General features: G+C 40.6%; 1 protein-coding gene and 3 long non-coding RNA genes across 5 annotated transcripts; all 4 read left to right on the top strand.

Annotated features, from left to right (window-relative positions):
- Positions 1–25641: 25641 nt before the first annotated feature.
- ZNF704 (zinc finger protein 704) lies at positions 25642–110798 on the top strand. The gene is made up of 9 exons (XM_069854291.1): positions 25642–25752; positions 42394–42641; positions 89188–89291; positions 92909–93141; positions 96317–96417; positions 97531–97792; positions 102032–102136; positions 107492–107586; positions 109875–110798. Exons 2-9 carry the CDS (start codon positions 42415–42417, stop codon positions 109984–109986), a joined length of 1239 nt encoding a protein of 412 aa, XP_069710392.1. The 5' UTR covers positions 25642–25752; positions 42394–42414; the 3' UTR covers positions 109987–110798.
- Positions 65518–67616, top strand: LOC138718624 (uncharacterized). 2 transcript variants are annotated; one of them, XR_011337127.1, is made up of 3 exons: positions 65518–65777; positions 66220–66423; positions 67509–67616. It is a non-coding gene; the product is annotated as an uncharacterized lncRNA (long non-coding RNA). The 2 variants fall into 2 exon arrangements; XR_011337126.1 differs by having other exon boundaries at positions 66220–66433.
- Positions 110799–110834: 36 nt separating the features above from the next.
- Positions 110835–121689, top strand: LOC138719226 (uncharacterized). The gene is made up of 3 exons (XR_011337192.1): positions 110835–111197; positions 113088–113175; positions 114055–121689. It is a non-coding gene; the product is annotated as an uncharacterized lncRNA (long non-coding RNA).
- Positions 121690–121718: 29 nt separating this feature from the next.
- Positions 121719–126413, top strand: LOC138719224 (uncharacterized). Its single transcript, XR_011337190.1, has 2 exons — positions 121719–122142; positions 122267–126413. It is a non-coding gene; the product is annotated as an uncharacterized lncRNA (long non-coding RNA).
- The last annotated feature ends 17766 nt before the right edge of the window (positions 126414–144179 follow it).

Below are 144179 nucleotides of genomic sequence, written 5' to 3'. Positions count from 1 at the left end.
TAGCTTGCTACCTTTTTTGAAATCAATATAGTTTTATTAACACCACTGAAGACACTCAAATACTGTAGTTTCGCAGGATGTACATTTCATAAATTGTGGCTTGACTGTAATTGCAGGGCTTATCCCACTGTTAGAGCAGTTCAGATCCAACACTAAGTTGCATTTTGTAAATTGATAAATGCCATGAAATCCCTCTCAACATTTTGTAGTAGAATACACAAGATAATGCAATTTAAGCATACCATTATTCCAAGAATCTTCATCTGATGTTTCTAGCCAAGTCAGCTTTTGGCTGCGGAAAGCACAGTAGGTAATTATGGTTCTTTACTGTAAATGTAGACAAGTTTTATGTAAATAGTCCGGGGGGGGTGGGGGGGAGGGGGAGGAATGCTACTTAAACATATGAGGCAGTTATCTAAAAATAAGAACATAGGTCAATAACGTAAAATACAAGTGTTATTTATGTACAGTAGTATCCTAATATTTACTTGTTTATATACAGAAAGAAATCTTAAGATTCTGTACTGCATTCTCTGAAAGCTTTTAAAAGAGACTTTGCCATTTTCTTTGGTTAATATATTTGCAAATAAGTTTTGAATTTATTGGAAATCCATGTAAATCATGGCAAATGGGAAACATGTTATATTGCAATGAAATGAATTTAATCAAAAAATCCTGGCAAAATTCAGTGGATTGAAATATAAATCTATAAATCCAATAGCCAGCCAGAATAAAACACAAGAAATAAGCTTTGTCTTTTATTTTATTTTATTTTATTTTATTTCCTTTACTTATTTTAATCTGTGATTTTTTTTTGGGGGGGAGGGTTCTTAACAAAGACTTTTATTCAGTCTTTGTAGTCACTTCCTCCTGCAGGTCCTAAAATCTGCACTGTTTGATAGAATTCTGTTTGCTCCTGGCATTCTGTGCTGATTTCATTATCTGACAAGAACTATTAAGTCTTCTTTGTGTTATATAGCACCTTACCCCTCCCAAAGCCACAGTCCTGTCAAGATTCAAGCACACAACAGCACTAATTTTGTCTCCAGATTAAAGCACAAACTCTCATGAATATAGTAGTGATATGGACTTTAATGCAGGTAAGAATATTGGATTTGAGCCTTTAAAAATTGTGCAGCTTTCAGCATTTTTAAAGGGCTGCAATTACCAGCCTTATGGATTACCTTCTAAAATTGCCATGGCATTCGATTCCTTTTTATTTGCAAAAGATGCTCTCCAGATAACGTTCCCTAGCCATTTGCTGCACTGCTCTGTCAATGGCAAGACAGAAATTGTGTAGAAATACTTTGAGAACGCCTTGAAACGTCTCAGAGGCAGCAGAGTTAGGACTACAGCTGACTGTGAAACACAGATTCTGCATGTAAGTCTAACACAAGGAAATGTCCCCTTTAAACGTGCTACTGGAGCAAGGCTCCTTTGTACACTGCAGCATGACACTGAAATGGTATCTTGTCTGCTTGGACTTGCATTCTCCATGAGTTGCACCTTCCTCTTCATTATCTTTAATTACAGATGAGAGAAAGACAGCTTAACCCATTTAATACCAAGTAGTTACTGATGAAAATGCTCCTTGAAAATTCACTGTGCAGACACGGATTAGTCATTCTGAGCTGGCAGGCTGAAAAATTAGATTGGTGCAGACATATCGTATATGTTCACTATCTAGGTGATGGCTTTTTAATGTTTAATCTAGGTATATATATTTTAGTTCTCAAAGACATAAGGTTGGACATCAAAGAGGGGACTTGTAAAAATAAAACTGCATGTGAAAAATCGTTCAGGATCTGATAGTTTAAAAGAAGATTGCTTTTTACTGGATATTTGTTCGTGGACCAGGAAGCTGCAAAATATGTAATCTGAAATAAATTTTTATGAAGTAATTTGCTGAATATTACATAATCTGGGCTGTTCTGAAAAAAAAATAATCGTGTTATTATCAAGAGAACTGTATCACAGATACTATTTTTTTTTATTATTATTCATTCCAAACGTTTGCTGTCAGCCATCAAATAGTTCTATTACAGTGGCTAGCCCCAGGTTTGAGGCCAGCCATGCAGAACTATAAATGTAGCTAGGTTAACTAATGAGCAATTTGCCCAGATTCTGGTTAATCATGTAGCCGTATTCACACGCTTGGGAATAGAGAGTACAAGCATCTTTGTTCCCCACTGATCTTCAACATAGCTCAAAAGTAAAGCTTTAACCTGTTCGGAGCTTGGCATGCAATCTGGAGTATACTGCAGTGACACCTGGCGTTTAAAATAGATTTATTCCCTGTGAAGTATGACAGTCAAATTATTTTTAATTGGGTACATATTTACTCAAAGACTCACAGTTCAGCCTGTGTTCATGGAGCACAGCATTATATTGACCTAGAAAACGCTGGAGCTAAAGAATGGCTTGACATTACTTGGTAGAAAATGTATCTGACAGATTTGTTTCAAAAGCCCAAAATTGCAGTGACATGATCTTTCATGAACGGCTGTTCCTCCTAGCACTCTAGCTGACAAGACACTTTACCACTACTTCTTCTCACTTGGTTGTTACACAAATGAGTTTGACCCTTCCTATAACTCACAAACTGAAATTTCCATGCAATCTTTGTGGAAGGACTTGATAGGCAAGAACAGAGAACTGCCAGCTCAGACAGAAGCCAGGGATCCTGTGCCAGTCAAAGTGCTACAAAGCGTATTAGAGCTACAACAAATACTTCTGAAATAGTCCCTACTAAAGAGCTTATTGACGAAAGTAGTCGAGATCTGTATGTTTACAGATGTGACTGAAACGGAATGTAAGTCCAGTCATCAGTTAATGCAATTAAGAATTGTTAGAATAACATAATAATAATGTGGATCATTATTATTAAGGACTACAGTTTGCCACAAGAGGAAGAAAAAAATAAGGAAGATCTGGCAGCAATCTGTGTATTCAGACTGTTGAACAATTTTGTATTACGTAAAACGTTTTGTGATCTGATTTGAGAAGCACATACATGCTCAACATCTATATAGTACATCTTTGAAATCTGGTAAGTACAAAACTTTAAGACAAGCATTGTATTCTCCTGTAAAAATCTGTGAAAGTTTGGTTAAGCTAAAAAGCCAGATTATCCTCAAAGTCCTTGTTTTATTTCTTTAATTTTTCTGGGAATTATGGGAGCCTGCAAAAAGAAACCCAAACCTGAACTTCTATGGCTGCATTTGCACCTCAAGTCAAACAGCAGAGAACCAAGCCTTCTCCAGCGGATATTCAAAGGCTAGCACTCAAACGTGCATTCAGAGGCCTTTTTCCACTCTTTCCTGCAGCTTATTTTCAGCAGCAAAGTACAAAGAAAAAGCAAAATGAAGTCTGGATTGGCTGTGAAGCAGCCAAACTGCTGCTGTTCCAAGTAGTGTAATCAGTCTTGTAGCCCAGCAGTGGAACCACCATTGTGCTGTTTTGGGGTTAGAGGGATGAGGCTATCACAGGCTGGAAAAGAGAGTTATCAGTAGCTTGTCTTTAAAATACCTAGGAACTGATATGAAAAAGGCCTGTATTAAATTTAAGTCACAAATTCCAGCACTCAAAACATGAGAAAATTCTAGATTTCCAGTTGTTCATATAAGCTCAATTCTGTGCACAGTGCATTCACAGAACGGTTGAGGCTGGAAGGGACCTCTAGGGGGTCATCTTGTCCAACTCCTGCTCAAGAAGGGACACCCAGAGCATATGTCCAGGTGGCTTTTGAACATCTCCAAGGATGGAGACTCCACAGCCTCCCTGGACAACCTGTGCCAGTGCTGATCAACCTCATAGTGAAAAAAGTATTTCCTGATGTTCCGAGGGAACCACCTGTGTTTCAGTGTGTGTGCATTGCCTCTGGTCCTGTCACTGGGCACTACTGAAAAGAACCTAGCTGTGTCTTCTATTCACCTTCTGTTTGAGTACTTACAGATATAAATATGATCCCTCCTTAGCCTTCTCTTGGCTGAAGAGTCCCAGCTTTCTCAACCTTCCCTCAGAGGACAAATGCTACATTGCTTTCATCCTCATGGCCCTTTGTCGGACTCTCTCAGTATTTCCATGTCTCTCCTGTACTGGCAAGCCCAGAACTGGACCCAGTATTCCAGGTGTGGCCTCACCAGCACTCAGTGGAGGAGAAGCATCACATCCTTCCACCTGCTGGCATTACTTTGTCCAATGCAGCCCATGCTATCACTCTCTGCCTTTGGAAGAACAAATTTATGGTTCATGTTCAACTGGGTGTACTAGGACCCCTATGCCTTTTCTGCAAAGCTGCTTTCCAGCTGGGCAGGCCCCAGCATGTACTGGTGGCTGTGGTTGTTCCTCCCTTAGGAGCCAGACTTCACGTTTTCCCTTGGTGAACTTCAAGAGGTTCCTGCTTGCCATTTTCTCCAGCCTGTCAAGGTCTCTCTGGGTGGCAGCAGAAGAAACATCTGGTGTATCAGCCACTCCTCTAGTTTTGTGCCATTGTGCCATATGCAAGCCATTCCCAGTCACTTTCCTGTCCTTCATGTGCCTGGAACATGTTTCCAGTATTAATTGTTCCATCACATCCCAGGGATCGATTTGAAGCTGATCAACCTGTAGCTCCCTGGGTACTCCTTCAGGTTATTTTTTAAGACAGGAGTGATGATTTGCTTTCCCAGCCTTCATGCATCTCTCCAAGTCAGCAGTAGCCTCACAATGACATCAGTTAGCTCCCTCAGCACTTTTGGCTGCATCCCATTGGAGTCCATGGATTAACATCTGTCCAGCCTGCTGAAGTATTCTGTAACCAAATCGTCTTCCACCAAGGTCAAGGTATGTCATCCTTGCTCCAAACTTTGCTTCTGTCCCCAGATCCTTGGATTGCTGAACTCTGGTCTTACTGGGAGACTGAGGTGAAGAAGTCATTCAGTACCTCAGCCTTTTCCACGCCCTGCGTCACCAGGGCCCCAGCCACCTTCAACGACATTCCCACATTTGCCCTAGTCTTCTTTTTGCCACAGATGTACTTACAAAAGCTCTTCTTGTTACATTTGACATCTCTCACTAGATTTAATTCCACTTGGGATTTGGCTTTTCTAACTGTGTCTCTGCATACTCAGACAGTGTCTCGATATTCCTCACAGGTCAGCGTTCCTGCTTCCACTTTCTGTGTGCCTCCTCTTGGCGTCTGAGTTTTGCCAAGAGCTACTTGCTCTTGCATGGAGGCCTCCTGGCAGGTTTGCCTGACTTCCTGCTCCTTAGGATAGACCACTCTTGACCTTGGAGGAGGTGAGGCTTGAATATCAACCAGCTTTCTTGGACACCTCTTCCTTCCAGGGCCTCATCCCACTGGCCTCTTTTGAGCAGATCCCATCCCACCACTTCATTCACCAAATGAGGGGATTCATGCGGAAAAGCAGTATTGTGATCTTATTTTCAATGACTTCTTAGACTTAAGTTGCTCAATTGGGTGTGGATTTTTTTCTCCATAGAAACTGCCTGAGTGAGTTTTAAGCACAAAACTAGCAAGAAACTGTACAAAGCTTGGGAAGGTATTTGTAAATCTGAGGTTTCTTTCCCTCCAGATTTTGCAGCCTAGGTAACACTTGAAGTGTTGAAAGATGTTGACTGCCACATGCATGTCATCTGTCTGTAGGTGACACTATAAAGACTGCTAAGTGGAAAGAAGATGACAAGAATCCTCTCCTCAGTAATGTGCAACTAAAATTACTCGTTGGGCAGTTGAGTACAGAGAGATGAATGGGAGTAAAGTGCATTCTCCGTTGTTTATTGTAATAGGATCCTTATGACGCTCCAGACACTGAGTTTTTCCATGGCTTCCAAGTGCCCATTCAGTTCCCCTGGATTCATCTACAGTGCTCTCCAATACATGTGGTGTCTAGGGATCCTCCTAGCCCAGACAGAGCCTGCTCCTGCAGCCCATGTTACCAGGACATACAGTTGACTCTGGCATGTAGCTTAACACCCTCTCAGCTGTTTCAGCACAGCTCCAGCCTTGGTCCTGCAAGTGTAGCACCGAGCCCCAGCTAACGAGCCTCCTTCAAACCAAACGAGCCTATGCAGAGAGAACTGGCGTGTCTCTACACCACCACTGTGGTGTGGCCACAAACCAGTTAATTACCACACATAAGGGAGATAATTAGGTGGGTTTGTTTTATTTGTTTAATCATGAATGTGCATGTGTGTCTAGAGAGAGGAGAAGGCAGAATGACAGGTTTGATATGTAACTTCCCTTCTTCAAAGCTTTTCTTATGCATTTTTCTGCTTCGAACTGTCCATGCAATGGCCTGTAGTGAAAATTGTCAGAAAACTCCAAATAGCATGAAAATGGGGAGGAGAGCCTCCCATCCTAACAAAGATCTCCAGTTGTGGTCAGTTCAGTGTGGTTCACAGAAGAGAGTTTGAAAGCAGAGAACTCTTCCAGTGGAAATGTGTGAGCAGGAAGCAATGCCACCATAAGGTGCTACAGCAAAAGAAACATCATTCATGAATGGAACATGTCCTGGGGGTTATCCTGCACCTTTGAGCCACATATATGACAAATTTAAAATGAACATGACTATCCTGGTGCCTGACGGGGCTGTACAGGCATGTTCTTAATAAATTAAGTAATTTTATACTAATCTAAAAATCCTCAAAATCAAATTATCAGGTTTTGGACATGAGCTAAGCGACTTCCCATTTGTTTACATGAAAAAATACTTTAACATGTATACAGGATACTTGTGAGGATATTATAGCCTGAATTACCTAACACAAAAGAAGAGGCAAGTGTCTCAGTCTTCTGCCTTCAAAGGAGTCTCAAACAGGCAATGTACTGAGAACAAACTACTTGAGGTAGCCAGCGGGCAACACAGAGGGCAATATTAAGAATCTGCCAGCCCCTTTCAGGGACCATCCTAAGACAGGTAGGTACTTGCTGGTTGTCATCTTTCAGAGCTATAAACCATTCCAGTTTGTTCTGACAGCTTGTGTCTTGAAGCCTGTGTGCCGGGTGAGATGATGACAACTACTATTTGCAGCATGAAAAAATTAGCCTGGAGAAATATTTAGCACATATTCTCTTCTGGAAAAGTGCAAGTATGAATGCATTCAGAGATTAAGCAACTATGACTGCATCCGTATGGGAAGCACATGTCCTTTCAGATTAAAATGTCTTTATTAGTGCATCCTTGCCTTCTTGGCAAATCTGCCCAAATCCAATGTATTAAAGTACAGATCATTTTCCATTGTAGCATCCTGAGCAATGTAAAGAGCTATATAACTCTTTAGACCGCATTCTGAATTGATTTAAGGGAGCGCTTGAAATAATTTGAGATAAAGATCTGGTCAGCGCAGGACATCCCTCATTGTTTTCAGTGAAGTCTAGATTTCCTTTCAGTGTTTCAGAATTAACAACAGAAACTGCATTTTGAGGGACTGCCTCCAGTGACACTAATGCAATTTGCACACTGCAGGAAGAAGAAAGTTGCATCCCTAAATGCCAGGCAAGTCAAATGGTGTCACGTGAATTGTAGTTAATTCACCTGTTCCTCTGTAAAGTACATTTTCAACAAAGTAAAAAGGATGAGAATGCAACCACACCACAAGTGGTTCTTACTACTGCTACACTTACTCTTCACATCCAGAGAAGACAGCTTGAAGCAGGTGAATGAACTACAGGAATCTTCTTCAGACAGACTTTGCCTACATCTGCTTTTTTTTTTTGTGTTTTAAGTACACGTTTACTGAAGGGGACTGCTAGCCCAGCAGCTCCTGTTCTTGGCTTGAGAGACCCAGTTCGGTAGATCTCAGTCATGTTAGGCTTGGAGCTAGGGTCAAGGAATAACTTAGCTATCAAAAAAATCACCCAAAGTGCAAAAGTGCAAATCCAGACTTACTGCTGTTTAAATGGTGCTTGGTTAGCTCTACAAACATGTAAATTTACCACATGTTCCCCATATGACCTGCAAGGACTCTGAGCACTTGCCTGCACACCAGCTGGACCATCCCAGCCGTAATCTAATCCAAGTAATCAGGTGTCTGACATAATTGTGTAGGTGCCATTGGGATCCAGAACTTAGATGTACCCAATTCTACAGGCACTGATCCAACAGGCACGCCCTGAGCACATCTAGTGCAACTCAATGGCATGGAGTTCAGCATAAATCAAACAGCCACAGGCACATTCAGGGAAAGCAGGACATTTTCTGGTTAAATGCTAGGCAACGTAAGGTGGTGTGCCCTATTCCCAGGCAAAGGAGCTTTAAATCCACCTCCCTACCTCCAGGAGAGATCTCCAGCTACTGTATTACCTGACATAAGGGAATGCCTCACCTCTCCTGCTGAAACAGGACCATGTTCCAACATCCACAGTCTGTGGATTTGACACCACGTGCCTAAGCTGTTGTATGTTTGCCTTTCCCCACCATCCTGAAAAAAAATGTTCTGCCTTACTTAGACAGGTGAAAGCCATTGGGATGATAGGCTCCGAGTTCACTAACTGTCTCCAGAGTCAAAAACGTCAAATTCCCTTCTCAATGCATTCCTAGGGGTGCTATGGTCTTTGTTATGTAGGTTTTGGGCCCCCGCATAGCTTTCCTTCTGCACTAGAAAGGTATCTTGGCTGTTTAGTTAATGAATTGCATTCCATGTTGGGGCAGAAATAAAAAACTTGCCATTATGCTGCCAATACATCCCCAACCCATTTTGGTAAGTGACGAACAGATTCTGCAGCAAAAGGGTGAGAAGAGAGGCAGTCCCCAGAATCCATGGTCTTGGACAGATGTACCAACTTACTGTTCATGCAACATACATCCATTTGTAATAACAGCCACTAGAGAACAACTTCTAGTCCTGCCCATTTTATTGTCAGAAATATTTGTACTGCAAGGGATGTACCCCTCACTCCACTAAGCACAAAAGAAATCATGCGTCCCAGAGACAATTTTGGACCAGCATGGCCACGCAGGGAGACTGCCAAGTCTTCTGTTGCTAACGGGAGGAAGGTAGACACGGCGGGGTACAAGAAACTCTATTGTTTGTGCCTGATGGAGTGGAAGAGCCAGAAAGGAAGGAAAAGGATGGGAGACAGAATATGGTCAGGATTAATTTTAATTTTTAAGAATACAAAGATGAATCTACGACTAAAATTTCAGTCTCTGGTTCTGGCGGACATACAGGGCAGCAAGCATCCTCCATACAGATGTCTCAGAGTTCTGGGAGGTTTAAAGTTCAAAACATTAACTTCAATATTCAATAGCCCTGGCGAGTGTTAAGAGGAAAGCTTTGGCATGTGTTAAGGATCTCAGAAAGTGGGGGCGGGGAACTACTGCCAAAAGCTTTCCCTTTTGAACTCAGTTTCCCTCAGAAACTCAGTTTCTACTGCTGCTTATTAAAGCTGCTATTCTTACACCTGCAAAAACAGAGAGACAAAGAACAGGGGGAGGATGAGGTTCTTTGTTTTGAATGACCATTCACTTCTGGCATTCCCACTCCTAGGTTTTTGGCAGTACAATCTTAAGTGAAATAATTATTGACTATGTTTTCCAGTTTGGTTTAGGCAGTAACAAAGGCTTTTCTGGCAATTTGGCTTAATCTAGAAACTGAAAACAGCGCTCAGTGTTTCTTAAAAACAAACAATGTTCTTATTGTTTTTTAAAGGCTGGGGTTTTTTTGTCCTCTGGTGCTATTTTGAGTTCTAGTATGTCTATTGTACACAGGCTGGAGCACTCAGTCCCGTTGTTTACACCAATTTCCCTCGTGTTGCCAGGCTTTTCTTCTATGAAGCATAATTTTTGTAGGCAATGTACAAAACAAGCCACAGTGTAAATACATCGAGTATGTGTGAAAAATACTGGGTCAACACCCCTCAAAATTGTCTCTAGCCCTAGAACCATCACAAGAGCATGAAACACTCATGACAAGTCAAAAGCACAGTAGGCACCTACTTGGATTCAATCCGGAATGGGAAAGATTAATTTCAGTGCCTTTAGGATAGGCTCTGGTGGTTACCCAGATTTCATGCTGGTTCTGCTGAGCTCACTGCAGTCACAGTTGTTGCCACTGATGTGACTGAGACCACTGATTTCAGGGCTGGAGGAGATATTTTGCATTGCAGTAGCTGGAAACTGTTTTTGTGGGGCAGCTATGCCCAGCTGGACACAATCTGGGAGCTAATAGGGATTAGAAGCACTTTGCACTATTGCACTCTCATGTACTTCACATGAGGCCTATCAACTTGCTTGATGAACACCTGGGAGTATATTATGGTCATTCCAATAGTTTGCTGACTTTTTTATTAAATTAATCCCAAGGCTGCCTGTGGAACCTTAATCTAGCTTCCTTGCACACCTATGTCATATAAAAGCCTTTAATTACAGTCACGTGCTATCTTTAACTACTAGCTCTTTGTTTCACCCAGTGCACAGAATGGGCAAAACCCACTTAATGAGCAACTAGACAGTATTTTTTTTTTTTGCTCGCTGCTCAGCATGTGGCCCCATCCTTTGTTTACCACATGCTTCTCAAATCCTGCTATGAAAAACTAATGATTAAATCCCTTGTTGGGTGCTTCTTTCCTGCCCATCATTTGATTGTTTCATGAACACAAATGGCATTTATTTCCCTAACTCTGTGGCATAATTCTTATTTGGTGGGAGTGTGTATGGTACAACAAAGCTGAATAAATACTGAAAAAGAGAGAAACAAGCATGCAAGGAAAAACTGTCCATGGGAGGGCCACACATGAACTGCTAAATATTTTCAGGTTAGAAGAGTGTGGTCTAGAAGACATCCTCAACAAGTCTACCTGAGAAGGGCTGCTACTTTATGCATGTGACATCCTGACCAGTGACGGCTCTAATTCTTCTTATCTAATGGGTAGCTCAACAGAAAATTTGGTGCGTGCAGGAAAACATATATGAATAACACAAGGGAGATTTAAGAGAAAAATATTGCACAAAATAATTTTAAAAAAATCTTAGAGCACGGAAGCCTACAATTTTACTGTAATTTTACTAGCTTCATGACCATAATCAAGGGCCAGCAGATGGGAGCTTGTATCATTCTCCTGTATGCCCCCTTTCACAGTTACGAGTTGTCACATGCTCATCCCTGCAAGCTTACGTACAGCCACTGAAATCTTCACTGATGGCTACTGCACAGGAAAATTTTCTTTGTTGTCATGACCACGCTGGTGTAAAAGTTACCCAAGAAACACAGCTCTTGTGAATGGGTGCCTCATCTCGTCCACATGCTAACATGTGCGCTCCTCAGTATTAGAGAGCTGTGTTTTTCATGTCATTACTAATACAGAATGACAAAGGAAAGTATTAACAAGGGTTACAAATTTCTCATTGGGATGGATGCCACCGTATCCAAGGCAAGAGCTGCTCCAGCTTGAACACACACTCAGACTTCCCTGAGAGCAGTTTCTGAACGTCCAGAAGAAGTCATTGCTGCAATTACCTCTCCTTGATTCTGAAACGATTAGGCCAGCCCCAAAATGGTTAACTCGCTCAGAAATGGTGTTTTGGTAAAGTTATCACAGAATGAAAGATCCCTTTCTATTTGCCAGTGGCTTAAGAGATGGTTAATTACACTGTCCAATTTTCTGATGAGCAGCGTCCAGAACCTCTGAGAACTTGCAGTTGTAGAGCATTTTAGATTGCCTCAAAAAAGAGGTCAGCTGCACTGTGACACCAAAGATTAGAAAGAATTCAGGCTGCAGCCACTGGGATTTCCCAAATAGAATACACACATATGTGGAACACAGGGAAGATAAATTCTAAACTTCATGGACATCTCAAATTTTCTGGAAGGTTGCAACAGACTCTCTATTTCCTAGAGGTGTCAGAGGCACTATGTGTACTGCATTGCTGATCTGTCCATGCGCTGATTGTAGCTGACTTTGACCACAAAGTCAGTGCTTGTTTGCTCATGTTAGTCCAGTTTCCTAACCATAATTCTACTCGTCTCCCCAAATGCATGTTATAATTTGCTTTCAGTATAGATTTCTCTACTTCTGTGGAAAGCTAAGAGGATGTTTTACTTCTAGAGAGGTGGAAGCTCTTCATGAAGGAATTGCAGTGAATTGCTTGAGGAAGCCACTGGCTTGTCAACCTGAGGATTCCAAAAGGGAAAGAGAAGTGGATTTTTCCCCCTCCTCCTTTTCTTTACTAAGACTGAAAAAAGAAACTTCTAACCACAGTGAGACATTGATTTTAAGTAATTCTCCAGTTTTTCAGTTGTAGGAGCTACCTAACTAGCAGGGACTTAGTAAAATAACTCTGTTTCTCCAGGTACCACTTGGTGTGATAAAAGAATAGAGTAAAACTGAGATTAATTTGCTGTGAATGCTGGTGCACTAGACCATGAGGTTGTGTGTCAGTAGAAAGCTGCATGTGACACGCAGATTACAGGCTATTTTTTATTGTCAAACTCAATCCTTCATTCAAATGAATACACTGTCAGAACCCTAATTATTTCTGTTAGAAATGCTCCAGCTTGTTAAAAAAGGGGCATAAAGTCTTTCTCTGTAAATTCTTGATCATTGCATTACAATTTCAAGCCATTTGTGAAATATTCCATCATTTAATTTACAGCCTGTTCTTCTCTGTGTGGGCTCTGATTACAGAATCATCAATCATTATACCGTATTAGCCCTGTGATGAACCATGCACTGGGTTTTTTTTTTTTTAGCTCTGGCCCCAAAATAATGCCATTAGTTTCTTCCTAATTATCTTCAGTTTCTTTTAACTGCTGAAAGGCAAAACGGAAAATCTTCTCTTTTATTCAGTCATCTTGCTTTTTTTTGAGTAGTGGGAATTGTGGGCACATTCAGTAACAATCATTCTGGCTTCACCTAGTGCTACCAAGATTCATGGACAGGTTTTATACTTCTTCATTGGCGAGCAAGTGTTCTCTGCATGCATCAGAAGCTGCTTATCTGATAGTAACTCTGAATAGAATACAAGGTTGATGAATGGAAAAATTGCAACAGCCCTAGCCCCTGTTGGTACACATCCACATGAAAAAAAATTAGCACAACTATGCTTTGAGGGAAAAAAATACACCAAAATAATAATATCTCTTGCCATTGACGGTACCTTCAGGCCAGATCAGCTTGCCAGAATAAAGGTGGCTGGAACATAATTAGAACTCAAGGATTACAGCTCTGTATTTTTCACCTGGGATGGAAATGCTGACAGCTGAAAGATGTTTTAGCTACAATGTGACCTATGCTGGAAGCTATGTAAATCTACCAGGTGGCGTGATCCTATTGGAGCACAGCCAAAAACAAGCATGTGGAAACACTGGGTCTGGCAAGAAGAGTTGGAGATGGCTCTTCAGGGTAATGCTGCAAGAAAATGCCTATTTGAGTACTGAACTATAAGTCAGATTTTTAACACTTTATAATGATACCATTATAAATCCCACTGAGCAAGATTTGCCCCATTCCTGGAAACATTCAAGGCCAGGCTGGACTCAATTCTGAGCAACCTGATCTAGTTGCAGATGTTCCTGCTCGCTGCAAGAGTGTCCTAGATTTAACAGCCCAAGGCTACGGGATCTTTCCTCCCCAACATCAAGAGCACCAGGTAGAAGTGATCAGTGGCTCACAGCTCAGGTTGATCTGGCATTTGGAGCAAGAAAAGAAGTGACAGCAATTCTCCCAGGCAGGCTGCTACCAGTGAAGATGTTCTTCATGCCTTATTGCTGTGAGCGTAGCACGACACCAACAGCTTCCTTGCAATGTTTTTATGACACCACCTCTCGTTTTGTGCTGCTGATGTCAGAGTCTTTGTTACGTACAGAAGCAAGTGCCCTGACTGATCTACTGGATTCATGAGAGAAATTGTACCTTAGAGACATTATAGCCTTTGGAATGCAGGTAAACATACTGAGTAGGACAGATCTTCAATGATCTGCCTAGAAGAAGCCTCTGAAATACTATGAATGAACTATATCCTTTGCTGTGCATGGACTGGAAGTACAACAGCCAAATCTCAACCTGGGAGCAACTTCCCTCAAGAGAAACTACCACCAAGGTCTAACTTGGGCTTTTTTTTTCAGCATTATTTAATATTTTGTACTTCTCCTACCTATTTTATGTCTTTGTTGGTTGATCTGGATTTTCTGTGAATGAATTGCTCAGAACACTTTTGCATTTATCCTTTTAGGAAAGTCAGTTTAGAAAATATCTTTAGTTTAATACGGAATTCACTGTGCTCGTCCATTTTCTGAAATAACACCCAGATTTGGAGATCATTTGCTGTTCTCCTGCAGCAATTAAAAGGGAAGTCTACAACTTGACCTGGCAGGAACACAAGGTTTTGGGGGTCTGTTTGCATTCAGAAATTTAACTCAGTATTTTTGGGGTGTTTATGATTTTCTGTCTCATACATCAAGACAAAATAATACTCCTTCTCTTAAGATATCTTCTGGAAGGAGATAGACTGATCTCCCTTCTTTGGGGAAGTTTAAAGATTTGACATTCTAGGATCCTGCTTTATTATACAAGGTGCTGTTCAATGAATTGACAAAAGTGATGTTATACGCATCAATATAAGACATTGTTTAGCCACACAGTATTTCTTATTAAAATGAAAATAAGCCCCAAATTGCAAATACTCCTTCAAAAAAGCTTATCTCCTGGTTTTACTTCCCTGTTACTGCCTAGTTCTAGTCATTCAAATAAGCAAGCTATGTAAGGACCTGCTTCCACAAGAGATTTCCCTAAATTAACGTATTTTCTTTACTTAACTGATGATAATGGTGATGCTCTAATCTAGGTCAAGTAAGAGAAATACACAGATGAAAGATCTTTTCATACCTAGACCACCATACCATACCATCATTACCCATTAGAAAGTCTTACCTGTGAGGCTGTTCTGTGGTAAATAGTATAAAACTGGGATATGTTTGCTAATAATTGTTTTAAATTTTTAATGTAAGCTATTCAGAACCACTGAGGTCTGACTACAAAAGAGCACTTTACCTGTTAAGTATCTTTATTTCAGAAAAGAAATACATCTTAAAACTGGGGTCAAGAAAAAATTTAAAATCCAAATATCCTAGTGGTCAGGAGTCCCTAGAGAAGACTAAGGACTACAAGTATAAAAGAAAGCCTCTGGAAGTGGCAAGATACTGTGCATCTTATGCCCATGACCTTAATTGGAAAATTAGAAAACAAGATGATGTATGCCTGTAATGTTTCTAGATTTCACTGCATTTATTTTGTGATTACATCATTAAAAATAAATACCCATCTATTTCTGATATTTCTCTTTCAGAGTAACTCAAAGTTGAGGCATGTGTCTGGGGCAGGAAGAAGATTATTTTGTTGTGTTACAGTGGATCAGAGAAACCTTTTCAAGAAAACAATACTGAACAGTTGATTTGAAAAGAAAGATATCCCCGTTTAAATGGAAAACTTGGTGCAAATACTTCAGTCAGATTTAACAGGTAAGTGAGGTCTGTATACGTTACCTGTTAGCAAGTTAAGAAATTAACGGAGACATTGGCATGAAAAAATAAAATGGGCTGCTGATCTGATGTTACCTGAGGTTTCACTGCTGCCCATTCTCTAATGTAACTAGGACCCTGCTATTTCAAACCCACCACTCTCTTCCCTCTCAACAGAAGAACAATTTCTGTTAATCTTGCCTTGGGAGGGAAGTTTTATTTGTTTCTACCATGAAGAGGGAGATAATACATAGACATTTGCAATGTATTAACCCAAACTAAAGCTAAGGGGGGGGGAGTTGCATTCAAAGATTACAACCACAAGCAGACATGCTCATGTATCTCAAAGAAGCAACACAAGAAGAAAGAGAAGTTTTGAATTTAAACCCTTTTGATTGAGATGGAGAATCAAACAGCAACGGAAAGCAGAACTATTAAGGTATTATCCATTCAAAGGCAGGAATACACATGAAAATGACTATTAAATCCATTGTCACAAATGCCTTTGAGATCAGTGAAGCAGAGATATTTAGTGAGTTGGCATTGCTCAAAACCCACTAATCTCCATGAGCAGACTGAGATTCAAAGCAAACCGGAGTGCAACCCTTTTGTTAATCATAATAAAGAATTTGCTGTATTCAAATGAAGTCACAGCAAAGTGGATGCGTGCCAGTGCAGCACCAGTGTTCCAAAAGAAAGGCAAGCTAGGAAATTATAGACCCTTCATCTCAATGTCTGCAATTTGCAAAATAAAGAGTACAACCAAGGAGTAAAGTTTGCAAAACGCATGTGCAAACGGAATATCATTCTCTGTAATCTAGCTGCAGATAGCTAGCACGGATAGACTATGTTGGTTAACTAATCTCCTTTTTGAAAGAATTATGCTACGCTTTGGCTATTAAACTTAAAATACTCAAAATAATAATTCATGTGACAGACGGATCATCTAACACTCTGTGGCAGAAAAGGTTAATGCTCCTCTAAAATCCTTGTCTGTTATTCTGTAAGAAGAACTTGATGCTACCTTAGTCCCAAAGGAAAATGGTAATCTAGGTCCCAAACCTCCTAAGTCTGGGTATTGCGGACAGCTGAACTTGTAAGCAGAATGAGGTGCAATGTGACCACAGAAAGACAGACCGAGAAAGAAAATTACCCAAATTTTTAACAAAAGCTGTATCAGGCATCTTCAGGACACTTACCTGTGTCATGTGTAATTATCCCAAGCCTCTTTCACAAGGGTGTAATTTCAGTTTGATTACCCATTTGTCTTCTGCTCTGCCCCAGTAAACTGCCTGTTCCAAATGACTAACTCAGATCAGATGGTCGATGCTTCATTAAACTGTAGTTCAAGTGAAACTCATTCTCTTGTCATCTACACCAAACTTGTGCACTGTGTTAGCACCTTTTGACCAAATACCTTTCACACCAAGAGGAGGGAAAACTGCCAGGAGGACTCTGGTTGGCTTCTCCCTGTGCTATCCTCTTCCCTGCTGTTTCATTCCTCCCATGATAAAGCCTGGCATAGCAGTTCATTCATATTAAAAAAAAAAAATAACAAAACCAAACTGTTTATACACAAATAAGTTTATTCTATAAACAGTGGAAAAGAACCCTTTGTATTTAGTAACACTTTCAGTACCCACAAGGTTTTCTTTTAGCTTACACAAACCACAGATTAAAATACAATGCACCTCTACCAAAGGAAGCCAGAACAGCTCTAGCTTTTCTAAACAAAACCCAACGATTTAGAAACCAAAAATTAATTAAAAGAACTTAGGCATTATAGCCAAAACATCAAACTTGAAAAACTAATCACAAGAAGACACTTAGACCACTACCATTACAAAATCCATCGTTTTTTCAGTTTTACTAGACCTCCCCTCTCAAAACAAAACCAAAGCCCTAACCACCACCCAGAGAAAACAAATGAGATTCAGCACGAGAAATATAAAAGCTTTTGCTGTTTCCTGGGGGGTTGCTGCCATGGGAGAACTGAGCTCACCACAGCGATTAGCTGCAGCCTGGACTGCTTTTTATGTATTCCACCCAAAACCCACAACCTCTTCAACACAACATGCTTACATTCGTCTTACAGCTATAAAACAGGTAACTGCTGGGGGACAAACTGTCCCAAGGTAATTCAAGCAATGGGTTCATCAGTTTTAGCTCACCTATCACATGACTGAGCCAGGTCAAGAAAGCTGGGGAGGGACTGTTTACAAAGGCTTGTAGTGATAGGATGAGGGGCAATGGATATAACTGGAGGGGGTAGACTGGACATAAGGAGGAATTTCTTCACTCTGAGGCTCGTGAGGTACTAGAACAGGTTGCCCAGGGAAGCTGTGGCAGCCCCATCCCTGGAGGTGTTCAAGGCCTGGTTGGATGGGCTTGGGCAGCCTGATCTAGTGGGAGGTGTCCTGCCCAGAACTGGATGATCTTTAAGGTCCCTTCTGACCCTAACTAGTCTATGATTCTATGATTCTACGAAGTTTGGGTCATCTTATGTATTTTCTGATTTCTGAGCCCTTTACTTCAATTAAATGTCCAAAGTTTCCCCCTACATACAAAGGCTTTATTTGGGTATTTTTTTAAGGAAGGCGGCAGCCTTATACAATCCTCCGGTTTCAGTAATGGAGACTTTAAGATATTTATTTATAACTGACTATTGCAGGGACTGGGGTGAAAGGAGTCCGATTGGCAGAGGGTGTTGGCCAGAGCGGGATTCCCAACTCTGCCGTCGCTGAGAGTCCCTAATGAGGGGACGGGGAGCTCAGCACCCTCTTGCCCTGGGGGGGCTGCCCGTGCTTAGGGGCCGCACTCTGCCAACAGCAGGAGAGAAAGCCGAGTCAGCCTTGAATACTGTGTTCTGTTCTGGGTCTCTCGCCACAAGAAGGATGTTGAGGCTCTGGAGCGAGTCCAGAGAAAAGCGACAAAGCTGGTGAAGGGGCTGGAGAGCAAGACTTATGAAGAGCGTCTGAGAGAGCTGGGGTTGTTTAGCCTGGAGAAGACGAGGCTGAGGAGAGACCTTATTGCTCTCTACAACTACCTGAAAGGAGGTTGTGGAGAGGAGGGAGCTGGCCTCTTCTCCCAAGTGACAGGGGACAGGATGAGAGGGAATGGCCTCAAGCTCCACCAGGGGAGGTTCAGGCTGGATATTAGGAAAAAATTTTTCACAGAAAGGGTCATTTGGGCACTGAAACAGGCTGCCCAGGGAGGTGATCGAGTCATCATCCCTGGAGGTGTTTAAAAGTGGGTAGATAAGGTGCCTGGGGACATGATTTAGTAGTAGACAGGTACAGTTGATGATCTGTAAGGTCTATTCCAACCTAGGGATTCTATGATTCTATGATCTGTGCCTTCCCAGCACTGTTTAGAGGGGTTTTATTTGTTTGTTTATTTGTTTTTTTATGCAGAAGGACAGGGTTGGGGAAGCAGGAAGAGATCAGATGGATTTCTCCATGGAGAATGGGGCAGGTAGTTCCTAAGGGGATGAAGGAGAAAAGCAGAAGGCACAGTCCAGATTTGTCTCCTTCAGGCATTTTTATTATGGAAAAACGGGCCATCAAAACTGACAGTTTTTCTGAAAGACTCCTAAGGAGTTGACTGGAAGGAATGCCTCCAGAGAAACTTCCCTGAGGGAGCTTCCCTGAAGAAAAACTCCAAACAATAATCAGTTTAAATGAGCACTCTTTACTCACTAGAAAACAGGATCATGCACAACACAGGAGATGGCTCCTACAGCTCAAGCTAGTCACCTGGCTTCCTGCTGAGGGCTGAAAAAAGTCTTTGAAGTGTAGGTGATCATCAAGTTCTCTGGTGTTCCCTGAAGTTTTGGTTCCAGAGGTGTTTCCTTAAAGAGCCTTTGAGGGTTAATGTCAGTGTGGGATGCAAGCCAAAAAAAGTGTGGAGTGAGGTTTTCAAAGCAGAGTATTCATCCTTAAGATAAGAATTTATGCAAATAAAATGATACCATCTTGTGATAGATAGCAAGTTGATCAAAATAAAATTGTACCATTTTTATTTGAGTAAATATTTTTATTGCTGGCACTGACTGGCAGCTATATAGATTTTTTTCCTTGGTTCCACAAGATTTACAGTGGAGTTTCCATGTAAAAGGAGACTCTGTAAGCACTGTTCCATGTGGTCCTGTCATACTTATGGTTTCCTAAGTGTGTGATCTAATTTGTTCATTTTGAAAGGAACAGCTAGTTATTTTATTTGTAATTGCTGCCACTGCAAATTCAGCCTCGACTCTTAAGACTTGAGCTGAATTCTTGGACATTTCACTGAGAAAAAGGAAGTTGACATGACAAGTCTTGCAAGTTTTCTTAATACATGTCTAATGTAACTTAGATGGGAAGTTCTACCTAAATTAGGATGATTAATGAATACGCTTATTTTAAACAATATTTCAATTATCATCTTTCCTTTTCTATATCCCTCCTTTAGTGCCAGTGTTACTTTAGGGGTCATTATTCACACACGTTGCTGTTACCACAAACAACTTCCAAACTCTTCCAAATAGTTTTTTGTGTAAGAAGGAAATCTAACCACAGGTACATATATCTAGTTATTTTTATTATGTGCCCATATATTTCCATTACAGAAGCCTGTATTTTCTGTGTTTCTGCCATCAGTGTAGATTGAACTTTTTTTTCCCGTTTTGCTTTTGTTAAGAAAAAGTGTTTTCTCTCCCCTTCTTTTCCTTAGTGGTCACTCTGGTGTAACTAAGTAGGATAACGTTAGTTTTTTGGTTTCGGGTTTTTTTTTCAGAATTATCCCCTTGTCTTTCTCAGACTCCTGAATCTGAAAAAAAGTGGAACTGTAATCATTGTAAAATTTCATGTAATCATGAACTTCTGATGAGCATGAAATTCTGATGAGCTGAACTGTTTTTCTGGGAAACAAACCCTTTTAAGAGACATAAACATGCAAATTGTATGAAACACTTACCAGCAACAGCAAAAACTTTGGGAAGGGGTTTTAATAAGGCCTCACACTTCTGGGTGATGTTCATTCTTTCATGGTCCAAGCAAGGACTCTCTGAAATTCCTTGTGGAACCAGTGAGATTTTTCAGAACTAGTAAATGTTTCAGAGCAGTGGCTGAGTAATGTGTGATGGCTGATGAATTTTGCTGCTTGATTCCAATGCATGGCTGGTGCTGGAATCTCCTTCGAGCACAAGGTGCAGCCTTCGCTGCAGGGTGGAATTTCACAGCACAACAGCCAGATGCAAAAGTAACCTTGTGCTCCACGCTCAGTTGATGAGTGGGACAGAGGCATGTCACAGAAGCGATGATTTTGCTTACTGAGATGGAGGTTGCGAGGTTGCCACCTCTCCTTTTGAGCAGCATTTGGTAGACAATTTCTGCCTAATATTGTCAATCAATTCCTTGTTATTGAAGGTGCCTGACTGTCCTCCCAGCTGGAGTGAGAACTTCAATGCTCACTATAAAGCAAAACAAATGCAAAGTTTACAAAGAGGGTGTGGAGAAGGCAGGTCTCCAAATTAAGGAGTTGGCAGGAACTCAAATGCCTGAGATTATGAAACAAGTGGAACACACACATGGTTAGTGCACGTGCTGGTTTGAATACTAAAGCTCAAACAAAAATATTTGTTGCACACTAAAAAGTGAAAAGTGAATGACTACTCCACAGGTTATGTTAAAAAAAAAAAGTGGTGATTAAATGTGTGGAAAATTGAGGGTTTCTTTGCCCCTTATTACTGTTGGATTTTTTTTAAAAGTAAGGAGGTGAAGCATAGCATCAATCTGGGAGGATGTAGGAGCAGAGGCGATCTTGCCTCCAGTGCTAAAAAGCTGGCATTTGTGACGAAGGGGAAAAATGTTCAGAGACTAAAGAAAATAAATCAAGGAATGTATTCTTTCCTTGCAGGCACATCAGGGAAAAAGAGAACAAAAAATAAAAAAGTGGAGGTAGCCGAGGAAGGACTCTCGGTGGTCCAGCAAAATGCACACTGCAAGATATCTGCTTGCTCCTGTGGGGCAAACTAAAGCACACCAGTACTACTGCTTGTTAGCTGTGGCTAGTGCTTGTTGCTGCTGGCAGCTGCATTACTGACTGACCGTTCCTGATGGACACAGTTCTGGGACGAGCAAGCAAGTAATAGTGCATCCCTGAGCATTATGGGACTTTCAAAGCACTTTATGCATTTTCAAAGCAAAAGAAACTCTTTTCCAAATTGGTGTCAGGCAAGCTTTGCCTGCAGACACGATCATGGTATAAAGTAGCAGCAGCTGAGTGGAACAAAATGTCAAATAGATTAGTAAATAATTCTATTAAAAATGAGAGGAATACTTAACTGAGAGATTGACTGCATAAAATGTTTGGGAAAAGTATGTATCATAAGAAAATTCCAGCAGACATTAATCAGTATAGACTAGTTAATGCAGAGGCAGGGAAAGCTAGGGGTTTTTCTGTGGCTAGTGCCCAGAACTAGCCAGTAGATTTACAGAAAGAAGTTAGACAATAATTATTCAAGAAGAACTGCAAAGCTGTCACTATAATTAACCTCCACAGTGTTGTCGAAGAAGTTCTGGAGGGAGATAGATATGCTTATATATGCACTTACCATTCAAATTGTCTCATATATCTTTAGAGAGAGACATTTCCTTTTTGGAAATATGAACTGATTGCTAAGGTTAGTGGCAAAGATGCATCTGAAACGCTTTTGCTGTGTTGGAAAGCTGTGTACACAACGGGAGTGCAAACATGCACATTAACTTTTAATAAGCTTGGAAACCATTGACATGTAAACAGTTATTATTGCAGCCAGAGCCTGTACTTTCGTTAGAGACATATTATGATGGAGTACAGTCATGAGAGAGCTCTGTTTAGCTACATTACCATATTACCCTGTATATCACAAGAATTTACTCAATGGCAGGACATGGCTGTGGGCCAGAATTGTTCAGCAGTTCACCCGAAGAGTGCTAAGGCTGCATTTTGGGGAAAAAATATTGATGGGTGATAGTGGGTTATGGCTTGTGTTTGGCACTGAACTATCTGTGAACGTAAAGATACTGAAGAGTACTCTATCCAGGACTCCCTGTCTGTCCTTAGAAAACTTTCTCCATAATTTAACTCCCCTGGAAAGAACAAAAGGGCAAAATGGGTTCAGTTTCATCTCCATTCATACTGCAAGTCAGACAGACTAGAAGAAATGGAGCAAACAGTCATTTCTATCTTTTGTTTTTATCAAATGTTGTGGGAGAAGTTATTCTTACTACAGACCCAATCTGGCTTGCCTGGGAAGTGCTAGAAATCTTTAACCAATCTGTTGTAGAGTTGTCAACACTGGCTTCTCATTGCATTTGCTAACCTAGCAGGAGTAAAAAGCATTAACAGCTCAGCTTACTAATCAAAAGTAAGTATTCTCCTCCTTCAAACCCCTTCCCAGGATTGCTCTGCCCATCAGCCCAGTGAACCCTGGACTGCCCTTCTCTTTGCCTTCTGACACCAAAACTATTCTGCCTCCTTTCCCTCCACCAGAATTTGGTTACGTTTTTCCTCTCTCACCCTGCCCAACTTTTCCAGGGCTCAGCTGCTCTCCTGCTCTGCTTTGAGAGCTGAGGGGCTGTGACCTGCCAGGATCCGGGTGGAGAAGAGGCAGCATCCGAAGAATGGAGTGATCTCCTGCACAGAGGCAGGCTGGTCTGGGGTGTTTTCTGTGTCCCTAAGAGCTTGGCTGAGCTTCTCTTCTCTCCCTCCTGCCACTGTGCTCCCAAAGCAGGGAACCCCTCTGTTAATTTTTGAAACAATTGTTGAACTGACAACTAAAAGCTCTACTACTGGATAACAATCTCTTTTTTTATTCTCACTCACCAAAACCTCAGGGCAAGAGGCGTCAAGTCAACTGTGCCTTACAGCAAGTCCTGGAATGAAAGGGCTGAACACAGAGTTCAAATAGAGGCTGAAGGGCGAGGCGTCACAGATTTACGGACATGTCTGTGCCAGCTCCACCATCCTTTATCATCAGTGCTTTCCACAAGACATTCTTTGGTCTCCGTTCTGTTATTTGTGTCTCTCAACATGTATCCCAGTATGCAGCAGACAGGAATGGGACTTTGAGTAACTTGATTAGGTTTCAGTAACTGTGAACACAGACTGCTACAGAAGATTGCCATTAGATTTAGGTGGTGTTCAAATGATACAAAATATCTCAAATAATTTTAATGATAGGAGGTATTGGAATGATTCCATTTCTATGCCTTTAAGGTACAAGTATGAAGAAACTGAGAACACCGTTTAAATTCATGGTGGAATTCATGTTTAAGGCAAAACTTAGAGCGTAACTTTTTCTGTCAAATTTAAACTTTAATTCTCAACCTTCTGTGTAGGAATAAAACTAAAAGCATTTATTCTTTTTTTTTTTCCTTCCACGAATCTACCCTTTACGCAACATCAGCTTCAAAAAACCATGACTGATACATTAACCTGGCATCAAGAAGCTAAATACTCATGCAGTAGCAGGAAAAAAAAGATGGGACATGTTGTGGTGGTGTCCCAGGGACTTTGCCAGCTGTTGTGCTCTGAGATGGGCTGACCCGACATTGCAGTGCAGCTGATCAGAGCCACAGTAAAACATCTGGAATTGGCGCTTTAAGATGTGTGGGAAATACTGCTGGAAGATTTGATAATACCAGGATTTACCAACGATTCTGTTGTGGATCTTGTCTGGAGATGCAGAGCCTCTGGAAACCTTGAAAGAATGAATGAAAACAACCAGTTTGCGTGGTAGGGTTGAGAAAATTGAAACAACTTCCATAGTTAGGATGAAAAGTAACTTCATTATTCCTTTATGAATGCGTAATGTATTATCTATACTTTCTTGCACAGAAAGCGCTGCGAGCTGTATTCTAAACTGAATAAATATCTTTACTTTTTGACAGGGACAAATCAACCTAGCGTCAGAGGTGAAGCTTGGCCCCATGCTGACACGTTCTGTGTATGTTTGGCTTGTTGGCATGTCTACAAACCAGAATGCATGGGGAGAAATGTACTAACACTGAAAAGGGATTTACTGTAATTCACTTGTAAATGGAAAAGAATATATACTGTTTACAAAGGCTTGTAGTGATAGGACAAGGGGCAAGTATAAACTGGAGAGGGGCAGATTTAGACTAGACATAAAGAAGAATTTCTTCACCGTGAGGGCGGTGAGGCACTGGCACAGGTTGCCCAGGGAAGCTGTGGCTGCCCCATCCCTGGAGGTGTTCAAGGCCACGTTAGATGGAGCCTTGGGTACCCTGATCTAGTGGGAAGTGTCCCTGCCCATGGCATGGGGGGGTGGGACTGGATGATCTTTAAGGTCCCTTCTGACCCAAACTATTCTATGATTCTATGATATACATGGCTCAAAAGCAACAGATAAATGCAGACTTAAAACTTACTTATAGAGGAAGACGCTGGGAGAAGCATGTGCCAACCTTTATTATATGTAAATTAATCTCTGGAGGCTTTAATAAATGACAGGGTTTAGTGGCAGATAGGAATGGTTGGGCTCGATGATCCAGGAGGTCCTTTCAACCCGGTGATTCTGTAATTGTATAATAAATTAAGTGGTCACTGCGGTAACTTCAAACTCCTTTGAAACATAGTAATTTAATTAAAGAAAAAAAAAACCAACAAAACGTTTTAGAAAGGTATTTTAAAGCGCGGTAGTACTGCAATTTTAACTGGAAGTTATTTCCTGGACGGTGTTCTCAACAGGCTGCAGACAGATTTTCGTCTCGAAAACTCCGAGTCTCTTTTCATCGTTTTTCCCCCCCCCCAAAAGTCCGATATTTTTCCCCCTTTCGGCCGGTTTTGCGGGGAGAGGCGCGGGGCCTCGGCGGCCGCGGGGCCCTCGGCGCGGAGCCGCGATCCGGACTCCAGTCCGGGTTTTGTCGGCGGGGCGGGCTGGCGGCGCGGCCCCCGCGAGGAGGGCGCGCGCTGGGGGCGCGGGGCCCGGCTGGCCGCGGCCCCCTCGGCGGCTCCGTTCCGCTCCGCTCCGTTCCGGGCGGGATGCAGGCGCGGCGCCCGGCCAAGCGCGGCGGGCGCGGCGGGCGGCGCGCGGGGCCGGCGCGGGAGGGCGGCGCGCGGCCCCCCCCGCGGGAGGGCTGCTCCGCCGCCGCCGCCGCGCCCGACGAGGAGGACGGGGACGACGACGCGGTGGAGGACGAGGAGGAAGAGGAGGAGGAGGAAGAGGAGGAGGGGGAGGGCGGCCTGGGGAGCGGCGCCCCCGCCGCGCTGACCGCGCACGGCAGGGCCCCCCTCCGCGGCGGGGGGAAGGTGCGTCCCGGCGCGGGGAAGGTGCGGGGCCGGCCGCTGCCCCGCCCGCTGCGGCTGCCGGCGGCGCTGCGAGCCGTGCGGGGCCCCCGGGGCGGCGGCGGCGGGATCCCCGGCGGCCGGCAGGGCTCCCGCGCGGGGGTGGCCGTGGGAAGCGTGGAATCGGAGAGGAGTTTGGGCTGGAAGGGACCTTAAACATCACCTAGGGCCACCCCCCCTGCTCGGGGCAGGGACGTCCCACCAGACCAGGCTGCCCCAGGCCGCTTCTAGCCTGGCCTTGAACACCTCCAGGGATGGGGAACCCCGCGGGCGAGTCCTGAAAAGTTTAGGAGCGTGGCAGTGCTGTGCCCATCCCTCCGTCCCCATTCCCTGCCCCCCGTGCCCGTTCTTTCTCCCCCCCCCGCCGCTGCCCATTCCCCCACCTCCGTCCCCGTTCTCCTCCTCCCCCTCCCCGGTGCCCGTTCTCCTCCCCCCCTTCCCCCCCCCCGCCCCGCTGGCCCGTTTTGCCCCCCTTCCCCGTGCCCATTCTCCCCTCCCCGTGCCCATTCCCCCATTCCCCCCCTCCGCCCGTGCGCATCCCACCGCCTCGGATTTCGGTGTGGGTCAGATCAACCTGCTGAATGCTCGCAGGCTCAGATTCCGCAGGCCTGGTGTCAATTATTTTACCCCGAGAGGTTTAATTTTCTCTTGGGACCCAATAGTAGGGTGAAGTCTGTCTGTAGGCCTGCAGAGGGTTCTGCACTGGTTATGGAAAATAGGTGTAGGTGGAAGTTCAAAGAGGTTTGGATTGATGTTGTTTGGGTTTTTTTCTAAATAGATAATGATCCTTACTTAACAGATCTGGATTGCTCTGGTAGTAGTGCCATCTTACCTTTGGGGACTTTCCCATACTCACAGAAGAGAAAATAAAGGAAACGAACCCTAATGAACCAAATAACAAAAAACATCCCCAGAGGTGAGAGCAGCAGAAGAACAAGCTGTCCTTGTATCAGGGTATGTGTGATATAGCATTAACAGGATAAACCTGACCCAGGTGGGTCATTGGACCCTGTCCATCTAGTTCTTCAGTGAGTCTGTCAAAAGCCATGAGGTGTAGTTATAGTCTGGATAGCTCAGACTGTCCATGCCACTGAGGCTTGATGGGCTGGGACAACTTAGTTGCTACAAAACCTTTCTACATTTGACAGGTAGCCTAAGGATGAAGGGTACCATAATGAGCTTCGGGTCCCATCAGTCTCCCCATCGCACTGAAACTCCCAAGTGGCAGAGAAGGCTTAGAGAAACTTCTTTGTATCTATTAGGAAAAAAACTGTGGGATGCTCAAGTAGGGCACAGTAATCTGAAATACCCTCTAGATTACATAGACATAATCTGCATATAATGTGGGTTATCTGAGTGTACTCTTCTTGTTATCAGCCCTTGACAGGTTTCTGAGTGGCACATCTGTTTGTATAAGTAAAGGTTGCTGGTATTTCTGCCTCGCACTCAAGACTGTATATGTGCGTATGAGAACATTGGCTTGTGTGTATTTACTTCCCTGGATGGTGTATCTGCCTCATAGATGAGAAGAGTGGATTAATGCATATTGGGCTGCTTTTAGTGCATGTAATAAACTCTCAAGTCATGTTCAGTAGCCAGGTGCAGATGGTTACTCTCTTTGGAACAATATTTCTAACTTGCTTGGGTTTTGTTTCTACTATTTATGCTTCTGGGTACTATAAACTAAGTAAACAGTTATAATTTAACATTTTAAAGAAATGGGCTTTGGTTTCTGTGTATTTCTTTTGGGATTGTTAGTATAGGATTATATAAAGCTTAATCTAAGGATACTTCCAAGTAATTTTAAAACAACAGATGAAGCGTGAGAGAAGTAGATATAAAATGAATGCAGAGGTCCAACTGCAAAGCTTTAGGAGAGTAATAGGGCTTGCACGATCTGACTGTAGCTTGTCAAATGGGATTCCTGCCAAATGGAGAACTGGCATGGGGCCAGCAGCATTTGACTCCCAGACCTTGTCTTCTGAGTTGGCATCTGGGCGCAAAGGGTATGGAAGAGGTGTCTGCTGCTGAGAGAGGGCATACATTGTTGCAGAGTCCAATACCCTTGAGAGCAAAAGACATCTTAAAGAGCTTCAGAATTTCATCAGACTTGAAAGCCAAGTGGTTCGGGTGCTTGTTTTGCAATATATGCTATCCAGATAATGCAATTAAAAAGCTGCACACAGTGTTTTGGTGTTTGGATGTGGATACAGATGATACGCCTGCACACTTGATGTCTGTGCGCTTGGGTTAAATGGCGTTTTACAGCTAGAGGTTTCCTGGGCTCCTCATAGTCACTTCCATGGAGTGCCTGTGGGTACATGGGTGTATGCATCATAGGGTCTGCAGTGCAATTAATATTTTTTTAAGCGCCTGATAATATGGTCTAGTCAAGATGAAAATAGTACCTTCACCATCAGGTCTTGTAGCTGTGTTATCTCTACCAGAAAAGAGTCCCCTGTGTGGTTGCACCACTGGTGGCCTGGTTTTGACCCTCACTTGAGCATGGGAGTAGAGAGGGTAGAAGTAGTACTTTATAAAGACAAATTTTATTACTCCAGTTTCTTAAGTCTTGGAAGGAGAGAACAGAGTGAGATAGGCTGTTGTCATGGGGGAGATACAAAAATTGCTTCTTAATATTGCTGTAGCCACATAGGTGTCCAAGTGGAGGACAGTGCAGAAGGTTTTTGTTGCTCTTTTTTCCCGTGTGTTTTAACAGAGTGCTGGAAGAGGCATGATGGTGCTGCGTGTAAGTGGTGGGTAATGGCAGGAGAGCCAGAGAGACTGAGAGAACCTGTAAATTCTAGTTGAGAAGTGCTGGGATGCTTACTTTGTCAGAACTAGTTCATTCATCTGCATAGAAAAACAAATAACACCAAGGTGCTAATTATACAAACTCTTTTGCATGTGAAACACTTTTTGTGCAACCCATACTTGCTGCTTTGGCTGCATCTAGATTTCCAGCCATTTGAAATTTGCTGAAAAAGGAGAAATAGCATAATTAACAATACTTTTGTCTTGAAACATGTATTAATTTGCAGTCCTATTTATTTCTTGTTTTGTATGGAGCTTGGTTCAAGATACCACAGGCAGCCACATTAGTATTGTGCTGGGGTTAAATCAGTCTGTGAAAACTGCTCTTTTTGGTTATATGGAGAGAAAGTTATGAAGTAGGGTCCATCAGCACTCTGATGCTGACTTTATCGGGTACTTGGCAAGCAAGCCCCACTGGAAATCGCAGAGCTACGCTTTCTTGCCTGTAAACCACTAAAGTACTGTGATTGAAGATTGGGGCTGGTAATGAACACGGGCTTGTGATAACTTGCCAACATGTTGCAATATTTTCTCTACTGTTATAAATAGTGAAGGAGTTAGTGTTTTCTTCTGTTTAGCCTCGTTGAGCTGCCACTTTATCTCCAACCCGATTTTTGTCCCCAGGCTCAGAGTATGGACACAGGACATTTCTAACTCAGCTGACCAAGCATTATTTTGCTGTGGTCTCTGCCCTTTATCTTACCATAACCACTTGTGAAATTATCCATTCCAGATGTTGGCTTACGCGTGAACGCTTCTTGGTAGTTTAGAAAGATGAAGTTCCCTGCAAATGGATTTTTTCCTGCAAATCTATAGCTCCCAAAATCATGAGAAATAAGCAGATGAAGAGTCTGAAAACTAAAGACCTAGATGACTGTGCTGTGACACTGGAGAACTATGAAAGCCCAAGCTGTGTAAGCAAAACTTCAAATTCATGCCTGTTGGGCTCAGTTTTGCCCACCTTGCAAAGCCCGGAGCACATACAAGTCTGTGCTAAGAGTTTCATAGCAGGGATGACAGGCATTAGTACGAGTCTAGGTTGATCAAGTAAAAAGTATGCTTTTGGATATGATGGGGTTTGGCTTTTTTAGGTTTTGTTTGGTTGGTTGGTTTGTTTGTTTGTGGTGGTTTGGGGTTTGTTTTTTTTAAATAGAGACATCTGTGTGGTATGTGGGATATAGAAGAATCTTCAGAATTTGTCTGGAAGAAATCATTTGCCTGTTACATGTGTTCTTTGGCTGGGTTGAATTTTCTATCTGCTCCTTTTCACCTTTTCTCTGCTTTCATTCTAAAGCCAGGTTGTGAACTCATTGTCATCCTTTAAATTAGACTTTCACCTTTACTGTTTGAGTGAGTTATAGGCTCTTATTAGTGTTTTTGTTTGTTTGCAAAAATTGGACAGGAAATGCAAAGCAAATAAAAAGAGTGTGCATTAGCTTCAATTTCACAGATTTATGTTACTGTAGCATGTTGCTGAACAGAGTGGGTAGGAATTTAATGTTATTGCTGCTGCTGAACAATCTGTGGTGGGATCACTTTCACTGTTCTGGCACCTTGTCAGACTTTCCAATCCCAAACTATGATTGCCCTGACATTTGCCTTATTGTATTAAAAAAATACATGTGTGGGTGGTATTTGTTGTTTGACAACAAAATTAATGACAACAGGAAACTGCAAAACTTCTGTAGCTTGAACTTTGGATAAAAATACACATCTTTTTATTGGTGGTTTTAAAATCCTGACTCAGCTGAAGTTGATGGGAGAATCCCACTAGTTTAGGCAGATTTGGAGTTTCAGCCTAATTACCTAACCACAAATGTGGATCCGTTAGTCTCCTAAGGCCTTTCCACAACAGCCGGGATAATTTTTAAGTATTGCCTAAAGACCGTAGGAGACTGTTGTGATCACTGGACAAGTAATCAGAGGGAAGGTAAAATGTCTCAGTGAAGAGATACTGAAGTGTGAAATTATATAGCTCATTTTTTTGCCATCTTTAACGTATTTTTTTTAATGTAGTGGATAAAAAGTTATTTGAACTTTAGATAGGCAGCGCAGTTATGACAAGCAGTCATAAGACTGGATGGTTACTTAATTTTTTTTGTGCTTCACCAGATAAAGTAGCTGCTACAGGCTGCATCATACTGAACGAATTGTATAAGCTGGACTTTGTAAAGCTGACAAGCCGAACATCTGATCCAACCTGATCTTTATGTATACATGCATATCCCATTGAAATGGCTGAAGGAACTATCTTTGGATCAAAAAAGCTTTTGACCTCCTATTTCTCAACAAGTCCCTTTTTTTTCTTTTTTTTTAATGGAATTGTGACAAATGTAAGTACTGCCAAAGGAAAAAAAGTCTTATTTTTTACTGTAAAATACTTCTACAGAGACTATTGCCGTGCAGTTCTTGCCTGGTTTACAATCTAGGTTACTGGTGGTTCCTCTAGTTGCTTGTTCACTGGTGCTGCGTAAGGCAATGGGCAGTGGTCCTCATCTGGCTTACAGAGCCGTATGGAAAAAGTAGAAAAATTAATAAAGGTGAAATGTTGGTTGCTAAGTATTTACAGTGATATTTTTTATTTCAACATGTGTGGCCACCAGTGCTTTAGACAATTGTCCTTACTTTCTCAGGGCTGGAGCATAATGGTTGGCCTTGTAGGTGTTTCTCTTTCCATGCTGGGAGGTTGCTCTGCTGGAGCAGCAGCCTTTGTGGCACAGCATGCTTTTGTGCCTAGGTGCTGGGTAAAACCGGATGGTGTTTTTGGAGCCATGGTGAGATGATTTAATGTTTCATCAGTTTCAAAAAGGGTAAAACATTCCCCTCTCCGTGCTTGCTTCCTTCCTTCCTTCCTTCCTCCAGCTCCCAGCCATGCACTGGCTACCTTGGGCTTGTGCCAGAATTCATTGTGTACTTCTGTGGGCTACTGAAACTCACTGAAACAGCAGAAAAAAACGTGTGTCAGAGAATCTGTAGACTCTGTAACTTCAACTAGTTGAGATGGCCCAGGAGAGGGTTTGTCAAGCATCTTGATAGTGCTTCTAGGAATAATGAGATGAAACTCTGTGATATCACTTCTCTGTATAGTTAGACCCAAAAATAAACTCCTTTTTTGGCACCTCTCCCACTGTGAACAGGAAAGCTGGTAAATGTTTTTGTCTGGAGACGAACATAGCTCTGGGAGAATCTCCTAACTGGGGCCAATGCTCCTTGCTTGTCCCTCTTCTCTGAAGGGTTAGGCTTTCTACTTCTAGGCTCAAGGTCAGTTAGAGGAGGTAAGGATGTGCACTTAATTGTGATGTTGTAGTATCTCTTGCAGGCCCTCAGTTTCAGGCTCTTGAAGCTTTTATTCACAGTGCCTGTTTCATTCAGCTAGATACACCTGTGAACTACCTTGGTTTAATTTTACTTTAATTCCCTCATTTAAATGAACAAACAAACAATCCCACAAAAAAAGAGTGAAGACTTTTTATTCCCAGGATGTTAAGGCAAATGGATTACATTTCCGTACTCTTTGTAGTGAGCTGGGATCTGCAACGTCTCATCTCTGCTGGCTGGTTCCAAAGTCAGAAAATCTCTTCTGACATTAGAGATCTCACACCTCTCTGTACCTTTTCTCAAGAGGTTTTGAAAATAAAGCTAATTGCTTTTTCTTTTCAGTAGACATACTGTGCTACGTATCACTATCCAGACAGAGGAGAAGGGCTTTCAAATGCAGATGAACGGAACAAGGGTTTCTTACTGAGGAGCAGTGATGCAGCATCTCCAAAACCTTCTACTAAGTGCGGGGAGTCCCTTACTGCCTCTATATGTTCTGATTTTTGGGAGCTCTGATTTCTTGATCCTCAGTGAGATGACAGAAGTAGTGATGATATTTCTCTCTTTTGCTTTGAACCACTGACATCCTTACTGATCCCAAACCACCAGCAAATGAAAAGACAAAGAAATGGAGCTTTTCATACCTGTTCAGGAATGATCTTGAAATAATTGAAATTAAAGATATTTTATTTGTGCATTAAGCTTGGGAAATACTGGTAGGATTGATATTTCTGTTCATCAGACAGTCCATATACAAGGCTGTATTAAACTACTTGAAGCTGAAGCTACTGTGTGCAACTTCTTAACATAGATAGAATCAAAATTAGGGGCAGCAAGAGCAGGAGATCCTTTTCCACCATCTTCTAGGACCTGCTTTGCATCTTTTTACAGTAGGGAAAATCACTCATTCAGAGCAAACAAATGTTCATAGGCATACCATAGAAAATACCATGATGTGAGGCTTCAGAGCTTCAGCCAGTACAGTAAGAACACCTGATTTGATGATGCTTTCTAGTTACAGCTTGTAAGTGCAACCAATAACATTATAGAAATAAGAACAAACCAATTAGCTTGAGCTTCCATGCTGTTCTGCATTAACATGCTCATTTTTATCGCCAATTCCAGTTTTTAAATTTTCCCAGAGGTGGCGAGCAAGACCCAGGTGTATCCTCCTCTTTTGTCCCTCAGTGCCCCTTGGCTAGCCCAGGTCATCTGTTTCCAGTCCTCTCCTGTCCTGTGTGAGGCCCCAGCTTGCCCTGACAGCACTGGGCACTGGTCACACTGCTGTCGCTGCAGGAGCTTCGTGTTGGGAATGCACAGCCTGGCAGGGACCCTTCCTGCTTGCACAGCCAGGCACGTACATTACTGCCAGAAAATGTGATAATTGCTTTAGTTAATTTTAAACTCACCGTTTGCAAAACCAGTAATTGGCCAACCAAGCCCTTTTTAGCATGGTGCAGTACCAGAGCGCTCAATGGTGAGTGTGTTTAGCAAAGCTTTAAGTGCAGCAACAGTGCTGCTAAATGAAAAATGAACCTGTTCTTTGCAAATATTCTGCTTTCCTTCTGTTTAAGGATTTCCAAGCCAGCTTCCTAGTTTCCAGCTGTTTATAGGCAATATGGTTCTGAGGGCTAGCAGGATTTGCAGGGTGGTGACTGCAAGTCATTCACTTGGTTGCACAGCATACAGAGTACAGAGCATGGGTTATTTCTTTGAGACTTAAATGTTGCATGCAAATAATTAGTATTAATACTTGATAACTCTTACTAATTGATAATCTTAGAAGTCATGTCATACACTTTTCTGTAAGGAACTTACTGTGGCTGTATATGGGATGAGAAAGGAAGCTGCTGTACTTCAACATCTTAATCCCTTTGTTCATGTGGTGGACAAAAAAGGCTCAAGCATCTCTGAACCTTTTTGGCATAGACCTGGGAAAGGTATGTAGGAAGGGTGGTGGATTGCTACTGTTCTTTGCTGTCTGCCTCTGTAATCTTAGTAACTCCTCTCTGTCCGCCTCTAACAACATGAGTGTTTCTTGTACCATTTAGTGCAGAATTTCAGATGTCACAAATTGGTACCTGGGTGGTTGCTGAATTTCAAATGCGGGAGTAAAAGCTTCTGTCATTCGTCTGGATAGGTGCTGTATAATGCAGTAACACCTTAGGCTGGTGCTGGAGTACATGTTTTTTTGTAGATGAGTTATATTTAGTGAGATAAGTGCTGACATATAAATTATAATGAAAGGGCAGAAACTTCTTGCTGACTCCAGTTCTTGCTGCTTAACACCATATGGTGAATCCAGGCAGCATGAATGTTTAGATTTGTCTTCTAGTATCTAGAAAATAAATACTCTGGATGTTTTTATATATTCAGTCAAATGATGCAGACGAGGACTTTGTCCTAGCCTGGTTGAAAATAAGTATATAACGTTACATCAATGCACACTGTATGTTGCAAGGAATACTTGCAATTCTGTATTGTTAGAGAGCAGCAGTTTACAAATGCTTGGAGTGATTAGATTGACATGGTTTATGTGTAATGAGCAACTGCTGGTGAAGCAAGTAATTAAATGCAAAGTATACTCAAAAATGTAATAGTACATTTGAATTCAGGGCAGATTATTTCCAAGCATCATTGCAAGAATCTGTCTTATCTCTTTGTATTCCAGTATGAATAGAGATTTCTGGTGAAATGGCAATTCAATACATGATTTCCTTCCAGTGAGGACGCTGTTTTGGGATGGCAAAAATTAGAGCCTTTTTACATTTAAAAAATTTGTTATGGGAACTTGAACTGGAAAGACTATATGAGGCAATAAGAATAAACCAAAACCTTTGTCCTTCCTGGGGATTTAGTGTAAATATTTTTTACTTGCACAATGTTATCGTGATAATAAGTTTGGTGTTTCTCATTTCTGCTTGTTGTATTTTGCTGTGAAATTTTACTCCTGCTTTCTTTCTTATTCAGAAAAGTGGCTTATGCCCATCCCTAGAGCACAGCCTAGCTCTTCAGGCTGGCCTGGAGAGAGTCTTGCAGCTATTGAGCTCTTGTTTTGGTTAAACTTTTAAAATGTCTATCATGTTAAATGTATGCAGTTCATTATCGTTTTCCATTAATACACTAGGCTGAAATATATTGATTCTCTCTTCCACTTCCCCCACTGAGCTGTGTTTTTGTTCTGTAGTGGATCAAAAATGTTGCTAAATCCTTTTTTAAAAAAAAATAAAAATCCTGTGACTTTTGTTTTCTTATAAAATGTAAGTTTTATTGGCAGTCCCTGATACTTTGTATGCATACGTCTGTTTAAGAGAATAGAAAGAGATGATCACAAAGTCAGAATGGAAAAATTGTTTATAAAAAATAGCAGAGTTATATGTCAGGCTCATATGCTCATAGAATCATAGAATGGTTTGAGTTGGAAGGGACCTTAAAGATCATGTAATTCCAGCCCCTCTTCTGTGGGCAGGGACATGTCCCACTACATCAGCTTGCTCAAAGCCTCATCCAACAGGGACTTGCACACTTTCAGGGATGGAGCAGACACAGCTTCCTTGGGCAGCCTGTTCCAGTGCCTCATCATCCTCAAGATATACAATTTATTTCTTATATCTAATGTAAACCCACCCTTTTTCAGTTTAAAGCTATTACCCCTTGCACTATCACTACATGCCCTTTCCAGGTTTCTTGTACGCCTCTTTCAGGTACTAGAAGGTCGCCATAAAGTCTCCCCAGAGCCTTCTCTTGTGCAGGCTGAACAACCCCAACTCTCTCAGCCTGTCCTCACAAGAGAAGTGCCCAGCCTTTGGATCATCTTTGTGGACCTCCTCTGGACTCACTCCAGCAGATTTGTGTCCTTCTTATACTGGGTGCCCCAGAGCTGGACACAGTACTCAAGTGAGATTTCAAGATAGCAGAGTAGAGGGGGACAATCACCTCCCTTGCCCTCCTGGTCACATTTCTTTTGATGTGGCCACAGATAAGTTTGGCTTTCTGGGCTGCAGGTGCACATTGCTGACTTATGTTGAGCTTCTCATACACCAGCATGCCCAAGTCCTTCTCCTCAGGGCTGCTTTCAAGCTATTTCTGCCCAGCCTATATTTGTGCTCGGAACTGCCTCGACCCAGGTGCAGGACCTTGCACTTGGCCTTGTTGAACTTCGTGAGGTTTGCACAGGCCTACCTCTCAAGCCTGTCAGGGTCCCTCTGGATTGTATCCCTTCCCTCCAGCGTGGTTGCTAAACTAGTTTGTAGCTATTGGTGGGTTTTTTTAGTTGGTGTTTAATCAAAAGAATTTTTTGATGGAATTATACCAACTATTTATGTAGTAAATCAGATGGAAATAAAAAAATCCTCATCCAGAACTATGTCATCTTTAACATCTATACAGTGTTAATATTGTACATAGGCCTCAAACTATCAATCTAGTTAAAATCATTTATCTGTTGACAATGCAGATTTATCCAGAATTGGAGCAGTGTGTCGGGTATCTGTTGTTGGACTGGGTTTTTTTTGGTAGTTGTTTTTTAACTAGGATGTTCCCCCAGCTCTTCTGCCTCCCTGCAATCTGGAAAGCAGCCAGTGTGGCTTGTGAGCAATCTTGTTGGTTTTGGAATGGAATGACACTAGGGGTTCAGTCCAATTATGGTGGCCTGTAGCTGAACTAAAGGAAGTGTAACTTTATAGGTTGAGGGAGAAAAGGAAGTTTGTTTAAAAATGGAAACATGGCAATGGGATCAGGATCAAGATAAAGTTGGTTTTCTTAGCAGCTAGTTTCCCAAAGCATATTCCCACTAGCTTTTCTTTATAGGGAGTTTTGGATGCAACCAGCTTTTGTACAGATATTTCCCTCCACCCTCATTAAACTATTTTTTAATGGCTTTTGGAGGTACTTTTTGTTGTTGTAAAAAGAGCTCTTTTGTCTGTATGGACAAAACAAAATGGCACTAAATAGGCCATAGTTGCAAGATTATTTAATTTATTAATTATTTAATTAAAAATCAGGCCAGACTACACAGGGAGGGGACTTTCTCAGCCGTCTTAGTCCTTCCAGAATTCCAGCAGACATGCGGAGAAATAGGAGACAATTGGTGTCTCCCCAGAAGATCAGGGGAGCTGGCTGGGCTCTTGCTGCCGTCCTGCTTGACGTAAGCCTTGCTCTGCCGAGCCACTGTTTGCTGGGCTGTGTCTTGGCAGGCAGATGCAATCACATGTGTAGCCAGATCTTGAGCTGGCGTAGATCAGCATAGCTTTGTTGGAGACGCTACATTGAGTCTCTGGGTCGGAGGCAGTGCTGATTGGGTGAGTGATGCTCTGTGCTGGGCAGCTGCCTTCTGCTTGTGCACCTCCATCTCATCCAGTGCCTGCTGCCTGACTCCTTGTTGGCAAATCAGCCCACAAGTTGTTTATTAAACTCACAGCAAAGTAGCTATGTTGTGTGGCATGGCAGTTCTTTCAATAGTTTTTTTCTGTTGCCGTCTGCCTGCATAGACTGTTACAAAGCCTGTTAAAAATGAGGTCTGTGGTTCTCGTGTGCCCACCTGGATTCACAGATGCTGCACAAAAAATGCCAGGAACTTTGAAAGAACGTAAGTGGGAGTCAGTTTTCACGTTTGAAGTCGTATTTCTGTACATTTGGGTCACACGGGTAAATCATGCTAATATTCTTGGGAGTTTAATACTTTGCATTGCATAGGAAACACAAACATCTTAGTGCCTGTTAAATGCTAGTGAACTGTTTGAAAAGAAATAACTTGAGTTTTTAATGCACTAGCAGCAAGGGAAGATGCTGAAGCCCAGTCAGGTTTTATTCGAGATGGAGTTTATAGTCTGTCAAATGTAAGTCTCTGCCTTTGCATATAGATATTACAGCTCTACTTATTCAAGTGTTGCTGATCCTTTGCCTAGGTGGTTCAATACTTCGTTTGTTTGTTGGATCAATAATTTTTTTGCTGTCAAGGCAGAATCCAAGCTGAAATTTAACTGAAATTGGAGAAGACTGAAGTTTGATGGCAATGTGAGCATCTTATCTGGATCTGCTGTTGGGCGTAACAAAAATCGACTGCAGATAAGTTAAAGCCTAAACTATTGGAAAATTTTAGTCTGCAGGGTGTGCATGATTAATTCTGTAAAGAATAAAGAAAAAATTCTGTAAACAATAAAGAAAAAATTCTATAAATCCTCAAAATTCCTGTCAGTGTTGAGCATGCTTTAATTTAGGCAGGACATCCATTGCAGCACATGGTCTTGATTGACGCGTGTGGAGTTCAGGATTAGCAGCTTGGTTATCACAAGCTACCACCAATACTAAGTTTCTTTAGGTAGGTTAAGATGGCTTTTGCAATGAAAAATTATTAATATATTGCTGAAAATATTAACCATGTTACCTTAGGTGGCAGGTGCAATGTGAAGTTTCTTAATTTAAATAACAATGACAAGTCAAGCAAGAACTTTAAAAGTAAAATCCCCAACCTAAATATGTGCAATTGTCTTGACAACTTCAAAACAAACTAAAACACTTTCCTTTTTTTTGTTTAATAGAGTTTCTGCTTGGAAACCAAAGCAAGAAATTACTTTGGATTTTTGCAGGAAGTTTGTTGGGCTCCCAGGTTGAAGCAGGCCCTGTCTTGGTTTGCCAGAATAGGGCTGCCAAGGCACCGTGCTGCTGTGCTCAGCACGTGAGAATATTTTGAAATGAACAAGGGAAAATCACTGTGACCCAGCTCAGGGTTTTGAAGGAAGTTCATGGAAATGGTCATGCTATTAGATATTGAAAGCTCAGAGGGGGTGAGTGGGAAGATCAATCTTTGCTGAGAAGTAGTGGAAGGAGTAAAGCCAAATCAAACCCCAAGTGTGAACTCCAGGGGGGAAGGTACAAGTAATACTGAGCTGTTGTTTCCAAGCAGTGGCAAATCAGAAGTTTCCCATGCCCAGTGGTGATGGGAGGAAAGTAGTCAAAGACAGCTGAGGGTAACTGCAGACTCAAGCAAAGCTGGGTTTTAAAATTTGCAGATGGCTTATAAATCCTGCCTCTGTGACTGAACTTCCAAGTGATATTGGTTGCCTTAGGCCAGGTTGCAAAGGATGCAGTTGAAAGTAAGCTGAAGGTTGCTAATGGCCTGAGGGTGAAAATGTGCAGTGATATGCATAGAAAAACAGCCTGTTATAAAGTGGCTTGTACGAGCAACAGTTAATCAAGGGTATGGAAGAAACTAAGTTTTTATCAGCAGTTGATACTGGAGACACTAAGGTGGGAAATACAGAGGTATGATGACAAGAAAAGCCAAACCATTAGGGAAAACATAATCATGGAGTTTGAGAACAACTAGACGTAAGGAAGAATTTATTCACAATGAGGGTGGTGAGGCACTAGAATGGTTGCCCAGGGAAGCTGTGGATGCCCCATCCCTGGAGGTGTTCAAGGCCTGGTTGGATGGGGCAACCTGATCCAGTGGGACATGTCCTTGCCCATGGCAGTGATGTTGCAACTGGATGTTATTTAAGGTTCCTTCCAACCCAAACTACTCTATGATTCTATGAACGAAGGGAAGAGATGCCAAGTATTGGAAGTAAGCTGAAATAAATACATGTTATGGTGTTAACATCTGGCTGGCTGCGAGACAGGCTCCATCTGCTTGGACTAGATCTACCACAACATTTTTGCTGAAAAATGTTCTGGACTTAGAGGACCACCACAAGCCTAAAAGTGTTTAAAAGAATATGAAGGATCTGTTTTTTTTTAAAAAACAAAAGTTCCTGATAGATATGACGTAACAGTTAACTTACCTGGAAAGATATATTGGAAATTGTCCGTGTTACCTCTGAACTGTGAGAGGTAACGAAATGTGGATTGGAAGCAAAGGAGTCCTGGTCCTTAGTCAGTGTGTTTGCCACAAAGTGGGGAACTTCATCGGTCAGGTGGCTGTGGCCCTCGGCACTCCCCACATCAGTGGCTGCTTGTGTAGGTGGTTGGATTTCCAGTGAAAGATGCCATACCCTTCCAGATAGGGCATGTGTCTCAAGTGAAAATAGCTTTTATAGACATGGATGAATTAATAGAAAAACTGCCTGTGGAGCAGGAGAAAGCTACTAGAGAGTGGCCACTGAGGGGAAGCTCTGGGTTTTCTCTCATGATCACCTGCTTTTAAAGCAGGAAAGGTTCTTTATCAGAAGTTGCTCTCAAGGGAAAGTTTAGGAAGAAGTTAATGTTTCCAAACATCTGCTGGAAACGTCTGAGTGAGAGGGTTAGTGTAAGCATAAGGTTTGGCTATTCTGGCTAATACTAGACAAAGGATCTGAACTGCTTGGCAACAGCTCTACAACCTTTAGAGCGCTTGCTTCTGTGTTTTTCGTCATTCCTCACTTCCGTTTGCGTGCATGGGGCTGGCTATTAGTTATGGTGCATTGACGTATGAAAACAAAACTGTTACTTGAATGTATTTCAACTGGGTTTTTGTAATTTTGAAATCTATGGATAGACTGTCTGGTATCACAGTACAAATAATCTGCTCTTTAGATTTTAGGCTTTATTTGTACAACTGTAGAGTCTGCAACCTTTTGTCATCACTATTTAGGTCTGCAAAGAAAACTTAATAATGTATGGCACAATATGTTTTGTGAAACTGAGTGAAATATTACACTTCCATAAATTGAGGATTTTTTTTTCTCTTTGGTAAATCATGTGTTTACTAGGTTAAAAAAAATCATCCCAATGAATACTATGTTCATTGGAGAGTAGAGAAGGAGAGAGGCTGCCCCTCTCCTGTGCTCTCTGTGCTTTCTCTGCAAAGTGTTGGGCAAAGCGAGGAAGAAACTGCTGAGTCCTGCCGTGCACGTGTATGCACCAGCACCCTGCCACGTGCAGCAGGTGTAGCAGCTCATGCTCTGCACAGCACTGTCCTCTGCAGTGGGTAAGGTGGGGATCCTGGGGAGAGAGACAAAGCTATGTGGTCGTGCAAGACGATATGGCAACAGAGGGGATAGAATTCAAGTCTTATATGTACCTTTGTTTGGCATTATATAATTTCCAGGAGCTGGATATTGGAACTTGTCTGTTTTCAGGGTTTGTTTCTACTTTAGCGCATCACTTCTAAGTCATTTTTGAGGAAAATTGAAAGCAACTCTGCGTCTGTTAAAATCCTCAGACACTCAGGAAAGGGCTTACTTTAAGAAGTGTTTTAAAAAAATAATCATTACATCAGAATTATTTGTTTCTTATATGTCTTCTAATTCTGTAAAAAGACTGTAAAATGCCTAGTTCCTTCTACTGTTTGTATTCATAAAGTAAGAATCCCAGTTGTATTCTTGAAACAAACTACTAAAAGCCCTTCTGTGGAAACACTAGAATGAGGCAATTAAAACATTGGTCTCAAGTATTTATCCGTTAGTGATGTTATGTAGTTTACTGAACAAAACAAAATTGCATTGGCAACGTTGTCTTTCCTGCTTTTAAAAACACAGATACCTAGAAATAACTCTTTTAGCAGATGCCTCTAGTAGGCTCTGTGTTTGCAGGGATGCGAGGAAGCTACAGGCTGAGTTATGAGGAGCTTGGCTGGTGTATGGCAGGATGAGAGGCTCACAACAGATGACAAGCTAGGTCTGCCTAAATGAAGCTGAGGAAGCCTGACTGACCAGGGAATGGCATTTCAGAGGAAAATCTAGGTGCTGAGTTTTGCTTTGCTTGCTGGGAAGGCAGAGTGGCTTGGTTCTGTTGACTTACCATGCATTTCACTGCAACCCTGCCGTAGTTTGGTTTATGAACACCAACACATGTTCCAGAGAGGTAGCATGTTTATAAACATGCCTATTTGCTTGGGAAGTCTTTGCTTATGGGAAGCAGCAGACCTGAATATTTGGAAAGCGCTGGCAGCCAGAGAGACAACCTGACACCACTTCTGTGTGTGTCTGTGCTCCATTGCTTGATGGGCTCCTCACAGAGATCCTGCTGGCATCACTTTCTCCTTTCCTTCTGGCAGCTGGGTTGGTTTCTAGTGAGTTATTTTTCTGCTCATAGAGAAACCTTCATTTACAAAAGTAACTGCTGAAGAGACCAGTCAGTGGCTCTTCAAAGTATTTTAATTTTTTGGTTGACTTTATCTGTATAATTCTAACTGTTTTTCCTGGAATTTTATGATTTCTTTTGCATAGTTTGCAGCACAGTTGGGTGTACGTTAAATATATGTTGTACAAACTGTGGTTTCTGATAGTGCAATTCGAATACCTTTTTGATTTAGTATTAAGAGGTAACAGATTGCTTTATCAAGTGGACAAAAGTTGCTTATTTTTCTGGATAGTCTTCAACACTGTTGAGAAATTAATAGCAGTTTCAGAATTTATGAAGGGCAAAGAAATGGTATTCTCTGAATCAAATTGCTAATTAGAAGTAAATGCCTGTGGGTATTGGGTTTTTTTTCCCCCTTCTATGTTTTAGGAGTATTAGATGAAAATTTAATAATTGCTTTTAATTTTACAGGCAGCCAGCATCAAGCGTGAAATGACCTTCTCTGCATTTCAACAGGAGGATGTAAAAAGTGACATCAGTCAAAAACTGCCAGACCAACAGTTTCTCCTGTTCACCACAAAGGAGGAAGATTTAAAAACAGTAGAGACCAAAAAACCAAACAGAGCTCATGAGTGTGAAAAGGAAAGCACTCGTTCTGTTTGTCTTCTGGAACAGAAGCGCAAGGTTGTTTCTTCGAATATTGATGTGCCTCCAGCAAGGTAAGTAAAGTTGGGGATTTGTGTTTCATCTTATTTTAAGCTTCTCCCCTGATTCCCCCCACTCTCCTTTTTTTAAAAAAAAAGAAAAATGGGATATTAGAGGCAAATTTGATAAGCAGTACAATGAACTGTTAAGACTGGTGTTCATGTCGAAGCAGTCCAAACTCAATCACAACTCCACTATTTGGGAGATTTGATAGAATATTGAAAACATTGGCAGCAGAAACAGACCCTCTGTAGTGTAGGTCTTTGTATTGCATTTGCAATGTTTTTGCTTTTAGAATGTGCTGCAACTGAGGGTGCTTCCAGAAGAGGACGTGTCTTAACAGGAAGAAGTTGTTGACCCCAAGAAATAATCTTCTGAATTACACACAAAACCATCTTATGTGCTAGGAAGTTTGGGTTTTTTTTGGTTGTTATACCTGCAGCCAACTTATACCCATGGGAGTCCACAGTGGCTTGTGCTGCACGGTGAGGATGTAGTGGCTTATGTTCTGTTATATCCCTTTATGGGCATACAGCTGGGTCATAATGTGGTCTATAAAATTAATTAATAGAAAAAAAGTAGTGATGAAAGGCTGATGCAGGGAAATCAGATCTGTACAAAATGGGGATCTGGGGATTCTGGTATTGTTTTTTAATTTGTTATTCCTTGAGGATATGTAATGAATGCACATAAATGTCTCCAGCATTCATAACTAGACAGTTACACTTTTAATTAGAAACTCTTAAAGAGAATTATTTTGAGAAAAATATTTGTTCTTTAATCTGAACTTGATGTATAGCACAGCAAGAAATTCAAAGTTTGTCTATTTTTTTACTTCCTGATATTTAAGTGGAATAATTGTAAAAGGAGAAAATGAATTTCATATTGGCTACTGATTTAAAGAGATGGGGGCTAAAAAAGACAGTCTAGAACCTTGAACTTTGGGGAAGGACCTCAGTGCTTTGAGAGAGAAAGGGAATTATTTCTCTAGGGAATGCTGAACATTAGTATAAAAGACACATATCTAGTAATGCTAAATAGACTCACTTTGGTGAAAAACTGACAACAAATTGGGTGTTCTGCATTGCGAGATGACAAGTGCTTTTTCTTTTCCTTTTTGTTGTTTGTGATTTCATGTTGGCATTAGTCTGTCTGCAGATTTTTCCTTAACCTACCTGATAAATTCACTTGCACGTAATATTCAGTGAAATGCTTTCTGAGTTTATAGTGTCACTTAAAAAAAATAGGTGTCAAACTGGATGTTTGGGGGTTTTTTTTGTTTGTTTGCTTTCTAAAAACTGGCATAAACCTGCAGGTTCTGCAACATCATTCAGAACAGAATGACATTGTTTTTCCACTGACTCTCAAAGGTGACTCTTGTGCAAACTGCAGAGTTCATGAGCATTTTGACAGGATTTCTTCTCCCCACCCCCCCCCGCCCCCCCCCTGTAAAAACTGATACATCAGAAGCTTGAAAATGTTAGGATACTTAGTTGAGTTTTTCACTGGTAACCAGTCCTGCAGTGGCTGAGTGCCCTTCTCATTCATGCTTATGTATCTTAAACCAAAAGGGTTCATCAGAAAATTCAGGTCAGCAGGGACCTTAGGAAGTTACCTAGTCCAGCTTCCTGCTCAAACCATATCTTAGCATTTCAGTTTTACAATTCAGGCAAACAAGGTACAGGATTTAAGTGCCTTTTTGTGTGGCTTCACGGAGATAATCCATCTAAAGAAGGAGTCAAGCTCCCCTTTTCTGTAACTTGAAAGACCATCCTTACTTGAAAAGATGGACATCTTTTTCCTCAACAAAAAAGAATGAATAAACATCTTAATGCTTTCTTAAGACCTATTGTGTCACGCATTGTGAGCACAAGATACTGAGGAAATATGTTCATTTGCAAAGGTGTCTTCTAAAATTGTTCGTTGTTCCTGTGTCTCATTATGACCAGATAAATGATCATATTTTCAGGCTTGCAGGTTGAGGAGCTGCATAATGAGAATTAGAGAATGAAGTAGAAAACAAACCCAGACTCTGTATTTAATGGTATGATAAACATCTTGGTCACCCTTGCTGCAGTTTTGAGGACAAGTTTAGTTTTGCCTTTTAATCTGAGGTGATTTGTTGGGCCATTTGTCCACATGGGACAGGAAGAGCACCAAAACCTTTGCTTGGAGATCTTATTAAGTCTTTGTTGTTGTACTGAGGTGAATGCCCCCTCTCTCTTCCTCTGCAGCACAGTTTTATCTCTTAAGTCATATTCTCTGAGAAGTGTGAGTGCAGGCATCTGACATTCTCCTGCTTCTTTATCGAAAACCCTTCCAGACTTCTGTTTGGGACTGCGCGGATGTTGTTGTGTGTTCCCCAGAGGTGAATTCCTCCTCTGTTCTCCTTCTGGCAGGACTTGTTGAGTTGACTGTCCTCTCCTCTGATGAGAACATCCATCCGCCTTTGCAGCTTGCCAGTTGCCTTCACAGATTATTTGTCAAGTCCAGTTGTGAAAGGTCATCTTGAATTAATCAGATGATGTTTACCAAAGCGTGGGAGAATTAAGTTTAATATGATCTTTAGCTTCTCATTGCTACATCCACCCTCTTTACAAAAAAACCTTTCAGCTATTGTTTAGAAGTAGAAAAATACTACGGAAATGAAGCTTGCTACTTCTTTTGTTTTAAAATCGTAGTGAAAATGAGAAGGTTACCCACTTTATTTCAGATGCCAAGGTAAAGGGGAATGTTAAATTTTGCAGTGTCCCACTGAATCCAGGACAATGTGTAAGAGGTTTTGAGGCAGAAGTTTATCACACTGCACAATTATTTTTAAGAAGGGCATATGAGTGTCTCTATAAGAGCTCTGAAGAAATGTCTGCATAAGTATACTTCTCCTTGACCACAAAAGGAAACAAAGCCAGTACCGTCTTACCTCTTTTTTAAGGATCTCAGTGAGTAAGAATGAAAATCTTCATGAGGTGCTGTATCCAAAATAACTAATCATTTAGAAAACACAGCTGTAATAATTATTGCTTCTGAGGCATTCAGCCACAAGGCTTTTGTTATTGCTTATAGATTCTGAAATTTTAGGAATGTGAATATATCTTAATTTAGACCTTGGTTTTTCAGGTGATTGATACTCAGGTGCACTGAAATTACGGCAGATGGAACTGTAGAGCTGGGGCAGGCTGGTGGCTGTCTCATGTGCGGGGAAAATGGGAAACTAATGGAAATCATGGACACGTCACAATTTTGTTTGTTAATGGAATCTGGAAAGAAGGGGTGGATCTATTAATACAAGAACAAAGTAACTGAACCCACACCTTTTTCACTTCAGGCAAGTGCATAACTGTTGGGCTAATTAGATCTAATTAATAGCCCAACAGTTACTTAACTTGCCTGGAGCATGGAAGTGTGGGTTCAGGTTCTTTTGTTGTATTTGGAGCAAGGGCCTAAACTGGGATCTCTGGTGTATGAAGTAGGTGCCTTAACCATCAAAGTTCTGGCATATTCAAGGTGCTTTATAGGGCAGCTCTTTAATAATGTTTTGCTAAATGTAGGAGACCCAAAATAAATAATTGCATGCAGGAGAATGTTAATATTGAAATTATATTTTAAAGTTTATTATTTATATTTACTATATAATTTTGCAAAAATACTGCAGACCTTTTTCTCTGAGCTGTGTGCTGTACTGGAAGTATCTTTTGGATTAAAACAGGAGACCATGACTTTTTCTTGCTGATTCTTATGTTCTGCAATGCAAATTGAACTGTGAGGTTAATGATACTGGGTCTTTCCCTTTTCAGAGTTCTTCATTTGATCATTTTGAACAAAATTTATACAAGTTAAATTGTTTTCATGTTCTGAAATTCACATAAGCATAAATGAAACTGTTCAGCTGGAGTAGATGAGTTATTAAATATAGTAAGGAAATTTGAATTCCTTACTTTACCTTTAAAGTTTAAATTTAGTGGTAGTTTTGGTGCATGGAGAAAGGGGTCTGATCGCTCAACTATAAACCACAATCATCTCTGAGATTGAGATGTTATCTGCACAACAGGGGAGAATACAGTTTAGACTGACCTCCATTTCAAACATTAGTGATGAAACACAGCCTAGATTCCTAGGATCCGAGTAGTGAAAGGTCATTTTCTAAAAAGAGCGATGCCACAGAGGGGCTAATCGTCTTGTCCTGCAGTTGGAAGCACGCATAGGTCTACCAGTGTTTGAGGCACCTACCTCTGTAGAGGTCAGCTGTAATCAAGGATGATGGCCTCAGCAGCGTAGAACTTGGAGCCTTTGTGCTCATTTGTATTTTCATCAGTTACTTACTATAATGCACGCTTACTCCCAACGCAGACCAACAAGAAAGATGAGAAAAAGCCTGGGCTGCTGATACAGTGGGTGTGAGTCATGATGTCAGGACCCAGTGAAGGTCAGGCATGCGGGGAATGACACTTCCCGCCTCTTGGGAAATGAGGATGGGAGAGTGGGTGATGGAGAGCAAGGGATGAAGTTTTGCTTTTTTTGAGTAAAATATGAGAATAAATGTGTGGATATGGTGATGGGGTTCAAGGTCCTTTTAGATACAAATGTTTTGACCAGGTGTATCTGGAAACTTCTATGCAATAGCGTCAGAATTAATGGCCTTTCAGTTGTACCAGAGAGGAGTAATTAGAAACACCAAAAAAGTTAAGGGAATTAAAGAAGGAACTAGGCAGGCATCACTCCTGCCCCTCTGATGAGTGCCCCTCTTGAATGCTTTTGTTTTTATTGACCTTTTGAGATTTGCATTATCCCCTTGCAACATTATTCTCCTTTTCCCCAGTCTTCTTATACAATGTCTTCTCTGAAAAAAAAGAAAGAACCTGCAATTTTCTAATTGATGGCTTTTTCTACATTAGATTTATATACTTAAAGGACAAGCCAAAGCAAAACATCAGCTGCTTAAGCACTTCCGGTAGTATGTAAATAGCTGGTTCCTCTGCTTTTCTTGTTCACTGCTATTAAGCAGTGACATTTGCCATGGCAATAATATATTGGATCTTACTATCTTCTTTCTTTTATATAAAAAAAGATGTTGCTCAATTACTGTAAAATTAATTTTTATTCATGTACCTATACTTTATCTACTAATTAGTTTAAAATTTAATGGAAGAATATCTGAAGTAATTGAAATAAAGTAAATTAATGTCTTTAGGAATTCTCTCCCCCTTTCGCTCTTTAGGTCCTTCTAGAATAGCTATGGAAAGCTGGAGCAAAATCATGTTTTCTGACCGTTACTATAAAGAAACAGTGTAGGCGGTGCTGCATTTTTATCCCTAAATGATTTTCCTGCCTGGTCTGTCTAGGAACGCAGCTCTGCGCAGCCTTCTGATTAGGGAATGCATTGTTGATCTGTAAGACCTGCTGGGCATGATTGACTGTGCACCGTGCATTTCAATGGAAACATTTGCATATTTTCGTAGCCAAAACTCTCCAGAAACCTCTCTCCAAGATCAAATGCAGTATCTTCTTAGCTATGATAGCCTCCCCAGGAGGACTTCCCAATCTGCTTGCAGTGGAAAGAACCTGAAGATAAAGTTACGCTTTTCTGTTTATGCAGAGGTAGTGTTTATTCAGAGATTTTCTTCTGTAACTCTTGTCCATCTGTTTTAGAAAGCTCCTTCATTCTCCTGGGAGAGCTCCTTTCCTGTATCCCTCACAACTTCAACAAGAGTGGATTGATGGGGCAGCTTCAGAGGCCATCAACTGTTTGTTGGCTGCTAAAGCTTTTGAGTCAAATGGGTGGAAACAAAAGACCAGGAAAACAAGCTGTGCTTGAGATTTACTGACCATAGCTCTGTGAGCTACTGGGCTGTCTAGCTTTCCTTCTAGCCCAAAAGCATTCACTGGGGTAAGAGTTCTCCAAGTTTTTTCACCACTCTATAGTCTGAGTGTTCCTCTTTATTCAGTTTCATTTTCTGTGCATCCATGACATTTATAAACTGCAAAAATGGTTGTTTTTCATGTAACAAGAATGACTGCAGAGTCATTCCCATATTTCAGGCCTTCTGTAAAAATGTTGGTAGTTGGTAGTACCACGTGTTTAAAAGCAGCTTCTCTAAATATCCAAAACACCTAATTATCAAAGTAGTAAATTGTTACTTTGTTTTGCTAGACTTCTTTAGTTAAATTTGTGTGCAGCTTGATTGGATTTCACCCAAGCAGTCATTAGAGCTTGATTATATGTAATATTGATGGTAAATTTCTCATCATGGTCTGCTGCAAAAAAGTGTGTGGCCTTCTGGGATCTGACCGTTAGTGGGAAAAAGAGGCTTATCCACAGAACAATCAGAAAATCAGTCTCTTAATACATTTTAAAGTAACAAAAATTTATTTCTTGACACTGTTTTCTAATACTAAATTTTATTTAACTTCTAGAAGGACTTTATATGTGCTTTAAGCTGTAGATGCCTTTGATCTGCTTGCAGCATGTGAAAGCGGTGTAGCAGAAGTTACTTTGAAAAACGTAGATTAAATTGCAAATAAAGACTCTGCAGGTAGCTACTGCAGAGCCAAACCAGATCTCTTGACGTCACCTTGTTCATCTAACTGGAATGTCATCTTCCAGATTACTTACCTAGGTGTCCGTAGTGTTTGTTGCCCTCATAACTGAACCAGCTTCTCATGATGCCGAGACAGATGGAAACTCACCTTTCAAGTGGTGCGATGGATCAGGTCTCATGAGTGCTATGGAACGGAGGACACTCTCAGTAGGATTGTCCCATTCAGATGGAGGCCGGAGATAGGAATGGTTAAGCTTGTTGCATTTCATAGCCAAGTGGTACAGACTAGGACATCACATTGAGAAGTCCCTACTGCCAGAAAGCCACAGCCATGTCTTGGACAGGATCATTTGTAGAAAGAGTTGTAACATCCCCTGCTGTAGAAAAATTTACTCTGAAACTGTGCATAATATATCTTTATTTTTCAGTGGACTTTTGTCAGTTTCCCATTTCTCTCCTTTCTGTTGTACTCTGTGCGCACCTGTGTGTTTCAAGACATCCCTTTAACTATTGTGTTCAACCAGCTGCAGCTTGTAGAGGAACGAGTCATGTGGCTTGCACAATTTCATCATCACTCTTGGATACACTGGGTGGCCTATCCAGCCAGATTTTGCCAACATAATATTCTTGTTAAAGTGTGAATTATGGATGAGTTAACATTACTCTTGATGTTTGGTTTTTTTCCCCAGTAATGTTCAAAGGAGAGGGAATATTAATCTTATGAATGCAGCAATGTGCTTTTTCTGTTTTTCACTCACTGTTCTGCATTTGATAGTCATTTTCACGGAATTTGGTGTAATGGCATCTATGTGTGGTTGTGTTCCTTGAGCATGATTTACTATATTGATCCTCTGAGAGCAGGATGTGGTCTAAGGGTGGTGGACCTGCAAGAATATGGATGAAGCTTTCTTCTCATGAATAAGTGAATTAATTCCTGTTTGGTGGGGCTTTTTTGTAGCAACTAATCATCACATGGACTTCTTAGTTCCATGTCCCTGAGTTTCTATAATTTTCAATTTTTGCTGTGTCTTCTAATGTGTGCAGTAGTCTTAGTATTAAGAGAGAGAATACTAACACTATCTGGTTGGCTTTAGCCATCTGGATTTTTTGCCAGTGTTATTGGTGGACTTGCAGTGGTGTTCTGACGGAATGAAATTCCAGTGAAAAATAAAAGCATGGACACTCAATCGTGCAATTAAACGTAGTAATGTTGAGTTGTCTACTGCCGGATGAAGCCTATTCTTTTAGGTAATTGTTATTTTAAAAATAAGATTCTACTTGTGCATGTATGCATATGTATACACATATAAATAATTTTCCTATTTCAGTAGAAAATCCCATATTCAAAGCACTACTGAGAAATATTTGTCTTCAGCTGTAGAAGTACAACTATTTCTCTTTAAAATTGTCTTCCACTGGTAGTCAGAACAGAAGGCTAAATAATTTTATCTGTGTAATGGAAGTTGCCAATGGACAATGATCTCATTACAAAGCAAATTTCAATGAATTCTTCTAATGTGGCACAGAGGAAAAATTCCTCTAATTTGGCACAGAGGAAAAATTCCTCTAATTTGGCACAGAGGAAAAATGTGTCTTTAATCTCCAGTGACCATTAGGCACTGGTTCTTGAAGAGCTGCATTCAGTCAACATTGCTGCTTTATCTGTTAGCCGTTGCTGTCAATGCATTTCTTGTTCTCAGCTCTTCAGCTCCCTTAAAAAATGGAGTGTAATTTCAAAACACTCTTCAGCAGCAGGCAGTATTCAATAAGAGTAATTTCTTTGTGGTTTGTGTTAGCTGTGGCACAAAAAAAATTCCTCTTGAAATGCCATCTGTGCTGAGAAAAAGAAAAAAGTCCATGCGTACATGGTTTATAACTTTTGTATCTGTGAAACGTGCAAGACTGTGCTACCATGTATATGGTTACATAGATTACATACATCACAGCTGTGTCCATACCTATAATTCTGTTTAAATACTATGAAATTAAAATACTCTATTTTATGCAGTGATGTTCAGCACTGTATCATTGAGGTCAGGAAAGACATGAAGCTTGCTTCTTGGAGAGAAGTTTTGTCACTGATTGTTTTTTATACAATATCCTTAGAAATTTCTGTCTTCACTCCTTCAGCATCATCGCCATGAAAACATTCATTTTACGTATTTAAAAGAAGGAGGTAGAAAGTGTGACTTTTCTCCGTTTATAATAATATGCTTGCATTATGTGTACAAGGGTTTTTCAGTGTTTTATTTGTATCCCTAAGACAACTACACTACAATGAAACTCCTTGAACTCTTACTGATTTTGAGGTGCGTAAAGCATATAATTAGTTTATATAGATGAAACGCTCTTTTCAAAATACCTTTTAGTAATTTCTATAAGAAACATTTTCTAATTTCAATCATTATAAGATGGTTTATGTGCATCAAATACCTGTTCTCCCTATTGCTACTGCAGGTTTTGTGACAACAGGAGTGTTGTCAAAGGATGGATTACAAAATCACTTTGAAATATCAATATCCAGATTAGGTTATATATGTAAATCAGATTTTTCTAATGTCTTATTTTTATTTGAAGCAGAACCGCATCTTCTTTCAGTGTTAGTAATCTGCATTATTTAATATAATTTCCAGCTCTTCCTTTTTACTCCCTGGTCATTTTGGGAAAATGATTTAACAGAAGCATTGCTGGATACACAAAGTCTGTATGAAGCAGGTACAAATTTTATTAAGTGGGTGGTCTTTCCAAATAAAATATCCTTTGACTTCATTACCAAAGCAGCACTCTGTGGCATTGTGTTGCACTGGACATGTACTGCACGTCACCTTCAGTGTGGCTTTTGTTCCCTAAGGAGAGCCTAGTTCCATGCCCAGCTGAATGGCTGCTTTTTGGAAGCTTTCACGAGTTAGGCAGTAGCGTTCATTGTATTTTTAATACATACTGATTTACTAGCTCACAATTTTCTTGAGCCAACAATAAAAAGTAGTTTTTGTTCTTCAAGTACACTAGTCAAGCTCACTGTAAGGAATTTTGTGCAGATCTGTATTTTAAATTCTGCCACAGGAATTCCCACAGGTAATCTGATGCTGCGTCCGCCAGGCAGCCTTGGCCCATCCGTACCGGTTAGTCAGTGAACAGAAAAGAGCTAGTAGCATCTTCAGTGGATGAGGAGGAAGCTGTGCATGAAACGTGAACTTCTGCTATTGGTGGTCCCAGCAGAGAAAGTACATCCCAAAGTACATTGCTTTTCCATCCACAGAGTAAAAGATGAAATGAGATGAGACATATACTAAAAATATTTAACATTCCCAAGCAAATGTATGTTTACATTTTGTGTAGAGGCAGTGTTTAGAAACATAACTTCATTCACATATTGGGATAAAACATTCACTGTTAGTGGCTGTGTATGTGAAATGGTTTGATAACCACATCTTCGAAATAGCCTCCTTGGAGGAAACTGAGGGAAAAGGTACAGAATAGCATGGCCAAAATAATACAGCAAAGTGTTTCTTCTCTTTAATTATACATTATACTAAATTCTAGATATCTGGGAGTTGTCCTTGCTTCTCACCAGGAGCATACCAGAAGCCTACACGTGGCTGGGCACCTGAGCTGTGTTGTGCTATGGAAATAGTTGTCCTCTACAGCATCAACATTTGCATATTGCATTGAGGCTGCTACTGTATTGACACATGGATGTTTTTAGTCATAGCAGTATTCCAGATGGTAAATCGAGTCAATAGCCAACTGATGCTTTTAATAAGTTATTCTTGTGTTGTAATACTGTTGGTCCTCATTTGATCTGACTTGTGTCCCAAAACTTAATGTCTTGGCTGTTTCTTTGAGGAGGGACAAAGCGGGATATTTCCACCAGCAGCAGATGTACTGTCATGGTCAGCTTTATAATGAAGGAAAGCCAGTATTCAGGTAACGTTTTCCCCATGAACCTCCCCCTATTAAAATACTTCATAGACTTCTACTTAATTTTGTATGTGAAGGACATTCATCCCATTCTGTGCTTCTGAACTTAAGCTCCCTGCTGTGTTTGTCTGCTTCTCCCCTTACTCTTAATTTGCATCATCTCTTTTATTTTTACTGTGAATGTCCAATTTGTTCCTCTCTTGAAGCTGAGGCAGGCAGTGAAATAAGGTTGAAAAAAGGCATTTTGGACTTCCCATACATACAAATGCACACACAGTGCCAAATATGGTGTGGAGCAGGAAGCACTGTGTGCTTGATGGCTTGGTGTGAGGTGATTGCTCAACTGGCTGGGCGAGGAGGAAAAAGATTTTGGAGAGGGTATGCTCAGCCTATTTAAATATTTATTTCTAAGAAAAATTCTCTGTTAGAAAAGATTTGATGCCACTTCCTGATAAGTCTGTGTTAGTGATTTAAAAAGAACATTTTGGCTGCTTTTTCCTAGCTTATTAACTTCTGAGGACTGCATCCTGAATTCATGGGCCTTTGTTTTGTTAACGTCCTGTTGTGCTAAATGATTTGACCTTCTGTCTTCCCTCTTCTTTCTTCTCTCCTCTCTAAATCAGCAACAGTTGGGCTGTTAGCATGGGGCATGCTCATGCTGTCTCTTGTCTCTCAGAGAAGTAAATTTTACATAGTGGTAGTTGCTCTTAGAGGGTTCACTGGGCTCCTGGCTGTAAGATTACAGCTGTGTAACTCTCACAGTAAGTGCAGAGTAGCTATTAAATATTATTTTTTTAATGTATATGCATACATACAACTATATGTAATCAGAGGGTAAGCATATATTTGTGTGACATAATTGTGCATCCATCTCTGATATATCCTGAGAAATATCTTGCTGAGCTTTAGTCTCTCCAAAATAGTATTTCTACTTCTGGTACCTAGTGTACTTTTAGATTACAGGAATAACAATAGCAATGGAAGTAGTAAAAGTGAAATCGATGTTGAAAGCCCTTTTAAAACGTGTCACATAAAAAGGCTTGTGGTTACACTTATTTATATTGTGTGGTATGTATTTTATGATGATGTTGACAGAAATTCAAAGTTTTACAAGGAAGATACATTATGATCTCTTGCTAACCTCTGAAGCAAATATATGCAGGGGAATGCAGCAGTTTTGTTGTTCTAGTGCTTTTTGATCTGAGTAAGAAGCTTGGAGAGAAGATCCACATTGAATGTATGATATGAGTCTTAGAAAATTTAACTAGATTTATACTACAATTGTAATAAGTCATTAGCATTAAAGCAGTACAAAACCAAACTTTCACATCTTAACTTAAAACAAAATGTGTAACAATAAACATGGCTTGTATTGGTCCTGCAAATAGAAGCTTTGAATTGCATTACGCAGCAAATGTTCTTAGTTATCTTTGGGGTTTTTTTCCTTTTTTCTTGGGAGTTTTTTTCCTTTTTTGCAACCTGTTGTGCAGACATCCAAACCGTTCACAGTGTTAATTGAGTTTGCCTGTCATTATAATGGCAGAGGAATTAGAGAGGCAGCGTATTTGTGGTGGGGAGTTGGATTTGCAAGCCAGGGAAAAATTTAGGTGCAGTGAAAGAAACCATGAGGGGTCAGTAGATCTTCCACGTCTGCCCAGCGCTGCCCAGCATGGCTGAGGCTTGCTTCTGCAGGACAAGGATTGAAGTCTTGGTAGCTGCCACGCCTCAGCATTGTGGTTGCGGGTGAGCCTCCACAGTGTTTCACCCATGAAGTCCTCCTGAGATGGAGGGAACTCCTTGGGTGCAGCTGAGGAGACCCTTGTTCCCAGATAGTTTTTGTTGTGCGTATCTGGTAAAATACAGCTCTCGTGAAGGAGCTCCAGCTCATCATAGTCCTTCAGTGCCATCTGTTCCTTTTAAAGTACTGTTGGCTCTATGATTATTTGCCTTTCTGTGTTCCTAGAAGCGTGGCTTATTTACCTGCCATCAAATATATCAGAAACAGGAAATACGGAAAATTAAATCTTTTAGTCAGACTTCAAAACTGAAAACAACCTGTCCTCCTATCCATCGCTACACTGAGAGGAAAATATTAAGCCGTTCTAAGTGTTTCTGCTTTTCATACCTACTTTTTAAATTAAGGCTTGTCTGAGATAAATGCATTCCTTGATGTCATGTGAACATAAAAGGATTTGGCCTAGATTGCCCTCCTGCTTAACATCTCCTGTTGACTCATTGTGTCATACAGCTTTCCACCTACCCACCTATTGCTGCATTTTCTCTTCCTCCCACTTGCTGTCCCCATGCTGTTCCTTCTGTGGGTATACCTCTGCTTCAGCCGTCCCTTGAAAACACCAGCGACTCTCCAAGGCTCACCTTCTTTCAAATACTTTACATTTTTCACGGTTAGACTTCTAAAACCTTCCTTTCAGTTCCAGTGAGGAATACATTTTTCTTCCTCTCCAAAAGTTATACTTCCAGATACTCAGAAATTACTCTCCTCAAGCTTCTATGATGAATTCTAGAAGCAGTTCTTGGGATAAATTGTGTTGGGCTGAATTAAGGAATTACATGGCTTAAAGCTCCTGTTCTCATATTATGCTCTGAGTGTATTTGTGTGTCTGGAAACTATTCAGGTACCCTTTGCCTGCCCTACTGCATTGGAAAGGAAGGCTCCTGAGAGCAGTAGAAGTTCGTCAAGAGAAGGAAGGAGCTGGGAGAAAGCAAATCTGACTAACTAAATATGTGAATCCAGTCATCACTTTCTCACTACTATTTTTGTGACGTTATCAACATTTGTTATATAAGCTGATTATAACGAGTTGTTTAGGGTCAGGGGGAACAGGGAACAACAGTTCAAAATCTGCTTTGTTTGGTGTAAGTACCTTCATTTTTGTGATCTAGCCAAGAGTAACAAACTTTCATAAGCAAGGGCAGATGAGTGTACATGCTAGGATATGTTTTTGTACAATTAAATCACCAACAGGATAATTAAAGTTGGTTAGGTAACACCTGTGGTGAAGCCACAAAAAATGTGCACATTATTTTCTTTAAATAAACGGTGACAGACAAGTTGTTGCCAACTTTTGTAAACAGTACAACCTAAAGAACACACTAGACTTTGAAGAAGCTTATCTTTCTAGTTAAAAGAACCCAACAAACAGGGAAAAAAACAACTAAAAAAAGCCCAAATAAAACCAACCAAACAAAAAAACTCGAACCAAAAATTCAGAAGCCAAGTGAAAAGTAGACAACAGAAAGCCTGAAAACAACCATTATGAATTGGTGGCTAGTTTCTTCTGTTCCTAAACCAGTTTTGTCAGTATATATTGCTAAGTCTAATGAATTGTTTTCTGTGTACACTATACATGAGCTCAAAGCGGCACAGTTATCTCTAGACCATTGCAGGACCCCATTGATAGGAGTATGAGGAGTGCATTCTGCCAGTTCTGCGCAGAGGTGATTGGGAGTCTGTTACAGAAATTACATTTTCCAGGGTTGAGGGCACTTTTGAGGCCCTTTTCAGGCTATCCAAAAGCTTTGCTCATTCCCCAGTGGGGCAGCTACCTCTAAAGGATAAGGACTGCGATGGAGTGAGCAATGCCAAGCTGCACATGCAGCAGGCTGCTCTTGCAAGTAATGTAGCTCCACTGAAGCAAATTGGCTCTGCCACATCTATTCTAATTGATTTAAATGAAAACAAGGTCTGACAATCATCTGCAGTACCCAACAATTGTAGAAGAAGTTGTGGGATCTATAAAAGATGTTACAGAAATCTACACTATGGTTGGTAATATTTATTCCTTGAAACATCTGTTTATGTATGTATATAAAATAAATTTATTTTTTATGTTAGAGTTTGTCTTGATGGGAAAACTGGATTTACTTTTATTACCTCAGAGCCTTTTCTTGTTGATAGAGAGAATTGCTGTTGTTTTAATGAAAAATATTTTAACAGATTTTAACAACCTTAAACTCGTACCATGTTCTGTTTAAAAAATATGCTGAATGCTTTCCCAGACTCTGTCCTTTAGGAGATGCATGACTGGATGTTTTATTTCTGGTGTATAGCCAGATTTTCTGTATCATCATCTATGCCAAATAATTGCTCATTTATTATACTGGTAGCTTAAATACTGTTGCCTCAGAGATGTGTTTAGAAGATATGATAGATATTTGCATACTTTGATTTATAGCATCAGAACAGCAAAAATACAGGTGGAAGGTCTTCTGTAGGTTATATAGGTCTTCACTTGTCCCCCCAGCAAGGTCAATTATATGTATGCCTTATAATAACTGTTTGATAATCTGTTTTTAAAAGTTGGTACCTATGGTCAGGTCATCATTCAGAAGGGCAGTCAGTGCCAGGTTTTAAGTATTTTTACTGCTGGATATTTTTCCAATTACAGCTAAATCTTCCCTCATTGCTTTTTACATCCTTGTTTTTAATTTCCCCTACATCATTTTACACAGGGGAAGACAGTCTCTTTCTGGTGAGTGGAGGGACACCTTTCGTCCTATTGCTGTTTAATATGGGTTGCATAATATATGAATAATAAAGTTGAAATTGAACATCCGATGGGTGAGTATCACCTGGTGGCACAGATGTTCACACTCCAGCTTTTTGCTGAGGCCAGGGGATTGAGGCACACTCTGGGGAGCCAGGGGATCAGGTTGGGGATGGGAAGGGAAGGGGACTGATGCTGGTCAGCAGAGATGAATGGTGGCAGAAACCCTTGAGCATGCAGGAACCGAACAAGCCTGTGGTTTCTGTGTTGCTGATGAGATATTTGTGGCTTCTGCCCTTTAAACATCAGCATTTTCTATGGCTTTATTATTATTCCCCCACCTCTATTCTTCATTTTTAACATAAAAGATAAAATAGTGGTGAAGGTGGAAAAGAGCTCTTCAGCTGGTCAAGTTGAATACCTCTCTGAGGTTAGTGAATAGGATAACATAGTGATAGAAGTAACAAGTTCTGAAAACAGAAACCAGCATTTGTTTTCTGGGAAAGGGAGCATAATATTTTCCACATTAATGCATTGTATGGACTCGGTGTTGGACCTGACCCAACCTACTGTAGTTCATGCATGGCTGGAAGCCCAGACATGCCACTTTTGTCCACTGAAGGATGGCACTAAAACTAGTTTAGGGAAGGCGTATCCATTGTTCACTTGTAAAAGCAATAACCTTATCGCTGTGGCTGGCTCTGCAATTTAAACTGAGTCATCTCTTTCTTATAATGCCTAAGGTACTCCAGCTGCTCTTTCTGTCCAGATCTCTTTCCCTCAGTGCTTCCCAAAACATACATAGGCTTCCAACAGCAGGATGCTGCTGGAGGTAGGGAGGTTTGGTTTGAGGATTCGGTGCTTTGGATGTGGGTTGTTCACAGTAGGTATAAAGCAGATGCATTGTTTTACATGCTAAAGGAAACAGGGAGCTTGGCAGCCATCCATCTCTGCGGCTTTGAAACTTGATTACTGTTTGTTTGAGTAGTGATACACTAGATAGGTTTTGACAAACTCCAAATTGCAAAACAGTGGTGATGAAACATAAATTTTGTGTAAATATCTATATATAATGTATGGTATATATAACATATATAAGCATATCTTTAGAGCCTTGTGAACATGAATTCTAACTGCTTGTGGTGTAGATGAGTCTCAGAGGTCATTTATCCTCCCAAGGATACTGTAATTGTTTTCTATGGGAATAGAGTTGAAGTTAGACCTGGGGGTGGTTGAACAGGTGACCTTGTTCAATCCACTCTGTTAAAAAGGCTATTACCTACTGAGTATTTTTGGGCGCATCATCCAGTTGTAACACAGCATCCAAAAATTAAGTATTCTGAGAATGGCTGCTTTGCTAACTACACTTGATGTGAATGGTTTCCCGTGTAATTCACCTTGTGGTTTGTGTGAGCTGTTACATACTTATGTGCTGCACTACATCTTAATATTGTGCAGTATAATTTAGAATAGAAAGTAGATAGCAATTTATTTGGGAAAAAAAACCCTAAACCAGTTACTCAGATGGTGATACCTTCAAAATTATTCATTGTTATTTAGTTCACATCAGTGTGTGCAGGATAGCACTATGCTGACAATAAAAATAATAATGCTTAGTACAGCATTTTCATGGTTCAGCGTTGTACAGACACAAACATGTTCTAAAATAACAGAGAACAGTAAGCAGAACTGCTTTAAAAATGTTCAAGAAGCGATACAGTAGGAGGAAGTGCCTGCCCAGCAAGGCAGGGGCTGTACCAGGATTAGAAGTGGAGACTTCCTGACTGCCAGCTTCTGTTTCTAACTTTTATGCCCCATTTATATGTCCCATCTTAGGCCCCTTGTTTGAAATCCCACCTCAAAGTCGAGTTGAAAAACAGGGAGAAATCTCTGATCCAACTCCATGTAAAAGCTTGCACCCCTTCTTATTAAAAAAAAAAAATATTAATTCCTGTCTTGTGTATTGGCCTTAAAAAAAACCCCAACCAGTGACCCATGGTTTCTCTTAGATGTTAAAATGCTGTTTCTATTCTCATATTTGTATTCAAAGAATGGTCAAAAGCATGCATTCTTAAAATGTAATTTATTTATTTAAAACTTAGATCTTTGGCTGGTTAAGTCAAGTCATGTAAAGTGTGGCTTTTAACGGTGTTGACCACCCAGATTTGCAGTTGTCCAGAATGTTTTTTGGCGAGATCTGTGCATGAGTTTGTCAAATGGAGAATCATCCACTTTATGAAAAGGTTGGGGTAAGTGAACTGTCTAGATGAACACACCGAAGTTGTTAGCCTTGGTAGTGGATTCCAGTGTGTGCCATGCTGCATGTAGCAGTTGTAAGTTATTGCCAGTCTCTGATCAGTCCAGATAAGGTGTTTTACAGCAAGTTTTAGTAATGGTCTGGGGATGGAAAACTGAGATATTTATGTTTTCATCTGGTTAAAAGCCGATTTTGCAGTCACACTGATCTTAAAACGGAAGGGTATATTTCACAGTAGTAGATATTTAAAAGAAGAATAAAAATGTAACAGTAACTTACTGCCAGTATAAAAATGAATGGCAGAAGAAGGGTATGGTTTTTGGGTAAGAAAACACATGTTTCCAATTTTGATGTTCTCTAAAGCTCAGACAACAGGATGAGCTTAGTGCCGACTCTGCTGCTAGAAGGTGGGGGTTTCAAAGCTCCTGTTCTGTGTTTTCAGCAGTTACATGTTTGTCAACTTTTAAGCCTCATGAAGAATTACTAAAAATGGGACTTGAGCTCCCAAGTCTCTCTGGTTTCTGAGGAAAAGCTCAAGGGAAGCAGACTCCACTCCTAGCTCCAATCATTAATTACATCTAGTTTGTTTGCTTTCAATTAAATAAAAAATAACAAAGGAAGCACCTGTGGACATTGATAATCTTTGGAGTCTGATGCTGCTTGCTGAAGAGGTTACTGTTGCAGAGACTGTTTAAGCTAAGTCACAACTGGAATACATTAAAGGAGTGAGGTGCGAGCCGTTGTGCTGGGGGAACATGCAGCTGACACCTCCGAGGAACACCAGGGGCTCACTACCTTCTACAGCTGATATTCCGTTGAAAATCCTTCTTGCGTGCTCATAGGAAGAAGGTGGGAGCTCAGACTTCACTAGTTTCTTTACAACATGTTTATTCTCAATGAGATTGTTAGACAGAGCAAGTCGCACTTCATCACTGTGGATTTTATATGCATATAAAAATTTAGTGTAACATATGGCAGAAAAATGGTTTGTTTTTATAGATGTAGAGCTCAAACTGCTGAACAGATTTAGCTAAAATGTTCCAGATAATGAACCTGCCTGTCCCTCTGAGTTGAACCCAAACTTGCCGATGTTTGGGCCAAAGCAAATTTGTTTGAAAGGGTTTTTAGAGGAGCTTAAAAAGGTGGAGTACCTTTTAAAGTATGGGATGAGTTTGTAATTCACAAATAATTGTTACCTATCACCTGTTAAGTAAGTTGTGGTTCTAGGAGGGTTGTCACTGAGGGATAGGCGATACCTGGGAAGGAGGAGGCAGTGCCCACAGTGACTGGTCTAGCTTAGCCACCAGTCATGCAGCCATTACACCCAGTTGGTCAGAAGCCTGAAAGGTGCAAAGGTACTAATCTCCACCTTGCATAACTGATTTGGAAGCAGGAATTGATTTGGAAGTGGTTTTGGAAGGCGTTAGCAAGGACTTGCCCTGTGGCTCTACACTGGTTTCTGTGCCCTGCCAGCCACAGTGTGGCTGTGCATGAATGCACTGGATGTCCGAGGTGGTTGGATAATCAAAGCAAAATGAAGGGCTAGTTAATTGAGATCCACTTCATTGCATCATGTGTAATTTTTGTTACTGTGGGCCATTACCTTAAGGCTAGAGATTTAAGAGACAAGGTAAAGAATTTCTTCTCAAACCTATATGGCAATATAAATTTTTGTGTATCAAGGCATTTCTCATCTGTATAATCATCTCAGAACTCTTGTTCTAGTTTTCCCATATTACTTTCAGCTTCTTCAAATCTTCGTGTGGGGCTTTTCAATTTGTGATACAGATGCAAATTTGGTCATGCTTTTAATGTGCACCAGAGAAGTGTCTAAGAGAATGCTTCGTAGAGCATGTTTTTTCAGTTAATTTATAGAAAAATAGCTTCTAGGAGACTTAAAATGGACTATAGAATGTGTACTTTATAGATGTATATAAATAATTGAAACAGTACTACAGAAAATTTGTATCAATGACAAATACAGAGGTAAAAGTGGCTCTGTGCAGCATCAGTGGTTCATTGCCAGTCTCTCCCCGTGCTTTGCTTTTGTTCAGTAAGACTCTCCAAACTACGCATCCCATCGCAATGATTGAATACTGTGAAAATATTTAAAAAGTTTTAGTCTCTGTCTGATAAACTCTTATTTCTTGTTCCACATAGTGGAAACCTCTGTTCAAAGAAAATAAAATTGTATTTGAAATGTGACAATCTGCTGCCAGTTGAAGGAAGCAGTACTAATGAATGATTATTCACCAGAATAAAAATTTGTTTTTAATGACTGGTGTAAGGATCTGAAGTAACTCCTTGCTGTCCTGCAGTTCTTACCTGTTGGTTGTCTTGCAACAAGTATTAGATAAAGTTCAAAGTAATGGAGCTCCACAAAATACAGCATTGCTGTATCTTAATGAAACTTGAAAAGCTGTGTTTAACCAAAGTAAACCTCTCTTTTTACAATAAATGTTAAGGAGTGAAGGAGCTTAGAAGACCAGAGTCCTGATTATGCTGGTGATATTTATTTTTAACTGGAGAATAAGTAACTTTAGAACAGACAATAACTTGACTTTATTTTAAAATAATTGTTTTCTTGTTTTAAATAATGAGTCGAGCATTATTAGTAGTATCATATGGTGCTTTACTGGCACATAGAAGAGAAACAGTACAAGCAGAAAAATTAAGTAGCCAATGAGGAGGCCTTATTTTGTTTTCTTCAAACCTAGTATTTGCCAGTTATTCACCTGTGTTGTTGAACTCCGATCACTTCTGACCATCTTAGCTCTTGGTATCTTTCTGGTTATTTAATCCAAAAGTTTCTTTATTGCTTATTCTCCATGTACTTTCCTTGTGCCAAGCTCCATGTTTCCTATGGCTTGCACAACTTGATTTGTTCTGCAGGTCTTAAGGTCTTCCTTAAAGTGTCACTTCTGCCTGATGTTATACCATAGATTGACCACCTCCTCCTGTTTTTGGGCACACATGTTCTTTTGCAGCTGGTGATGGTACACCTGCCCCTCTTCAATATTATGATCTAGAACTCTACATGTGAGTGGTCTTTGGCTCTGGTCTTGTGTTACAGATGAAAGAAATGTAAATTAATACATATATTAATTTAATTAATGCATTATGAAAAAGCCACATAATCAATTACGGTACTTCTATGAGGTTTTTTTTTAACAGTTGTTAGTAAGTTACACTGACTGCCTATTATATATTGTGGTGTTATCATTGAAACAATCCCCAGGAAGGTTAGGCTTTAGATTTTCAGAATAACTTTTACAGAATTAGATTATTTAAAAAAAACATAAATAATAAGTAATCAAAGTATGCCTACCACTTTGACTTCCAAGTGGGAATTGTTCTGTGCACGTTTTGAAAGCAGCAGAAGTACAGTTCTTCTACGTCAATAGAATTCTTCCATATTGTAGCTCTTCATTTGCATATTTTCTGCTTTGAGAGGCTTATTGAGCACTAAAGACTAAAACTGAGTGCCATTCTTCTCTAAATTGCATTAAGTCTTTCTGCTGTTATGTGCAGATGGAAAGAAGATGGGTAAAGGCTTAGGTAAAAACTTTCTTGTTTTTCAATTACAAATCTAAAATTACTTTTTTAGAGCAGAATTATTAGTGACACATTTTGTAAGCATCTTGTGAGGCAAAGTAATAGCGTAGAGAGGTGAAATGATTATTGTTTCATCTTAACTTTCTGCTTAGCTTTTGTCCAAATTAATTCAGAGCATTCCAATTTTGGGGGAGGCCCAAGCTGCTTGACGTTATAAGACAGTAAACGCTAAAGGATAAGTCTGTATCCTCAGGCAGTGGTAGAATGAAGCCACAGAACTTGGATCGGAAGATAATTGCCAAAGACTTTGATGCTAAGATGAGTGATTTCCAAACAATTCTTCATAATACAAAGTCTGTTTACAGGATTTAAAATCTGCACTTCGATTAGAAGGGAAGTTTTGGCTTGTTTTCCTCTGTCAAAATCTTATTTTCTGAATTCTTGAGCATGTTAACATGGAGCTGTTTACTTATGAAGGCTAGGCAAGATTCCTTAGAGTGGAAGGAGATTCAAGGAAGAACCAGAGCATTTGTGCGGGTGTTGCTTTACTGCATCTAGTGTTTGTACAATTTCAGAAATCCCACATAAATTCCCCCCTCTGATGGGGTCAGGCCTTTCTTTACTGTGCCCTTCGGGTCAGGCCTTTCTTTACTGTGCCCTTCTGTGATTACGAGGATTTGCTGTGTCTGTTGACACTCACCAAAAGGACTTTGATCTGCTATACCTGACAGCCCCAACGGGAGAGCGTAGAAGCATAGAATGCCTGCTGGCCTTTGCTTTGGACTTGGTCTTTTGTGTTTGCTGGTGCAATGCTATGGCTAAAATATGGTTTTGTTAATGCATTTGTTCTTTTCTGGGCACATATTTTTTTAGTTTTCTTAATCTCATATCTGAAAATGTATTTAGGACTTGTATTAGTTTGAAATAATTAAGCTTCCTGCTTGTGGATGGAAAAATTACTCCACAGTTCAGTGAGCAGTTCTGTTTTGGTTTTATGCTGGTATCTGAAAAATGGCCTAGTCTAGGAATGACATGACTGTACTACACACTGAAAACACAATGCCTTGTCATAGTGCTGAAGTTCTCTTACCTAATAAAGTCCTGTATTCTGTGAGTACGGCTTTTTCCCCTTCTGCTTCCATGCCAGGCAGGTCATGTCAGGTGGCAACAGAGCTTTGCCCCTCTGCAACCCCTCTCCTTCTGTCTGCTGACTGATTCCTTTTTTGTGGATTTTTTGGTGTTGTTTTGTTTTTTTTCCCCAAGTGCTCACCAGACATTTCTGACACTTGCAAAACACCCTGGTTGTGTTCTGCCCTGAGATGAGCAGCCATGCCTCTGGTGACTGGAATACCCCTCTTACTGTGGTGCACCTTCTATCTTGGCTTAGTCCACGTGGTTCTGGCTTCTGGATGCATCCTGCTGCCCCACATCCTTCATCACTGTCAAGGGCACTGCTTCTGTATCTTGTCTGTGTTTGGTTTCTTCTCATTTTATGTTTTTTCATGTGCATCCGAATCATTATAATCCTTTTATTCAGTAGCCTGTTTTAATTCTCCAGTATGTTGTTGCCTGCAAAGCTCTTCAGACTTTACCAAGAATCCACTCTGTGCCTTTTTATCTCCAAACAGTGGATGTTAGATAGCGTAGTTCAACAGGCAACATGAAGCCTAGAAAATCCAGCTATTTGAGATTAGGACTGCACGTTTGTAAGCCTCCTGCAGCCATATTCTGTTACTCTCACATGGAGCAGAAACCTAGTCCCTTGGTTTTGAGCTGGGATACAAGGCAAGAGGTGATACTTTGCATTAAATCTACATGACTTAGCTGTGAGTGGTTTTTATAAAGGCTTTTACAAATGGTCAGAAAACAAGTATCAAAAATTTCAAAATTGCAAAAAGCGTATTTTTTTGGTGTGTTTTATGAGGCATACATAGTGATAAGGTTTAAAATTTCTCTTTTGTTATATTTCTTCCCCATTACATTCTCATATGTGGGATTGTGTAGTTGCTGTTATTCAGTACAAAGAAAGAAACCTGATCTTTGCGTGGGCTGTTTACCAGATCAGTAGATGCTATGAGAGTGAGAGTTGTTTCCAATTTTGTTTTGTTGAGTGGTATGCTGGCTGCATTGGACAACTGATCTGTGCTTTCTACTGCAATCCGTAGTTTTATAAACTCCTTCAGTAAAAGAATAACTTTGATTATTGAAGAGTATGAAATAGACCTAAATGAGCTTGTTAATGTTAATGCTAACTGTATTTGCTGAAGTTACTAAGCTCGTCATGGACCTGGGCTAGCATATGTGTAAGAGTAAACAAACGCAGCTGCCCTTTCTGTTCATGGACAATTAGGAAAACAACTTGGATTTCTACAGGTTAGTATCAAAATTGTTTTCTGAGCATTTGATCCCCAGACATTATTTTTGTCTGTGGACTTTTTATTAGCTATTTAGTTTGTCTGTTAAATTGTCCATTATTAGTAAGTTCTGATTGTTTACCTATGTTGCATATTTTTGTATCTGTGCCTTAAGTGTCTGATGGCTAACTAGAACAGGGCTAGGGAAATGACAGATTTCAATAGCATGGCTATATGATTTCTTTATTTTTCAAACACATCTGTTTGAGACCTGAGTTTGAGAGTGTTGTGATGAGCAGAAGGTCATGAAGTTGCATGCTCAATGTAAATCAAGTGAAATCATTGAGCAGTCCTTTGAAGTGTACTGGTGGATCTCATTCAAAGCCATCTCTCTTAATACTTATTTTTAAATTGTTTTTGGTGTGCTAAACTGATAAATAGGTGGTTTCATTTTTTTCCAGATTGAATGATGCATTGCTTTGTGTATGTGCTGAAGCCATGACAGACCTAATGGGACAAAACCCATGGATGTAGCAGCAGGTTCTCCAGCTTCTGTTCCTTCTGCCTAGGAATAACAGTACATAATAAATGATCTCTTTTGGAAAAAGCTGTGTGAAAAAGCAGCAGAAATCCTGTGTGGGGAGGAGGAGACAGGGAAGGATCGAGTGAGTGAATGTGAGTGCACGTGGCTTTGCAAGCATGATGTCATTCTAATTTGCACTGGTAGGGGATGAGCTCATTGGGGAGGAGTCTTGCAGATTTACAGCTGTGCCAATTCATCTCTAGTTTGATTAACATTCTCCAAGCTCCCTCCTTGAACTAAACAACAGGCGCTGCATTATGAATTATTTAAAGACCTATGAGAGCTTCTACTAAATAAAATCGAGCATCAGTGCAAAACAAAAGAGTGAACTCTATTTTGCTTCCACAATGCTGCTAGAAAATGGCATGTCTGCAATTCCCAAAATAAGCAGGTGTTGGTTTTTCTCCCCCGATTCCTACTCCTTAACATTTTTACACTACTAGTTTTCAAGGAAAATCTGAATTGCCTTCTTGTAGGAGGTGAAAATACAGACCTAATGTGTGTGTATGTATGTTTCTTGTTTAGATAACAATGTAGTATTGATAAGATTGTATTACTCTACTCTATAACTGGGTTCTCATTTCTAAAAGGAAATTAAATGTAAAACTTGGACTGTTAAGAAAAACCAAGCATATTCTTACATTTCTAGAGGCCGTATTTAAACTCATTATTTACTAATTTTAAAAAATTATCTGTGAGAAAATATCCGAGAACTAATTAGTTTTGCTTTTCACTGTTTTCAGGAATCTGACTGAATATAAGTTATTTAGGATTTTCCTTACACAAATTTAAGGAAGAAATTAAAAATTCTGCCTTCATTTTGGAGAAAGTCAGTCTCCTAAAATGGCTGAAGAGCAGCTGTTTGAAAATCAGCAACAATACAAATGCAGAGAAATCTGAAATGAAATAGTGGACGAGACTGAGTTATTATGCCAGGTTACCGTAATACCACTGTGTCCCCCTTTCAGCTTTGGGTTTGGGGTCTAAGGAGAGAGTCTGGCTGAGTAACCTGGAAGTGAACAAACAGCTGAATATTTTGCTGGAGACTGATACTAAATGAACCTGTTGCTGGGGGAAGTAATTCAATTCAAGGACCAAGCTGGTCTTATCAATAAGTTCATCAGAAAGTTGCCAAATTAGAAAATACTTATTTTCTAAAATTCACAGGGACCGATTAGAGCATGGAAATGCTGCACTACCTGTTCTCTTCCATGAAGGAAAAGGAAGAATATTCTCTGTATACTGTGCTATAGAATGTTTTTTAATAAAAAAAGACCTGCTACTGAAGAGGTTGAAGGACTTACATTAATTCAAAGTGTAGGTTGTTTTTATTGTCATGAAAGATTCTAGAAGCATGGGCAGCAGGTAACAGCTCTTCGGTGCCTATGAAATGTTTCAGCTGGGAGCCTGCCAGTGCTCCCTGTCCTTCTCCCACTCCTGGAGGAAAATCTGGAGTAAAGCAAATAGACTTGCAGTTTAAGTGCCAGGTTCCTTATAATCAGCTTTGTCTGCAGTAGACAAATGGTATACTATACTAGCTTGTATACTTTCGAAACAGTAATCTTTTAATTTCACACCACGATTGGGAGCTGTGCCAAAATACACTTATTCACAGGTGAACTCAAAATGCCTTCAGCATTACCAACCCAGCATGTCCCTCTGAAGAAACCTCTAATGTTGAATAAACACCATTTAGTTTCCAGTATTTTGCAGCACTTTAGGTACAGCTGTGCTCAAGGATGAACTTAATCTTCAAGACAGCAAGCAGTTTTCATTCAGAGAAAAAAGCAAAAACAAGCCTGCTACCCAAATGCAGAACTTCTGAGACAACCGCACCTTGGTTTAGCTGAGGTAAAGCTTAATTAAATGTTTTGGAAATTTGCCTTGAAATGCTGTTGAGGATGCTGCTGGTTCCAGGAGTAACGAAGGAGATGGATCTGCTCTGGGTTTCATTGCTGAATTGGTAGCACCAACTGGTAGCGATGGTGTACCTGATGCTGTGCAAACTCCTTCCCTCTTTTTGGCAGTTGACTTTCCTTAAGTAAAATTAGGACTAGTATACTTTTACTGTACTTTTGGGGGATTTGCTGGGAAAGACTACATATTACAAGATCGCAGGGTATATCTTAATTTTAGGAATGTAGTTATGATTAAGCTTGTCTGTCAGTAGCAAGTACCTTGATAATAGTTGTGAATTAAATGCAGGACATTTCTTATTCTGAAAAACTTAATAAGAATGGGGTTTTCCTTTCAGATGGTGGTACTTAATCATCTCATGTACAGTCGTTGCGATCAGGACATTTCCTCAATACAGAGGCTTTTTGACCTAGAGATCAGTTAATGGACCCAGAGGAAGCACCAAGTGAGAGATTGAGCTGGCTAGACATAAGCATCCAGTGCCGTGTTACTTGGAGTCAGGTATTTGAGATGCCTTTGTGGAGCTCTGGATATGATGTGGGAACTGCTCGAGACCTTGCTTAGGGAGCAGCAGCTAATGACCGGTAGGGATATGCTAGGGTGTCTTGAAGATGCTGGATACCCAAATTTAGGCAAGCCCAATCTTAACCCTGCCAGTAACGGCTGATCTCTTTTCTCTGCTAGTTATTGAGGCCAGGTTTCTGTTGACAGTGGTAGGAGTGAGGCACATAGTCCACTTGGGTACGTTAGGGTAGATGTCCTAAACTGGAGCTGAACCCCACCCTTTGTCAGCCAGCTTTGCATGTGTTTCTAACTGGTCCTTTAACTGAAGTTCCGTGTCATGTATGCCAAGTTTTTGGTTTAAAAATCCTCAAAAGGAGCATTTTTAAAACCATGTTTATTGCTTGTGGCAATGGTTTGTCAAACTTACTGATTCTTCAAGACAATTTGTTTTAAAATGTGAAAAATCTTACGTGAGAGAAGCGCTTCTTGACAGAAACCTGTTCCTTCCTTGCAGACCCTACAGAAGGAGTAGCACTGAGTGTTGCACTGATAAAAACACATTTCTAGTCATTGAGGTTAAAGTGTGGGTATTTGAGCATGGGGACTTGATAGGAGAGGTAGTGCTGCTTTCTTGCTAGCCATGATAAGGGTACAAAATTGGTTGTACAAAAAAACCCAAAACACCCCTCAATTGCAGTCATTACGGAAGCATATGGAAACTACAAAGCAAATGTGATTGTAAGTGGCTTGCCGGGGAGTGAGAATAATCAGTGCTCTCAACTATACCCTTTTTGTTCCCAGGGAACTGAATTAATCTAGCTGGAGGGAATATTTTGCTACATTTAAAACCTTAAATACAGGCAGAGTGCCCTAGATTTGTTACCAAAGCCTTTAGAATACTTTTCGTTTTCTGTTGTTTGCAGTATTTTTTAAAACTCTAGGTGTGGTGGGAAAGGATGGTTCTGAGGGTGGAAGAAAGGAAGGAAACCTCTACTTGTTTTCATATATTAACAAACTTAACAGAATGTGTTTGTTTTTAATTTGGGCCTGGGTTTTGATTTCCTGAGGTGCAGCCAAGATTTCCAGATTCTTGCAGATGTGAGAGCTTTGCCTGGGTGATGAGGAATGCAGATTTGAACTTCCTTTGCTTGTATCACACCTGGTGGTTGGTTGCCTGGGCCTAATATTGAGCTGTCACACTAAGAGTGAGCAACTTTGCCTTTCCCCGAGGTGCCAAGCTGTCTACCTGCTGGGACCTCTCTTAGCTCATTGGGAGCTGATGTATGTATATACACACACACATAGAATATATATGTGTATATATTATATGTAGTATAATTCTGTTGTGTTGTACCATACAGGTGTAATTTAATTCATGCTTATATTTAGTTATTGAGTGTTTCAGGAGCACTCATTTTGAAAGCAATTATTTAGAAGTGACCAATACATGCATTTTCATGTGGCCATTTCTAGTACACAATTTCCAGAACCGAGTTTGAAATTAATGGGAACATTTTTCCTGATTTGGAAATGCAAGGCCGTTTATTGACTTAGCTATTGCATAATCCCGCATTTCATTTTCCAGAATGAATAAATAAATACTAAAAATTGAAGTAAGTAATCACATTCCCTTGCATGGGGCTAAAGTCATAATACAGATGCATTTTAATCCTATAATAAATGCCAGACAGGTGTTTTCTGCATGGGTGGAGGTTCTGTTTCAGAGGAAAAAAAGCCAGTGAATTTTGGTAAGGTTCTTGGCACAAACGGAATTTTACAGGTTTAGACCCTTTGTATTTATGGCAAGTATAATAAGGAGTAAAATCTTTGGAAAAAAAATGTGGTTTTTATTAGTTGACCATTTGATTTTTCTAATCAGAGGGCTTCTCAAAGCATTTCATGCAGTGCACTAGTGGTGCCCTGGTTTTTGGTTGTTTCTGCAAGGCTTGAAATAGCCAGTCATGCACAAACCCATTGATTTAAACACATTTGGCTTAAAATGGCACAGAGAAAGGATCACTTGGCTAAGAGAGCCAGATATTTGCAGAAACTTCTCGTTGAGTCTTGTGTTCCATACTGGGAGTTTCTCCAGTGGAAAATTAATGGAAATTAAATCAAGTAACAACTCACCCAGGCTGTCAGCTGATTTCTGAATAGAGCACGTATTTATTTTCTCTTTACACCAATAACCATATTCTTGTCACTGCTATAAATGAATTTTAAAGAGCGTTATATAATCAATTGCTATTGCACATGTCAAATTAGATCTTAACTCAGAGAAGAAAAAGGCAGCCTATAACTTAATGAAATATTTCACATCTGATTTTTTGTTTAGTACAGAGGACTGTGGACAATGGAAACAAAATTTCAGCTAATGGGTTCTGCAGCAGTCTTAAAGTGGGAAAATGCTGTGTCATATGAGGGCATGGCTTTAAGATGCACAATTTTTATCTGATAAAATACTAAAAGTCACAACTATTATGGAGGAAAAAAAAGTGGAAAATGGATACTGAGTCTACGGCTTGATCTAAGAGAACAGTTAAAATTCTAGCTGTAAAAAAAGCTCCTCAGAATGTTAATTTTTTACAAACTTCTGTTCACAGAAGGTGGAACTGAAGAGAGGCTCTGATTAAAAAAAGATAAATATTGACCCTGTGGATTTTGTCCCTGTAGTTTAGTTTTGGGAACAGACCTTGTTCAGATCACTGACAGAAAAGTCTCTCTCTTTTGTAGCTGTCTCTCTTTACCTAGTTCTTGAAGCAAATACCCCTTTTCAGAACTGACATTGCAATAACTCCCAGCCCGCTCATAATGACTCAGAAATGCGTATTCCAAACGTTTTGCAGTGTTAGAGAACCTGTTACACTGGCTGTAGAAATACTGTTCCATGTAGTGTTTGCTGAGAACACAGCCCTTGCTTGCTAGATTATACTCTGAGCTCTTACGTTGCTTGTGAAAATTTTTGTGAAAGCAACTTTTACAACATTACATGTTTCTTAGACCTTAATGAGTCTTAGGTGATTTTTTTTTCCCCAGTAATGGTAGTTTAAAAAAAACTATTGAAAAGAAAATTATTCTTGATTAATAAAAAAATGAGAAGATGAATCAAAGAAACGTAGGCCATGCTTGGATTATCCAAAATCTTGACTATTCATTGGCAATAATACTGTAGCAAAGTTGTGCTAGACATGAGGGCTTCCCTATATAACTCTGATGCCTTCTAGGTAAAAATCTGAAATCAGAGAAAACATGTCTCTGATTCAAGAGTGATGTGTGAGACTATGTTGATCACATTGTCTGATTGCAACAACTGAGTGCTGCACGGGGTTTTTTTGGTTGATTGGAGTTTTGCCTCTCTCTTTTTTTTGTTTTTTTTGTTTTTCTTTTTCAAAAGTTGTTGCCTTAATATTATTGGAAAAATATTCCTAGGTTTTGTGTCCAAATTACTGCTTATTCCAGAGAAAGCATGACTGTGAACACACATGCAACAACATAGTTTTAAACATAGTTTTATTTTGCTTTAGATTTTCATAAAATATTTCAGAAAGATGGTATTTTTGACTGGTCCTCTACCATACAGTGATTTGAATGGCTCAAATGTGCTCCTCTGATTCTGGATACCAAAGTAACAGCTGTCTGCTGGTGTTAACAGAATGTGAATATGTTTAAATAGCCCTAACACACTAAGCTTTATGCTACAGTTGTCTTTTCTCATATCAATAGATAAATGTTTCACTTTGTCTCAAATATCTTACTTGGGAGTGAGGTGTGCTGGAGGAAGGTGTGAGTTACAGAATTTGGCCAAAGCTGTTTTCAGTGTTTTGGGTTTTTTCGATACATTTGGCTGTGTGTTTGCCTATAGCATTATCCATTTGAAAGTGTGTGTTTTCTAGTTATTAATCTTCGGCTAAAGCATAGGCATAGGCATATGCACCAAATTTAGGTGTATGTTTATCTAAACACTAATTAATCTGGAACAAAATTTTGCAGTTACCAATAGTTCAGTTGTTCAGGGAGAAGCACAGAAACCAGACCAATTCAAACCAACGGGAGTCTGGTGAACACCAGTGCCGGGTCACTCCAGTCCCTGATGGAGCAGTGGGAGCAGAAGAGAGCAGCATCTCTTTCTCCTCCTGGGCTGGGGTCTTTGTTGCATAGCTCAACTACAGACGTGCTTGGTCATCAGGCATCAGCCTGGATGGAGGGTTGGGCAAAATAAACTGCCTGGGGCTGAAGCCTTGGTATTTTCACCTCTCATCCTGTTTTTTATGCTGGGTTTCTGCTTTGGAAAGGTAGAATTTTGCCGGTTCCCAGTACTGCAGACCCAGAAGCAGCATTGTACCACCAGGACTCCATACACTGCTCCTCACGAGCCAGTGTGGCAGCAAGAAGTCACATAAACGACATTCTTAGAGTTATTTAAAGAACAAGGAGAACCTTTTAAACACAAAGCAAGGATGCCAACACGGTTGGCTGTCCTAAGGCGAGCAGTAACAGCCAGCAGAGGAACCACAGATGGATGTGTTGCATAACAACCTTACTGGTTGGCCGATTGATGTATCCCTTGTGACAGAGCATCCCTTCAGCACGGCGGTGAGCAGGGAGGGCAGGGAGAAGAGCAGACGTACAGAAACTGTCACATTCTGAATCTGCCCTTGAGTTTATTTTTCAGTTCTACAAAACATGGCCCTGGTTGCAAAGCAAGACTGAAAAAAAAGTAGTCCTAAAGCATGTGTTACTGTTTTAACAGTACTTTTGCTTGCGAAATGTTTTTTGGAGGCTGTGACATTATAGATGCTTGCTTCAAAGAGGTTTATCATGCTCCACATGTTTCTGTTTATAGCTGAATACCTCTAGTTAGCAAATCTTGTTTATGGAACGTGTACAGACAGCAACACATGTGACTATGAATTCTCCTAGCATTAGAAGCTAAATATTCTCTTTTTAAGATAGTCCTTTAACGTGAAGCACAAATATGCATCTGATGCTTTGCTCTTTTTCTTATTTTCTATAATGAATGAATCAAAATTCAGCTATAGGGTCCTGCGGAGGGGGATGGAAGATTATGCGTGGAACAAACAAATACAATTGTGAATGCTAGAATGATGCTTATCTAACGTTCTGTGCATATACACACACGTGTGTGCTCTCTCTCTTCTCCTTTTACTCCAGTTTAGTTGTGTACATTATCAAAACATTGTAAAACTCCCAGCCATTGCAGTTAATGCAGGCTCTGCAACAGGTTCTGCCGTGTATTTTTTCACTATTAGCAGTCATCTCTGAAGCACAGATGGGCTGCTTTCTCTCCAAACTCTGTCATGAATGTTGTTTTAATCTGTTTTAGCTGGCTAAGCTCTAAGTCCCACAGTTCTTGAAGTCCCATATCAAGCTGTTCAAGGTCCTTTTTATCCTTCCTTCCCTTTGGGGTAGTGCCTGAGGCACACTGATTTTTGGATGTGTTTTTTTCTCCTATGTGCGCTCTGTGATCAATACCTTTCTGATAATGCAAACCAAGGAGTGAGTTGAGGCTACTACGGAAGCTGCAGCCACAACCATCAGTGTTGTAAGAGTGAGCATCTTCTTTCCCTGAAAAAAATCCAGAAAAGTGTTTGGATAATTTCCAAAATGCTTCACATCATCGACAACAGGATGGTAGACTGCAGTGGTCTGGGGTCATATTTTTCATCAGCAGGCTATCTTTACGCTGCTGTTGTAGTAGGCTTCAGCTCACATCATTCCCTAGCAGAGCTTGTTCTTGACAGGATGAGAACTTGACTTTTGAGTGTCTGAGCCAGGTGCTTTGGCATTAGTGAAAGGAAGTACTTAACAAGTTGAAAATGGCATAGCCTGCTAAGATAAACTTGTGCTTCCTTATTTGCAGCAAGGTGTAAAGGAAGATGCTGACCCAAATTTGTTCATCTGCTAAGATCTGCTGTGCAAACAGCAAAAACCTTTTATGTAGAGCATGGGGAACAATTCCTGCTGCCCAGGGGGCTCCTTGCTGGGCAAGTTGTCAGGCACACTTACGTAGTTGCTTGTGTCAACTAGACCATGCTGATGGGATTTGGAGGTGGGGGGGAGAAGGGAGAGCTTTTAAAGATAGCAGGAGGTGTGAAGGTTATTGCATCCAGGAGGACTTTCCTACATACTTCTTTTCCTTAATGATAGTTTATATAAGGACTTCACACTGGAGGTGAGATAAGGCAAAGATTACCCTAAACAAGTAGGGCACTGCGTGACCTGCTGACTTGTATTTAGGAGGAGAAGGCTGTTGGGGCTGTGTATGGATAGGAAGAGTTGGTTGGAAGAGAGTAAGAGAGGCTGTAGTTAAGCTGTGCTATCAGCTCCACTGGAGACTCGCAGCTGCTTTGCAGTTTCTACATCTGTATTGGGATGTGCAATGGAGGAAGATTAAATGCAGTTGCCATTATTTATCTGGGGAAAAAAAAGAAAGAAAAAAATATGGATATTCTAAAACCAACTTATTCCTTAAATTAAAATGGTAAATTTTCAGAACACAGTAATGTTTTGCACAGATAGTGTTTAGCTACAGTGCTCTAGGTTGCACAAAACGTAGTGTATCTACAGGATAGTGTGTATACTCTACCTCTGGAAGGGGTCATGTTTGTGTCATATTAAAAACTGCTTGTATAAAACTGCATTTATAAAAACTGCTGCTTTCAGGCAGTGACTCACAGAGAAGTAACTCATTCTCCATGCAGGCCACATCTCTTTTGTCCAAAGTAGCTAACACCCTTACTGGGCACTCCCAAGAGAGCAGTGGGGAGATGGCTGTGGTTGTCCAGTACTGCAGAGAGGACTCGGTCAAAGTGGGTGGAAAGCAGGCACCAAATGTAGACTGCCAGCTTCTCACAGGCTAAAGCTACTCCTTGCCGTCTCTTCTAATAAAAGATGTGTTTACTCACTAATGACTTTATTTATCTTCAACTTTGAATTTTCATTAAATTGTAGCAGGACTTTTCCTCCACAGTTCTCTGATAGATGTAGGAAAAGGCAGGCATGCTAAGGGAAATCTGGTGTCAAGTTAAAAAAAGAGAGTATAGGAGAACTTGAGCAGAGCATCACAAGACAGAGGGACTAAGATGAGAGGGCAGAAGCTGAAGAGGAGAGGATATTTGAATCTATGGAAATTATGGACTGTCTGCCTCACAAGCAAGATGTTTTGCGTTTGCAGTTCCCCTCAGATCTCCAAGCCTATGTTTCACAGTAAATGGAGCTAAATCCAGTCGGAGGCCGGTCACAAGTGGTGTCCCCCCAGGGCTCAGTGCTGGGTCCCATTCTGTTCAATATCTTTATCAATGACCTGGATGAAGAGATTGAATATACCCTTAAGTAAGTTCACGGATGACACTAAGCTGGGAGGAAGTGTTGGTCTGCTTGAGGGTAGGAAGGCTCTGCAAAGGGATCTGAACAGCCTGAATCGATGGGCTGAGGCCAACAAGATGAGGTTTAACAAGGACAAATGCAGAGTCCTGCACTTGGGACACAAAATCCCTGTGCAGCACTACAGGCCTGGGGAAGAGTGGCTTGAATGCTTCCTGGTGAAGAGGGACCCCGGAGTGTTGGTTGACAGCTGATTGAACGTGAGCCAGCAGTGTGCCCAGGTGGCCAAGAAAGCCAATAGCACCTTGGCTTGTATCAGAAACGGCGTGGCCAGCAGAACCAGGGAAGTGATTCTGCCCATTTACGCGGCACTGGTGAGGCTGCACCTCACATACTGTGTTCAGTTTTGGGCTCCTCACTACAAGAATGACATTAAGGTCCTGGACCATGTGCAGAGAAGAGCAATGAAGCTGGTGAAGGGGCTGGAGAATAAGTCTTGTGAGAAGTGGCTGAGGGAACTGGGGTTGTTTAGATTTGAGAAGAGGAGGCTGAGGGGAGACTTTTATCACTGTCTACAACTACCTGAAAGGAGGTTGTAGAGAAATGGGTGTTGGTCTCTTCTCCCAAGTGACAGGTGATAGGATGAGAGGGAATGGCCTCAAGCTGTGCTGGGGAGGTTCAGATTGGACATTAGGAAAAACTTCCTTCACAGAAAGGGTTATTAAGCACTGAGCAGGCTGCCCAGGGAGGTGATCGAGTTGCCATCTCTAGAGGTATTTAAAAGATGGGTAGATGAAGTGCTTAGGGGTATGATTTAGTCGTGGACGAGTATGGTTGGACATCATGATCTCAAAGGTCTTTCCAACCTAAGGATTCTGTGACTGCAGTGGGTATGATTTTAAGGCTAAACTAATAACTGCACCTCTGAGACTTCCATGCATTCTGAAGAAAAAAGTTCCATTTGCTGTGTTGTGTATGAAAAGAATTATTTAAATAATTGTAGTGAAAGGCGAAATGTCAGTAACTCTGAATACTCTGATTATCATGGAGCATTGCACATGATGAACCACTTCTAGGTTTGTTACCTGAAGATGAAGAAATTAGACTGTTAGGCCAGTGCTTATGTTGTTGAAATAATAATAAAAAAAATTGAATATTTACGTTGTTGACTAACAGTGGAAAAGAATGTATTTCTCTGTGTGGAATGGGAGGAGATTTGAATTCTGTAATGACAAAATATGCTATCTTGTTATAAAAGTATGATCTTACTTTGTGTTATCTTTGGTAGATAGAAATAAAGTTAGTAGTATCAAACTTAACATGGGTATTTTTTAGCTATTCAGTAAGACCTTGGTAAATGTTTACAATGTGCATCTATGGTTTTCCTACAGAATACAGCTCCCAGGGGCCATTATGGAAGGTGATGAAGATGGTATCTTCATCGCAGTTAAATTTGTGCTGTGATTTCATCTGGTGACTGTTACTTTTGTTAATGTACCTCTCATTATCAGGAGTAATTTTACAGAAGTGTTGGACTGGATAACATGAGCATAATACCAGGCCCACAATAAGTGACTGGCTGTTTTATGTCATGGTAATTATTGCTTGTAATATTTGCTATAACAATGTTTTCCTAGACAAAAAAAAAAAAAAGCTCTGCTAAATGGGGCATTGTTTAGTGGTGGACTTCACAGTGTTAGGTTAAGGGTTGTACTCAATGATCTTGAAGGTCTTTTCCAACCTAAACGATTCTATGATTCTATATAACGTAAAAATCTACAAGGACAAATTGCAATAACTGAGTCTATACAGCATCATTATGGCTTCATTAACAGTTCCTATCACAAAAATATGCATTACCAAAAAGAGTATTTCCTTCTAACAGAACAAACTGGAGAACAGGCTGGACCTAGTACTAGCCAGGGGCTGAGCAGTGTATTCTCAGTTTCCCTTGATACCCGCAGGCCACAACTCAGGTTGTTTCCTGTAATGAATAAAAAGTTGAATTGAGGACAAGAACGTTAAAGATGACTGTAGAGTTAAGCCTCATGCCTCCTTCTGCTACTAGGTATTATGTCAGTGTTTCATTGTTGTAAGTGTAGAGCATTCAAGTAATTAAAACAAACAACAGCAAACCCCCACACACACCTGGACTCACAGAGCAAACACATGATAGCATGACAAATGTTTGAAGTTAAAAGCATCTTGGAAAAATGTCTTGATAAGGAGTACTTACAAAATATTCCTGATACATCCCTTCAGTTTTAACCCAGCTACATTGACCATCTTGTATGCACACAGTGGTTTATCAAAGAACCAAACAAGTTTTATGGTGTTTTGTACATTGTCACTTGGAAATTAATAAGTCTTTGATGGCTTGATATTACTGTGCTGCAGTCACCTCAATTCCAGCTTCAGGTCAATTTGTTCCAGCAGGATTGTTGCATGTATTTTAAAACCGTAACCAACATATGAAAACTATGATTTTTTTTTTTTTTCATTAACATCTCTTTGTAAAAGGGCTCTGCTTTCCATTCCCTCAAAGAAGGGACTCGAGCGTGAAAAACCAGAGCTAGAAATTTCACGAGGACTTGAATGGCTTGCCAGTGGCTTTAAAGGGAAGCAGTTGTGTATCCATAGCAGTCGTGAATCACCACTCAGGCTGCTGGCTTTTAAATGCTAGACATGTTTATAAATGCATAAATGCACATTAAGTAGTGATGAAGGTGTGCAAAATAAAATGCTTATTTAGTTTAAGGTAGATCTGAAGGTCTAGTACAGATAGAATAATGCATAGTATAAGTGAACTATGGCAACTTGCTTGACAGTCTTTGATGTAGTGTAATGCAAAGTAGCAGTGCATGGTACTGTTTTTCCATGCCACAGCCAATCTTTTCACTTATTTTCACATTCCAGCAAGCATGAGCATTCCCATCTACGGTGTTGCCAGATTTGCCCATGAAACATCACCTTCCCTTTAACATGTGCCCATGGTACGTTCTGATAATTTGGGATGCAAGACACTTAACAACTAATCGTAACATGAATAAAACAAAATAATGACTCATCTGCCACCACTGCACATAACAGACATCCACTGGTTAGAAAATTGTACCCTAAGAGAAAATTGTACCCTGAGTTGAGAAGAAAGGAAAACAATTCTAGTTGCTTAGGGGCTAAAGAGGGGCCTTCCAGGGGAGATTATTTTAAAATCAGCAGCAGCAGTGGGATTGTTAAGGTGGAGCATCTTCAGTATGATAGTAGTGAATAGTGAAGAAATAGCCATAATAAGGAGGCCTAGTGTCTGACATCAGTGAACACTGGCTGCTGTCTAGGATAGACAGTCTAGATGGTTTAGACTTTCTCATTTTCTTATTGCAATCATTTTGCTTTACACAGATCTCTAAATATTTTTGTGGAGCGTTGTGGAGAGTGCAGTTATTTCTGCCTGGAATGTCTGGCACGTTCATGTGCACAGGCTGTACAGCATACGTGCAGGGGTCAGTGCTTTTAGGAAAATCTGACCTTTCTACATGCTGACTGCACAGGCAGATCATTCAGCTGCAAGAAGCCAGCAGCTCTGGGGATGCTTTGGCATGGCTGTGCTATGTCAGTCACCTTTGGCTTGTCCCCAGTACCTCTTACTCTGCCCAGAGGCTCTAGAAGCATTTCCTTACTGCACATGCCTCTTCCTGAAAGATCTGGTAGATATTAGTTTTGTAGAGTCTGTTTTCACATCCACAGTTTTAAAAATATCTTCAGTTCACATCAGTGCAGCAAATGTTTAAATCAGAGGATGAGAAGACATCTCTTCTCAGCTCTGTTGAGAAGGTGGCCATCCGTATGGTTGTGTTTGGTTCCTGTAGAAGAACTTAAGTTGTAAAGGATCTTTGAAAGTGTTGAACAATTGTTTTAAAGGCAAGAAGAAAGATTGGTGTTTTGCTTAAATATAGTTCATCTTTATTAGAGGTGGTTCAGAGAAGAGATGGCTTTGTGCCCTGTTTCTTTAAGACCAGGTGCCCATGTTGAGATACTTTGAGTTGGTTAGGCCTGGAGATCTTCTGGTGGTGGTACTTCACAGCTCATAATATCAAGTTTGAATTTTGTCAAGCAGCAGAAACCTTTCATCTCTAATTGTGAGATTAAAAAAAAAAAACCTGCCTGAAAAATTGGAAAGACCTCGTGGCAAACTACATGTTACTTGAAATGAGATTATACACTGGAAAGGAATTGTACAGTGTAGAGTAGGTACAGTACTGTTTCACTGGCTGCAGAATGTATTTCTAATGTAGTTTGGGTTTTGGGGGTTTTTTTTGTATCTGTTTCAATCTATAATCTAGCACGACCTTTCCTAAAACAGAAAGACCCAATCCTTCTTTAGCTCTTCAACACCTCACCAGTCAGTCAGAACATCAGCTTATCTTTCTACTGAATCATCGTGGCATAGAATCAGTGAAGGCAGTTTCTTGCCACTGGAATAGCTTCCAGGGCTTTGCTTTGTATTATTCACATTTAACTTGTAGCAACCGTGGGTTGATATAGATTATATTCGAGAGTGGCTGGGTGTTTAGCTGTCTCTAGTCTTCAGATCTCTTTTGGCAGTACTGGCAGCTGTGGACAGCCTTGTCCAGAATTTGTGGCTTTTTTTTTTCTGAGTCTGCTTACATCTAGCTTGAAAAAATGAGGAATCAGAAAACTCAAACAGACTGTCCTGTAAATATTAACAATAAACAGAAACTTGCCCCATGGGTCATTTTTGAGACTGATTAGATTTTAGCAAAGTGCTTGCTGTTTTGTTCACATTAGCAATTATATGCATCAGCAGGCTAGTAAGCTTGGGCTTCTTTGATTTGGTAAGAGGAGGAAGGGATAAATGGAGTGTAGACTTACAGTCTTTTTCAAATGTTTCATCAATGTATATGTTATTAGAAAAAAATGTATATTAATGGGGGAAAAAAGCAATTAAATATAGAATTTACTTGCAGCAGCTTTTTATAGATAAATTTTGCTAAACAAATTATCCATGTAGCTGTGTTAGGATGGTGTATTGGCATTGATATTATAAAACATATTTTAGGAACATTAGAATTAAATTCATTTAAAGTGCGAATGAAGCTGTTTGCAATAGGTAGAGGGGGAAGAACAAGAAAGAGCAAAACATTCCTGGCCTTGTATTTTTTATTTTACTTTGGGAAAGACAGGCATTTCATGGCATTGGCCAAGATGATACCTTCAGCTAATCACTTTAATAAAAGAATTATTCTCAAAGGTTAAGGAAGATTAACTGAAAAGAAAGACCATTTTGCAAAAGACACTGTGAGAGAACATTGTGCAGAAGAGTCATCAGGCATAGAATTTGGAAGGCTCTGACTATAGGCTGGATGAGGGTTGCAAATGGCACTGCTCTTTAGCAGCAGGCTTTGTAGAGGGAACACAAGCTAACAGGAGCCAGGTGAAATCAGCTTGTCCCCTTAGCAATTTTTGGCACAGTTCTTGTTGCATTTGATGATCTGGCACCTTCAGATCTTTTTTTTTTATTTACTTTGCCATCTTTTTCTGTTTTCAGCGTGATAATTTGTGTTGCATTGAGCAATACCTCTCGGGCATCATAGCAAGTGGTCCAGCCCCTTCCCATGAAGAAAGCATTAGAAGTGTGAAATTTTCTTTTTGTAAACAGTACCCAATCAAAGTGATCCCATTTATGAAAGGGGATGTGCTTGTGAGCAAACTGAAACAGTAGCTAAGGCAAAGGCAGAACAGGGATGGAAATTAAGATATTGGATAATATTTGGAATAACTGGTCTTTTGCCTCAGGTTGCTATTGAGACTTGGTTTGTAGAGACCGAGTTATTTATTGCATCAGCAAGAGGCCTTTAAAATAGAAGAAATGAAACAGAAAATCATGCCAGAAAATCCTCAAGGTTTATGAGTGAACATAAGGCATAACTATTCTCTGCAGAGTTCTGTTATTCTTTTCTAAATTTCATTTTTGCTTTGCACTCTGTCCAGTGATTACCATTTATTTGATTGCTCCATTTTGAAGCAGACAATTTCTATGTCATATTCCTACTGGACTTAGGCTGGACATTAGGAAAAATCTTTTCGCAGAAAGGGTCATTGGGCACTGGAACAGGCTACCCAGGAAGGTGGTTGATTCACCTTCCCTGGAGGTGTTTAAGGCACAGGTGGACGAGGTGCTATGGGGCATGGTTTAGTGTTTGATAGGAATGGTTGGACTCGATGATCCAGTGGGTCTCTTCCAACCTGATTATTCTATGATTCTATGATTCTGCTTCATCTTCTGTTGTTGCCCTCAGGGTTCTTCGCCAGATAAGTTCTCCTGATATGTCACAACTGTTTGAAAAGTAAAAATTATTCATTGGATCAACTTGTTCAATATATAGAATAAATTGTTCCTGTAGACTGCAGCTTGTCTCCAGTGTTGAATTTGGCTTGCTTAACTGTTCCCATTTATGCAGAGCATCTAAAAACTGTAGATCTTATCACTGGCCAATTATGAGAGCAGTGTTTTGCTATCCATCCTCTCCCCGCCTGTATCTCATATGTTGTAAATTAGAGAGCAAGCCCTAGTGTTCTGTCCTGTTCATTTGAATAGGTTTGAAATTTCTCTTGCCTTTAAGGATGGCAAACAAGTTGCTTAAGAATCAGTGATAAAAAGGCTTCAATTAAAAAGGCATTTTCCATCTGTTTTGCAGACTTTGCCTTAAGCAAACTTTTCTGGGGAACCCTAGAGGGCGAAGCACCTAGTCCTGCTACTGAGCTGCAGAAGGGATGGAGGCAGCAGGGTGTGTCCATGGATGTGTTTGCACCAGACAACAGAAATTGCCGTAATTTTGCACTTTTTCAGTTGCTGGTGCACCTCTGCCAGAGCCCCCCAAAGATGTGTGATGGTAGCCTACAGAGCAGCCAGGGCAGCATCGGCTGGCTTACACCCCACAGGGAGGAGAGGGTGCTCTGGGTGCTTCCAAGGACACACCTGACTTGGGAAGCTGTGTGCGCTCCAGAGGCTTGGGGAGGAGGTAAGGGCAGCTGAGGGAGAGATAGATGTGACCCCCGTGTATAGGAGAATACGCCATCCAGCCTTTACAACCAAATGTCACATTTTCTTCGTTATCTAAATCTATAAAATGGGTGTAATTTCTGTCATCTTTTAATGCTTTTAGTGATAATAGCTGGAGAAATACTTGTTTTTACAGAGTCTTCTTTTTGTGGAAAATGATGCATAGTCTGATGTGAGGAAACATAAAAGACTTCGAGAAACACACCTGTATTGCACACCACTTTCTCTTCAGTTCTTCTATTAAACGTATTTTCTATTCCAGGATGCTGAGAACCACACTGTGAATATCTTCCATTTGATACGACTAATTTCCAGAGACTTTTTATTATCTTTAGACTTTTATGGTCCAGATAGAAAGTCAGTATCTTCGTTACTGATAACTCAGTCAACTCTGATTGGGCTCTTGACAGACCAGCCAGACTTCCAAAGGTCCTTTGAATAATTGCATTGCAAAATCTGTCTGCTTGGCCAGGAGGAGGTGGAGAACTTTGAGGCGGCCTTTGGTGCATTTTTCTTCTTTGAGAATGTCATACATACGTGGTTTTTAGAAGAGAAGTTCTTATATTTGCATAATAAAGGTTATGTTGTAATTAATTTCTAGTAGCTATCAGTACCGAAGAACATTGCCTAGGTATAACAAGGACAGCACAAAAAGACACAGAAAGGCCAGTTATGCTGCATGTGAAACAGTCCGCAAATATAACAAAGTTAGTGTGGAAAAGGTTAATTCTGTGTTTGACCATGATGAGAAAGGCAGAAATCCCTAGCTTCTGTTTAGTGCATTAGGTCTGCTTCAGATATCAAGCGCCAGTTGTCTTCTTCAGTGTGTAAATAGTAATGCTCTCTCGTGTTTTCAGGTGCATCGTTACAGTACTGTACTGATTTAATACCATGTTTGAAAATATTTCCCTTTGTTTTTTGCTTTATTGTGAAATATTACAGCTATTACCAGAGTGCTGAGGACCTCAGGTTGTTTACGTGGATCATTCGCTCTATAGTTTTTGCTTTTGTCTTTGCCAAATGAGTTAATTTTTGGTCTTCGTAATCAACAACAAAGTATAACAGCAACAAGCAAGTTCATTTATTTATCTGTGCTGTCAGTATTTTGAGTTGTTAGATGGCAACCAAGTATTGTAAATATAAGGCATTTTATGTATTAAGAATATGTTGCCACAGGATATTGTAGACCTTTGCTCAAGGCAGAAGAGTGTTGTGGTTAATTTAGATATATAGAGTCACAGTCACATATGTGGCTTTTCATGCTGGTTCCTTGTTAGAGTATTGCCTTTGCCATTAATGATGAATTGAAGAAACCTAAACCCTTTTTATTTTACTTGTAGAATGTAATTTAGGATTTTTTATTTCTTTCAGAAATACTCCTGTTATTACTAGTGCATCGATTGCAGTGACTCATTGTATGAAAAGTTGTATTTTTGGCGTGTGAACACCTGTAACGTGCTTCTCTATCAGTATTGATACAGTGCTCAGTATGACAGCATCAGTGTGATGTGACTGTAATCAGGTGATCAAAGAAAGACTTCAGAGGTCTCTCTATGAGTATGTAGAAGTACAAGTATAGGGCCAAGAGAGCGATTTAAATATTCTACAAGAGCGTACAGAAGAAGGTTCTGCAGAACTAGAGGCCTGTCAGTCTGACCTTGGTGCCTGGGAGATCATCTTGAGTGCAATCACATGGCATGTGCAGGGTAACCAGGGGATCAGGCCCAGTCAGCACGGGTTGACAAAAGCCAGGTCCTGCTTGACTAACCAGATCGTCTTCTATGATAAGGTGATCTGCTTAGTGTATGAGAGAAGGACAGTGGATGTTGTCTACCTAGACTTTAGTAAAGAACTGATTGAGTGAAGCAGTGACCTAAGATGCAGTTTTTCCAAGTGAAGGAATTGCAAGCTGGCATTTTGGTCTAAGTCAGGTAAATAATAAAGGATAGACCAAAGACTTCAAAACTAGAATAGAATATGTATTTTAGGGATTTTTGAGAGAAAGTCTAAAAAAAAAGTTACAACTGTAGATAATAGTGTGACTGATACCTAGAAGAAACAACAGAGAGGTGATCTAGGTGTGTCCAGATGGGAATGATGCTTACTTAGGAGTGCAAAGGTGACAGTGTCCAGAAGAGAGGGCCTGTGTGCCTTTCACACAGGGAGGTCAGGACAACATCCCTGCGTCAGAAAGTTGCTAGTAGGGAGGATTCAGTCCAGTAAGAAAATGCGAGTCCTCGGGGGAGTCAGCTGTTGCATGAGGAAATTAGACAGTAGGATTTAGGCTGTTGTGTTGTCTTTCAACCTGGCTATGGTACCAGCAAGTGGTTTGAGACACTTACATAGCCTTGAACTTGTCTTGGTCCCTCTTTTGGTCATCTTTTGGAGCTTAAATCCAGCATTTCCTCAGAAGGGGCTCTGACTGAAGAAGATGTGATCATTTTAAAATTAGTAAATTTATCAACAAAACAAAGAAAAGATTGAATTAGTGTAAGAAGAGTAATTAAGTTGTATTTGAGTGTGGTGGTTAAAGAGAAGGACTATTTCAAATATGAGGCTGGCCACATTAAGGTATCACAGGGATCAAGTGAAACCATTCTTCCTGCTGAGGAAGCAGACAGCCATGAAGCCAAGAGATGTGGTGTGGTGGTAAAAGGATCCATCCCCAAGGTCCTATAACTTCTGCTGCTTATGTCTCAGCTGATTCATTAAAAATCAGCTTTTGACGTATGTTTGGATTTATGAAGACTTGGAAAGAAAGGAACCCAACTGTTTGGTCTCAAATCCAGACTGGGCTGACACAAATACATCCACCCAGAAGCTGGGAAGCTGCATTTGAAGATGTGGAGTTAGAGGAAAGAAGAAATCTTCATAGCTGTATACCAGGTGATTTTACAACCAATTTAGATTTCATTGCACCTAATAACAGTATGAGCAAAGGCAGGGTTTATAACTTCACGCTACAGAAAATCACTTTAGCAATGGTGGAATAAATGGTTTGTGAACAATCAGTGTGTAACAGACAAGTTATTCTCCCGTCTGGTTGCAAATACTGATGAACATCTGTGTGCAGATCCAAATTTCCAGCAGAGAAAGGTGGAAAAGACTGGGGCAGCCTTAAGACATTGATTCATATGTGATACTGACTGAATGCAGATGACTTTAAGCAGTTCCTGTCTCCAGTTTGATGCTTTGCCTCTTTCAGAGGCTGCTGTTCGTGCAACGGTGGTGGCTAAGTGGTGTATGAAATATGTGTGTTTACATTTACAAGCCAAACTGTAAAAACGTGTTTGGAAGCAGAGTCACATAAGCCAACACTTGTAGTTGCTAAAATTCTTGTGGCTGGGCAGTATTAGCAGAGCATTCCTTGTTTGCTGGATGGAGCTGAGGAGATGTAAGACTCTGATTCCGAATGGTTGGCGAGAAAGTCCGAAGTTTTATTTATTTGAGCTTTCCCTATTGAAAACCTGTTAAATTGGATCAGGTGAGAAATAAGCAGTCCAGTAACGGCTAGAGTGCGGTTTAGCATGGCTAGAAACAGGAGGTGTGTGTGTGAGAGGGGCTTATGACCATTACTGTACTTTGCCTACCTGTGAAAATTTTCATCCTAGGCGTAGATGCCAATACTAACAATTTTGGGGCATTATTGAGAGAAGAAAAGAGCAAAGGGTGGTTTTTCAGAGTCGTAGTCTGAGTCATTGTAGAGGAAAAAGTATATCAATACAAAGGAGCTAAAAAGTTAAATTTATAGTCTGTTTGGAGAAACTTTGAGATTTACTCAGGATTTAGACTATGACATCTTGACACCAACTTGGCAAACGCTTGCAACAACTGATACAGTGTGATTTTGCAATTCTGAAGAGTCCTAGACAGGAACACATTTGTCTTGTTGCCACACACATGGAAGAGCCTTGTTGGAAGGCTGATTGCAAACACTAGGGATTCTCTGTTGGGAAGACTGTGGTCATTTTGTCCTCATATGTTGCAGAATTGCAAATATTAGCAGTTCATCCATAACTGGCTAAAGGAGTAGGGACAGTTGATGTAGTCTTTCAGGAGTGGACTACAGTGCAGCTGAATGCTTCCTAGAGAATGAATTTTCACAGTGGGATATTAAGAGATTGGAAAATCATCTGGCAGGGTTGGTCTCCAGAAAATGTAGCATCTCCATGTTATCTGTGAGGAAAGAGCCCAGAGGAATTTGGCATTCCGAGTGAAATATTTCTGTGTGGGTGAGAGGACCTGATGGGTGACAGAAGTGGGGATTACCTGATTACAGCAGATATCCCAGACCTTTACAGTAATCAGTAATGGCCGTATGGCTTCCGTGCTCTTTGTAAAAGCCTTGGCTGAAGGAAAGGAGGGTTTCTGTGGACATAATGAGAATGCAGCAGGAACCATCATTAGTGTTTTGGTTCCAGGCACTGATGTGTTGCAAAAGACAGTCACGAGAGCTAAGCTGTCGTGTGGCATGGGAGATTGTTCATTGACATCTGCCTGGGTCCGTGCATCAGCCAGGAAGCAGCAGTGAACTGTATCATGGACAAGTTTGAGGTTTGCTCACTAAAATATCAAGAGTCTTTCACTGTAGCATGGCTTTCAGTTAATGAACCTTCCACCCAATGGGTGAAGTGGGATACTATAACAGGGGACAGCGATGAGCATGTCCTATTCCTCTTGGTGATTTACTGGTTAACAGTTGATAGAAAACATCAGATAACTAAACACTTCTCATACTGGGCTTTAAATAAAGACTCAACCTGATTAGGTAGAGTTCCCTGCAAGGCACAGAGCATATTCTAGAAACCCCATAGTGCCGAATAGAGGAGGTTAAAGTGTTGTTTTGTAAGAACGAATTAAATTTGATCTCTAGTAAATGAGAAGGTGGTCTTGAATGATCAGGCATACGTACATTTGAAAGCAGACATTAACAGGAAGGTTTCTGCTTTGGTTCCACTGTTCCACAAGGATGGAAAGCAAAAATCTGCTAACTTAGTGGGTTTTATTGTTGTATTTTGGTATGTTCATTCTTCAGAAATTGTACATTGTCAGGAAGGGAGTTGCTTTTTGGGGGGTGGGGGGGAAAGCGATAGTACATACATTTTACAGACTAAGAAAATCCTTCAATGTGTAAAAAAAAAAAAAAAGACTGCTTGAGCACTGGATCGCTGAAGCCTGGTTTCTGTAGGTATCAGTTGTCTCCAGATCGTCTCCTCTCTCCCACAAAAGACTGCCCTCCTCTGCCTTATTACCCCTTCTCCATGCCCTCTCCTCTAAGTTCAGGCTGGTTTCCAGCAAGACAGAGCTAAGGCAGCTCCAGGTCACTCTCTTCCTGCTATGCTATCCTGCTGGCTCAGGCACCCGTCACACCTGCAGAAAGCTCTTCCCTTTTCTTTTTTTTTCTCTCCCCTGAACTGCTTTTCTGACAGCTTGCTAATTATTTTAAATAATTCATTTATAACCTGACCAGGAGAAAATTAAGACTGATCTTTCAGAGAAAGTAGAGGAAAGTTAATAACATTAAGAGGAAGCAGCAAAGAAAAAATTGTGTCCCTTGGCTCCAGTTCATAGTTCTTCCTCACCCTACAGGAAGTCGTATATGTTATCAGTGTTACTAGTAATCTTACCCAGGTTTGCATCCCTACATCTTCATTCAAAAGAAGAAGCATTAAACATATACTTGGCTCTAAGGATACAAATAGCTGAAATTCACTGAATGAAACTTACAGACCGTCACAGTAATCCCAACACTTTTATATGAAGAAGTATTCTCTTTTCCACCTGCTCCTCTTATTTATGCTGAACTGGTTTGCTAAAAGTAGCCACTTGGTACGTTCAGGTTGCCAGAAGACAAAAGGTTTTACAACTGCTTGCTGGCCTGCTTTGGTTGCTGGTTTAGGATTTGATCTGTTATATTAAAAGAAACCCCAAACAATAAACTAAAAAAAAGTTTAGTTTATTTGCTGATGTATTTCCTGCCTCCTATTCACTGTGTTTCAGAAAATCTTCAGAAGAACTGGACATGGACAAAGTAACAGCAGCCATGGTACTCACCAGTTTATCCACCAGCCCTTTGGTCCGCAGCCCTCCTGTCCGACCCAATGGTAAGTGTACAGGGCTGTGTACTTGGGGGTTTATTTCCAGGAGTTGTGGCCATGGTGGAGGATAAAGAGTGAATGACTGTCCTCTGGTAGTGGCCTGTGTGTACTGGGGGTCACCCTGTGTGAGCTTTGCTCCAACAGAGTTGAGATCTTTGGTGCAGCATTGGCAGATATGAGAAGAAACTATTTCTGTAACCAGAGAGTGACTCCAGTTCATGAAACAGGAGGTGCCTTATTTCATAAGTGGGAGATGAGTGCTGCGGAGTGTCTCCTGACCTCACTGAAACACTAATTTTCCGAACAGTTTATTTGCAATTGCACATATGCAGTAAATACAGCAGCAGTTGTTCCTCTCCGCAACCCCTGGAAGTCAGATGAGATTTTACTCAACACTACCACGAGGCAAAGCACTTCCAGATCAAAGCCCTCATCTGAGAGGCCGTGCAGTAGCATTCTGCATGGCAATAGGTCTGGTCCACTGATGCAGGATTAGACCATCAGTTCTTGTGCTCTTGGCAACTCTCTTAACCATCAAATCCATAATCCCTTAAAAGACTATTCCATTCTTGGTTTAGTAGAAGACACACAAACAGAAATAAATCTAAACAGTGAGTAATAATAATGAAATTGCTATTGAAATACAATTGATCTATGCAAGCTTGGCTGGACTTACAAGGGAATGTTAAAAATGTTAAATTTTAATGAATAATCTTAAATTGGGACACCCTTGTTAGCACAGTTTGTATGGCTCTGGCTTTTCTTACTCACTTGTGACTTTAAATAAACAGTATTTGGCCTCCTAGTGTAAATAACTGGAGTATTTGAGGAATGCTTAGATACATGAATTAATAGGAAAGTAGTTTTTTGCGTTTCTTCATGGAAGCACAGGCAATCGCCTGAATGATGTTGTACTTAAAAATGATCCATACTATGAGGAATGTCCCAGCTTTAAAGATTTTTGAATAGTAGTGTAGGGTTTTTTTTCGTTGTTTTTTTTCCAGAAAACTGAAGTTTTAGCCATTTAGGTGGAAGTCTAGACATGAACACCCATAGATGCTGCCTTTGTGCTTTCCACACACTTACCAAATGTTTAAAACCATAAGTATTTGTGGCGTTACAGAGTACCGCTGCTCTGAGGACCCCTGGGAAACTTACAGTGGTGACATCCCCAGTGACTGCCTGAAAAAATAATCCATGCGTTTTGAGTAGTCGCAGGCAAGATATTGAAGCTGTTGTTGGGCACCTTCTCCCAAAGATACTTTATTTTCATGTGAGTGAAGACTTACTAAAGGCTACAATAGAAGTGTAAGGGTTTGATAATTTAAAGCTCTTATGGTGTTGCAAGGCTAGGCTCTGATCTTAGTAACATGAGCTACAGATGTACTAATGATTAATTTTTTCCACATCCTTTTCCAAAAAAGGGCAGTAAGTAGCAGTGTAATTAAAGAAATGTTTGTTTAAGCAAATGGAATTTTGCTTGGAAGTAAAAAAAAATAACATTAGTAATAAGAATGAAGTCTGATCTGTGCTGGAATTACTGGAGATGATCACCCATGTACACTGGATCAGAGTCTAGCCCTTGTTTCCCTGCAGCTGAGTAATACTTGATCTGGTTCTCTTTCACGCAACTCCAGCAATGTGAAAAGAGCACCAAAATAAGAGTAAGTTGCATTTATTTATATTTTAAACTTCTTTACATTGGCAGATTTGTTAGTATTAATGACAGCCAGTGTTTGGCTTTTCCCTTTTGTCAGCCTTGTTCAGTCTTTTCCATACTACTTTAAAAATGTTCTTACTTATATCTCTTTCTCAGCAAGGTGAGGAGAAGCTGTAAAAGCTGAGAATAGAATCTACCACCATAAATGTGTCAGAATTAGTATTTGAAAGTGCCATATACTTTGGTTTTCTGAGGAAATGGAAATTTCAAACCATACTAAGGTCACAAGTTGATACCAGATGTACTTCTTGGCTTTGGCATGAGACTCAAGTACAAATAGAAACAAAACCCACCTCCATTACAGTCACATCAAGACTGTAATCATGAACCAAAACATGAGGTTTTTATATGTTAACTTATTAGCTATTGGAAATGTGTGTGTCCGTTTCCAAAGAGGAGTTGAGGGGTGGAAGGGGTGGTTGACCCTATTTATGTTCTGTGGCCCTGATCAATAAGTGCAGGGTTTTGGCTGCTGCCTACACAAGGGGCTATTTTTTCACATGTGCTTATGTGGTGGAGCACTTCATTCTGTTTTGTTAGCAGCTTACGTTAATGGTTAAGGTTTTCATCCAAAACCTACTGAATTAGGAGAAAAAAAAATAATTGGTTTTGGGTTAAGCTTTTGGTGGCAAGTGGTAGACATTATTTTCTTGCTGATGTCATTAGTTAAATTTATCTGTAAGAAACTGAGCAGGAATGAAGGAGTGACTTCTGCAGAACTCTAAAAGGCAGGCGCTGGCTTGAAAAGACTCTCACACTTAAATAATGTCTCATGAACAGATAAGATGTTATTTGCTTGCCAGTTCCAAAGTTGCCTATTGCACAATACTCAGCCACCTACAGCGTTGTTGGGAAAAGCTTTCTGTGTCTGAGTTAGGGAGAAACTGCAGCTAAACCATCTCTGCACACGTGCCCAAGCCCTGTGAGAACATGAAGCTTCAGCCAGAGCCACCCTTAATTGCACTGTAGGGCACACTCAGGCCATACCGGTGCTGAGCTGATGGCCTACACACTCTTCTCCTTTCATCAGCCCTTTAGGGATTGGGAAGAGTGACAGGCCAATGTCTACTGCCTGAGGACCTCAGCACGTGAAGCATGGATCAAGCTGTGCTTCAGACTGCGAAAGCAGTGTTGTTACTCCCACCCATGGTGTTGTAGAGTAACCTGTTATTCTGCATGTCAGCTCACCACCTAATGTTGAGGGGCTGCTGCAGTGAGGAATAGGTTCCGCACAGTGTCTGTATGTCCCACTTCTGAAATCAGATGCCTAATGATACACCTATGTGAAGAAAAAAAGGTATATCCTTCCAAGGATACACACCACCTCAATTAGAGATTCAAATTAGGCAGAGGTGTGTACACTGGGAGATTATGAGTAGACAATTAGAGTGTAATTATGGTTTTCTTTGGTTTTCTATGGTTTTAGCCGTGCAGTGACGCTCGTGTTATTATAGATCTACTTAGTGTTCTGGGGCCCAAAGTGTACATCCCCTTCCCAGGGGATCTCCCATTGGCTGTGTGGTGCCTTGGAGCTTGCTTTGACACCCCACTGCCGTCATGTGTTCCTTTGAAAGCTGAGGGTGTATTTGAATCCTTTAATTCTGCATGCAATATCTGACTGTTTATTGCGGTTTGTGCTCCAGAAGAGGTTGTTTTTCCAAACCCAGTATTTCATTTTAGAAAAATACTTCGTTTTGTTAAAGCACTTGAAGAATCAAGTGTGGAATGTGTAATTTGTGTGCAGTGAGATAGATGTGCTTGTACTGTCTGCATTCAGTGCTTTCACTTTCCTGTATTAAACATACAGTTAATTTCCAACAGGGCATCTAAGCCTTTGATAAAGGAGCTGCTTAGCCCTAACACATGATACTGTTGTAATGATGGCTGTTGTTGTTCTTGACAGAATCCTTTAATGGATCTTGGAAAGAAGGAGGATTTGTGCCTTCTAGTACCTGCAGCAGTGGATACTGGAGCTGGAATGCTCCCAGTGACCAGTCCAACCCATCCACCCCCTCTCCACCTCTGTCAGCTGATAGCTTCAAAGCTTTTCGGACACCTTCTCAGCCAGATGATGGTATCGATGAAGCTGAAACAAGCAACCTTCTCTTTGATGAACCCATTCCTAGGAAGAGAAAGGTTAGCTTTACGTTAAATTCCATACCCATGGACAGATAGGATGTTAGTACACTTATTTTGCCATGAGAAAAGAGCAGGTCACCCAAACAGCTCTGTATGTGTATCCCTCCTTGGCATCCAGTTACTGTAGGTACTTAGCCTAGTCACTATGTCTTGTTCAACCTAGTCACCTACTGCACACACATGCTGCCATTAGCACCACATATTTGCTGGCAGATGGTGAGGTTCTACAGAGCATCCTGCACAGAGAAAACTAGAGTGATTTCTGGAACGTGTTGCTTCTGGCCATTCAAGGGATTTCTGTCCTACTTTGGCTGCTTCTTTGTTTGCAGAATGCAACAGGCAGCCTTTACATGTCATCACAACAATTAGATATGACCTTAATGCTTCTTGTTCTCTGAAAGTGCTGTTTGTCTGACAGCATGTCAGATACCTTAATAGTGTGAAGCTTTCTCTGTGCAAACATATGGAGTGAAAAGAGGGACAGAGAGATCAAGCCTGATGGCTTTTGATACAGCATTAGCAGTGGCCAAATTTATCCTTGGTAGGAGTGCAAAAGCAGGCTAAATAAAACACAGTTTAAAAAAAAACAAACAAAACAAACATGTCCACAACTAGCCCCCGAAGAGCCAGCAAGCAGGCTCTTCTTGAAGAAAAGGAAAACAAAGAGATGGCAGTAGTCCAAGTTTCCTTCCCTCCCAATGCAACAGGACAGATTTTACATAGCAAGATGAAAAAGGGCTTTTTGTGAGAAGAGGGAAAAACAGAGAATTTATTCTCCTTAGTGACTTTGTTTCTGGCTCAGTCTGAGACAGTTAATTGCTTCATCGCCAGCAGGAAGAAATTTTAATGATTGTTTAAACCTGTTCAGATTTATCCTTCTGCTCCAGAAGTTGCTTATTTGCAGACCCACACTATTCTGCCCTTGTTTGCGGGAGAGTGGTGCAAAAAGTTTGTGCTTCTTGCTAAAAAGGAAAAAAAAATATTTTGGAGGACATTTTTGTTATAATAAATTGAAGATAGAGTTGATTCTTAAATAAAGACAGAGGTGATTTAGGGAGTGTGGGACATGAGTAGGAATGCCAAAGTGTGCTGGTCTATCTTTTACGTCTCAGTTAAAGTTCAGCTTATTAGCACTACTTCTATTGCTCAGCTGTGATGAGACAGATGGGTTTGCAGCTGCTGTCTGTATTGTTACCAAAGTTGTCTTCAAACATTTCTGTTTATATACCCAGCACAGATCTAGTACACTGTCTGTTCTGGTTTATGGGGATTTTGCTCTGTATGGTAAATGTTTAGTTTTGATAAATAATAACACTACCTGCCAAACTTTGTTTTATAAATGAACTGCATTTCCTGCATTTTTTTTTTATTCTGGTCCCAGCATGATACTTTATCTGAGTACAGCTTTGCACCTCTAGCAGCTGAAATAAAAATACTCAGGTTGTTTCTTCTTCAGTGATGTAAAAATCATAAAGAATAAACATGGAAACGGATTATTCAGTAACCTTACTTTTACTCATTAAGGTTTCTTCCATTTCATGTGTGGAAAATGTCATGTTAGCAACTGCTAGCCATTAAGAAAGTTGTTTGCTTAAAAGTTTCCATTAACGTAGCTATTCCTCACCAAACAATTTGGAGTCCTAGCATTAACAATTAAGCTAAACCACAGTGCAGCTAAAAGATTGGTTTAACCATCAAACTGGAGATTGGTGTTAAACCATTCTGTGTTCATAAAGATGCAGACAGTGTTCAAGATGTCATATTGGAATTCCTAAGATGTAGATGATAAGCGTGGTCTTCATCTTGTCACCGTGGTTTGTTGTGGGCTTTTGAGCTGATAATGATAGTCTTTAGTGTGTTCTATTGCAAAAGTAAGAAATATATCTGTCAGAATTGCTAGATGGTTTATATTCAATTTTAAGAGAGTTCTAGAGCTATTTGAGAAGTAGTTGTATTATCAGATCAAAAAAATATAGAGAGAATTTATGGGTGATTTATTCCAAAGTAGAAGTTTTCATACAAGCAATATGATCAGATACCTCAAATCATAAAACCCTTAGCATCTGTACTTTCAAACAGGAGATGTTAGACTGCCAAGAGACTGTGAGAACATGCTACTACAATCAGCTTGTATTTTTCAAAAAAACATCAGCTGAAATTTAAAAAAAATATATTCTAATCATTGTCTTTCTAACAAATCTGGAAACCTGTCATTTGCTGGCATTCAGGTTCAACGGGTCCAAACTGAAGAAGGCACCAAGTCAACTTCTGTTCAAGACATAGCAAAGCATGTACTTAACTCTAAGGATGTACTTGTTCCCTTTTTTTTAAGTCAAGCTTTATATTAATATATATAATCTTACACGCAACTAGAATTATAGGATAATAACACAGTATTGTGAAGCTCTTCCACATATTTTCTTTAATAATGTGTTCTGTAATAATAGAGAAAATTATTTTTGAGAAGTACAAATTATTTAGATTTTTTTATATAATTTAAAATATATATAGTAGGATTCATTAAGGAGTAAAATTAGCTTTTAAAAAAATCTGTACAGTTTGGCAACACTTCTGTTTGCTACCACATACTGTGCTTTAAATTAAGACCAGTTCTCTCTGGAGTCTTCAGAACATTGAGGATTGGACTGGTTGTGCTCTCAATTGATGATAACTCAGTTTAGGCCAATGAAGTTGTATTAAGGAATATAAAATGAGATTATAAGAAGCTACGATTTTCTGGCCCAATCTTTTTCTGCTTTGCAAAATTCACAAGGAGAAATATTCACAGGAGCTTCCCTTAGGAAGATCTAAACTGAGGAAGGTGCCTTGCATTAGCTGAAAAGTCCTCATCAGTTGTGCTTTGAAATGCTCCAAAGAAGTGTAGGACGTTTTTATATCCTCTGTCTCTTTTAGCAAGGAGACAGAAACAGGAACTTGCAAATGAAAAAGCTGTGTCAAGGAGTGGAGAGAGGCAAATATTTGCCGCAAGCTGCTACTGTGTCTTTTCACTGGGATTCCATTGGTTTCAGTAGGATGACACTGTTGACAGAGATATGGATATCATTACAAATTCAGTGTTAGAGGCTCTAAACCTTTGCAGTGATTTGGGTGGTTTGGCTTTCCTTCTTTCTAATTTTCATGCAACTAATGTTGTTTTACTCATAATTTCTAGAACTCCATGAAGGTGATGTTCAAATGCCTGTGGAAAAACTGTGGGAAGGTACTGAGCACAGCTGCAGGGATTCAGAAACACATACGGACCGTTCACCTTGGGTAAGAGACCAGTCTCTTTAGAAGTCTAAAGAATTTGATAGAGAAGTTGGAGCAGTCGGACTTGGCCGGGGAGATGAGCTGGCTTCTCCTTGGCTTTTCTGTCTCAGATCTCAGGTTTCTGAGAAAATAGCAGAGTGGTGCATCAAAGTGAATGGAAGCTTACTCTAACAGCGAGGCACTTTCTTTGCTGAACTTCTGTGAACTTCTAGGTCATACTGCAGTTCCCTAATGGCTGCACAACTCGGTGGCCTTTGCTTCTTATGTGCTTATCTGCATGTCACATCCAGGCTGATGCTGTGCAAAAGACAGTGGTTTTCAGGGTCTTGCATGAATACTTTCCAACTTTGTTTCATATCAAATCAGATGCTTGTGCTACTAGGAACTACTGCTTTGACTGGGCTGCTTTGCTCCTAGTGCTTGTGCTGAAGCACTCATTGGGTAGTTACAAGCCTGCAGGGGCAATTAAACCTTTAACATCTCCTCCTTTAGTAAGTCTGCTTGTAGTAGGACCAGAAAGCCCTGCACTGGCAAGCCAACCTCTTTATGTCCTCTTCTTCTGCCAGTGTCTCAATGAGTTGCATGGTGAGACTTCTCTTGCAGCTTCTTCTGCTAAAGAGTTAACAGTGAACCACAGCCATAGCTGTATCTGGCTTAATTAAGTAACTTATGATAAGACTACATATTATTTGCTGTAAAGTTAGGGAAGTATATCTTGCCTGTGTCTGTTGTCTTTACCCATACTTCTTTAGCTGCTTTGTCAGTTCTGAAGTCAAAGTACATTAAGATTTCTGTTAACTTAAGTAGTTGGGAATGAGAAGCTGATATTTAAGCTGAAGCGTGGAAGTTAAACATCTACTCTAAGGTCAAAGAATTGCTTAAGAATGACATAGAGAAAAAAAAAATCTATTTCCTGCTTCTTTTCCCTTCCGATGAGATGATTTCTTTTCCTCTCCCCTTTCCTGCACCCAGAATGCTGATAAAGTAGGTAGGGTTGAAATTGAGAATAATAATTTATCGACAGTATGAAAATATTTGCTCATGCAACTAGAACTTAAATTTACCTGGGGTTCTTGCTTTCATTTAATCAGTCCTTCGTTCTTTGTCTTGATACAGACGTGTAGGAGAGTCTGACTACAGCGATGGAGAGGAGGACTTTTACTACACAGAAATCAGGCTCAACACAGACTCAGTAGCTGATGGCTTAAACAGTCTTTCCCCAGTCTCTCCATCTTTAGCATCTCCTCCTTCCTTTCCCACCCAAGACACAATCCGTCCTGAGACTTCATGTGCCAAAACTGAGACTAAATTGATGACACCTCTGAGCCGTTCAGCTCCTACCAACCTCTACCTCGTACACACGGACCATGCTTACCAGGTAACACTAGTGAGAGTGAACTCCATTGGTTACACTAATGTCATTAATGTATAAATAAATGTCAGATCTCAATGCTTGGGGTTTAAAATCCAAGTGTAATTTTAATAGGTTGAAAAGTTTTTAGGGCAGCCCAAGGGGTTCATCTCATTTAAATTCGAAAGTCCGCTTCTGAAGTACTTGTGTGTGCTTCCACCATAGCAAGTGGATTTTGTGGTGCTGTTTATCCAGCCACACATAGGTGCAAACTTCAGATTGAGAAGAGTTCCTCTTGGTATTCCACTGCCTCTATCAGTTAGTTCTCCACTCACCATAAGGAGGGCCCAAGGTGATGTGCTCTGATGTGATCTCCTGCACTGTAAAATTCCTCATTCAGTCAGCCAGTCCCTCTCAGAGTCTTCATTTGAGCACTGTGCTGGAGCATCTGTAGGCGAGTACCCAAGGGATGCCAGGAACAATTAATTTCCATTACTTGTACAGTGTGAGAAGTCAGCTTGTATATGTGAAGTAGAGCAGGAAGAATGAAAAGGCATATATGGTGTCCTCCAATTCGCAGAAGTAATGATTTGCAAGTGGTGAAAATCCAGTCCGATCCAAAAACTGCTGTTCAAGAAACTTCGAACTGAGTTCAGACATAAAGCATCAGTTTTAAAAGTGCCCTAAAATTTAATATGTTTTGGTCTGGATACCATATGAGAAAAGAACAGAGACTTTGAGGTAGTGCGCTCCGTGAACCTGTGAATGCACTGGACAATTGAACTCTATTAAATTGATCGGATGTAATAACTTTCATATAGAGCATTGTGCAGGTGAAACCTTTTTGTTGGGTGTCTGGAGCAGTCCCAGTAAAAGGGCAGAGGGAACCAAACTGAATTCACGGGCTTGTTTAGCATATGAGTGGGAGCTTGGCATCTCAGGTGGGAGCTGCATCAGGTAGCACACTAACCTGGGGACTGATCAAGCTAACCAGGAGGAAGACTTTCTTCTCAGTCTAGCTTAAGCCCTGTCTCTCAAAGCATGAGACACCAAGTCTAAGCTGCTGAGAAGTCTCACTCCATTTGGGATTTGCAGTCGTGACAGGTTTCCCTGCAATTTTGAGACGCATTCAATGTTTTTTTATAAGCAAATTTTAAGTAAAGCACTTGCCTAAGGAAATCCTAGTTCCAATGTTTAAGCTGCTTGAATTGGGTTTGAATTGATGTATTCCACAACATGAAGCTACAAGTGTCTGAACCCTGTCTTCTTTTCAAGTTGCTCTTGTTTCAGTACTTCATTTAATCAATGAAGAGTGGCACAGTCCACACTGCTTAAGGCTTTCTAGTTGGAAGCAGGAGGCAAGGGCCCTGCTCAAGCATTCAGGTTGTGATTGCAAAGAAGGCAGCTTCTGCAGAGCAGGTCAGTGGCATCCTGTGCTAGGGTCCCTCTAGCTCAACAAGAAGACTTCCCAGGAGGCAAAGTGGAGATTCAGCTCTTGCCAGTAAGAGGAGTAATTGAGGCCAGCTTTCACTCATAGCACTTAAGCAGTCTTGTGACTAAGCTCTTCTGTAAAAAGGAATAGATGAGAAGGGGACGACAACGTCTTTAATACCACCATATTTCCTGGGGTTTGCTTGCTGGAGTGAGTCATGTACAGAATTCCACGCCTTTTTAACTTCTGATATTATCCGTATCGAAACTGAAACAATGCATTGAAAAGGAATGTAGTGACGAAGACGATCTCTCTTATGAATGAGAGCATGATAGTGGAAATTACTTCATGGGGAGTGAAGAGACACAATTCACAGCTCAGGGAACTCGGATAGAGAGTCTGAATAATGTTCATCCCAGGATTTCTGTAAAAAAGGGGGAAAAATGCATAACCCAAAGCTGGGTCTCAAGAATCATGAACAGATCCGTTAATTGCCATTTCCTGTATGACTGGAGAACGGCAAATATAATGCCTGTAGTAAGACAGGTGTAAAGGGGAAGTGAGCAGGCAAGTCCCAACTCTCTTCTCTGACCCAGTCCTATAGATGAGGAAAGATTGAGAAAAATAATTGAAGAAATTGTGGAAAGTTCAGCAAATGAGGTGAACTGCAGTGGGGGAACCCGAGACAACCGTCTCACACCTTCATTTGACAAGATAGCTTTGTAAATAACAGAGAAACAGTACAGAAGAACAAATCCCTCTGTATTCAAGGGGAGCATTTGATCTCTAAAACATATAGGCAACATTTGTTAGGCTAAAGATCAAATTTAGTGTAGGAGAGAGAGCTGGAGAGTTAGGGAAAACAACAGTGAGTTATTTTGAAAGGGCTCTTGGATGTTATTAGTAGAGTTGAATGAAAAGCTCGGTTTGGGCTTGATCTCATTTTCATTAAATCATTTTGATGCTATACAGATACTATAATAAACTTGGCTGATAACAAACTCAGGAGACATCAGCAGTATAGAGATTTATATATCATGCTTATATGACTAGGTGATCTTAAGAATAATGGGTTTTGGATGCAGTTCAATGGCAGGACATGTGAAATCCTGTACCTTAGGAACTAATGAGATTTTTCTGCTATAAACTGGGCTAGTTAGCAAATTACATGAGGAGGAAACCTGTGTTCATTAATCAAGCACAGAATGATCCAGGAGTCAACAATAGCACTGGGAAGGGGAAAAAAAGTTGTCAGTTTTCTTGTGTAAGAAATACCTAGGACAGACAGGGATTTTTAGTGCTGTTATAAAAGACCCCTTATTCAAATACCTGAGGAAGTCACCATGCTGAATGCAGCTTTGAGCTGATACCCCAGTGGGATGCTGAGCAGAGACAGTCGTGCCTCACTGCCCACCCAGCTGCCCCCAGTTCCTTCTGTCAATAGTGCTGTGGTCATTAGCCCTTTCCCATTGGTTGTGATGAAACACTGCTGGTACCATCTGGAGTTGGCGAATTTTTCTTGATGCCTTTCAGCAAGGTTTTTATATTTTAGTGGAACTCAGTGGTTGTTTGCTCCACATGTCTGTGTGGATTCTCTTGGAACTCTCAGCAGTCTCAGCATCCCACAGAACATCAATGCTGTAGATGGTGGTCTTGGTTTCTTTTCCTTGGAGAGGCTCCAGAGGATTGCTTCAGCACTTGTTGACTGAATATTATCTTTAATGGGAACTACAAAGTTGCCTTTTGTCATCGCTGCTCTACCTGACAGCTCAGGGAAGCACTCCCTTCCCTGAAGCAGTGACACAACTTCAGCAGCCTCAAACACAGACACTGCTTAAATAGGTGCATTGCATTATTGTCAGATGCAGGCAACTGAAAGGCATTTTTAATAGCAAGTTCTTCATAAGTTTAAACCAAGGAGCGTTTTTCTTGTGGTGAAAGCTTGAAATTCAAGAGTCAAAGAGAACCCGCCTTCATGGTGGCTGCTTGCGCTCCTGGTAGGCAGGGTAACTGCAAATGCATGACGTTGAAATTTAAATGGGATTTGAAAAGGGGCAGGGCAGAATTCCTGGGGGCTCATAGCCCAATAAGAAAAACAGAGGGAAGACACAAGATGAAGATGCTCAGTGGTCTGAACTCAGATTATTGGGTATTGCACCCGATGGCAGCAGTAAGGAACATAAACCTAAATGGGAAGAATATAAGGCACAGGGGTCCTTCAGATATTTTCTTTAGCTTAGTGTTTTGAGAGCTGGTTTTTGAATTCCAAGGATGATTTTCAGCTCCTTGTTTTTAAGAGGAAGGACTGTTTTAATTGGGATGATTTGTAACAACTTTCATCTGATAAATGAGAAATAGCTAACTCTTATTGTTGATTGTTAACCCTGTTGTTCAAGAAGCGTCGCCAACCAGTTTTCATTTGTTTAAACCAGCTGCCATCAGTTTAAATACTGCCTTGTTTATCACCATGGAAGATGATAATTTGTAATATTTTTTTCTGCTAACAGGCATTATTTTTAAAAGTTATTTGTATATGATGTTTGATTTAGTGTGGTTTTCTTCTGAGATCTAGGTTTTAAGGATTTTGCCTGGATTCTTGTGAGAACTATTGTCTTTCCCTAAAGAAGGTTTTAAGAAGAGTCATATATAAATACATCCCTTCCTTACTGCTTTATCCATGGTTACCCCTCTGATAAGGGTAAAATGCCTGTTACCATGTGGGTTTTTTCCACCTTGGAAAGTCTCTCATAGATTTAAAGTTCCAAGGAGTGAAAGGTCATTTGAAATGCTTTGGAATGGTTCTTCTTACTAGAATAATATTTCTTTTTACACAGGCCACTCCTCCGGTGAACATTCCAGGGTCAGCAAAATTCACTCCCAATGGCAGTAGCTTTAGCATCTCTTGGCAGTCGCCTCCAGTTACCTTCACTGGCATTCCAGTAAGTGAATGACACTGAAAAAAAAAAACCCAAATAAAGAAAAAAAAAATTATGTTTTTAAAACTTTTGTTTGTTTAACAATGCCTTACAATATAAGTAAATTTGGTATAACAGGTACTGAAAAATAACAAATTAAGTATCTGCCTCAGTTTGCCAGCATGGCTGATTTTACCACTTTTGCCAGTCTCTTTGATTCAGTACAAGTTGGGGTGTTTTTTTGTTTGTGGGGTTTTTTTTGCATCAGTTTCTACAAGCAGAGGATTGGATGTATAGGATGTATTTTTTAAACTATATGCTTAGAAAAGGACATTCTGGTGGGTGCAGAGACTGGCACTATCTGGTGCTTTTTGTGCCCCTAAGAGGTTTCTTACAAAATTAGATGGAAAATCAGTGAGGTGAAGGTGATGCTTATCGGCTAATTGGATTCTAAGAGTAGGGCTATTGTCTAAATGAACTCTGAATATGAAGTCTATTTGAAAGGCAACTGAAAGAAACAATAAGATGAAATGCAGTGTCTGATTTTAGTAGGCTGACATGTATTGATATTCTTATTGGTATCAGAAAATTATATAATCTTATACAGAAAACATGTTCAATACATACTGCTTTTTGATAACAATACATATTGCTGTTTGGCTCATTTTTAATGAAGATGTATTAGATGTAAAGTCAACTCTGAGCCTTTCTTCAAAAAAGCAAGCATACAAGGTGTAATTTAATGAACAGGATTGCACAAATGGGATGTTTGCTTAAACATAACTTCCAGTAGTCCTAAATGTAATGCAATATTGGTGTGGATACTGTAGGGGGAGTTAAAAACCTTTATGAAGAGTTCAGAGGGATTAGGCTTCTAGTGCCTAGCATGGTGTATACCGGAAGTGAGTGTAGGTCAGTATTTATGGGTAGTGGAAAACCTTCTGTGTAGTAAGTAGAAATAAATATTAATGTAATGTATCCTAATTTTTATTGGAAAGCATTTTTCAGTATAAACTGTTATTCTTTAATCATAAACTTTTGGATATCATGACATTTTGTTTAATACTACACTGCATGAATTTATGAATTTTTAAACTGTGTTATTTAAGGCACATTTCTCATCCAAAGAACCATATAGCTTTTTTTTGTCCTGACAGTGAATATTAGACATGGTGATAAGAGACACTATTTCTTTCCCTTCTCTTCATCCAGTGAATCTCCAAAGCTTCTTACTGTCAACCTTTGGCAAATCTTGGAGATTTTCTGCAGAGGCTGTGGCATCCTGCAGGGCTGATAAAAAATGAAAGTGGCTGAATCAATTACACTGCACTCTGCCAATGAATATTTATTAAATTCCATCAAGGAACAACTAACAGTGAAAGACATCATGCTGGCAGCAATTTGAACAAGAGTGCCTTGACAGAACATGCTATCCATAAAGTTCCTCGAGAATTTGATTTCCCAACAATAGGGTTGATATGGAGTAATTATAAAACCGGCTCCTTTTGTGGATTAGCAGAAATTGGTGCCAGGAGTGTTGGGAATCTAAAAATGCAATTAGCCACATTGTAAATCAGACACTTAGGAGGACAGGATTAGACACGTATGCGTTGAGTTTACTTGTTCGAGCAACAACATTGATCTGTGGCTGTAGCATTGCGAGTTCTCAAAAGAATTTAAGAAATGCCAAATCACTTTTTGAGAATTGTATGGAGATGCCAGTGATTTAAGTCCAATTTGAAAATAATCCCAACACAAAAACATGGGGAAGCAGTGATGATGGCAGAATTATAGACTGCTTAGGGAACTATATGAACTGCCTTTATAGCTCTGTCTATTAGCATTTATAAGGCTGTTTAGCCAAAAGAAAATCCAAAAACAATAACGAAGAAAGAAAAAACCTTATAGGTTTGCACACATTTGACTATTCTGTCATCAGCAAGATTATTTATGGATCACAAAGGTTCCCCTGCAGTAGAAAATTATGTGGAGTAAGTGAGGGTGCAAATGCAAAGTGATGTCAAATAGCTCTATTAAATTAAAGCTTCATTTCTCCTGTTTCAAAGTAAATTAGATATTACCTTAAAAGCAGGGCTTTGTCAATTCTGACCCTTATACTGAGTATAATTACTTTAGGAAGGCTATCATATAGGGGTCTTTCTCCTTCTCTTATGAGGTTTATTTAAACCCAGACTATGTGACAGAGCCTGCATACTATAAACTCATGCGACTGTATTCATGCATGATCCCTGAGATCAGATGCGCATCTGTAGCACCCAAGGGAACATCAGAGAGTAAGTCCAAACCATTATTTTTCCTGAAGATTAATATTTATCCAAGCAGTTTCTAAAATGTCCTTGGGATACTTCTTTGGCTTGGACAAACCATTGAGCAGTAAATGATAAGGTACAGATTTGCAAAGGTGTTAGGTCTACACATTTCTTCACATTACTAGTGATATTGGAATGGGACCATTCTGTCCTTGACCCATTTGAGGGCTCTTGAATCCTGGTTTTGAACTGCCTTCTTTCTAGGCCTGTATGTCACCAGTTAAGTCCACAAGAGAGATGAAATTTCAAGGTATTTTTCTTCTGTGGGGTTTTTTGACACCTACTTTAGGTGTTTGCTCATTCATTCCTGCAGACATTGAATTTCAATGACACTGAGCACTCCGTGCTTGCTGTCCCAGTAACTGGGGTGTTCAGACAGGCATCATGACTTGCATTAAGTCCTTGCTTTTGGGCAGTCGTTAGCAGGGCAGCACTGAAAGGCCTTTGTGAATATGAGCGTACTTATCACTAAGTCCTAAGCACATTAAAACAAGCCGTACGTACAGCTGGATCTGTTGGGGTTCAGTATACATCTGCTTTAGGCTCAGGAGTATTCACAGCACCTAAGTGTAGGCATTTATTTAGAAGTCATGTAGTCGTAAAGGAGGAGGATTAGGAGAACCTCCAAAGTCCTTGTACTTTGTGCTCTGAATCATGCATAAGTTAGATTCCCAAGGCAGGTGGTAAATATTCTTTTTTTTACAATTTTCCCAAGATAACTGCAGGTGCAAGAGAAGGTTGAATGTTGACACAGCTACAGGTCATTACTAGGTGCAATTCTTTACACGAAACAGAAAGGACAAGTTAATTTTTGAGACTGAACTGGGAGAAAAAGTAAGGCATGGGGATTTAGAGGACTTAGAAAAATGACCATATAGTTCTATTTCTAACAATACAGGATAAAAGTCTTCTTGAATTGAAGCGTGATCTCTGCTGTGTGGTACTGATTTTTACCTGCCTGCTCATAAGACTTAAAAAGGTTGAAGAGGAGAGAAGACCTTTAAGTTTGATAATCTGATGTTTACGGATCACAGATCTTCTCTGTAACCACGTTTCCCCCAGAAGACATAACTGGAAACTCCACGTCCTCCCTTCAAATAAACACTGTTGTTTCATGTTAATTCTCTGTGTTAGACAACACTTCCAACATGAAAAGCCTTGAAGAGCAAGGATTGTCTTCTCGTGCCCTTCTTTTAGCCTGCTCTTAGTGTCACCTACAAAGGAATACAGCTAACTGATATTGTTTGGACTGGCTGCAAAGAGTATCAAGATACACTAGAGCTTAAATTTAGTGCAGTTTAGCTGCCTTGGGATGCCAGTCTCTGGAAACCATTGTGCAGAGACGCTCTGGGGAGCATGTGAGGGGAGTCTGCCCACTACAGTTACTGCTTGAGCCTGTTCTGTGTTTGGAAGCAATCGGGATAATTGCTTAGAACACAGGATTTTTATTTTAATGATAACCAAGGATGATGTTGAGGATCAGTTTGTGGTGGCAGATGTTAACATATTCTGGACTTTAAAATGTTTAAGAACCTAGCAGAATTGGCTGGAGATCTCTGGTTGCTGGTAGTGACTAGAAAGCCTTGCAGTTTGTGGTAAATTACAAAGACTAGGAAAGTGTTATTGTTTTGCATTTTATCTTCGGTATTTCAATCATTCTTAAGTAAAACAAGAGAAGTGATTGGTAAAAGATAGGAAATTAAGTAGTAGACAACAAGCTAAACTCAATATCGTGGAGTGATAGAACAGAGGGAGCTGGTGTGGTCTCTGGATGTATAAAACATAACTTACAGTAAGCAGGCAGAGAGAGAGGAAATTTCTTTCAAGTTTTCTTTTCAAGGAGAACAGAGATATATTTCCTATACCATTCACTGTATAAACGGAGTGTGAGCTGAGAGAGAAATTCCTATATTTACCAGACAAGAGTAAAGGTTGAAAGAGTGTTTACACTGCATTACAAGTTTTTTGCTACTGTGCAGTAGCTATGAAATAGACTTCACATCAAAAATCAAAGCACATTCGGTAACTCTTTAAGTCAGGTCAGTTCCCGTTTTTACACATATTATGAGACTTGAGCAGGAGTGAAAAGTCATAGCAGTGCAGGGAACTATGACAATATCTGCAGTTCATTGCTGCAGGAAGGAGTGACTCTGCACCAGATGTTCAAATAAGCTTGCTACATTTTGCACATAACAAAAAATGACTGTTTGTAATTTTTTTCTCTTCTTTTTAGATGTAAAGTGGTTGTGGCCTTCACCCAGGAGCAAAATAGCCATAAATAATTTAGGATTTATTTATAGCCAAGCTTTATGCCCTGTAATTACTTGCATAATGTTGCCCACCCTGAGGCTCATGTAGGAGGCTTATTTGGAAAGTCGCAGAAGGCTAAACTACACCCTTCACTTGGGAACATTCACGAAGGAGAACACCTGCTGAGAAGGTTTACAGTGTAGAAGAAAGGAAATAATCCAGTACATCTTATTAGCAGCCTAATCAGAAGGGCTGCCTTGTGCTCCCATTACAGCTTTGAGGGCTGCATTGTAATTGCCCTGTGGCAAGCCCCCTTCTCCAAGGCTTTCTCCATAAAGAGTGTCAAGTCACAGACGAAAGCAACACATGATATCTCTTTATTTCATAGGTGTTTATGGATATTGATCTCAACACAGGCCAGTGTTTATTTTTCCAGTTATTTTGTCTGCTAAAATTAGGAAGAGTTTTCATAAGAGCTGTTCAGAGTTCTTAAATAAGAATGAATGCATTTTCTTTATGTCACAAAACCTGAAATGATTCTGATCCATACTCTGGTGTGCTCTGTTTGGATAACGAGGAAGTACAGGGAAACAAAATGGAACTAATATAATGTACCTAATGGTCGATGGACATCTTTCTAAATAGACCTACAACTTGTTTGTGTTTCTGTGTTACATAATAACCTTTCCCAGGTATCCTTGCCACCATACAACACGAATTGCGTTTTCTGGGAGAACTGTTTATACTGTATTCATATGTGTGTATTCTTCATAAGCAGCTTTTTTGTCTGTATTGACAGGTCTCACCAACTCATAATCGTCCTGCAGGGAGTGGAGAGCAGAAACAGTCCCACACAGTTCTTTCATCACCGCCTAGAGTAGCATTTGGCTTGAGGTATGGGACCATTAGCTCCTGCTGACAGAACAGCAGCCTCAGAACCTGGAGGGCATTTAGTAAATAAGATATCAGTAGCCAAAGAAACAGAAAAAACCCACTGTGATTGCAGTTGCTAGGCAGTTTCCTTACTGGAATGCTTTAGAACAAGCATTTCTGGAGCTGTTTTGCTTTTCATCACCATCAAGGGTAAACTTGAGGGGAAAAGTGAGTTGTTGTGAAATGAAAGAGGCAGACTATGAAGCAAAACTGCAGACCTTATGCTGGATGTGTCTGGAGTTCAGATGCAGATTTAAATCGCCCTGTAGTGCCGTGCTGCCCAGGTTCACTGCTGCAGCTACAGCATCCTGAAATGCTTCACGTGGCTTTGCTTTTTTCCTTGAAAGGCTGGACTGTTTTGTGTGTTCATCACTATTCAGTCAGTATGGTATTTGACTTCAACTGAATTATAAGAAACAATAAATTAGATCAAAGCAAAGGTTTTTATACCTTGTCCTCATAGACATAAGCTACATTCACTTCCATTAAAGCTAACATGTTTGACCAGAGGCTGCTTTAACAGTGTTCTGAAAGTTATGTTAAAAAATCGAAATGTGACACTGAATTTCTTAAAGAAACTCTTAATTTCTTGCAATCCTAAAGGTGAATGTACAAAAAGTGAGGCAAAAGGAAAATTTCATGCTTTTCGTTTTCTCTGTGACTCTCAAATCATTGCATATGCTAAAAGATGGAATTTAAGATCTTTGCAATTCATGGATCATCCTCGTTAATGAATGTTCAGTAATAAAAAACCCCATAGGTATTCAAAAGAGGAATCACCAGGCAATTCACACGTGTGCCATGCAGCATGTAATACAGCTATTAAAGAATTCTGTCTATACGATGACTTGATTTAAAGACACCGGGACAGATGGCACTGCTATAGCGAGCGTTAGGTTACTCCTTGTAGCATTACTTCTCAGGTTCATGGCTTGCAGTGTATTGAATAAAAAAAAGTTCCATTTTAACAGTTACTCTGATCATTTTCTAAACTTCTCAACTTGTGTGTGTGGTTGTAAGATGGAAAACATGACGATTGTTGTAGCTGTAAAAGCAGATACTGCCTGTCTTGCTGATTTTGGGGACAGCACAAGTAAATGTGCTGCATGTGAGCACAAGGGTTAAAACTTGTTTTCGATTACTTTGTTGTTTTCCAGTCAATGAGCTGAGAGCAAACCATTCAGGAAAGGCTTGAAAACATAGGAGCTGGTAGCTTTTCCCCTCTTTTGCCTAGCTGCTGCCTGCTGGTAGTCAAGGTCTGCTGCTCAGAGCTATGCAAAATATTTGTACCACGGCTGCACAGCAAAGAGGACTTCTGCCTGATGTGACCTGGACTGTATTGTAGAATAGTTAGGACTGTGCATTACGGCTTGATGCTTAATGTGGGTTAAGCACCTTATGTACAGGCCAGGTTTAGTCTCTGGCTAAAGTCAGGATCGTAGGTTCATAGAATCATAGAATAGTTTGGGTTGGAAGGGACCTTAAAGATCATTTAGTTCCAACCCCTCTGTTGTGTGCAGGGGCATCTCTCACTGAATCAGGCTGCTCAAAGCTCCATCCAACCTGGCCTTGAACACTTCCAGGGATGGGGCATCCACAACTTCCCTGGACAACCTGTGCCAGTGCCTCACCACTCTCATGGTGAAGAAATTCCTTCTTATGTCTAGTCTAAGTCTGTCCCTCTCCAATTTATAGCCATTGATTCTCATCCTATCACTACAAGCCTTTTTAAAAAGTCCCTTCCCAGCTTTCTTGTAGCCCCATTCAGGTACTGGAAGGTCACTATAAGATCTCCCCTGTGCCTTCTCTTCTCCAGGCTGAACAACCCCAACTCTCTCAGCCCGTCCTCACATGAGAGGTGTTCCAGCCTTCTCATCATCCTTGTAGTCCTCCTCTGGACCTGTTCTAACAGCTCCATATCCTTCTTATGTTGAGGATTCCAGAACTGGACGCAATACTGCAGATGAGGTCTCACAAGAGAGCACTAGAAGGGGCAGAATCCTGGGATAATCCCTGGAGTAGAAGCAGCCTCAGAGGCACAGGCTGTAGAAGCCAGGTGAGGAGGAGGCCTGGTCCCACAGAGATGTGGAGCCACAGCCGCCGCTTGACTCAAAAGCAACCCAAATTCCTTCAGAACTCTGGGAGATCTCTGCCTGTTGCTCTCCATTGTAATTGTTGTCCTGATGTTAGGATGATAAAGCAAAGCTACGAAAGTGTCTTGTTAACAAGCTTCCCTTTCTCTCTGACAGGAAGCCTAGAGGGGAGGGGAAAAAGTGTCGGAAGGTCTATGGGATGGAGAACAGAGATATGTGGTGTACTGCCTGCCGATGGAAGAAGGCCTGCCAAAGGTTCATCGACTAAAGATTGAAATTATGCAGAGGATTTGGGGATGGGGGAGGACAACCACAGAACCAGATCACTGCAGCTGCACTGTATCACTTCCTGTTTTCCCTCCAGTCATGTGGTGTTGGGGGGCTTTTGTTGGGTTTTTTGGGTGGGTTTTTTTTTAAAAGAGCTTTGTATTTCAAAGTGAAGCACTTGTAGCCAAGGAGAAGCACTAATCAAAACCTGTGTGGAGCAATAGAGCAAAAAGAAAAAAAGAGCAAACCCAAGAACATACAAAAAGGAAACCCAAGAAGATTCTGTCTTACTAAGTATGGAAACCAGAGCAGCTATTAGTGTTTTTCTGTAAAAGAAAAAGTTAATTTTTTTCCTAACTCTGTGAGCTACTTGCTCCTTAGGGTAATTTTTAACCATTTCAATCTCTGTGCTGTGAACATCTGTATTTGCTAAACTGAACAATTTTTCTTTTTCTGAAATGAAGATCTCTTTTTGAAAGCTTTCTAATAAACACTTCAGAGTTGTATAAACTACAGTTTTCTCAACAAAAGCTGTACTAAGACTGGAGACTGCTAAATAATTCTCCTGATGCAAATGGTCATGATTATGTTTTTGGAAGGAGGATGTGGGGAGGAGTTGGGATTTTCATTTGTTTGTTTATAGGAGAAGAGCAAAGTTGAATGTGCAAGAAGGACAAGCAGTGCTCCTGGAAGATTTTTAAACCAGGCACAGACCAGTGGAGTGGAACAAAGTAATTTATGTACCAAATTGGATTTTGATCCTCTAGAGGAAGAAAGGCAGCAATGGAAATTCACCAGCAGATATTGTCACAGCAAGAAGTTGAGGGAAGATTTCCAGTGATGATTGAAACCCATAAGAATATAATGGAAACCCAGTAGCTTTTCTTACCACTCTCCCGTTTTTGAGGGAGGATGAACACTTGGGCCAGCACATCTGTTGCTGCAAGAGGCCTATAAAGAACTGGCAAACGCGGCCACTAGGATTATATGTCATACTTATTCAGGGACATGATGCAGCCCAGCAGTCCTGCTCTTGCTTCCTTTTCTCTTATTTGAGAGGTTATTGTTAAGATAATTGATTCCTCAGCTCGCATCCCCCTTAAAGTTGCTAAGATTTATTTGATGCAAAAAAATTGGTAGAGAAAATACCTGCTTTCCACAACGTCATCTCAGAAAAAAGAAGTACAACACCAAAGGAGCAACGTATTTGTGGTAAAAGTCCATTTCTTAACTCATTTTGATATACGAATTCACAAGTTTTTATACTTGCAATACTTGGATAGCTTTGGGTATTTTTGTTTCTCTGACCATTAGAAAGTAAACACTGAAATGTGGCAAGTTGGTGTTTTGTTCTCAACTTGTATGAAACTACCATTAATTAGCAACAATTTCCATGGAAAAAAATAAAGGAAGGATTTACTAGGATATGAATGTATACAGTTAAACTATACTTGCCCGCTAAACAAAACAAAAGACCTTAAAAAAACCCAAACAAAACCACAGAAGTAAGAATTTGCCTATTGCTAAAGGCATGGAGGCCCACAAATTATTGGATTATATTAGCATTTGAAATGAGACCAGATCTTTTTTTTTTTTTAAATTGTCTGAGCTGGTTCATCCTCCCTGAAATAAGGGAACTCTTAAGTATCTAAACAGCTTTCTCAAATCTGGTCCAAAGTTCACTTGATAGCTTTATTAAGTGTGCATCACTGCTTATGCCAATGTAATAGCACAACATAACGATGCAGTTGTTTAGCATATACAATATGAATTTAGTAAAGCAATGCTAAGAAGAAAAACTCATAATTAGAGCTGCTGAAGGTTATCATCCGATTTTCTCTGAACAAGTTAATTGGGCAATCAGATCCCTAATTTGACCATCCTGTTTCTGCAAGTGTTTACAAATTGTGTCATTTACATGCACGAGTGGCAAGAGACGCAATTATTTGATTTTTTGCCCAACTTTATTGTATAAGTAATTTTAAAAAAATAGACTGAAATCTAGTAAGGTCTACATTTGTGTGTGTATGAGTATTTTATATATATATATATAAATATAAGATATATGTATATATAAAATCTGGGGCCAAAGGAAGGAGAAAGATTGTTTTCTTTATAAAACAAGACATGAAAAGTCAGTGGATCTATGTAGCCACTGTACTGTATTCTTTCCTCTTAGTAAAATGTGAGTTATGGGTTTTCTTTGGATGTTGTATTTTTTTTGTTTCCGTAGTAAAATACCTTGTAGTAATTCATAGTAATTTAATCTTAAAACACTGAGCTTGCTGATGGTGCGTTTACTTTGATAGAACTTAGAAAATTTGGGACTTTTCCAAGATACTCCTGCCGATTTGCCCCTCCCCCCTCATTTTAAAGCTTTCTATAATTAATTTGACTACTCTTAGATGGAGAATATTTGCCTGTATATTTGTTGTTCCCTTCCCTTTATATTTTCCCTTTTTGCTTTGGATGAGTTTTTGGAAAATAATGTCTCAGATTGTGTATAATTTCTACAATGTCACAGCATTGTGAGCACCTTTCCTGAGGGCACTTTACAAATTATTGTAATAAGAATATTATTTATAAATTTATGCAGAGAAGAAGTTTTGTTGCCAGACCAGATTGCCCTCTGGTACAAATTTGATATTGATTCCATATAGGTGCAAAAGCCACAAATCATCAAAATATGATAGGAAGTTGGTGTTATCAAAACAGAGGATGGAAAGACACTTGATAAATCCTTCCAGGACGAAACTTAATTACCAGTATTTTTACACAACCTTTAATAAGCGTTTTATATTAAATAAATTTTGCATCTTATGGCTGTGACATTTTGATTCAAAAGTAGGCACTTCTCAAGGCACTACGTCTCAACCATGGTCTGGTATAGCGAGACGGCACGGCCATCTGGACCTGCATGAAGTGTTCACCAGTTGCTTTGTGCTTTGAACTCAGATAACTTCATATTGCACGAGCACTTCAGTGTCCGCCGAGATGCCCTTTGTCCCTGTGACACACCCAGCAAGAACAGAAATGTCAGCACAGCCTTTCCTGTGCTGGTGGTGCTGAGCGTAACCTGGAATAACCTCTTCCATTTTTCAGTCTCTTCCTTTAGAGCTGCTTTATGCTGCATCGCTGTCCTTCTAACGTCCAATTCATCTCACACTTCTGTACCGGCCTCCCCAAAAGAGTAAGATTTCTTTGTTTTTTCCAAGGAAGAGCTATCCCGAATGCATTGGTCATTTATTGTCTTTCATACTCGCTACTTACCCTAATTTCAGTTTCTCCATGGGAGGTAGGTCATCATCTCTGACCTCCTGTAGAAGTCAGAAAGAATGGCCTGAACACACCACACAGTCTCTGTGTGCTGAAAAGATTTGAATGTGGGTTTATTTATGTCAAGAGCAGGAAATTGAAATGTAAAAGTGGAAGGATTTGGGGGTTTTTTGGGTTTAACCACTTACTAGTATTGATGCTGGTAACAGAAATTGCCAACATCAGTATCAGAGTGGACAGCAACAGTATCAAGTCCCAAATATTTTGCTTCAGGAGTTTTATTGCTATAACACAGCTACTTCCCACTTTCCCATTAACCCCATATCCTGAAAGATCCAGAAAAGGAGAAAATTGGTATTTTAATGGCAATTTTTAAACTGTGACTGTGCTCCAGCTGCTCCCCTAGGAAGCTGTTGGACTTTGCAAACTCAGATCATCTTAGTCGTAGGATGGTTTCCACTCCAAACAATGTGCCTGATTCCCTAGTGCCTTGCACAAATGTAACAGGTTACTCAAGATGCAAAGCAAGCAAAAACTCTTCCATTCCAATTTGCAGGGTTACCCTTACTTTTAACCAATACCAGTCATCACCTAGCAGGTATCTGTTGTCATGGAAGCCAGGCCTGTAAGCCTGCTTATGTGAGTAAGCTGAACAAAATGTGTATCTGTTGAATTACTTTTTCCAAATGGTTAGCCTGGTATGAACTTTTGGTGTCTAACAATCTGCAGATTTCTTGCACTTGTTTGCTATCACTGACATCACTTTCTTTGTTCCTTCTTTTCATTTTTTAAGGTAATGAATAGGTCAGCAGCACAACAGGAGGCAAAACTTTAGTGAAATGATCTTGTACAGCCTGCATGTAAGAACAGATTCCAGCTCCGTGTCGTATCCCAGATGTCCTCATCACTGACTTTTTGTTTTTTTATTCTGATCTAGTGATTTGGGATGATTTTGTATTTCTTGCTATGGTTTGGGGCCAGCTAGAGTGGCCCTGTCACGAATTCAGGACAGTCACTCTGTGTGTGGCAATAGAAAGTGATTTCTTTCTTCCCCGACCTACAGATATGTTGCGACACTGTCTCAGGAGCAGGGTGTGAAATTAGAAGCTTGCTGGCCATGTGTAGAGGCATAGCAGGTTACTAGTGAGTCTTGTTTCTGGTGGTTTAAACTTCAATCATCTGCTGGAGAGATTGTGCTGTGTCTTTTCTTAGAAATATTTTGATAAGGAAACATTTGTAAACTCCCGTCTTATATTTACACCTTATTCAGTTTTCCTGTAAGGCAGTAGCACTGCAACTGAGACCTGTATGCTGTACAGGATTTAATCTGTGTTTGTCCAGTAGATAACTGTGGGCTGTTACAAAAGCATCATAGCAGAGATTGAGTTCTAGCAGAAGTATGGCACCTTAAGCAAAATAATTAGGAAGTTATTGATAGAAACTGACTAAACTCAGAGTTCAAATGCATTCCGTATCTGCTAGATGTAAGCAGCTCTTGTCTGCCTCTATGTGGAGCTTGAAAAACTTACTCAAGATTTCAAAAAGCCAATGTATGCCTGTAGTTGGTAGTGTCCACTTGAGCTGTTTTTTCCGTCTTAGACTACTGTGCTTTCACATAGACCACGCTCTCACTTATATCCAATGTGTAAAGGAGATGTGGATCTTCCACTTAAAACTTCTGAATTTATTCCTCAATACAAACCCACTAATCATGTTCTTTGTGCTTCACACAGACCATTTTTAGTAGCAGTCCAGAAAGACCCCGAAAGTAGAAATCAGTGTGTCTCTGATGGCACCAAGCAAAATAAAACATGGTTTGCTTGTGTGCTTACTTATACACACAGCAAGAATTCACTTGGCCAGTCAGCTGATGGAGCGTAAGAGAATGGATAAATTTAGTAACAAGCCGGTGTTCTGCTTTATTTTAACACATCTTAACACTAAGAATTATTTTCCTTCCGTGTGTTGTGAGATCTCTAATACATCGTTGAGGGAAATTAATTTAGCAATAGAAATGCAGCTTCAGCTTTCCTATTACTTGGGCATGTATACAATATTATACTAACAAAGTAGAGTTTCAAAATTAAATCTAAATTCTTTATATAATTAAATGCAAAGATAGACTTTAACATTATAGAATGTTTGACTGTTGGTGTTTTCCATTTGGCAATACCTTTCAAAAATTCAGGTTAAACTCTGGAGTCCTTATCTTAGTGTGTTGCACCCTGCAACGATTAGTGGATGATGTATAATGGCTGGATAAACGAAAGTGACTAAAATATTTGCTAAAAAACTGCCTCAGAAAGACAGAAAAAAAAAATAAGTAATACAGATTTCCTCAGGGAACATAAGAGGGCTGTAAAGGCAGGATGTAGGTTTATTTGAATGGGAAAAAAAAAATTTTTCCACTCTTTTAGGCAAAATTTAAAGAGCAGTACATCAATACTTATATTACTAAAATTAGAAGGAAGCACTAATTAGTGAACATGGTCTTACTTAATGCTGTATCTTATGAAGTTCCAAATAGGAAAAAAAAAATTAGATTATATAAAAATATAGAAAATCAGCCTGAACCATAATCTAACTACGGTATAGTTCTAGACATTTGTATAAATCTTTTCAAGATCTACTGTAAATATAAAGGCTTCTTGTTTATGTAGTTCTTTGGTCAAAGTATACTTTGTTTATGAGTGATTTACATGTTACTTAATTGCTTCAGCAAGCAAAAAAATAATTAGCTAGCACAATATCCTGGCAGTTTGAAGTGCGCCACTTTGCAAAGTGCTCATTCTACATGAAGTTAAAAGAAAACACGCCACCTCATTTTTATTTTCATATCTGCAAAGGTATCAACTTCACTAAACCCAAGGTTTTATTGAAACTCGTTAACTAGTATTTTGAAGGTATACATGTGCAAGTTCTCAACAATTTCTTTATTTGTATGCAAAGAAATTCTTTTAGGTCCATGATAATTTTTCTTATCAACTCGTTCTCCTGCGTCCAGGGACTCCCATTCTGCAAATTCACAGATATTTATACTGACGTGAATAAAAATCAGAATCTTCAATATTAGGTCCTAAAACTGTAAATGGCTCCTGACATCAGAATTTTTAGTATTAGGATTTAGCTGTAGTCATTAATGCTTACAGTGATGCCAACAAATCTTTCAGGGTTGGGGTTCACTTAATCTGTAGTTTAGCAGGTGTGGCTGCACAGAGGTAGAGCTACTGCTAGTCCAACAATAAAGTGTAGGCTCAGTTTGATCAGAGCACTCAATTCTGTGTTTGACTTCCCTTGCAGAATTTGTTGAGCAGGTTCTCCGTGTTTCTAAAATTAAGGCATGCATTTTTTATGCTCTTCTGCAATCAGGCCTTGACAGAAGCAGATACGGTAACAGCTTTGTTTGAGATAGGCACTTTGTAAGACAATCTATCTTGTTCTGATTTTACCCCATTAATCTTGTATTTAGAAGACCAGATGAACCTACAGAATTCTTTGGGTTTAATTACTTTTTGCATTGCAAAAGGGAAGTGAGAAAGGAGACTAGCTTAACTGTACATTTCAGCATGGGAAAGCATTGCTTAGGTTTGTCAAAGGTGTCTTATTTGCCATCAAGCTCAAAGGAACTTATCTGAGTACATCAGAAAAAAATGTATGACAAGAATGTCACCTTATATAAATTGATATAGTTCCGTCTTATTCCCTGTATACTCAACACTCCTCCAGGTAACTGGAGGCATCGGAGCCCTGAGTATAAGAGGAAATACACAATTTTACCTGAAAACTCTACGAGTGCTCTGATTTTAAGCCACAAATGATGCTGTCTATGTGTAATTTTTAGTGTTAATAGATGGTAGCCTTATTAACAAAGTGCAATACTTGCAAAGGGCTGAATCATGGAAACAAGTGGTGTTTGTACATCACCACAAAATGTGCACTGTTTTAAAACTGACTTTCATAGCACTGGGATCCTATTACCTCTCTGAATTATAATGTTGGTATAATTTTATAGCCATTTATTGTACATTATAAAACAGGATTTGGGATTTTGTAAGAACCAAAAGAAGGAGAGGGGGAATTGTAGATCACAGAATAGCAGTATGTTGTTTTATGTGGCAGAAGTAACGTAAAACACCTTTACAAAGCTATAGAGGTTCTAGATTACTGAAAGAAAAAATGCATTGCCCTTGGTTACAGAGATAATTTAGTCTGAAATTTCCCATGATGTCATGAAAATGTGCTTCAGTGTTCAATGTTTGCTTTGTGTCTTGCATTTTATTATTGGGTTTTATTTGTTTGTATTCTGAATGTGAAGACATGCCTAATTTACTGATACTTGGCTTGAAATTGTATTCTTTTGAAAAAAAATAGATTTCTTCATCATATTGTACAGTCTGAATGAGATCATACAACGTAATTGGCTCTAACTTAATGTGGAGGGCTCGTACAAGCAGAAGGTTATGTAGGGGAAGATTACATTAAAGGTTTGTGGTTTGGTTATGAAAAGGGTTTAAACAATCAAACTAAAAACTCTACAGACATAGTTCTTCTCTTCATCTGCACAGTGGGGTCAGCAGAATACAAGTTGCCAAGTATGGGTAGCTTGCTATCTTACACCAATTTTTTCTTGTTAAATAATGACATACTTGTCATTTTCTCATCTCTCTCAGTGCTTTTGTCTTATGCTCAGAGTCCAGAATTAACTGAAAAACAGAAATGATCCAATCTGTTGAACAGGAGGCTGGTTGGTTGTTTCCATGTTTGGCTGACATCTGAGACAAACTCAGATTTAGAGACATTAGTCGGAAGGGGCTTGAGCCAGTCAGATAAGAACTGAAACAGAATTGCTCAGAATTGGATCCCGGTGGGAGGAGACTGGTCTTAAGCAGTCAATTACAGAAGGTCTGGGTTGGGTTTTTTTCTTTATGTTCCCAGCCTGATAAAAAAACTTGTTACACGATTAAGAGCAAAATACAGATAACTTTGTAACTAGCTGAGCCCTGGAAGCATTACAGAGAGAGAGACTTGCAAGTATTCCCATGAATAAGTGCATCTACTGGGAGAGCTCACATGGGTAGTGGTTGTGGAACAAAGGCACTTGGGTTTTCCTCTGTGTGACTGTTTCCGCCCTAATTGGGAGGTGTGAAATTGTGACTCTCCCTTTCCGAGTGCTTGAGAAGAGAATTTGGCTGTTAAGCTTTGTGAGAGGGATGGATACCTACCTAGTCACGTTTGCGTGGCTGTTGGAAGATGCTGGCTCAGTTTCTAGTAATACCAAAGTGGCAGTACTTTGGACGTGTCACTTAGTGACAGATTTAGGAGCTGTTAAGCACATGATATTTGGCTTGTAATCCACCTTCCTGATACCATATCCAGGGAGAAGGAGGTTTCTCAGAGTGGGATCCAAGGTAGTCAGTCTGCTGTGGAGAGAGTCACCACCGTTGTTGATGTGCTGTCAGCTGCAGCAGGTGCTCCATTTGACTTGTTTAGCTTGAGGGAGATGGTTACCGTTATTCATTCATGACCCACAGTACAGAACACTCTTTTGAAGAATATTCTTTCTTTCAGAGATGAAAATAAAACAATTGGAGACCTTTTATGTTACTGAAAGTCACTGAATAAATTACAGTTCTGTCAGAGCTGAAATGAGAAGTGGTGGTTCACCACACCGCAGCTTCTCAACTAGCTGGAGAGACCACGCTCCCATTTGGGCTCTTGCCAAGCCCTGTGACCCTAAGTCCTTTTCCCAAGAGTTGCTGGAATGCAGCAAAAAGTCCTAAAACCAGGCCAAAGAGAGTTTGACCCCCGGGTAAAGGAGGCTGTCTCCAACTCTTTCCCAACTCTTCCACTTCCTAAGTGAGTGCTTCATTTAAAAGCGGGCTTTTACAAAGGGAGCATTGCCCCATCTCTTTCCAGTGGCATTTCTAACACAGCACCAGCCACCACTGCATTTGCAAGGAACCAGATGTTGTTTTTGTTATTCATGGGCTTTTGGGAATATTATTTTAGATTTAGATCTCTGAATTTCACCTAACACTGTAATCCCACAGCAGGTTAAACTGGCATAAGATTGTGCTGCTTTTGAAAGAGCTTTTCCTACCTGCTGACATGGGCATTTCTAGAGAGAATTATCCCACGTTATGCTGGCTTGAACCACTCCTAAAAAGTGTCGGTGGAGATAAAATGCCTAAAGTCTTGATTAATATGTGGCTTGAGGTTTGTACCACTGCTCTTCACGTGACGGGTGTAACTGCTTTTATCCCACCCTGTCTTGGCTGAAGTCTCATTAAAGGCCTGGACTCTCACATACTCCTACAGCAGGGAGCTCAAGAGAGCTCCACTGCCAGCTGCTTGCTTAGCACTACTAGGATATCATTAAAGCAGCATTGATTTTGATATGAAACGAGGTCTATAGAGAAAACAGGAGTTCAATCAATAATCCCATATGCAGTGAGTCTTAAGATATCTCAACTGTGCCGTGGTTTTGCTAAGCAGATATTGGAGGAGTTGAGGGACATGAAAAGCAGCCTTACTAGATCTTGATGCTCTCCTGACGCCAGTGTAATTCAGGGTAATTTTAGGCCAGGTAAGGTTTATTGTGGGCTGGGGAGATGTGATCTCTGCATGAGAACTCTGGGCCACAGAAACCAGGGTGTACTTCTCATCCAGGCATGGTAGCAAGTAGGAAAGATCCTCAGTTGCTTTGTCTAGTGCAATTTTCAGCATCATTTTATTATAGCATCAGTGCAAGAGCGATGGGAATGCCAGAGAGAAGGTAGAGGTTCAGGGTGTAACTGAAGGAAGATAAATGTCAGCATCAATTACAGTGTGGTGGTTGTTTTTTTTAAAACTCTGTGAATAAAAAGCAATTATGTTTTTCTGTCATCTGCTACTCGAATATTATTTCATGTAAGGGAAGTATTTCCATCATAGAAAGGGGTGAATTTAGCACAAGTTAAGCAGCTGTAGGAAAACAAAAGCCCCATTGTGCAGTTTTTAAGACTGCAGTATTTAGATCCATGCATCCTTTTGTTTCACTTCAGTGACAGAAGCGAAATCTCTTCCCGTATGTATTGTTCTTCTTTTGTTTCTCATGAAATATTGGTTTGGCAAATATAAAGTAAATTTAAGTTCTTTTTTAAAAACATTTTTGCCAAATTACTGTTTTTAGAACCAGAGCATTTCTTCTTTCACTTAGTGTAAAATGACTGAGCTTTAATTTGCTCTGTGTTGCACTTTATTTATTTTTTCAGTCTTGGGCCATGTGTTTTTGATGTTAAAAAAAACAATTAAAAAAAAAGTTTATTTTAGGTGTAGAAATAAACTAAGAAATAAAACCAAGATGTTTTTATAAAAATACAAGTTCCATAAAACACAGCAAATAAATATTTAGATCAGAAATCTTTTTAATATTACATTGAAAATATTATAGCTTCTGAAATTGTTTACCGTTTGGTAAATTCAATACTTTAATGGACAGCAGGGTTCAAAATGGAAAATGAATAAGCAGGAGGCAAAATTCTAGGCATTGCATTTTCTTACATACAAATCTGTGTTAGTTTAATTGATACGGGTCTTAAAAAATTACCCTAATCTAATTTAAATAAGTCTAAAACTGTTTAATAAGCTTGGTAAAACGAAAAGAGCTCACAGAAAGTTGAAATCAGTTTAACTTAATTGCCAGAGATAGGTTTTTCACCCCGCTAAGGCAATGCCATATAGAGGCAGCCTGAGAAGCCCCTTGTCTGTAGAGGGGCTGATCTTGCACAAGCAGAAGAAGCCACCAGAAGCCGTGTGCGAGTGGGTATTTTCCTGCTTTAAACAGTAGCTCTCCAACCTCTTACGCTTACAGACCCACTTCTGGGGCGCTAATAGTATTTACATTTGGGTTTTTCTGCCTTCATTCCCTCTGACTTTGGGAATTTGTGTCCTACAGACAATCCTCTTGTTCCTAAATGAGCTAATGAAGAATTCATCTTTGCCTTAGTTTTGGTGTTAAGCGTATAACCCTCATACTGTTGCATGTACTTTAGCTTCAGAATTCTTAGATGCCAATTTCAGTCCTTTAAGAAAAGAACAGCTGCTCTACCCCAGCACAGAATCCCTTCACATCTTGTTGACTGTATTGAAAAATAAAGGCCTTTTTACTTTTGCTTTGTCCAAACTCTGTATTCCAAATCACATCTAGAAGGCTTTAGGAGGCTTTTAGGAGGCTTTCTTACATCCTGCTTTTTCATTTCTACATCCATAGGTAAAAGTAAAAGCTGACCCCTGCTCCAACAGCATGAGTACAGCCTCACCTTGAGTTGCAAATGTATCGTCTTTTAATCAAGCTTCAGCGTCTCCTACAGGAGATGCAGTATCTGAGTATTTCTGCGTGCTCTAAAGCTGTTGTATCCTCTCAGGAGCTGATAGGACTCCTGGGAGTGTGGCAGGCACAGCACCAGTGGCACACAGGCTACATGATTAAACACTGCTGAGCATCTCGATACCTGTGCTGAAGAGAAAGCATAGATCAGTGTTACCTACACATCTTACCGCAGAGGTGAGTGCCACACAGCGCTGCACTGGTCTGGCAGGCGTGGAAAAATGAAGCTTAAAACCGTTGCAGTAAGCCCAGGGTGTCTCCAAAAACTCAGTTTGTGTTTGGCTGAGGAGCCAAAGCAGTGCCAGGCCTCCTCCAAGGTGGCAGGCTGTCAGGCAGCACAAGTAACAGGTCTGTCCCCCAAACGGTTTCTGTGTTTTCACGTGCATTTGAAGGAAAGCTTAAAAGTGACTCTTGCGTGTAGTTGATATTCTTTTGCAATGTGATTTGATACTGCCCTCTGGGGGCAGTTTACAGGCCAGCACAAGAGGTTTAGGTAAGCCACTTCCACTGCCAGTTCATAGAATCATAGAATCGTTAGGGCTGGAAGGAACCTTAAAGATCATCTAGTTCCAACCCCCCTGCCATGGGCAGGGACATCCCACTAGATCAGGTTACCCAAGGTTCCTTGATATATCAGGTTCCTTGCACAGAGAAAAAACCTTTTTCTTACTACAAGCAGGTGCTTTTCTTAAGATAAAAAAAACAAGGAAAACAAAATTCCACCATACAAACCATTGTGAATCTCTCACTGTCTCTCTGTAGCACCGGCAGCTGGGGAGAACTCCAGAATTCAGAGGACCTTGTCCATAACTCATCAAAAAAACCCTGCAGTCTGTTGCCACTGAAAATGTTTCGGTGCTTAATCAAAGCCACACAGACCTGGGCTCTCCAAAATTCCTCTAAGAATTTTGCTGTTACATGATATGAAAAAAAGTGTTAAAATCTTTGTGTCTGCATCTGAGTTGATTCTGCCTGCGGAACCGAGAGCACATCCAGTAGACTTCAGATATGTAGGGAGTCATTCTCAGTACAAGCCATATAGCTCCAAATGTTTCAAATATTTTCATTAAATAAAAACATGTGCAATAGCCATGTATATTAATTCTTAAAAGTCTATGAAAATAATTAAGTTAAAATACTGAGAAGTGTGTGCTTGCACTTGAAACTTTAAAAAAACCCTGAGTTACTCATTGCTAGCTCTTGAGTTTTATTAATGCACTAAACCAGCTTTGGACAGAGTAACTTTTTTCTGAAAACTGAGAAGGAATATTTTTTTCTCAATTTATCCAAGTAATTAGGTAATAAATAGTTTGTTTCTGGTCACTGGGTTTTAGAATGAGCAAATCTTATCATTTTGCACTTCCAGTATTCTTTGTATGGAAAACACCTTTCCTGCTTTTTCATTTCCCAGTGAATGATCAGTTCAGTAGCTACAGGCAATGTTTCTTCACTTAGATTGCAAAAAAAAATCCTTTGATAAATTTACTCTTCTCATTGTAAATCCTGATTGTCTGATTTTTGTGTTTTTTCTAGCTTCAAAAATGCTTTTTTGCAATTTTCATAGATACAGTTGAATAAAAATTGCAAGGAAGAATCTAAGTCGTCACTGGCCTAAGTGCATTCACTTTTTTTCCTAATTAAGAGCACAACAAAATATGAAGTATCATGGCCAAAGTCAATTCGTTGCTGAATTAAATATTTTTAGAACATTCTGATCAGTAAAAAGTAGTAATAATTTTTAAAGTTACCTTTGGTAGTGAACTTCATTAAGTATTACAAGTGAGAAAGCAGTTTTTCTTCAAAAAAGCACAAATGGAAAACAAAGTTGAAATAGATCATTTAAACCAAGGCTTTCTCTTTGTCTTTAAGCCCATCCTGCCTGGTGCATGATTTTACATTCAGGGATGCTCAAGACAACAGACATTCTGTGTTGGAAGCAGCCAGGTTCCAAAATGTTAACTGAAATAAAAGCAAAAGTGAACGAGGATTTTCTAAATTGCAGCTTGGCTGTAGCTAAAAAAAAAAAAAAGCCAAAAAAGCACTACTCACTACTGAACTGCAATTTCAGCATTTTAAAAGAAGCGCATTTTAATCTAGCTCATGCAGAACAGGTAAAACCAGGTTTCTGTTGATTTGCTTGTCTGTCTCACTGGGCTTATACTTGCTAATAAGCCTCAGAGCAGGGTGCACCAATACTCAGATGACTGTGATCGAATTGAAATCTCACAAAATCCCAAAATCTATTATACATTACTGCAGAAACAGCAGCCTTTGAATTAAAAACTACTTAAAATTATCTAAAAAAAAAGCAGCTTATTCTTTATCTGGGAAATGCTGTTCAGCTACCATTAACTCACAAGTTGTGTGCTTAACTAGTCTTCTGTAGCTTTGTCAGGTTGCATTTTCATTGAAACTAGATGGTGTTTGAGCTACATAGCAAAGAACCTTCCTTTGATCTTTGTAAATGAATGTATACGTACAAGCTATGCATTTTCATACATTGTTGAATCAATTTAACTCCAACTGCTTCCTGTAGGTTGGCAACCCCCCAGACTTCAGGAGATGAAAGTGCTTCCATCTCCTTTAACGTATATTTGTCTCCCATCCTGTTTCTGCTCTCCAGAAGCTTGAGATGCAGGATAGAAGCACTGAGCTGCAGGGCCTCAGGAGCAGCAAGGCCAGGGGGCTGTGGCCAAGGCAGGGACCTGGCATGGTCTGGGGGAGCAGTTTGGACTCCTGGGGCCTGCGAGGCCAAGCGGGCTCCGTAGGGGCTATAGTCTCACAGCTGAGACCTGCTGCCCCAGATGATAATTGCTGAAAACCCTCAAATCCTTATCCTAAGCACTGACTGCACTTCAGGGCTGGGGTGTGTAAGATCTGAAGGATCAGACCTTAGTTTTGGTGTACTGTGTGTTGGAAGGGAGTTGGAAAGATGGAAAACGGATGTCTTGTTGTAATTACATGAAGGAAAAAGGTACTGCATGCTACTTTCTTACTTAAATTTTGTGTTCTTGCTCTAATATACATGAGCCCAGTCTAGTCAGTGAATGAAGTGTGTTTCTTACAGTTTATCCTACAGGAGGAAAGACAGCAAAAATAGATGCATTAAGAATATCCTTGCTTTAGAGTAAAGCAAGCCTGGACTTCACAACAAAGAAAGATTTTGTTTATGTGCAAACTAATCAAATATTTGATACCAGTATGAAGGCAGTGGTATTCTTATCTATCCAGAGATGTGCACTCATCCAGGCTATGTTTAATTGAAAAGTACTCTTACAGTATGTATTTGTATTTGATGGGCTAAGGCCTTTCATTTTATATTCTTTACAAGAATTAGCGTGGAAAAATATGTTTTCCCATTTATTGAACTACCTGCCTGTGCTACTTGTTCATTTGCATAAAGAATATTTCCACTATTTCAGAGGGTTTTGGGTTGTTACGGGGTTTTTTAAACACTGTCCTTTTAAAAGAATGCAGTGCTTTTTGTATGTTGCTCGACAGAAAAACATACTCTTTACCAGGGCCCCTACAGCATGATCCACAGAACCCAGTGACTTGAAAATAATGCTTGAGGACAGGTCTTGAGGGGTTGTCAGCTGCCGTATCTCCCTTAGCTGTGACCATTTCTAGCAGCAGAGGACCTGCCCGGGGAGGGTTATGCAGAGGTAGCTGTAGGGATGCTCAGTGTGGCACAGGAGGCTCTGGAGCCAGCAAATCTCTGTTCCCAGGATGTGAGGCAACAAAAAGACACTACAGCATCTCTCTCAGCTGAACTGCAGGGCTGGGGGAGCTCCAGCTGCAGTCCCTCAAATCAAAGCGCTGACTGCGACTGCCAGTCCTTTGCTGTCACTATCGCAAAGTTAAGTTTTTAAAATGAGAAAGAGCTTCCAACTCTGGCACTAATGGAAATACTGAATACTTTTAATATATATATATATATATTTGGAAAGTATTTGAAGAAAGTGTTCTGTCTTTTTTTATATGACTTTTAGCCAAATAGAAGTATTCTGATTATTACTTCTGTGGATACCTGTCCACCTGTAAATAAACTCATATATTCAGGTACATGAACCTGAAGGAAAAAAAATAATACTGACTGTTCACGGGCTATGCGCTTTGCTAGCTTTTGGTTCCTTTGTACATAAGAGGTAACTGTTTAAATGCTGGGGTGGGTGGGTTTTTTTTATTTAACTGTTGTTCCTCGAAAGAAAGAAAGAAGAAGAAAAAACTTTTGACTTTGTTTTCTCTTTTCTGAGTTAATACAAAGATTTTCTAACTTTTTACTGCAGAAATGGATAAATACCTGGTGCTATGTGAATTTGGGTCAAACTGGCCATAGCAGACACACCGGTTAGCATGCACTTTTCCCGTGGCACACAATGTATTTTCTCAGAAGGGACTTTCAAAGGACCATCAGATGTTTACATTTCTTCTTGTTGCCCCAAATAGTTTTGAATATTGGAATAACTTCCAGAAAGTAGAGATAAAGTCATGATCCATCACTGATGTGACAAATCCTTACATTAGGTATCTACAACAGGTTTGTACAAATGCCATTTTAGAGATAGTTGAAATATTGGGCTTTCATACTTCGTAATGCTTTGATGTGACAATAAATATGCTGTTGCTATCTAGTCTAACCTCATTGTAGACCTGTAACTTCCTGTTTATGGTTATGTCATGGATTGCACTGGCTTGAATTCAGCCAAATACTGACTGTTCAGCTGAAATATTCTGACTGTTACGATGTCCACAAAACATTAATTAAATGCACTTGTATCTGACTGCCACAGAGTATGTCAAATTATTCATGTAATAAAACTCTTGAGTATAATAACTTTTGCTACGTGTTTATGTGAACTTTAGTTCTTTTACAGCCATGAATGTCAGGCAATCAACTGAGGACCAACTCGAGTCAGTGACAGCCTTTGCATCGACCTCATTACAAACAGGACTGAATTCCTCCCCTTCAATCTGAAGGCAGATATTTAGACACGATAACGTGAGCCAAGACACATAGGACAGGAATGTGGCCCTTGAATGGTAAGGTTTGGCCCTGTGAATTTTAAGTGTGGCCTTTAGCTAGTGACTGTGGTTTCCCACTTCCAGGTTTGTGCTATGAAACTGGTCTTCCCGATGCATTAAGCTAGCAACACTTTTCCTGTCCTGCTCCTGCCTGGCAGTAGAGGAGCAGCCTCCCTGTGCACACCAAGGACTCCTGACGGGCAAAGCTTCACTGGAACAAGACGTGCCTTCCTCATGGTAAAGCTAATGAAGCGACTGCTTCAAAGGGGCAGGTTGGAGAGACATTCCTGAAGCAGGGAGTAGTTCATTACCAAAAAAAAAAAAAACCCACAAAAAAAAAATCATTATTAACTAGTACCATTTCTGTCCAAGTTCTTAGCTCCCTTTCTAGCTTTGTTAGGCCATATTTAGATTTCCCTTTAGCTAATGCATTCCTACCCACCGCCACAAAGCCAACTCCAATATAAATAGCAAGGCTATTAAATTTAATGAGTGGTTTAATCACTCCTCTTTGCATTTTTCTCCCTTCAAGCAACACCTCACCACCACACACATGCAGACACAGCCCTCCATCTCTAGGAAAGAGGATCTCTAAACTAATTTGTTCTTTAAAAACAGAGTCAAAACAGCTCAGGCAGAGACCCTGCTCTGCTGCCTGACAACATGGATCCTCACTAACAGTCAGGCTTGTCTGAATGGTCCCTTCCTGAATATGCATGTAATCCCGGGGATTACGAGGCACTGCTGGAGTGAGCAGCACTCCTCATAGCTTCTGTTGGAGGAGTTTGTTGTCTTCATAGTCCCACTTCTGCCACACAGACCCAAAGCTGTCATACTTGTGTCATCAGAGTTGGTAATCCTGCAACCGAGTCCTCTAGATGTTAAAAGGAAAGGATTTGAAGTCATATAATTAAGTAAGGAATTATTAAATAATAATAATTAAATAGGGAAGTGGTTTAGTGATATTTCAGATTAAATTCCACTAAGTAAATGCCACTTTAAGAGATAATAATCTCTGCTGTAATTGATGTTGCTGAAAACAGGCATATAGACCATTACAGTTCTCTTTATGTAACCAACATGTTTTCTACTTTCGTGCAGGCTTTGTCTCTTTTTGAGCCAGTTCTGAAGCTTAAGAAGTTACTGCCGTAGGTGCATTTGGTGTAGAAATATTTCACATCTTCATGTACTCCCTTTAGAAGATTTTGAGACGGAATGATTCCTTCTCTGCCTGCATCAGTGACTTCCTCTAACCTCAGTTCTGGCTAAGGTCATTCACTAAATTGAAATTTGGGCTTCAAATACTCGTGGCTGCAAGAAAAAAAATTTATTGCAATACCCTGTGCATTTTGCACCTCAAATGTTGCCATCGTCCTTTTGTGCCGGTACCTTTGAGAACTTTTCTCGAATGTGCGGTTACAGGATCATCCTGGTATAATCTTACTTCTTCTGTGAAGTCCTAGTGGAAACCTGCTGCACTGAAAGCGATTTCTTAGCAATGAAAATACCGCTTGGAGAGCAGCAGCATTATTTTTGTGCCCCTTAATTGAACACGTTATTTTCTGGTTTATTTGCTTAAACTGCCAACTTTTTTCTCCCTCTCCCACCTACTCTTCTGTATGATGCCAGGAAAAATATTTAGGTTAGAAAAATTGGCATATTGGCTTGGAGACTAAGCTACATTTCTCTTAATAGTTAACAAAATAAAAAGCAAATATTATGCTAAGATTTGTATTCTAAATTTAGCTTCAGAGAGGAGAAAGAAAGAAAAAGACTTTGCACCTTCCTGAATTCTGTTTTTCTGCTTCATCCCCAGATGTAGTTTTTCTTTCTTTTTCAATTTTTGTGGAAGGAGAAGAGTTTGCATACATATTTGTTTTGATACAAGGCAAATTTCTCATTACTCTTCATCTCAGCTTTGCCTTATAGTCACTAGAGTACAGCGTCCTACTCTAAGCTTCATTGATTTTTTGCCGTGTTGTAAAAACAAAACAAAATTCATGGACGAGGAGGAATCCCTACCAAGGACTGGGTTAAATGGCCAAGCCTCTTTTTAAGTGACCTTATGGCACAGCTCCAAGCGTCTTTGCTCTCTGCACAGATCTCACTGATCCACGAATCTTTAACTTCAGTATTTTACAGTAGTATTTGAACATCCCCTTTTGGGTAGAAGCAGGCATAACCTCCCTTCCCTGACTTTTTAACTGTTAACTTTGCAGGCTTTTAAGCTTTCCTTCATAATATTATAACCAGCATTTTTAATACTGATATTATTTTATATACAACATGTATAATAATATACATGCATGTGTGTATATATATAAAAGTGATGTAGATAGTGTGCATATGTGTGTGTGTATATATATATGTGGTTCAGAGACTCTTCATAAAATTAGTTTTCAGAATGAGGACAGAAAAAGGAAAAACAACTAGAAAACAATTTCTAAACATTTTCTTATTAGGAAAGATAAGGTAAAAAATACACGCGAGGTAAAATTGTATTACGTACAACTGTTACTGAAAGCAACTCAGTGCTCACCAGTTTTATTTAAACTGGTGGGCACGGCACATTCCACATCTGAAAATATTTTGAAGACCCTTCACTGGAGGTGCACGCTTATCTAGTGCTGTCCTCTTGTGGTATGCAGTGAACCTGCAGTCACCAGAAATCAGAGTCATAGAATCATACAATCAGAGAATCATAGAATCATGGAATCGTGGAATGGTTTGGGTTGGAGGGACCCTAAACATTATCTAGTTCCAACCCCCCTGCCCTAGGAAGGGACACCTCCCACTAGATCAGGCTGGCAAAGGCCCTGGCCTTGAACACCTCCAGGGATGGGGCAGCCAGAACTTCCCTGCGCAACCTGTGCCAGTGCCTCACCACCCTCATAGTGAAGAAATTCCTCCTTGTGTCCAGTCTAAATCTGCCCCTCTCCAGTTTATACCCACTGCCCCTTGTCCTATCACCACAAGCCTTTGGAAACAGTCCCTCCCCAGCTCTCTTGTAGCCCCTTCAGGTACTGGAAGGTCACTAAATAGCTGGCAAAAGTCAACAGCAGGGCGAGGCGTGAGAAGTACAGGTAGGCTGGCCCTCCAGACCCAGGCTGGAAACTTGGAGAACACCAAACCCACATCCCAGAGGGCACATACACACACACACCCCCCGCCCTTGCAATTTTAATTTTTAACTCCTGAGCACAAAAAATCCTCCATCTCCCACAAAACTGAAACAAGGCAAATCCAGCAGGTAACAGTTCTTAAATTTGAGAAGGATTTCCCTAAATTCTTCACAAAGCTTTAGGAAGAGCTTTAGCAGGGAAGTGCTAAAGTAACAGGAATGTTGTCAGTGATCCTTGCAGATCAGAGCTGTATTTGTATCGTCACCCAATACTGAACTATCTCATGTACAAGGCACAGAGCATCCCCCTCTCATTACATGTGGTTGTGTGCATTTGACTAACTAACCTGTGGAATCCTATGTCTCCTGTCTCACTTGTGATATCTTTCTTATTGCCCTGATTCCCACCAGCATGACTTAACACAACAACTGGGACAGTGAGGCACATGTGCTCTACATCTCTGCTATTCACTCCTCTAACCACTTCTCCTTATCATTCAAATCAGTTTGCCTGTTCTATCTAGGCATGAGAGGATCAGAAAATGAATCAACAAATGGAAACCCAGAAATTTTTAATAACATCCCTCAGCGATGAGCCCATGTAAGGCCACAGGACGCAGACACTACTAGCTCTGCCAGGAGGGAACCGTCAAAGCCTGAGGGCTGTGACAAGGAAGACGGGATTAATCACATTCTTATCCCACTCTGAATTCCAGCTGCACCAGGCACCCTTTCATTTTTGTTACACCTATACCTGTCCCGTTAGACCTGATTCCCCCTCCCCAGGATACACCTCACCAGCCAGTGCAGGGCGTCCCCTACCCGCGCAGCAAAAAGGGTGTGCTGAGTCCTGCCTCAGAAGGGGGAACACAATCATTCCTGCATCCTCGCTCTTTTAGCAATGTCAGAAAATGCACTAGGTACAAAGCAGCCCTTTCCAGTGCACCCTCAGAAACGGGAGCGCAAGGATGCCTTCATCTTTCTGCTACAGCTGTAATGGGGACTCAAGCACAAACACCAGAGGACTTCTAGCTAAAGCTCTGTGCTTTAAAATCTCACCCCTCACAACAAGCACAGAGCAAGCCATCCCCGGAAATCACTGCAAGCCATGATTTGTGCCAGATGTGCACCTCAAATGCTGTGTTCAGTTTTGGGCCCCTCACTACAAGGACAGTGAAGTGCTGGAGCATGTCTCAAGAAGGGCAATGAAGCTGATTTTTCCAAGCTAAATATTTCTGTGTTTTAATTAGCCCTTTTCAGCCCATCAACCCAACTTCTAGCCATCTTAGAGCAGAAACTGGCTCGTTATTTTCACTCCTTTTTATTTTCCCCCTCTTTTCTGTTCCCTGTAGGTTCCTTGCTCTGATGTACAATAGTATCACTGCCATTATGTCCCATCATGCTTGAGGCATGAAGTTAGTAAAGTGGTGACTCACGTAACCAAGTTTAGCCTGAGCTGCTAGCTTGACTGACCAGGCTTTCTGAAGTGCTGTAACACGGAGGTTTCTGTTAGGAGATTCAAATGTTATCCTCTTTAGAAAGGGCTGGTTCCTCCCTACTGGTCATGGACCCCTTGACCTTTGAAACCAAACAGGATACAGGATAAGGCATGGAAGGAGTAAGGAAAATGGTTTTAACTTCCACAGTTTTGGTAGAAATTAGAAATTTCAAAAAATATCCAGAAAAATCCCATTTCCAGGCTGCTTCTTTCTTGGGTTCTCCTCTTTAGATGTTTACATTTTCTCCTAGAACGGTGGTCAGGAATTTTAGCATTTCAGGATGAACTTAGGCCATGTGGCTCCCTATGTGGGGTGATTTTCAGAGCTCCTCCCTCTGCCAGCTCTGTTGCTTCCCAAAGCCAGCAGCAAAATGCGAAGAACAGTCTCTCACAGAAGATGTTTCCTATTTAGAATTGGCACTTGATAGAGATGTATCCTGCACGGCACTTCCATGAGACATGTGGCGGGAGGCAGACCTGGTGTAGCAGCAGGGCAGAGGAACTAGAAAGCTATCAGAGGAAAGCAAGATGAAAGTGCAGAGGAAATGAAGTAAGTGGGTGATAAAATAATTTCTGTTATAGAGGGAGATACCCAGAAGGATCAAAGGATCTCTTTTATTTGCATTTTATCCTCATTTCACTTCCTTGCAGTTCTTGCCTCTGCTGTATATTATTATCACCTCTATTATAAAACTTTCTGGTTGCTTGCAATTATCCCCCCTTTAATCTCATGCTAGGCTCTTCCCCTTTGATCCAGTGCAGCGCATGCCTTCTTGCCATATGACTGATTGTGTGACTGCTGCATATATATGTGTAAAAACATAATTTTTTACCTATTTTTCCCATTGTGGCTCCAGTTTAAGTCTATAAAGTCTAGGCAAAGTTGTGTGTCCTTCACAAAATCCTTTCTGCTTACCTCAATTCAGGTGGATTCAGTTCCAAATAAAAATGTTACAAATAGAAATCTTCCTCTAATACCTTTATTTTAATTTTGCATGTAAGTTACAGTTACAATTTCATACAATAAAAGGACATGAGCTACAGAGAGGGACACCTAATTATGACCTCATTGGCAAGGCTAAGCTGAGCTCAATGAGAAGAGACAAACCTGTCACTGGCAGACCCTTGATTCTTTCTCTACGTTTCAGCTTATTAAAAAGAACCCCCACCTCCTCCTGCTGCTCCCTCCCTCCCACCTGGGACCACAGCTTGCCCTGTCCCTCAAAACTGGGCTTGACGTCAGGGCTGAGATATTACTAAAGAAGAACTTAAGGGCCAGGAGAAGAGCCCTGAGATGACAGGAAAGAGGTCAGAGACAGTCAGAAGTCAATAGGGAAGATGTTCCTTCTCCAAAAGACAAGCTGCTGCTTCCTTCACTAGGGGGAAATGAGGCAAAGCAGAGCTGCCTGGCCCAGCCTGTTCCCATCACTCTGCAGAGGGCTGTGGCTCTCTCACAGGGCTAACACCAGATGATGCCCTATTCTCTGTTTTCTCACTGGTTTTAGGTCTTTTATTTTTCTCCAGCTGCACTCTAGCCCTTTGAGTGTATGAAACATGCTGACACTGGTTGGCAAAGAAAGTCTCATCTTCATTCTTCAAAGTGAACACTGAAGGAACTGGTTTAAGTAAGCCAACTGTATTTCTTAATGCTATAAGAAGTGTCAAAAAGCCCACATAATATTTGAAGAGTTTGTAGCATGAATATTGTTAACTAAACCTTTTGATATGAAAAGGAACATGATGGACATTTTCTTCTTTACCTTGATCACTTCCTTCCTTCCGCTGAATTCCTGTAATAAGCACCCTGACAGCTCATGGAAAAAAGAGACACTGAAAGGAGCCATAGAAAAAAGTTAGGAGAGCACCCAAACTGTAACTCTCATTCTGGCCTCCTCAAATCTTCCACAAAGCAAACCATCGTCCAGAAAAAGCAAGCTTTTATTTTATTCTCCTTATCTATAAAAAGCATCTGCTCCTCCTGTCCTTCAGAGAATGTTCTCCATTCAGATTCATTCCCCATCATTCCTCGACTTCCGTATCCTCAGTTACAAACTTCTATCCATCACCAACTCTCTCCTGTCTCCACTATCACCTTCCTTGTGAAGAAGAGAGCTACTTGAGATTTAAAAAGAGCAACAAGCTATTTTGTTTTGTTTCCCTTCACGTGAGTTCTGTACTAATAAGCACTGAACAAAGGATCTACAGAGACGGGAGTGACAATATGTATTTAATTTTTTTGCTCTAAGCTCTTGCCTGTACAACATTGTCTCTCTGGAATTAAATCCACTAGTAATAATGCAAGATGTAGCACCTCATTTCTAGTATTCTTAGATCACAACATGACCTTCAACACCTTTCCACTGTCACCTTCCCAGACTATACTGCAGAAACACAAATGATTTGCATGTGTTATTGAGTTAAAAGAGAGACCTCAAGATCTTGCTGCCTCACATCCTTCACGTGCCCTACACTCCTTGGCGCACTGGCAGGTCTCTGACGATGCAGCACAGCTTTCTTTTTTTCTTTTTAAAATCTCAAAGAGTGGTTAGTTTATTGATGTCCCCTGTGCTCTGCCCTGGTGATTAATTACATTTCCTTCTCACTCAGAAATATACTTCACTTGACAAACTGTTGGAGGCTCTAACATCAATAGCAAGAAACCAGATCTTGCTATGCAGAACTGAAAAGCCCTGTGCTAAAACACCTTTTGCAGCCACGAGTATCAACACCCACTCATCGCGTTGCCTTTTTCAACCTTCTCTTTAGTAAGGTGCATTAGTCAGGCTCCTGAAATAAGCACCTCCAGGGCTTATTTTCTCTCGTGGACTTGCTTTGAACTCAAGCCATCCTGTGCCTTCCCAAAACACTAATAACTGTGGTAATAAATATATCTGATAAGAGTTCACAGAACATTAACATCAGCAAGCCAACAAATGGCTACAAGTGTTGGAGAGCACTACATGCAGAGGATACATAACAGACTGTGGAGGCAGTTTAAGATCTCCAGAGGGCAGCTGCCCTCCTGGGGAGCACAGATGGGCACAGCTGATAGGAATTGACTCACAGGACTGGATGCCCAGCTCAGAGACTTCAAATGCTTTCAGTCTGGGAGGGGATTAGGTTGTTTGCCGATTCAAGTGTTTTATGAATCACTTCAAGAAAGAAAGTAATGGATTCTGTTGGTTTATTTTTGCTGGGTAGTGGTGTTCTGATTTCCTAGGCTTTAGGAGAAAAATAATGTTTTGTCTGCATTGCTAATGAAGTAATAGTGGTAGTAGCAATTACCTCAGTAGGCTGGTAAGAGGTATAATGCATGGTCAGTCTACTAGTTTGTGACATGAAGAAGTTGTGGATGGGTTGTGAGGCTGGGGCTAGAATATCACAGAATCACCAGGTTGGAAAAGACCCAATGTACATTGGATGTGTCTGACCTTCACAGAGGAGAGACAGATACACCAGAGGTTAACTTCTGATGTCACTCCCATGAGGTGTGTGCTCTGGGGTTCTCTGTTCAGCCTTTCCTATGTTAGCAGTACAAAGCAAAAGGGCTCTCACTGGCTATTCTGGCAGCTCAGATTCCTGGGATGTCAGAACTTTGTAGGCAACTTCCTGCTTGCCCGGAGCCCGGGTTTGCAGTGCACAGAGAAATCCCTTAGTGGGCTGGTCTTCTAGGGAAAGCTGGACTCCAGTTCCCTGAGTGTGGTGTCCCCATCATAAGGAGAGGGAAGTGAACCACTAGATATTGAGGTCTGTCTCAGGTTTTGATGTTTTGTCTTCTGATCTTAAGGTGTGATCTTGAGTCTGTGTGGAGCATATTTCTTCAGGAATCAGTACCATATGTAAGGACTTTTCTTCTTTAATAGCCTAGAGACTCGAGATTGTGTTGAGTCTGTCCAGATGCTATATTCTCTTTCAGGTGCCACAGCCTATATTTCATCTCAAAGGCCTTCAGTACATTTCAGCTACACAAGGGCTATCCACCACCTCCTCGGTGAACTGTACCTTATCCACCCAGCAAACTATACGGCAAGCGGTGGTGGGAACACATACTGTGTTCCATTAAATCTGTAAAAGGGATATCAGGGTGTAACTATCCAAAGTGGTGACAATCAGGTTGTAACTATCCAAAGTGGAAGCTGGCCAGAGCACAGGGCTATGACTCCTCCCTGTTACTCCAGGTTACTTCTAGGGGAAGGGGAGAGTGTACTGGCAACTGCATTTCTACGACTGAGAAAGGAGACTCCGCAGTGTGTATAGTTCACCTGCTGACTTCAAACACTGTGTCAGAGCACAGATTCAAAGTCTAAGGGGGAGAAGGATGCACATGGACTGCAGAGGAAACATCTTGGTTACATCTTCATCCAGATGGAAAGAATTACTGCAGTCTCATTGCAGAGGCCATAACTGCAGGTGTTGCTGGTGAATTCGGTGCAGCTGCCTGAAGGCATAGACAAAGCCAGCGAAATGAGAAAAGCAGTACCTCCAACTGAGGTGCAGTCAGCAGTGAGGTTATCTCAACAGGAACTGGTATTCCTAATGACTTGTGACAGAAGATGAAAATACAGTTTTTATATTGTGAAAGCTGCAGTATTGAGGACTTCTTCAATTTCACAGCAACACTTCCCTGCCATTTGGTCTATTTCAGCTTCTGAATGGTGTCCTTCAATCTCAGCCCTTCTTCTGAGACTCCAGGTTTATACTGAGCTGACACAGAAATTATGGTTGTGCCGATTTCCTTCTTCTGCAACAGAACTGTTCTGCTTGTGCTGCAGATAGCAAGAACTCGGTTACTGAGGGGAAGATCAATATCAGGAGAGAATTGAGTTGGAAGTGACATTTCTGGCTAGGAAAACAATGGTAGAGATTAATCCAGTTTATAGTAGGCCTGTTCAGTAAACATTTGAACAATTTCTTTCCTGACTAAATCTTTAAAGAGTCTGGGTGTCCTTGGTTTGCATTAAAGTCTAGAAGTAAGAGGATGTTTGTCACATATATTAAGTTTTATGGTTGCTTTGAAACTTGCACCAGACACTTTTTATGGAACAATGCAACTATGAAGAAGTTAATATTTTTTTTTTCTAGAAAAATGAAGTATTTGATCACTGAATCAACCATCTTAATTCAAACTTGTCTTGCTGGAACACATTGGAAATAAACTGGATTGGTTTGGTTATGACCTGTTTGTGTCTAAGCCCCATGACACTTCTGGGAGATGTAATCTGAGATACTTAATCCTTTTTCCTCTGTGGATGGTTCTTTTCGTCAAGATGTTTCTTCCCTTAACCCACTCTTTTCTCTGCCTGGGACACAACATTACACTAGGAGAACAGTGACTGTGTTGAATGGGGTATAGACTCTGAGACCTGTAAAGCAGAGGCACTAAAACTACCTGTGAGCATATGTCTCCATGTGAAACAAAGCTAAAAAGAACTGTTTGGATTGGAAACTGTCAAAACAAAACTTTTCACATGGGAACATTTCTAAATATTTCATTAGCAGGTGGGGGGGGTCATATTCTTCAGCCTTTATCCTGAACTTGAGACAAAAACATAGTGTTGAAATTATCAGAAATTAAGTGCTCTGATTCCTTACTTGTTTAGCAAAACACCTGCAACTTTGATTGAGGTCAGCTCAAATTAAAGTTTCTGAAGAGAATGATAACTACAACAGCAACAAAGCTCTACCCCAATGTGGGCTTGTGCAGCCAAGCAGTGGGATGGAAGATGTCTTCTCTCCCATAATGTGCCGTTCTAGGAAGCATCCTTCCCTCTTACAGATCTAGAATTGTGCACACGCTTTCTTTGAACACTGACACAGTGTGTTCACAGTTGCCTCGTCCCACAGTGCATTCACAGGTGAGTAAGCCAGGTGTGGTCCCCACTTAAGCAACCTCCTGTGCAGACTGAGGGCTTGTCGCCTGGGAGTTGGAACATGTGTGGTTCCATTGAGAAAACGGGGGGCTGTGGCTACCCAAGGGGCTGGCAAGTTGAGTTCGTCACCACAGGGCCGCTTCTAACTGGCACTGCTCAGACTATAAGTGCAGATCAAAACTCTTCCTTTTTAAGAAATTTTCCAGATGTGGAAAGGTTGTATCTGGATCCACACAGGATATGTGGCTTGCCTAAACCAACTTGGTTCCAGTGCTGTGAAGGCAGGGATGCCTGCAAACCATCCCTGAGAATATTATATTGTTTCCCTGGCAGGTTATAGCAGGCAGAGAATTCTGCTTTCTAAACAGAGCAAATGACTATTTCTGAGGACAGGCCACCAGATATTTTATGTCACTTAGTTTCTGATTTAAAAACAGGCTTTAAAATCTGACAAAGATGTCTGGTGGCAACGTCTTTGATCTGCCCCTGCTAAAAAACAATTTAATTAGATGGATTACATCTACATGGAAGGCAAAATATGTTATTAGAGGGCAAGTAGCACTCCAGATTAAGAGGACTTGGGTTAGAAGTCAAAGGTACATATCTTGTTTGTTGAGATAATCACAATTATTACCCTGAGAACACTTCTATTATTTGTGCCACCTATATGAGTATAATTCATAGCTTTGTGCAATTCTCTGTTTGCTCTAGGGAGGTAAAACAGGAGGCATCCTTTTGTTGATCCTGCTTTTTGGAAGGCCACTGCTTGTTGGCCTGCTGTAAAGATAAACCTCTGAGCCCTTTTAGTGCATTTTGTTACACCTCAATAGCTGGATCCTAATTTTGGCACAAGCTGAGGTAGGTAATTGAAGAATAGGCTTGTAGGGACAGCAGCCACTGGAAAAGAACAAACGAAAGATAAGATAGTCTATGCTCATCACAGAGCTGTGCTTAGACAGAGTGGAGATGTTTTATCTCAAACTGGCAATGATTTCTGCCTCTTTGATCTACTAATGTATAGTTGAGGGAAATGTAACACAAGGAGCTTCAAAACTGGAAGAATTTCAACGCAGTGTTTTCTGAAGTATCTTAAAGTTATCTGAGAGACACGATCTGACAGTCCCTGGCACGGGAGGAAAAAGGACTAGAAAGCAGTGGACAGCTAAAGAGCATCTTGTGTGGAGAAAAAGGGGGAGAAGGAATTTCCCAATGGATTAAAGAAAAAATAAAAATGGAAGGGAAGCCAGTTAATTTTTCGGCTTAGATGGCAACATAAATGAGTGGGTGGAGGCCAAGACTTTTTGAAGATCTTCCTGATAAAGTCCGTGAAGCACTGTCACAAAACGCAGCACTGTAGAGTAGAAACACAAGTGCTTTGCTGAAAATGTCTTTAAATGTTCTTCTGACTTTTCCTTCCTTCTACCTTTCTGTACTCGTTGTGGTTTAACCCCAGCTGGCAACTAAACATCACTCAGTCGCTCACTTGCTCCCCACCACAATGGAGGGGAAGGGGGAAGAAGAGAATCAGAAGGGTAAAAGTCAGAAAACTCATGGGCTGAGGTAAAGACAGTTTAATAGGTAAAGCAAAAGCCACTCACAGAAGCAAAGCAAACCAAGGAATTCATTCACTGCTTCCCATTGGCAGGCAGGTGTTCAGCCATCTCCAAGAAAGCAGGGCTACATCATACATAACAGTTTACTCGGGAAGACAAAACACCATAACTCTGAACATCATCACCTCTCCCCCTTCCTTTTTCTTCCCCCCAGCTTTATAGTATGAGCATGATGTCATACGATGTGGAACATCCTTTTGGCCAGTTGGGGTCAGCTGTACCAGCTGTGTCCCCTACTCCTCCAGCTCCTTGTGCAGCCCCAGCACACTCACTAGTGGGGTGGTATGAGAAGCAGAAAAGGCCTTGGCTCTATGTAAGCACTGCTCAGCAGTAACTAAAACATCCCTGTGTTATCAACACTGTTTCCAGCACAAATCCAAATCATAGCCCCATACCAGCTACTATGAAGAAAATTAACTCAATCCCAGCTCAAACCAGCACTGTGCTCCTTTAGCCATCGTCTGTACCTGTCAGCTACACTGCTATGCACTGTAGTTCATCCATTTACCATGTTCATATTTTCTCTTCCTGTTACTCCCGTAAAATGTCATAAGAATCAACAGAAACCGTTTTACAAGTTCAGCCCAGCGTCCTTTCAAAAGTGGGATGGGAGAGGTTACTAGTGTCTAAAACGAGGGGCTGGTGGTTTGGGCATGTAACGTAAAGGTGTGCTATTTCTGTAAAGGACAGAAGATACCAGCTCAGGCCTGAAAGGCAAGAAGCAAACAAATAAAAAAGATACATGAAGGACAAGTTCTATCACTTTGTTTCTTTCAATTCAGACACTGATACACTAATTTCAACACACAAAATACAAGCTGTGGCAAATACCCCAGGAATTGAGAAAAAGGAGAAACAAGGATGTTTTCTTTTAAAAGTGGTTTTCATGTGAAATTCCAAAGATTAAGTGCATTTTTAGCTAGTTACTAGCTTAAAAAAATATGCTGTACAAAAATACACTTGAATTTCCGGTAAAATTTAGTTTAAGTTCACATACACATTTTCTACGGTTCTCATATTTGATTACTAGAATCATTAGGGGAAATGTAACCATTTTTCTGTATTCCACAGTTCTGAGGAAAGGCTGAAATAAAAAGGGAAATACACGGTTATGTGGCTGTACGCTTGTGTAGTTCAGAAGCTTTTGAGACAACGTAAGCACAGAAAGCCTTATTAACAATGCAAAAGCAGTGACATTTCAATTTAGAAGCACTATCAAGCCAGGATGTCCCTCCTGTAAGATAATAAGTAGGATTAACAAACATTTCAAAAGAGGCTTGTCCTCCTTCACACCAAGAGGAAAAACCTAGAAACTTTGAAAGCCAGTTTACAAAAACACAATGTCTGGAGCTGCTCCAGAATGCCACTGCCACTGAAATGCTGCACAGTTCTGGTCACTTCAAGGGAGCCAAGAGCACACACTGGTATCATTTTCTAGTGAAAAATGGTTTATCAAAGTCACAAAGTTCTTCCCTTTGTGCGCCCACAGTTAGTCTGTACTTCTAAATACAGCATTTTAACATTCTGGTATCACTCAAAATCAAATATATAAATCCTAGATGCAACTTCGAAAATTTCAAACTCATAAAACAAAGGAGTATATGAATTCAGTGCATTATCTGCTCAAGTCTGGATTAGCACATCCTGACTCCACACACATCCAGCCTTGTGCTGGAAAGAGCTCTCCTCCTTTACCCTATGCATGTGCATAACTTTATCCTTAGCATCTCTGCCTTTCCTGTGTGAATGAAGGCCTATCACAAGTGTGTAGAAGGTGAGCTTGTTACTTGACTTTAAAGGCTGATCAGCTGCATAACCCACCTGCTCTTCTAGTGACAACTGTTTCGGGGTATCTGATGAAGCTTCAAGTCAAGCAAGATGCTCCAGGGAAAGACTCTGTGACAAACTCCCCAGGTGTTCAGACAGCCTAACAGGAGAGAAGAGCAAAACCTCAGGGATTTTAAAGCAAAGCTGCTTTAGAAGTGAGGACTTGCATTCACTGTGTTGTTTTTAAGGAAAACTGTTTTAAGGTGCATGTGGATCCCCTTGTTCTGTTTCCAAGCTTAACTTCACTGTCTTCAGATGTAGAAACCTACAAATCAGACAAATTTGAATTGCTTGGAGTTGACTGCACAGACAGCTTTCTTGCCTCAACAAACATCACCCAACTCTAAACATGACCTTAACCCTTTTAAACAGTCAGTAACTGCTTTCAGTGTTAACTGACGTGACAGCTCAGGATGAAGAACCGCCTGGCTTTTCCCTGCTTCTCTACTGAGGCTGCTTGGTAAAAAGGCAGCACCAGATGAGGCCTCTGCTATCCTCTGGTCTTTTTTCCATACCCTATTTCTGCTTTTATTATCACAAAGCCATATTCTGAACTGAAGGAACACACTCATTCCTACAAAATGACTGTGGTAAGTGGAAACTTTGCAAGTAACCTAAATGGGTGACCACAGACATTATTTAGGGAGAATGAAGGGTGTTTGGGGAGGGAGGGGAAGGGAAGCTGGAATTTATTTTGTTGTTTTACAGTTGCTGTATCCCTGAGTTTAGAGGCTGAATAGCTGAAGCAGCACGCGGAAGGAGACGGGTTCCTGACATCTCCCTTCTTCAAACTGAGATTGGTCTCTCACAGACGAACACTGGCAGGCTTAGCAGCCCTGTTTGAGGTGCAAACACCCCCAGCTGACACGACACTCACTGCCAGAGCTTATAGATTTCTATTAGGAGAAGAAATTACGAATTTTATACAGCTTCTTTCTCCCTTTACCTTGCAGCTCATATTTCACATCCTAGGGGAAACATATACTTTTCTGACAAAAACTACTCAGCTGTACCTGGCACAGCTGGAATATGAACAAATCTGCGCTTTGTTACTTAAAATCACTAGACATTCAATAAAGAAACCAAGCACGCTGACCCATGCACCCTTCACGCACCATCAGCTCGAGATCTTCCTAACAGGTTCTACATAGGATCAGGACCGTTACACAGGAAAGGTGTAGGACAGCTAAGTACTTAATGAAGCTGAGATTTGAGGCAGCGCTTCATACTAGTTACCCGATGAATCCAAACCTGAAACGTCAACAACATGAATCTATGTCCATGAAACTGAAGAAAAAGATTTGTGTTGTATTCCAAGATCTCCTATCAGCTGCCCTGGCTGCTTCACCTCACCATTTGCTCCTCAACCTTCCACCTGAAAATGCAAATTGCTTCCTTTATACATCATTTCAGTTACCCCTGTATTAGCAGCCCAAAGAGGTTCAGTGCCTGTCCCCTGAGGACAGTGGCACTGCCCAGCCTGTGTCTCTGTGACAGCATTCTCCTTCTCTCTTAAAACAAGTCCTTACGCTGCCTGCTGGGAAAGGTTTCTGGCTTGTGCCTGGGCATTTCTTGAGGAGTACCGGCTGCATGGAACAAAGCCATCCCGAGAGGCATGCTGTCAGGATGAACAGCCACATACCAGTGACCACTTCTGCCCTGTTTAGTTCATTATCTTTGTTAGCACAGTTATTCCCCTGAAAAGGGAAGTGCTTTTTGTATTTTTGTATTAAAGAGAATAAAGTTACGAAAATTATTTCTTCAAATACTGACTTGCAGGCAAATGTGCAACAGTAAAGCGGAGTACGGAGTGCTGTGGGAAGGCAATGAACACGTCCTTCCAAAAACATACAACAGCACGATATGCATTTTAGGAGTTTTTAGACCATGATTTTAGGAACAACGAAAAAAAACCAAAGTAACCACGCCTGGCAGCCTAACTCTTATTTACTGGGAACTATAAAATGAACTCTGGAGGCAATGTTGTGTTCTTAAAGAGTCACTGTCAAATTAAAATCAACAGAAAACACACTTGCTTTTCAAACTTATTTGTCTCCGGGTGTTGTAAGTCATACAAACTGCAAAATAGATGCTATTAGCAATACTTTTTTTAATTTTGGCTGGTGTGCTGGCAATCTTCATGGCTATTTTGGTGGATCTTCCACACAGCAACAGGAAGGAGAAAACATTTTTGAAAGTGTGATTGTAAAACCGCAAAATACTGGCTTGGGAACTTGGCCAGTTGTCCGTGAAGCTGCTCTTCTTTCAAACCAAGAGCAACCTAACAAACATGCACTAAACTCTCTAGATTCTCCACCCTTACCAGCTACAGACAACCTTTAAAAAAGCCTTAAAAAAATGTCACTGCTAGATGGGCTGTGCTACTCTGTAAATAAAGAGCTTGTGCCCTTCTCTACACCTAGAATTCTTAAACTACTTCCTCATCTTTTTTCCATAAGACAAACAGAACAAAGGAAACTTCTGCCCTTCTAACTTCTGGCTTCACCAGTGCCCGCTCCCCAGTCTGCTGGAGCGTATTGATCTCCGGTGGGGCAAAGCCAGCCTCTGGCAGGACCCAGCTGCCCTGCTCTCACTCTGCCCTCCAGCAAGAGTCTCCACTGGCAAATCAATAATGTATCCTGGAGCCTGTCTTTCCCTGGAGAACGCAGGCTGCCTCCCTCCACCTGCACAGCTGGCCAAGGCTGCCCAGCTCTCAGCTCACAGGCTGCTTTCAGTGGGAAGAAAAGAACACAGCAGCCCCTGTAGGACTCAGAGACGGAGAAGGGCTACGCTGGGCTGGGATGTCCCAGCAGCAGGCACGACTCTCCTGGCCCCAGCCAGCTCCTCAGGCACTGGGACACTGCTCCTGGTCTGCAGCATCCTCCCCGGTGTCACAGGCAGGTTGAAATGGAGACACACCATCCTGACTAGATCCAAATGGGAAGAGAGGTATTTTAGGATAAAGAGAGTATCTCAAAGGAAATCAGTATTTTAGGCAAGTGCTGGGTTAAGAGCTGTGCCCTGTGCTTAGCCCCTTGCATAATTGTGCGAGGATGCAGTCTTTAATTACTTGTGATGTTCTAGGGTGAGGTTTTTTTCCTGTGGGATTCTGGCACCATTTGGTGAGCAGAACAGACAGTCACCACTTTTTGAGTGCCTGGTCAATAATTTGATGTCTCCTCTATTCTGCCTGTATTTATGTGTCCTTATGAGCTGGATGTTGCCCTGACCCTGCTCTGCACAGAGGATTATTCATCGACGTTGCTCAGGGGCTCGGATGGCAGAGCGGCTCACTAACACGAACGGATATGTTGTTACACACTTTTTGGAAGTAAGGGGCAAGTTTTCGTGCCATCCTCACTACTCTAGCAATGAGGGATGCTGGATGTAGTTATATGAAAGTTCCCTCCCACGGCAAAAGCAGCTGAAGATGTTCCCCCTCTGCCAGTGCCCGTCTCCCACCAGGCCCCCCGTGCCCCTCTGGCAGCACAGCTCACGGCCTTCATAGGGAAAATGGATACATGTGTACGGCAGCGGGAAAGACGTTCTGCAACGGCTTTTGCCTCGTTGCACGATTGATGGGGATCCCTCCCGCA

This window comes from Phaenicophaeus curvirostris, chromosome 3 (assembly GCF_032191515.1).
Source record: "Phaenicophaeus curvirostris isolate KB17595 chromosome 3, BPBGC_Pcur_1.0, whole genome shotgun sequence".
NCBI classification, from domain to species: Eukaryota; Metazoa; Chordata; class Aves; order Cuculiformes; family Cuculidae; genus Phaenicophaeus; species Phaenicophaeus curvirostris.
The sequence above is the reverse complement of the archived record's forward strand: the minus strand, read 5'-3'. Positions and strand labels throughout refer to the sequence as shown.

What these genes read in the sequence shown, in the direction of transcription:
- ZNF704 (XM_069854291.1), top strand. Translation starts at nt 42,415, where the DNA reads ATGACCTTCTCTGCATTTCAACAGGAGGATGTAAAAAGTGACATCAGT. An exon ending in ATTGATGTGCCTCCAGCAAG is followed by an intron (nt 42,642 to 89,187) that starts GTAAGTAAAGTT and finishes ACTGTGTTTCAG; the next exon opens with AAAATCTTCAGAAGAACTGG. An exon ending in TTACCTTCACTGGCATTCCA is followed by an intron (nt 102,137 to 107,491) that starts GTAAGTGAATGA and finishes CTGTATTGACAG; the next exon opens with GTCTCACCAACTCATAATCG.